Here is a 110,000-nt window from a genome sequence, read left to right on the forward strand (position 1 = left end):
AATCAGGAAGGCTAATAAAACCCTCTCTCCTGCTCCCGCTCCAGGTGCCTCTTTCGACAAGAGCTCCGTGACGTGGCTGTCCCTGGCTCGTATCGCTGGTCTGTGTAACCGCGCTCAGTTTAAAGCAGGACAAGACCAGCTGCCCATCCTGAAGCGTGACGTGGCCGGCGACGCCTCAGAGTCCGCCCTGCTGAAGTGCATCGAGCTGTGCTGCGGCTCAGTCAGGCTGTCCAGGGATAAGAACAAGAAGGTGGCCGAGATCCCCTTCAACTCCACCAACAAATACCAGGTAAGTACCAGGTTTTATGACAGTTGTGCAAACAAAATGAAACCCATATGCATGAACACCTTGTTAACAAAATTAAATTGACACTGTGCTCTCCTCTTCCAGCTCTCAGTGCACGAGACAGAGGATGTCAATGACAACCGCTACCTTCTGGTGATGAAGGGAGCCCCCGAGAGGATCCTGGACCGTTGCTCCACCATCATGCTGCAGGGGAAGGAACAACCTATGGATGAAGAGTTGAAGGAATCTTTCCAGAATGCCTACATGGAGCTGGGAGGACTGGGAGAGAGAGTACTTGGTAAGTTTACATATAACTGGAAGAGATTCAAAGATACAGGGAGGGACAGTCTGACTATGCCCTGAGGTTCAAAGAGGGATTTTATTCAGTCTTGTCCACTGTATTTAGATATTCCTCATACTATAGTATATTTACGTTTCACAAAAATTATATCAATCCATTAATTTTACTTTCTGAAAAAAACAAACATTATTTGAGTCATTGCTTAATAGCTTATTAAAACGTAGACCCTGTTGGAGGCATTATTGTTTTGCTAAAACCATGTAAATCTGAAAGGAAAAAGTCTTGTGACAATGCATTCTTTATATTGCTGAAGGGTTTTTTAATTGTTTGTTACATAATAGGACATTGATTACGTTAAAGCTAATAGTATTGCGACTGCAATTTATTAATTTGGACAAATTCCAAAATATGCAACAGCTCCTGGTCATATATATATATATATTTTTCAATTTAAGATCTATTGAAAAATATGTGGAATAATTAGAAACGGGCACTATTGAAATGTAATTCTGTGAAGATTGTTGGAAGGAATAGACGGTCTAGGTTGATACTTAGACATCACAATTCAAACACTAAATCTCACTTCTTTTCACTCCAGGTTTCTGCCACGTGATGATGCCAGAAGACCAGTACCCCAAGGGCTTTGCCTTTGACACCGATGATGTCAACTTCCAGACAGACAACCTTTGCTTTGTTGGCCTTATGTCCATGATCGACCCTCCCCGTGCTGCTGTGCCTGATGCTGTTGGCAAATGCCGATCTGCTGGTATCAAGGTGAGTTTTTTCTTGCAAGCCTAATATTAAATGTCTTTATTCCTTAAAGTCTTTTAAAAAATAACATTCTTTGTGATGATGGTATAAAATGTAATGCATGTTGCTTGTTAGGTCATCATGGTCACTGGAGATCACCCGATCACAGCCAAGGCCATTGCCAAGGGAGTGGGCATCATCTCTGAAGGCAACGAGACAGTGGAGGACATTGCCGCCCGTCTCAACATACCTGTCAGCCAGGTCAACCCCAGGTAAAGGATGCTCACAGAAAAACACACACACACAAAATCAAACTATACACTGGTTAATTACAAGACCCACGTTAACGTGTCACTGTCTGTGTTCAGGGATGCCAAGGCCTGTGTGATCCACGGTACAGACCTCAAGGATCTGTCTCAGGATCAGATGGACGACATCCTGAGGAATCACACCGAGATTGTCTTTGCGAGGACCTCACCACAGCAGAAGCTCATCATCGTAGAAGGCTGCCAAAGACTGGTATGAGCATGTTTGGATTGTTTTAGAGTGAAACGTGGAATGGATAATAAATGCCTGGGACGACTTGAACAAGTAGAGGTTAAATTTCGAATCCATGCTTTATGTGGATTACGTTAGGGACTAAGAGCATTACACTTTTTCAACAGCAGATGGCGCTACTTATCTGCAGAATTTATTCACCTGACTGATACAGAAAACATGTTCAATTGGACTCTAAATGGCATGAAGGTGTGAATGTGAGCGTGAATGGTTGTCTGTTTATATATGCGCCCTAACGTATTGACTCATTTAATAATCCTGGTCGTATGAATGAAGAGTGTTAATCTCTATCTTAAAAAAGTTATGTAACTAAAAGATAAATATATTTAACAGCTATAACTTCCTTCATATATTCATGCAATATAAGCTCATCCACGCCCTGCTGCTTCTCTCCCAGGGTGCTATTGTGGCTGTGACAGGTGATGGCGTGAATGACTCGCCTGCTCTGAAAAAGGCCGATATTGGTGTTGCCATGGGAATCTCTGGCTCAGATGTGTCCAAACAGGCCGCAGACATGATCTTGTTGGATGACAACTTCGCCTCTATTGTCACAGGAGTGGAAGAAGGTGAGAAGACCCAAAGGATCAAACTGTAACATGTGATCCTTGAGGATGTACAGTACAAGTGGTTTCAGAGACCCAAACTTAAGGTCTGCGTGTGTTATGTAACCTCTCTGTTTTTCCCCATTCAGGCCGTTTGATCTTTGATAACCTTAAGAAGTCCATTGCCTACACCTTGACCAGCAACATCCCAGAGATCACCCCCTTCCTGCTGTTCATCATTGTGAACATCCCCCTGCCACTGGGAACCATCACCATCCTCTGTATTGACCTGGGAACAGACATGGTGAGAGCTGATACAACACTCACTGTCTTTTATGACAAACACAGCATTCACTAAATCTCTATCTCATCACTGAAAGCAGATCCTGTTGATAGGACACATCTTAATGTACTAAAAGTGTCCATTTCTCCCCCGTCCCTCAGGTGCCAGCCATCTCACTGGCTTATGAAGCAGCTGAGAGCGACATCATGAAGCGTCAGCCCAGGAACCCATTCAGGGACAAGCTGGTGAACGAGAGGCTTATCAGCATTGCCTATGGACAAATTGGTAGGTGATATGAAGATTGCCACTGATCCAAGCTCGGAATTGTCTTCAAACTGGATTGAATTTTAATCCTAGTTGCCGGAAAGTTAGTTTGTGTTTAAATCAATCTTTATTCACCTTTTCATTGTTCACAAACAGCTGGATTATCTTGGCATCCATCTGCAATGTTTTGGGGGCAAACTAGATTAAGAAAAAGTTCAAATCTGTAACTTAATCCCTGCGTCTGTGCGTTTTCCTCAGGTATGATTCAGGCTCTGGGAGGCTTCTTCTCCTACTTTGTCATCTTGGCTGAAAATGGTTTCCTGCCCATTCACCTAGTCGGCATCAGGCTCAATTGGGACGACCGCTCTGTCAACGACCTGGAAGACAGCTACGGGCAGCAATGGGTTAGTTTGCAGTGTTTGCGTTGAAGTGAACCTTCAGGTGTTTTCTTGTTTTGTTACTGTGTCTTACTGTGTCTGCCCTCTCTTGCCCTCAGACATACGAGCAGAGGAAGATTGTGGAGTTCACATGCCACACAGCCTTCTTTGTCAGTATTGTAGTCGTGCAGTGGGCTGATGTCATCATCTGCAAGACCAGGCGTAACTCTGTGTTCCAGCAGGGCATGAGGTGAGTCCAAATCTATTGCGATACCAATATACTTAAATGTGTCCTTTCAGTAATTCAAAATTGGCAAAAAGTTTTCCTCTCTAACATTTGTTGTGTGTCTCCCAGGAACAAGATCTTGATCTTTGGCCTGTTTGAAGAGACCGCCTTGGCTGCCTTCCTGTCCTACTGCCCAGGCATGGATGTGGCACTCAGGATGTATCCACTAAAGTGAGTGCCACCTGTATCGCGTGGATACATATGCAGTCACTCTGGTTCACAAATTGTTTCATGTCTCTTTACTTGATTCTGTGTAATCCTTGTTGTTCTCGTGTCTTGCTCACAGGCCCAGCTGGTGGTTCTGTGCGTTCCCCTATAGTTTTCTCATCTTTGTCTATGATGAGGTTCGAAAACTTCTCATTCGTAGGAACCCCGGAGGTAAGTTTGTAGCTTTTAGGGGAAATCTATCGCTATTGGCAGAAACGGAATCAAACGTTAATAAGTTTGTTTTCTTCGGTGCATTATACTTTTACGTTACCTCAGAATGAACCATTTATATCTCCATACGGAGTGAGTTCTCTTAGTGGAGCCTGCCGCTATGTTCCTACAGTAGCACAGAACGGACAAACCAAACACTGGCTGTAGATGGGGCCATTTGTGCTTTCGTGCCGGCCACCATAGTTCTCCTATACACGCAGGACACGCTGCCCTTTTTTTAATGCCCCTTTCTTCAAAGGAAGTTGTGGTTTTATGCTGGATTATTTGTTGGCGTGGCGCGGTAACTTCCTGGAGTCTCCGTTGCTTCCTTGGCACTCTCACAGCGATGAAAAGATCAAGCAAAGTCACTGCACCCAGCCAATAAGTTGTCCAGCTCATACCGCCACTCAATCCACAATATGTAGTTTTTACACGTTAAGTTATAATGTGTTTTAAAAGGTAGATTATGCTATCATCAGACAGAGACAGGCTCGCTGTTTACCCGTTTCCAGTCTTTGTTATAAGCTACGCGAACTGACTGCTGGCAGTACCGTACTTCCCAAAGTGTTTATCTAGTCCTTTTTAACTAATGATAATTCAATGGAAAATATGACTTGAAAGCACTGAATTGAGTCTGAACTTCTGTGTTTTTCTTTCTCTCATTTGCATTCCAGGTTGGGTGGAAAGAGAGACATACTATTGATCAATGGAGCATCTTTGCTCAAGCCCCTTACATGTTCCACTTATTTCTCCCCCCTGTCACTCCATCCCTGGCAAGACACACCTTCAGATGCCCCGCCCCCTTAAAGACAAAAAACGCTTTGAAGCAATTTTCATCAATACTGCCCCAAAGATTAAAAACAGCAAAAGCACCTTTACAACTTTCGACATTGACCCGCCCCCCTTTCTCCCATCTCCTATGATACTCTTTGCATGTGTTCTCTCACTGCTGTGTACATAAACCAATATATCTACCAAACGGCAGCTGCATATTGTGTATGTAGATTTGAATGAGCTAAGGATACAAAGGGAGTGTCCATGCTCTGCAAAAAAGGGCCATCCAGCTCCTTCCCCTCCCTGTTCTCCCCCTGCTCTCTCCCCCTTGTCCGTCTCTATACCTTCGTTCCTCTCTCTCTTCTCCCCCCTTGCCAACCCTTTGCTTGTCCCCCAATCACACAAAGATGTAAAGATCACACAGTGAGATCCCACCGCCGACGCCACTTCGACTGCCACCTCTCTCCTCCGTCTCATGTCTGATGAGGACCAGCGGAGTGGTCATCTCCCTGTCGTTCCTGCAACGTCCATCTCCGTTCTATTCCGTTCTCAACGGCCACAGTGTTGTTGTTTTTTTAATATGTGGGGTACGGGGGGGTTTCGATGATTTTACTTGTGTTTTTTATTTCCAAGACGGGAGGGGGGGTACGTGAGAGCTGCTTTTCCTCATTTAGGCCTAACAAAGCACACCCCATGGCGTCCTGTCCCCCCTCTCTCCCCCTCTGTCTCTCACACCCCTCCCCTCCCCTCCCTCCTGCCCCGTTTGTCTCTGTTTGTGTGCACTGTGTGAACCATTGTCCTTGTTAATAACTATTACAGTACACCCCCCTCCCCCAAAGTTGGTGAATACAACTCAATCTTTCTGTGTGCTCTAGGAAATCTATATAATTCTATACTGAATTTAAATGAAACAATAAAAAAAACATGTTGGAAAAACAGCTCAAGAGAGAAATTCATGAAGAATAACATCAACAATATTGGTGAAATAGGAAAAAGCGAGAGATACGTCTTTCTGTTTTTTGTTTGGTTTCAGTTGTTTTTGCTGGTTTTTCAGGAAGTTGTTCTAAAACTGTAACAGCAGAGCAGGGTTTTAAGGTTGTGTTTTTACCAAAAGACACAAAACACCAACCAAGGCTTTCAGGTTCCCGTCACTGCAGGTATGATAACAATATGATATGATGTGGTGAGTGGTGATGGTGAGACCACGCGCCTGCGGTCTGTGATACTGGATCGGGTCCATCTCTGGTTCAGTCCAAGTCCTGATGGCTGCAAGAGTTGAAAGTCAAGAAGAAGAAAAAAAAACACAACTAGTAGAACATGTGTGTCAAATAAATGAAACCAACACCAATAAAACATCTAGAACATTTAATACAACCTTGACCTGTCTGTGTCTTTCTCTTTGATGAAAAACTACACTTCACAGCACACTTTATTACAATGATATTTGCATATTTTTATGTATGTATCTGTCTTCAGTGCACTTTCTTGAAAATGGATAATGATATGCATATGAATTTGGCATATTCTAAATACATTTAAAAAAGATTATACCATACATTATCATAGACCTGCAACAAATACTCCCTTTAGAAGCCTGTCATATGATACATTTCAAGTCTGGACCAAAGTAGCATATGTGGTTAAACTGTATTCATCCTCTTGTGTGAGCAACATCACTGTTGATTGTAACATGATGATGCAGTATTACCCCCTCTCATCCTAACACTAATGTATGTGGATTGTAATTCAGATGCACTATTATTTCAACACATATTCAAATGTGAAATTAAATAATCATATTTGATGTAATCAATAATACATTATTTCATCACACTTTGGGTGCATGTTTGTTGATTTTATTGGTAAGTAATCTACAACACACGAGAACCGTGATTAAGTAGAAGTATGATGTTGGGCTGCCACCTAGTGTTGTGAATTGATATGCACTTCAATCTGCAAACTGCATTGTGTTAAGAGCATGGGAGGAAGGGTTGGCAGCCGCCCAGGGTAATGCACCAAACCCCTAAAAGTGTCAGCTGTGTCATCAACATGCATGAGCCTGCATGAGCTCTAGGATGACATTCGCTGTCAGGGTGGAGAGTCTGACAGAGGGAACAATTACCTATTTCACCAAATGTATCTTTCAAGACCATAAGAAATCAGAGCAGTACATGAATTATGTGTTCAGGAAGGAACTTTTATTAATTAATACAAGTTATTTTCTGAGGGTTACATCACGGCAAAGCAAGGCAGTATATCTTTAATATAAAGGGAACAAACTGTAACTGTGTTACCGCTCTGTGCCACAAGGGTCCTCTATTTTAAATGAGCCTCTTACTGCCACCTACACAAATAAAACACAATATACAGCTTTATGTGAGCCATAAGCATTGGTTGTTTTAAGGTCACTTTGCCACATCCTGTGAACATTTTCCACGTCTCTTTGAGAGACAAACTTTCTGTCACCACTCGACCACTGTCCAATGACAAATGCAGTGTCTCCTGCTGCGTGCGTGCACACACACACACACACACACACACACACACACACACACACTCTGTCATTCCTGACAAACACCCCTGCTCTAATTTCCCCTGTGTCTCTGCAGTGAGCTCACTGCAGTGCGACTTTCCTCGCTCACCCCCCTCGCCACCCTCTGTATAATAGAATATCGATCGCTCGCCTTTGCCGCAGTGTGTAAGCGAGTGTGTCTGTGGATGAGTGTGTGTGTGACTGGGGCCCTCCAAGGTCATTACCATGGCAACCCGAGCATGGGGTCCTCTCGCTGCGCTGTCACAGAGCACACAGGTCACAGGGGTCACATGAAAAGAGGGGGACCAGAAGGGGGTGGCGTGTTCTGCAGTGTTTGGTGAACTAGAGATAGAGCAGAGGAGCCATGAGGGTTGTAACTGTCCTCCACGGTGGATTCAGACCCGCCCGGAATAATGACAATGTGCAAAATAAGTACCAAGGGCCACCAAGTTTACTACAACTCCTGGTCATTGATACACAAACGGGAGTCAATTATAGTTCTGACCGAATAGAACAAACCACCTGAAATAATTAAGAGGCAAAATACCAAAATGGACATCAAGTCTTTACACCGTGGGTTTATTGCACTTCCAGAATTGAAATACAAAAATGCTCAACTTACATAGAAATGTAAACATATGAATAATTAATTTCAAGGAATATTGATTTTATGTTTACAGAGTAACTTTCAGATCTGACAAATTTGCGCCCAGAAACCAAAGTGTCATATTATCCCCAATACAAAACACTAGAACTATGTACTGACCTTTTGAGATGTCGTCTCATCGACCCATCTAGTTTAAGTACCCTCTCTAAGATACCGCATGTGTTTTTGTATCCTCTTAAATAAAACAGGTATTCTTTGTGCATGATCATCTTAAAGCTTTGAATGGCACTTTTCCTTTGGAAAACTCATCTTACTGAGCAGTTAAGAATTGCAAACATTGCATTTACTGTATACATTATCTTTACATAAGAAAGCAGCCATCAGATGGTTTGGACCCAGAAGCTACTTCTGAAGATATCTACAGCATTAATATGTTAAAAGATATGTCTCTGTTTATGAGGCAATTTGACACAAACCAGAGGCATCCAAGGTTTTCATGGTAATGTGCTTAAATACTTAATATCAAATTAATAATGTATGCATATGGAAGGTGTGTATGAATGAGTCTGTAACAATAACTACTTCAGAGCCAAGAAAAGGAGGATTCTAAAACAAGGAATACAGGACACACGCAAAGAAGTTCTTCCTCAACCCCGCTGTTAACTTGTAATCTAACGTGATTACAAGGTAACAGTGGTGACTGATCGTCAACCAGCACCCGCAAAGGATTCAGTCTGCTCTTCACACGGGCTCCATGAACAGCTCTTCCATATCAGATGCCTCCAGCTCACGGAACGCAGCGTGAGAGCCAATCACAAACAGCGTCGCTCCTGACAGGAGACAAATGAAAACGTGGAGTGTGAACATAACGATGAGGAAGGTTTTTTACACAGTGTGGCCATATGCATTTAGGTAATTTAGATGAACCTCTAACACAGACACTTTCAATGAATTTCATAGAATATGATTTAATACGGAAATATTATCCAAAAGAAAAAAAGGGGTTACATAGCTCTCATGAGCATTGTAACACAAATTTTGGAAGAAATAACTAATCTGGTTTTGCTTTGTTAACACTGTTCTTGTCAACCATAGTTTAAAACATGTTAGTCCTATGTTATGTGTGTGTGTTTATTTCTAAATGTGCATTGATGAAAGTTTTTGATGTTTTGTGACAGATAATATAGTCGATCTTATCTTATCTTACCTAGAACCCAAAAGACTGTAGCTCCAGCTCCGGCCAACCAGAACACAGGGAGAGAAACAGCTCCAGCCAGACTCATCTGGTGAGGGACAGTCAGCTCTTTGCCTGGTTGACAAGAGAATTACAGATAATTCCACTGATGAAAAGGTTGTCAAGGACATATTTGATTTGCTTATGCGAGCCACTGACATCCTTTAACCTGTCCTTGAATTAATTAACTTGATTCTTTGCCTGCCAAAAAATCCAAAGGCAAGATGACGAAACAAATTCCAATTCAAACATTTTGCCTCATTAAAACACATACAAACACAAAAGGTGGATATTAGAATGCGGTGCATGGTATTTAAAGAATACACTACATTTGGCAGGTACACAATGTTCATGGCTTGCAAGGCATATCTGACAGCTTTACTCACCCATGACAACCAGTTTGGACTCCAGGGACTTGAGGTGAATTATGTAGAAGGCACCAGCAAACACAGCCAAGGCAATCAGTAGCATGGGAGAGCTGAAACTGAGGAAAGGAAATATACATTTGCAACAATCCATTTGGTGTAACTTATTGCAGCATTTACAGATTCAGACTAAAGCTTCATGGATTGCATAATTTACTTTTGATGAAATTGGATACAAAAATACCCAGTGACCAAAGCCCTCCAAGAAGAAGAGCAAACCCTCTCGCTGATACGACAACGCAGAGGATTTCCTCTTTGTTGGCCTTACATGCAGTAGAGGATGAGACCTAAGAAGATGAAGGTGTAGTTGCTGTTGAACGTGTCCACGTTTTTCACCACCCTCTGACAACACTCTCCGAAGTTGCGGGGTTTTGAAAACTTGCGTTGGTCCACGAAGCTGGACCAAGGTCGAATGGACGCTCGCCGCTTGTCGATCCACTCTTTAGCCATACCGGCTGAAAGGCCTTTGGGGAGCCAGAGCCTACAAAATAAGATAGACATTAAGAACAAACTATAGAAAGAAGTATTAATGAATTCATAAACAGAGAGTGCGTACTCACGTAGGTACCATAGTATATTTCCACAGGTTTAAAGGGCAGACATTTGAGCCACATTGAAGCACAAGCCCTCACAGTGAAAGCATTATTACAAAAATATTAAAATGTTACCTTGCCAAGATCCCAACTCCGCCTTTGCCAGTTGGATGAGCATCCTCAGCAGTGAACAGATCTCCAGCCTTGCTGTCCATGTCTACGAGACAGTTCTCCCCCGTTGGAGCTCCAGATGGCATCTACAGACTGTGTGCTGCAAGGCAATAATACACAAAATAGTAACATTACAATGAATGCTATTTGAACACCAGGTTTTTTTTGTCAAAAACAAATTTTACAATCTATATAATTTCAAACAACATTAGTACTACTGCCAACACACTTTCTGGATTAATCAGTTCCCTCTTTGTCAGATAAGAATCAAGTAAAAGGCAGATCAATAACTCATCAATTAAGATAATTAACATGTATTGCTTCTGTCTATCCGTGGAGAGGGATCCTCCTCTGTTGCGCTCCTGAAGGTTTCTTCCTTTTTCCCTGTGAAAGTTTTTTGGGGGGGAGTTTTACCTGATCCGATGTGAAGTCCTCGGACAAGGACGTTGTATGTGTACAGAGTTTAAAGCCCTCCGAGCAAATTTGTAATTTTGGGCTATACAAAATAAATTGAGATGAAGATATATTTATTAAATAATAATAATTAAAAAAAAACATTTGATGGTTATAGCTTCAGAAAGGTGAAGAGATGACTGCTTTAGACATATGTATTAATAGAAAGTAGCAGTTAATCTATTATGAATGCTTGTTTGATAAACTTGTTTATTGCAACTTGTATTATATTTTTTAGTTTTTTAATGTTTTGCTGGCAGTTTTTAATGTTTAAATGTGTCTTAATTGTTTTTATTTTGCATTATTTATCATGCTTAATGGTTTTATGTGAAACACTTGTTGCTGAAACGTGCTATACAAAGAAACTTGTCTAGTTTTTAAAGTGTCGTGAGTGCCATAATATTTCACAGGAAAGACACACATTAGACGCTGCATACAATAAGCAAATGTAAGTACTTCCTAACAGCAGTTACAAGCCTACACTTCCCATGGATGACCAAATAGAGTTAAACTAGTTCCGCTGTTTGGGGACCGAGGTGGAAAACTCCGGTCATCACTGCCACATCACTACACAAGGACACACGGGAATTACTGAGAATGTAAGTATTAATCTGTGATGAAACTTGCACAGCGTTACTAAACTTACATAGTATGTAACGTACGGCTGAATAAAAAACAATGTGTATAAAAAGGCAACTTGTTGGAAAAGCCCGTCACAGCTAACGAGACGTTAGAGACCGCTGACGTTCACGTCTACCGATGCGTCTTCACGGTCGCGTCGCGATGGAGTCACACGTAGTGGGACGTTTTCACACGAGCACAAAGACTAGACCTGTTTGAAGTGGGAGCTCTATAATCGTGTCAGCTTGTATACTCACAGCAGAACTTACGTGGAACTGCCTCGGACCTTTTGTTGCTGTTCTGGTTCACGGATGTGATGTGGATGTTGTTTAACTTCCTTCCTGCTGTCTGGGCGCAGAACGTCGCCACCTAGTGGCGGCGGCGGGGACTTCCTCTGTCGGGGAGTTGAATGTTTTATGTTCGCTGTGGACGGTTCAGGTTGATGGCGAACCCATTGAACACTGTTAAATCGGTTCAATGCAATGCTTCTATCAATATTTATTAATTTATTCAGTTAAACTTTATATTAGTTAACTGTTTTCATAGGTTTGTATGAAGGCGTGTATGCGGAAGAGAGTTCTCTTCCGCGCAAACGCCTTCATAAACCCAACCCTAACTATTGCGACACAGCTGTGACAATACAATTAGGACAGCAGATTAGAAATGAGCCGAGTTTTGATTCAGTTGAACCAGTAGGCAGATCATCTGACTGCAGATCTGTGGGATTAAAACGACCGGACGTCACAGAGCAGTTGGAGAGCTGTGATTGGTCAGTTCCTCCGTGTTGTTATGCTGCTGTCTGTCGACGCCCGACCATCCGCCCTGAAGAGGAACGTGAGTTTCGACGTATATTAAATGTTTAAATCATAAAAACATTGAGCACTTTTACAGCCGTTTGTATTTCCATGGTCAAAGAGCTCACCCATAGTGTGTAGCTACCGTGAGCTGACAAAGTTATTAGCGACGAAGTCGTATCGGTTAATGTATACATCAGCTACTTGTATATGTACGTAGTGAGCGGAATACCTGATATATAGCGTTACTTGTGTATGTGTGAATACACGCGCTGCGTGTCTCTGTCTAACGTGTCATTTAGCTAAACTGCCGTTTGAAGTGCGTTTCGTCTGCTTGGTATGTTGTCTTTCCTCAGACACGTGATGACGTAACGTCATTTGCCGTTGCTTTTTGAAGAACACCGCGTCTCTTTGACCTCCCCCCTGGCAGTAACACATTATTTGAAACGACGACAACAAAAGCTCATTCGCGGCTGACAAAACTTTGCATTGCATGTTGCAAGATGGCGTCGAGCTGACATCGAGCTAACTCGAAAACAGGTAGGACTGCGGAGCAGCTCAACCCGTCTTTGAAACACTGTAAAGTAGAGAAGGTGCCTGACGCAAAGATTTGCCTTTAGCTTGTGAAGTGCAGACGGCTTGCTGCTGGTTTTGCTAACTTTTAGTTTACGAGGAATGTGTCTTGCTGTGTATTTATATTTTGTCGTGCTATTTGTCTACATGTGTACAACATGTTTTAATTTGGTGTTCATTGGTGCATCATGACGTTAAATGATTTAACGCGAATCTTATGCTGCTATTTCCAAACTTTACAGTTGTAGAGTGTGACCTGTTGAATAACTTGTTTTTATGTTTTTTAATCCGTGACAGTTTGACACAGGTTGTGAAGGTGGAGAGGGGCTATAGGCAGACCCATGGCTGCCGTGCATCACCCAGGGTGCCCACACAGGGACTCCTTTTACTGGGATGAAACAGACTGTCTAAACTACTATGGGATGTTGTCTCTGCATGAGGTCTTTGAAGTTGTTGGCTGTCAGCTGACGGCGACTGACATTGAAGTGTTGTCATTCCTTCTGGATGAAACCTGTCCTGCAACACACCCTCTTGACCCGACATATTGGACAATTAAGCCCTGTGGAGACGATCCAGAGGACTTTGGTGTTTCCCCAAGTCCCGAGCTGCTAAAGGCCTGGAAGCGGTTAAAGCCTCAGGGCTCCCAGCATCCTTTAGCGACCTCGTATAAGCCCAAGAGTGGCCTTGAGCTGTTGTTGGAGCTTGATAGGCGAGGATACCTCAGTGATGGCAACTTGGAGCCACTACTGCAACTACTGAGAGTCCTCACTCGCCATGACTTGCTGCCTTTAGTGTCCCACAAGAAAAGGAGGACAGGTGAGGATGAACGAAAGGGTTCAAGAGCAGATTTTGAGTCTAAGTGCTTCTCACTACCTTAACATGTCAGCAATAACAGTAATAACATTCCTGTCCAAGTAATCATAGCCTGATACAAACACATGTTTCTGTTTTTCAGTATCTCCAGACAGAATTGGATCGAGGTATGGAACAGATAACAAGCGGTTTGCATGCGCCTCCGGGATGCAGCACAGCAACAGACAGACAGAAACACCTCTTCCATATGTCACGCAGCAATTCAGAACTGGTATGTGTGTATGTAGTATGTAGTATGTCATTTAGTTCACTGAAAGTATAGGCTACATAGTTTCCACATGTGTTTTGTCAGTTGAGAAGAATGTCCAAAACAGAATGTATCATTCCTTTCAGCAGTGAACATTTCTAACATTTCCTGTTGTTTTTTTTATGATGAGACACTGGCATCCTTTCTGTCTTGGAAATGTAGTTTGTTCCTTCTTCGTTTGTCTTCTGAATGTACATGTACATTATTTAAGAGCTCTGCTCAAGGTCAAAATGATAACACTTATTTATAGAATAAAGTCTAGTCAGTGGTGGCTGATATGATACTATACGCTTGTGGTGAAGCTGTCATCAAAAGGATGTTCTAAACAGATATCAGCAGAAACGATTTACCATGGAGCACTTATTAACTTTTTACAGAAACGGGGCAGGGCAGGTACAGAAATAAAACAGGACAATAGCAATTAACATACAACTGGACCCCATCTATGCTGATGTCTCATGGTCTGAGGTCCACAAACTAATTCCATGCATGTCCTGTCAGGTATTTACCCTCCTGCGCCTGGGCCATCTGCCCAGAGGAGGAGGAAGAAGAGGGGAAATGGCTGGAGCCGCAGGCCCAAGAAAATAAGCCGACCGGGCCCTCCACCTCCTCCGCCACGGCCGCACACAACAAATTGCAGTAAGTGTGTCCCCTGTATTCTTAACCTGTCTTTTCTTTTCTTTTTTTTTAGCTTTGTATTTCTGTCTTTTCGTTAGCCATATAAGCTTCAATTTAATTTCAAATAATTAACACCACAGTTACTGTTTCGTCTCTTTAATTCTGGTGTTTTCTCAGCTCGAGTTAAGGAGTTTTCATCCCAATAGGTGACATCATTTTCACCATCATTTTGTACCAGACTTACTTGTAGAGATGCTTCAATTACGCTTTGGTTCAATAACTCAATTGACCGTATTCACTGTCTGTTCAGCAGATGCTGAGGTTACATCTCAAACACCACAACGATTCAAGGACTTGATTCACAACTTCAGATACAAATGTTCCACATGAAAAAAAACATAATTTGCAATTTCCTGTCAGTTGACTTGACAGCTCCTGTATTCTTACACGGTTTCACATGGTATCTTCATTGTCACACTCCACGTTTAGACTTACGTGATCTCCTTAACTGTCTTTTATTAAACATCAGGGGGGTTGACGCCCCCTTCATTTCTCAATCTTTACATTCTTTCTCCCTCATTTCACCTTTTTCTCTAACCCATCAGCCTGTTTTCAGCTACTGTTATTGATTTTTTCCAGTCGCCACTGGATGCAACTGTCAGACCTCACACGTATAGTCCTGAAAAAAACATCTTTTATGCAGTTGTTGGAAACAATCTAACTCCGCTGGAAAGCGGCACAATGTACTCCATTATCAATGTTCTTTCCACGTTTCAACTGTCGTCCGCCTTTTAATCAATCAATGCTAGTTTCTCTCAGCACAATAAGAATGAGATAACACTAACATCAGCTTTTATGTGACGTTTGCCTAGTCATTCATGCAGAACTTCTCCAACAACTGTTTGAACTTCCATCATTACCTGTTGGTCAGAAAGATGTATTACAGCGAAGGACTGATGATTCTGACTTGATATCCTTGAACAATGAGAACAGCCCTTCTTAGTGATGTGCCTGTGTGACTGTAAACATGTCGCTGTCTTGACTCCACATTTGATTCCACCAGGTTGTCTCAGGATTGTGACTCAAATCGAGTAACCTAAGACTCACTGGATCATGGAGAAAGTCTGTCTCTCCACTCAGTCCATAGATACTGCCGTGTGCGTGATCAACTCAGTCATGCGCTCTCTCACAAGTCTGGGCCGATGCCTAAGGTAAAAGCGGCTCTCCCCCTTGTTACGACAAGGGTTGGTGCTGCCAATTTGCTCTTTATGCTTGTGGTTCATAATCTAGCTGCCCCCCTACCCCTTCCCCCTCAGACCTCGCTCCTCAGAAAAATCATCCTGTAATGTTCTTTAGTGTTGTGCACTGTGGATGATTCCTGATCTATTTCTCACAAGGGTTGTTGGTGGCAGTGTTTCACAGAACTGACAGAGTCCTCAGCAGTAAGCCATAGTTATTTCCAAAACGTTTTCAGCGGATCTTTCCGACAAATCTCTGGACAACTCAAAGTTTATTGGCTCTCAGTAAAACCACAATAATGGGTATATGTAGAGGAAGTCTATTTTATATTCCCTGGTTTTCTCTCCACATAATATTAGAACTTGACACAATTTCACAAACATGGACAACTTTTTTTTTTTTTTTACCATTCAGTCCTGTCTTTTCTTGGCAACAATATTGCATGTTTGAGATCGTCACAGTTAGTGTTGATTGATGTCGGTTCCGTCTTGTCTTAGTCATGTAAAAATAGATCTTCCGTCATAGTTTTAGTTAACGAAATGAACACTGACTGGACATATCAATCTTTACTAGCCAAGTGACGAGGTTGACAATACTTAAACTGAGCAGGTAAACGTTCATTGTTGGTCTATTACGGTAGTTGCCAGTTTGATCCAATCCATTTTCTTAAATACTGTCAAATATTTGGGTCAAAATGAATGTCTAGTCAATGGGACCTTCCCATGTTGTAGGGCAGAGTTTGAAAGTTCTGTTACAGGAGATCCAGTCAATGAGGTGAAATTGGAGAGAAGTTTTTACAATATTAAAAAAAAGTAGGACCATCATTTTGGAATTTAAAAACCAAATGTGATGGTTTATTTGTTCTGCAAACCAAACGAGAAGAGAACAATCAATTGGTGTGGTCTATTTTATCTATGGGGTAGTTGTGGTTACGTTTTTTTTCATTCAGCTTCATGGTTTGGGTCTTAGTGAGGGAGAATTAATGGATACATTGAAGAGCTCAACTCAAAACAGTCAAGTTGTTAACCTGCAAAGACAAAATAGAATTATGTTGGACATGTTTGTGAAGGTGCCACTTTTTTCTGCTTGTGGAAAATCCTTTTGGGACATCCTTTCCTTTCGCCCTCATCATTACAAGTGGTTGTAAGCAGCTGCCTCAAGAGTCAATCAACTCGATTCATTTGGTCTCACTGAAACTTCTTGTCATCCAACTCTGGAGTCTCAAGTTAATCGAAAAAATTGCACAGATACTCGTCCTTTCATAAGGTAAAGTATTCCTATGCCTATCACAGCGGTTTCGAAAAAGGCCTGTGTCACTATTTACTCAAGCAGTTCTGAGGAAAATAACCCAACAGTGCTCTGCTGAAGGAAGCTCATGCTGTATCTCATCTCTGCCCCGTGTGAACTCTGGGTGTGCGTTTGTCAAGAGGGAGCAGAGATAGATAGGGCGGTCGGGTCCAATGCTGGCCCCTAGCTTTTAAACAGACCCCAAATACTCTTTCTTGTCATGATTCATCTCTCAGGTCATTTTCAGTGAAGTGTCTCAATTACATTCAGACAATGACAACTGCTGTTATAAATGCCCATAAGGTGTTTGTACCCTCAGCTCAGCAGTGGCTCTGTGCTATCTAAATGGGGTGCTTGAGAAGGCTCTTGCTTGGTTTTATGGACATACTCGATTAATGTAGTAGTCGGAGCATAAATAATGGGTTGGTGACGTTAAGGGGATTGGTCAAGGTAAGAGTAGTCCCAAGCATCCCACTTAGACACTACCACGTTATATTTTCGAGCTACAGTAAAGCTGAGCTGATTAACTTGTCAGTGCCAACTATTGCCCTGCCTCGGACCTCATTACAACTAACAGTAGTAAGTGCTGTGCCATGCCTGCTTGATGTTGAAAAAAAAACGACCCAGTCGACAGATATCCAACCACTTGTGCTTGTCTCTTTCTTTCTTTCTCTCCTTTCTCTGTGTTCACAGTTCTAAACAGACCAACCTGTGTCTGAGGAAAACAGTATCCTTGCACACAATCAGAAGGACAGAACGAGCTCTAAATGATCAAACTACGCAAAATGGTACAGAGAGTGATTTTTGCCTTTTGGGGGGGGGGAAGAGAGAGTTCTGTCTGCCCGTCTCTCAATACTCCCCTAACTCTCCACTCTCTTGGTCAGTCATTCAGCAGAAAAACGGATCGATAAAGAGTTGAAGCTCTTCGTGCCAAGTGACTCCTTGTAAATGGGTACTTAAACTTTTTTTTGTTGGTGGGGGTGAGATGGAGGAAGCCAAACGGGCTTGGTGTTTAAAGTGAGAAAATGAAAGCTGTGCCTCCTAATGTTCTGTCTAAGTGGATGTCTCTGTGTCTGATGAAGCGTGAAGTGCTCTGTAACCCTAACAAAATGACTATCATGGTGTTCCTGTGGTTTTAAATGGTCTCCTTCTCGGTGCCACTATCTCTACCTCCATCCTGCTCCGTATGAAATGATAAGGCCGAAATGGAAGCCATCCATAAATACAGTAATTGCATGAAGGGCGGTTGTTTGTCATAGCCACAGCCCTCATACAGTATAATGATCCAAAAGGTTGGCCTGTTAGCAGAGCTTGAACTTAAGATTTCACTGAGTCCATACTGAATAACGTGTAAGAGTGCAAAGAGTTTACCGACTGACGCCCTATTAGACATTTTGTGATAAATCAGAATACTGAAATACTCTAACACGTCCCGTGCCTGCTGACTTGTCATTATTCTTGCACTGATATTGTACAACTTTGAATCACAATGTATGCATTTTTGAGACAGATGAAGACTTTGTCAATGTAAAGACCAACCTGCACAAATTCCTGGGATGTTATGCTAAAAAATTATCTTTATCAAGGCAAGGGAAGTTTTTCTGTGTCGCACATTCCAACAACAAGGCAATTCAAAGTGTCTCACATAAAACCATCAAAACATAATGCAGAATACAAAAAAAACAAGTCAGAACATTAATTTTAAAACATTAAGAGTCAAAATGCACAAAATAGAATACAAGTTTCAAAAATAAAATGCAGTAGTAAGATGCAGAAATGGATTAATACCCTTGAATCTGGTTCAGTTAAAGGCACATTCTCACAGTTTTCTTGCTGACTGCACCAGGTTGTTCCTTAACTGTATTTTTGCTGCATTCAGTTTAATCACTGTGCTTTCGAGCAATGCAGTGCCTGCCGCAGAGAAGCATCCCCACAGTTTATTTCTTTTTCGGCTGGGATTGACATATACCAAACACAGAAGGATGAGACGTAACTTGTGACGCTCATTCATCTGCACCTGCCTTACGGTTGTGTGCAGTGTCTCCCATCTCAGTTTCCATAAGCCTCTCGGGGGCCTTCTTCAACCAACGTGCATTACAGTATATAGTACAGCATACTCTGCCATATAGTTCGATTGAAGAGCATACAAGGTCATTATGGCTTTTCTGTACCCTTCCCCTGACCGATTTTTCTTTTTTTAACCAATCGAGACCAGCTGCCATTTTGTTTGTCATGTTTGTCTTCATGATGCAGTTTTTTCAATGAAGCAGACTTGCTGGCTGTTATGGGTCCACTGTTAATCAGTGTTGTAAAACAATAAAACACAAGAGGGTGATAAATAGCTACGAGCTGTATGTTCTCTGAGGACAGGTGTTGATCTGTGCTTTTGATCAAATAATGTACAAGTAGCTCTGTTTTGTCAATTTATTCAAGGTTATTACATACAAATATAAGTCATTTAAAACATTGTATTGGAGACAGGGTTTAATAATTTGTCGAGTAACAAGTTAAATGTCTTATTCCTGTAAAATGTCAGTGTTTGATATTGCCTCTGTGAACAAAAACATTTTGCCTTTTTTTTTTGTCTGAGCTCATGAAAATGGAATGGTCTTCAAGTCTTATGTAACCCTGCATGTTTTAAACATTTACCAAACCTCATCGATTAAGCGTCCCCTTTGAGCCAGTCCTCTGTTTTCATAGTAGTCTAATTACAGCCTAATAAGGTTTGAATGCAAATGCCAATGTTTGGTCATCGCTGTCCTAGAAATGTTAAGACATGGAAAATCAATGCCTTAATTCAACATTTGCATTTCTAATGTTGACATTTTCCGAACTTTGTCCCTCTGGAGTCTTGTGCCATTCCCCGTAGCCCCAAACAAAATATAAATGGAGAGTGGGTAAATGTGACTTTTGAGTTGAATCTTTTATCAGTGGGGTCATGGTACTTTGTAGTTAACCAAGTAGAGACTTAAGTAAAGTGAGTATGAGCTTTAATCACATGACTCTGTGTCTGAGTGACGAGAAGACATATTCTCTAATGTGCGAATATGCTTCTGAAATAAGTTTTGGTTTACTCGCACATTCAAAAGCATTTTAAAGGGATACTTCACCCACAAAATGACCCATTTGTACAGTATATCAATTACTCGCCCCCCCTGTGACCTTGAGTTATTGAAGAAATGGCTTCACGGTGACCTTTTCAAAGGACAGTGTGTAGGATTTGGTGGCATCAGACTGCAACCAACTGAATACGCCTTCGCTGACGTGAACGTTGAGTGCAAAACCGTGGCATTATTTAGAGGCCCAGCTTAATGTTATAACACGACTCCAGCAGTAACAGAAGTCCGATGGCACGTTTTGCACTCTCTAACTCACGTCAGCGCAGTTTCACAAGTGGTTCTGAGAATTACGGTAGCCTTTAGATAATGTAAAAACATGACTCTCTCACTCGAGCCAGTGTTTAGTTTGTCCGATGTGGGCCACTGTACAAACATGAGGCTACAACACGGCAGGAAAAGGCTCATTCTAAGCTTACAAAAACAATTGTTCTTAGTTCCAGTATATTATACACTGAATTAAATTAAAACAGTTGTGACTGTTATTTAACGTGTGCTTTTAGATCCCCTAAAATGCTACACACTGGCCCTTTAAGTCCATTTTTTGAAAACTTGGAGAGCAGCCAAGAGGTTTTGGTCTGTTTTGGTTCTTCATCCCAAGAGATGCAAATGTGGCTTTACAACTGCTTTAAAGACTTCTATGTGCAGTGAGACTTCTATGTGAATGTTTCCAATGAAATGGATGGTCGTAGATTCTGTTGACTTCTTCTTGAGCGGTTTGAGTAGGAGGGATGGATTTTTGTTGCAGCAAAAGTCGTCAGCAGCTCGTTTCCACTCGAAGCCCTGGAATTATGACATGGGAGACGGTCTCAGCGATTCTCTTACTCAGGACAGTATGTATGTATCCTCTGATCTTTCTCGCTGCGCTGTTGCATGACCACCAATCCTGTTACTGCGAAACTCCAGAAGCTATCTGTTCTCGGCAATAAACATGTTGATAGGAATGAATCTGCCATTTTTAAACACCGGACTGGAACAGAAAGCCCCTCCAGGGCGTGACACTGCTAAGTTGCTCTCATTGCCGCCACCACCATATTTGTTCAGGGCGTCAAGTTAATCTCACTATCTTAATTACACGATTTGTCGACCATGCAGGATGCCACACTGAACATTCTCATGCATCAGCTTCTCTTGACCTCTGGCAGTCATCTAGTTAACAGCTGACATGGATTTGCCTCGGAAGAAAGGGGACTGCACTACTTGTTCAGAGTATTTGTCTCAGTGCTCCAACCTGTCAGACGATTTCCAACCTGTTGCAAAAGTATTTAGCACAAAATGCACACGGTCTGGTTGGTTTAGCTCCAGTGCCTCTCATAATTAAAGTGCTATGCTCTTCTGCACCATTATATTTGTACAATAGTTTCTAGTAATTGTATCTGGTCACAATCTTCTTGGAATTTTGTGCTTTTGAACCTTGTTTTTTAAAATCCATGCTTCATCCCATGCACGATAAACTAAATGAGCTGTGTATTAACGATTTGTTCTGTCCGCTTCTCTTCCCTTTTTGTTTTCATTTCATGACCCATCCATTTCTGTCTGTTACTGTACGTGGGCCTGTCCAATCCTACTTCACTTTTTTGTAACCTTTCCTCAACCTCCACTACTCCTCCTTTGCTCTCTTTTCTCACTATATCCCTCATCATTCACTTTCTGGCCTTCTTCTCTCCCATTTTATTGTTTCAACTCTTCCCCCCCTCTCCACATCGTTTCCCTTATTTTCCCACCGCTACTTCCTCCTCCTCTTCCTCCTTCCATTATCAGAAGTCCGCCTGCGTGTCCGGGCCGAATACCTGGAGCATGATTCGGCCCTCCGTGAAGGTGTCTCATCGGACAAACGGCAGCCCCTGGAGCGTCAGTTTGAGTTGTTCAGCAAAGCCAACTCGCTGCTTCGTGCCAGAGACCTGGGTTCCATCATCTGCGACATCAACTTCACGGAGCTGGACAACCTCGAGGCCTTCTGGGCTGACTACCTGAGCGGAGCTCTGCTGGAGGCCCTAAAGGGAGTCTTCATCACCGACTCCCTGAGGATGGCAGCTGGCGAAGAGGGCGTCCGCCTGCTGATCAGCGTTGACCAGAATGACTACGAGGAGGGCCGATGCCGGCTGAGAGATCAGAGAATGTCATTATCGAGTAATGGTGGACGCACAGAGACTCACTGGGCTGTGTAGGCTGATGAGACGCTATGCGGTGTGTTATGTTAACTTTGCAGAATAGATTAGTTTGGGAATCATATTGGAGGTTAAGGTTACAAGGGAATTGGTAAGGCCTCTTTTTGGAGTTGCAATTCATGTAATAACCACTAGATGGCAGCTCTCACCATTGGTTGTTTGTGTTCACAGCCAGCCTTACAATTGAAGAATAGTTTTTTTTTGTTGAAGCAATACATTTTTTTGGTGAAAGAACTGAATATTAACAGATCAATGTGCTTTCCCTTTGGGATTCATGCACATGTGTTACTGTGTCAGACACCAAGATGAGACATTAAGATTTTTCTGAGGCTCAAAGAGAACAGGAGCAAGAAAGCTCGTGCCAAAAGAAGCGGTCAGCCCCTCATAACATTATCTATCTTCAATAAGACAACTGATGTGCTACAAATGATAGAAAATAACTAACTACATATTGTTGACACTTTCCCCCTTTTACAGTCATGTTTGAGGCTACAATATAAACAGACATGTGCACAGATTAAGTGGGCTGGAATTAGAACTTGTCATCAAGCATTTGTCAATTTCTTTGTTCACATTTATGCACAGATTCCAAGACGGCTCTTAAAAACAAAAAATGCAAGCGGACCTCATTACCTAACTAAACGTACGTTGCCGATAGTTTGGTTTTCATTAGTATGAACTTGAATAACAATATTAACTAGCACTTCTTCTTTACGAAAAATAAATAAATGAAAGGACAAATAAACATGCCAAGAAAAGTTTCTGATCTTTCAAAATGTTTGCGAGAACTGAGCACAGATGGAAAAGTTCTCTGTTTGGATCGGACCTTTGTGTCCAACTTTGGAGAGCCTAGCCCACGCATATACACCTAGATAACAAACACTAGGACTCTCAGCACTGTGCGACACGATAACCTGACTTGTGATTGCCGTGGTCAGTGGATACGGCTGTTGCCAGTAGATGACAGCAGTGATTAGGGCTAGGCCTCAGCAGACCATGGAAGATTCATCATCCCAAGCTTGTCAACACCGACCCGGATAATACAACGGTGGCTTGTGTCCGGGCTTCCAGCTAGTCCTCAGCAAGTGCTTCTCTCAGCAAGTAAAGCACAGGACAGTGCGTCGGTCAATAGAAGTGATGTTGGGGAGATCAAAATCAAAAGTGCACATCCTAGCTCCACTCAGCCCTGCTATGTAGGCCCAGTAGAGTGGCTCACGGACAGCTGTCTACTCACCCTGCTGGAACTAATGCCTGGACTTCACTCATAGAAGACGATCAATAGGGCCCCTCCTGTAAGTCCCCCCCACCACGCACACACACACACACACACACAGACAGGATTTAAGCAGGCAGACTACTGTCTGAAGTGTAGGGCTCTCTGAAGAGACAGGCAGAGGGAGTGGCGATATATTATTATTACTATGATTGTTTTATTCATAAGAGGAAAAAAATAACATTCAGGGGAACATTTTTGTTAAAGAAAAAATATATTTTGTTTTGCCAATTCTTTTGGTTGAAATCTTTATATATGCAATATTATTTGTGGTGTATAATAAAGGTTTGTTGGCCTTCAGCTGTTTTTGCACATTGACTTTTATTGTATGGATATACTAAAATTGTAATTGTTGCCAATGTACTACAAGAGAGTGTGTGTGTGTGTGTGTGCACTGCTCGTGATCTTCTGAAGTAATGTGTTTGTATCACAGACACACATTTACAACAAGAATTGGAGATGCATACAGTACATTTAACTTAACTCTTATCTGTTCCTCTCACATGTTGTTATCATGCTTATTCTTATTTTTTTTTCTTTCTTCAGTTTTCTGAATTGTCATTTTTCCCAGTGCTACAGCCTCCCTCCCTGTGAGTGCGTCCTCTTCTTGCCCCCAAACGGTCTGAAGAGGACCATCGAACGCAGGTCACCGTGGATCAGATCCTTAATTATTTCTCCTTGCTCTAAAGCCGTCAACATGTTGAAACCCAAGAATGGTGTGTGCTCTTATCACAATACCGATTCTTGTGCTACATACTCTTTATCGTTTACTTGCTTGAATGCTTAGTAATTGCACATAATGATCCTGACCTGCTGGTTTGCGTCATGATCTGAGAGTACGTAAGACCCTTTTTTTGTCAGGAAGTATGTCCTTTTTATTATCTATAAGCAAGTGCTTTAAATCAACAAAGAATTTCTGAAATATAATTTGTAAAAGATAAATTAAGACTATGGATACCGTTTTTTATTTTCTCTGCAATTTAATTGACTGTAAATGGTACTTTAAAAAAAATAACCTTTGTTATATTTAAGACAATTGCCGGCCATTTATATCCACACAATAACAGCGAAACAGTTGAGTTGCAAACGATGCTTACCAAAACCAAAATGAGTGATCCATATTCAATTGTGGCTGCTTCTGAGGAATTCAATTAATTTCAAGGCTCTTTTTGTTTAAATACCTTTATGACCTTGCTCCAGATTACATTGCCAACATCCTTACAGCTAAAGTCCAGTCTTGTAGATTTTAAATTGTGTACCTCTCTGTCAACCTTCACATAGAAGTTTTTCAAAGAAATTAGAAAACCCTTTTGCAATTATGTAGCACAGCTGAAAACAGGCTATTCCATGCGAGAAATTGCGAAGAAACTGAAAATGTGTCTGGCTGACCCCAAACTTTTGAACAGTAATGTACACAACGTAATGGCAGAGATGACTAAATATAAAAATCATTTCAATGTAAAATGAAATGCTTGTTTCTGGATACAATAATTCCTGATATTGATTGGGGTCTTTGACTCATTGCTGGACCTCATTGGACGTGATTAAGTCCTTTGATGTGGACCAACACAGTCCTCTGGCACATGAATAAATAATGTAAATGTCGGCGAAAGGGCACTTTGAAGAGTCGCCTCATTTCAGTTGGAAATTCAAGCAAGCACTCGACTGGCACAGTAATGAGGGACTTTCTTTAATTCTTTATTAATAGAATTTTAGATGAGTGTGAAAGATCCTCAAGAAGATACAACAATAACTCCCAAAGACACAAGTGGAATATACAAATGTATTTGTGATTTATAGTTTATTTAATAAGCAAAGTTTGTACTAAAAGTATAGAGTATTTATTGCCCTGTTATATATTTGCTTAATTCAATAGACACACAAACTGCAACAATCGATGCTATGCAACAAAGCTAAATTAATTGACATGTCAGGGCCCATTCTTGTTTAAGCTCTGCTCTCAGATCGCTCATGTCTCTTTTATTTTAAATATTTAGTGCACTGTTACTCGCTTGTCACTTGCGGACTTAAAGACGCCATTATTAGGTCAGTTCAGAGCACTCTGGCCACACCCGGCTGTTAAAAATGCTGCTGAGGGTACAAATGAAGTTTTATTATTGGCTTGCCATCACGGAGAACAATAAGCGCGACCAACCCTCTGGGAAAAACCTGATAGGGCCGCTTCTACCCTGTTCAGAGTGGGCCTGTTTGATGGCAGCTAAACTGCCCCAGGGCTGCCTTGGGGAAAACTGAGATTTTTGAAAGCCCAGTTTTTACCACACCCAGCCTTAAAGCAAGACCAGCGATGTGATGCCCACAGGGAGACCCAGGCGCTCCGTCTGAAAAGTCTGCCAAACTACAGAGATCCAACTCAAAGACTGCTGCGGTGTTGCTCCTCTGAACAATGACTCCCTCTTGGATGACCCTGCCACTATGAGAGATTTGTTTGTCAAAGAAATTGGGGCGCATATCTGGAGCACTCAAGAACATTATGCTCACAAATAACCAAGGACGAGGCTCAGGTATAACTTCATCGACGAGTCCCACCCTTCCTTCCGACAAGCGGCCATCATCTCGAGGAATTGCATCTCTGGAGGTCTTTGCTGAGGTGACTTCATCAGACAAACAACTGGACGGCTACACCCTGGACCCAGCTCTACACACACTGACATTTCTTAATTCATCTTGCTGTAAAACTTAAGAAAATGATGTTGAGGTCAATCCATCACTAGGTCCAGAAATGTGCAAGAACAGATCTGTGCAGAAAGTTTTCCACAATCTCCCGATCTGGATGCTTAAAGATTCTCTGTGATATTCAGAGCTTTAATATTGCAGCAAACAACTTTTTTTTTAATGTAAAAATAAAATGGCATAATCTCTACCGGACACAAAATATGCCTACCAGCACCTGTAAAGCAAACTAATTAACCTTCTGTGTTTCGGTTGTTTGATCCAAAAACTGGAGTCTAAAAATAACAATGTGTGGTTTCCAAGCGGGTTATGTGAGGGACTATTTCTTGGCCGGATACAGTTAATTATATCGGTTGATGGGTATTATAATCTGTGGACACTGTTATTAACCCTTGTTTCGAGCCTTTAGCCTTTAATAATGTCAGATAACTTTATACCGACAGACATGAGAGCTGGCATCAGATCAGAATAAAATCAAACTATATGTATGCTTTAAATAACACCCACGTTGTCCAACATTACAACAATGAAGGTAGAACAAGCCTGAAGAGATGTTTTGAGTCCGTCGGACATAGCGGACCCCGGGATCCTCCCATCTTCCCAGCCTGCTGCTGACCCCATCACCACCGCCACAGTCACCCCCTCCTCTCTGGCTTCAGCACAGCGGCAGCTTTCAGCCAATCGGCTCGCTGCAGGCCTCACTGATCTACATCCAGGTCAAGGAGTCCACAGATGGGGGTCAAAGATCCCGTTGCTATGGTGACGGAGCCAGGGCAGGACAGTGGCGGTCTTGTGATGCAGTTAGCCGGAGACCAAACGAGCCGAGGACGCCGTGATGAAAGAAACACTGTGATTGAGACACAATTTCAAACCATAAAACCGTATTGTTTTTTGTAATGAATCGGTCAATTTCAACATGTGTTTTCACTTCATATTACCAGCAGTATAGAATAACTTGGACTCAAATATATGAAGTGATCTTTATTTATTTTTTTTACACCAGAGCACATTGAACATTTGGTGTGGTTTATTGACTAAAACACTTCATAGAGACATCAGAGGAGGGCTTGTGTTCCATAGTGCAAATTGTATTGGGTGCAAAAAGCTAATGTAATGCCGGACTGTGCGGCTGGACACCGGCCATCATCTTCCTGGAGACTTTATTCCACTGTCCGCAGGTGTTCTTCGCACCTCCTTGATTGGATGGAGACTCAAGTCATCTTGTGGCTGAGGCCTAAATCAGTCTCCTATCGAAACGTGTCATCTAAAGCTGATAGACACTACAGCCTTCTGCCGGCCCACTGGGGCTGCCTTTATTATATGTATACCCTGCAGCATATGGCACATCTCTCTGATGGGGGAAATGCTATGGCTTTTATTGAGGGGTGGAAATTAGATTAGGTGATCTTCTGGAAAGCCTTCTTGGTTTACCTCTGCACTGTGTGGGCTTGTGGAGCTCAAAGTCAGTCACAGCTGATTTCAAAACGGCACATTTTCCCCAAATAAATAACAATGGAAGCTGTCAGACCAATTTGTAATTATTAAGCAAGAAAAAATAAATAAATACAAAAGTCAGTGGATGTCTTCCTGATTAATTAAATAATAGATGATTTTCTATTGTAAAAAATATGGTGGAACTCGCGTGTTTAAGTGAAGTTAAATGATTTATTTGATAAGGGAACAGTGCACATCAATAAAAAAACATTTCTGTAAATGCGCCAGAGTTAGCGAAGAGCCTATTTTTCATCTGTAGTCCCGAGAGACTGATGTTACAAGTCAACCCTAAAAACAGACGTTAGACCCGTTGCGTCAGTCAATTTAATTCGCCACGCAACCCCAAGGCTGTGGACGAGCCGCAGCAGAAGGTCGGCAGGTTTCTCAGCTCACGCGGAGCAGGAGGGACTGTGTTCCTCACGACCTGCAGGTGGCAGCAAAGAGGAACCACCCACATGAGGAGGCCTCTTATTCAAAACAGTAGAGCCCCCTGCTGAATATCCGCTTTGTCATATCAGAAACATCTGTCGTGTCATGAAGTTACAGAACTTGTGAAACCTCCCATGACACAAAGATGTTAACTCATAGGTGTGTTACATAGATCACAGAAGTGTTATGCAAGCCACTCAGGGCACACTGGGCCTTTAAAACATATTGCAAGTCGAGAAATAAATTCCACACATGTCACACTGGCTGAGTGGCATCTTGGGGAGAACATGTCGGGAGGTTTGCGCAGTGATATTTAATCTTCGAAAAGCCTCTGATTGCTAATTACCTCAGATGTGTCATGGTTCCCTCCTTGCACTTCAAACGACCGTCTCCCCTCGCGCCCCCATACCCTGTCTCACGCACGCGCTTCTTTCTCCTCAGCAGCAGCAGCAGCAGCAGCAGCACCACAGCCACCGGGTCGCCATGGAAACCGCTGAGAGACACACGTTGAGGGAGAGAGAGAGAGAGAGAGAGAGAGAGAGAGAGAGAGAGAGAGAGAGAGAGAGAGAGAGAGAGAGAGAGAAGGGGGTATTGCAAGGTTAGGGTGTTGCCCCCCCCCCCCCCTTCCTCTCCCCTTCACCTCCAACCCCTCAGTTTAATGCTGAGCCCCCATCCCAGATCAGCCGCCCCACACACTGGCCCCTCTTACACACACCTCTGCCCCCCCTCCCGTACCCTCTCCCCCATCTTTTTGCTCTCCATCCCTCTCTTGTCCAGACAGGCTGCTCGCATGGCGGGGATGGAGACGTTCACCGATGGAAGCGCTGGTAAATTTCCACATCCACAAAAACAGGAGAAAAAAAACAAACAAACAAGGAAATGATAGTAAGGGTGCGCGTGAGGGGTGGCTCATATGCAACTTCTTTTCCTCCATGTGTCTTTGTACCATTCCTCTCCTCAGCTGTATACACTCCCCCTTTCCCCATTCTCAAATCACAATCTTTCGGTTCTGTGTCAATTCAAAAGGCAAAAGCGTCCACTCCTCGTGGCGGCGTCCTGGGGAAAGCGGCGGAGGCAGAAATATCGGTCCTAATGATTTTTGTGTGTGTGGGGATGGTCTTTTTCTTTTTTTATTGATTAGATAGAAATTAATTCACGGGGGCAACCCTCGTGTTCTGACTCTCTCACTCTCTCTCTCTTGCTCTCTCTCTCTCTTGCTCTCTCTCTCTCTACTCCTGCTCTCTCCATCCTCCCGTGCGCCTTTGCTCCGCGGACGAATAGCGTTGTGTCTTCTTGCCTGCTCTGCATGTTGTATTATCGCGGGAATATTTGATTTGGAATATTGCTCTGTGTTATGCATAAGTCACGCTGCAACTGTGCACCTGCAATGCTTTCTCATCTCACCTGTTAGTGCCGTGCACATGATTTGCGTCATGTATAAACGACGTGAGTGACTGTGTGGTTGCTGAATGCGGTGTTTTAAAAAAAATATATTTTGCGCGTAATGCCGCTGACATTTGAATTCATGCAATTGTGGCAGAATGGAAGTTTGGATTTAGGAGGGAAACCATGTTGAAATCGATACAGCAATTTACACTCTTACTCTTTGTTCCTTTGACTCCTTCTCAGGTCCTTTTTTCTTCTTCTTAACTCCTAATTGTGAGAGGCCACGGCGGATTTGAGAGCTCTGCACGCGCATGTGGGCGTGCAGGCCAGTGTGTTAATGGGCAACCTGCGTCTTAATTTGAGCATAATGTCGCCTGCAACACCGTTTACGGCTAAATTAACCCGCGCCGTGAGGGGTTTTAATCGGAGTGGTCGATATTTGCTAGTCGGTATCCCGATGTCCGCAGATAGCACAAGACCACCTCAACAGGGTGAGGGCTGATACGCCACCGAAGGGAAATCGATGGACAGACTGAGTTAATTATGAGAAAATCAATTAGAAGGAGGGGATATATGGGCTTTATAAGGCCGAGCAGGGAGCTCGCACCGGCAGAGGAGAGGAGAGGAGAGCGGACACCTTCCTGCCGGTGCTCGCCTCTCCGCCTCTCCGCCTGCGTGGCCGCGCAGCTCCGCTGCCGCCCGCGCGGTGCCCGATGATCATCTCTTCAGCGACATTGTCATAAGCCGACCGATTGAAGTCCTTGAATCCTGCCATTTACCACACAGAATGTAATCATATGTATGACACGCTGTCTTCAACGTGAAGGTTTTCACTGGACACGCACGCCCGGTCCTGGGTGACCAACGCTGTGTCTTGGTTCAGATGTTTCCAAACATATTTCTGTTCATTTCCGCTTGACCTTTGCTCTCCATTGACGTGATTCATATGGTCATATTCACACGTGGGCTCCAATAGTCTCAACAAGCATTTTGGTGAGGGAAAAACAGAGAAAACGTGTTGATGGGAATAATTTTGCTTCTTTTGATAACGTGTCACGGGGTTGCATCTGGGACTGCAGGTGCATACGTCATCTAGATGGCCGGTTTTAGGGCAGGACTGTTGCATAGCGTCACTGGAGCTTGTCTGAGTTCGTAGTGAAAACTGAACACGTGCCTTTGACAAACGTGTATTGTGTCTCGTGGTTTATGCAGATTAATGTAGCTGTGCCCATGAAGAATACGCGAAACTGCAAGTGTGGACAGTTGAGATGCACCATATGACAGAGCAGCCAAACATGCTCAGTGAAGCCCAGAGCTCATAACACTTTGAATCCCCAGAGAAGGCACGAAGCACGTTTTGGTCAGCAGACTCTTATGAAAGAAAGAGAGAGGACTTTTGTCTTTTATTTAACTTCATTTGAATTCATTGATCCCCAGTTTGCATCTATTGCACCACTTTAATTTAGCAAAGAGCGTCTCATTAAAAGTCACGATGCTGTGTTTTGTCATTGATGCTGCATTGAGAAACACATTCATTAGCTTGGTGCTATATGCCCTAAACTCCGCGTCTTGTTGCCTCTAATAATATAATATATCCTTATTGCAGTGTGTGTATGTGTGTATTTTTTTAAGTGGGGAAGATAGTAATATTTGAGTTGTTGTTCCCTCTCTTCCAGACCCTTGTCCTGGATTAATATAAATTATTTTATTAAGGCTCGTTAGGAGTTGGTGTTTTGAGTTGGAGCCTCCTCTTTATCATACCGTATAACTCTTTCCCTTATGACTATCAGTGTAATGTGTGTGTGTGTGTGTGTGTGTGTGTGTGTGTGTGTGTGTGTGTGTGTGTGCGTGTGTGTGTGTGTGTGTGTGTGTGTGTGTGTGTGTGTGTGTGTGTGTGTGTGTGTTTGCGTGTTGTTTTAGGCTATTCTAAATCATTTGCGTAATTTAACAGTAAATAATTTACATGTGATTTGCAAAAAGTCTGACGTGTTTTAAATAGAAAAGAAAGAAACACAACAGAATTTTAAAATAATTGAATTTGAAATGCGGGGAGAAGTTTGAACACTGTTGCTTCGCTTATAAGGTCTCAATCAAGATATGAATCAAATCATTCATTTAACATTTTATTAATCTCTATTTCGCTTTTTAAAAGGACAGTCTGCAGCTGTCCATGTTTACGATTTATCAGAAAATATTTAAATATTCATGCATATATTTTTTTTGCATATCAATATTTTAACCAATATTGGTTTCTGGTCGTTTTAAATATTTGTACTTATCCTGTAGACTTTGTTATTCTGAAACGTCTTGAATCATATATGCATAATATTTAAATAAAACGAAAATGCTAATTTATTTTATTCTGTTTTTAAATCGGTATTCTATCAAACTGGGACTATAATCTACCGCCTTCAGTTTAGTGGTGTTCAGAATTTCGATTTTATTTCGAAGTATAAGTTAAAATCCTTTGCAAGAAACTTCAGGAATATTTTCAAACTCCAACTCTCATATTCAATCAGCGGCCTCATATTTCACTGTATTGTTCCAATCATTTCAATGTATTACAAATGTTCAGGCTTGTGTATTAATTATTAAAAATCAAATAAAATCACCCTAGTGCAATTTTCAAACACAAGCAAACAGCAGTGACGGTGTGTTTTGTTGTGCGAGTTTGTCGCATTAAAAGGCAACACAAACTCGAGGCGTTCATATTGGAAACATTAGACAATCTTTAAAATATAGCCTGGATTATTTAGACAATATTAAGGTCCACCAAAATGTTTCTAGTTCTTTATCAGAGGAGAAATGTGAATATATACTGTATATTGTTCAATTTAATTGACTGCAATTTGAATCGCTCGTAAATGTTTCCTATCGCGTAAGAACGTACGGGTCGTTTTTTTAAAATAAAGTTCCCATAATGGGAGTCAAATCCTCAGGATATTAACGAGCATTTATCAAGTGACGACGACCGCACATTTCAAAAGCTTAAATCCCGATATCTTCATAAAATTGTATTTTTATAATGCTGCATGGATTTGAAAAGCAGCGTGTTCGGGGAGCGATTATTGATATTTGATAGATTATCCAAATAGGATCGAGATGCATGTAACAATGAAAAGCCTGTATGAGCTGGGGCTGACTGGACACTCTGTCCTGCAGCTTATCAACTTGAAACAGACCACACAACCGAAACATTCAATTTTATGGTTTATGCTAAAGTCTATGCAGCTCATTTCATAAACGGTTTATTGGCTCAGGTTTGGTGTCATGAAGCGAGCTCGTTCCTGGAGGCTTTGATCTATGCTTCATATACAGTTTTGTTACCGGCCACTTCCAGCCGGTATCGAGCACCACAGGCCGGACCAAATTAATCCATTTTCTGCGCACGACTCCTCTCCCAAATGGTGTGGCTCCTCTCGGCGGCCCGGCGCACAATGCCGTAATGACCCCCAGGTCAAAGGTCGCTTGGCCAGTTCCTCAATTAAGGCAGAAAGATTGCAGTTGCACGATTCATCGTTTTTGTGACAAGAAGGGACAAGAAGGGACCAGAAGTGACCGCTGTACACAGACGATGGTATTGCAGGATTTGCCTGAATATAAAATGTTCACCCCAAAATGACAAAGAAATGTCCTCCAAAGTATAGACCTTTGTTTGACCATTTCTGACAGAATTTTGTCCACTTGCTTAAAATCATTTTTGAGGAATGGTGATGAATAATATTTCAAATATATATATTTTAGATTATTGTTGGTGTACTACTTGTTTCACCAAGAGCACATTTATAAAGACACTGAGAAAACATCAAAGATAACCAAGAAGTATTTTTCTCATTGTAGGGATCAATGTCAATAATATGTTTCCACATATTCTATTTAAAAAAATCTTTAATTTAGTTAATCATTCTTTGGTTTGTGTGTGTGTGTGTGTGTGTGTGTGTGTGTGTGTGTGTGTGTGTGTCTGCGTGTAGAAGAATGTGTTGTTTTCCCACATAATCGTGTATCAATTGTGGTTAGTGAATGTAATCAATGGGCACTTCATGATCATCGCTGCATCGATTAGTTGATAAATGGTGGTTGGATTAATCATCTGAGAAGATCCTGTTGTCCACGGCGCTGTGTTTCTTAACCTGACCACTCAACCAGCGGCCGCACAGAGCGAGACTTCACCGGAGCAGACAGGACTTCAATAAGTGACAAAAAGAGAAGTGATAAATTGATCAAAAATGACCACAATGAAACAGGCCTCTTGTGAGGCCACACATGTCCATTATGTGAGCGTGTCTGTGGGTTTGTGGTTGGAATACATCAAGGGCTTGGGGCCAAAGTTCAGCTTCAACCCAGACTGATGACCCTGCAGACAGGCTGACCTTTGGGGCTCTAACAGCTGGGGGAGAATGTAGCGTCCTGGACCGGCCTGGGAGAGGAGCGGGGATTGGGAAATGAGATGGAATCAGAGGAGGTGAAATGTCGGGCAGAAGGTAGGAAAGTTAGAGTGAAGGGGAACCGAAAGAGGGAAACGGCAGGGGGAGAGACAGAGGTGTTACCGCAGCGGACCTTGAATGTATCCTTGTGGTTTTCGTCGATCTATCCCACTGTTCTCCCCTGTTTTGGTGCTTGGCTCTGGTTTGAAGCAGTGAATTAACACCTGACCCCATCTTCTGACCCCACCCCCTTTCTCCAACTACCCCCTCCAGATTAGCAAATATGTGCTATCTAGCCTGGACACACACACACACACACACACACACACACACACACACATATATATATATATATATATATATATATATATATATATATATATATATATATATATATATATATATATATATATATGGCAAGAGTCCAAGTCATACATGTACACACTTGGCTACTTAATGTATAGGGAGTAAAAAAAAGGACAAAGCAGCGCATGTCCACACAACCTTTGCACATCTCATCGTCTGTCCACCATCTAATTCCCCCGAGTGAAGCCTCATTGTGTCACTGCTTGTCACCGTAACGGTCAGTCTGTAATGACTACCTCCCCCCACACAATGACCAGGGAAGCAACCCCCCCCACCCCACACACACACACACACACACACTGCCCCTCATCCATTTTACCTGCAGGACGTAGCCCGGCGCCGGCCGCTGCTTTGCACCTCGGATGCTTCCACCCTGGCACACTGCCACACCCATAAGCTTTTATCCATGCCAATTCACACCTGAATCCCTTTTTAATTTCTCACAGCTTAAACTGAAACCACACTACAAGTGTGCTTATGCAGAGTGATGTGCACAATGATTAAAGAACGCGTTCTCTTCGAGGTTATAGTTTGGTTTGAAGTGTCCAGAGGTCTGGAGTCTGCAAAGTATTTGGAATTAATATTAGGAAACAAACCAACAATCTTTGAAACCTCTCACCCATCATTGGTTATAGTTGCATGGCGACAAGCCTTTGGTATTCTTCTCATACAAGCTATGTGATCTGTGTTTATTAAAAAAGTTAAATTGAACAGGTATAATACTGCAAAGAAAATATCACTTACATAGGCAGAAATTATTATATGATAAATAAATAACATCTGAAATTCTGTTTACTAACATAGTAGATCATGTAACAGAATCGGTACCAGTTTTATTTATTTTTAGTGCAGCAATTTCTCAAAAATGTTTCTTTCATGTAATAATTTTAAAATTCAGTCTACTTATTGTTTATTTTATTTTCTAATGTAAAAAATAATGACCAACCACAAGTTTTCGGTCTCCACGATGTAGGTTATTTATTGTGATATACTGTGAAAAGAAAAAAGAAAAATCAAATTCACTCTTGACTAAATATGAAACAGAGCTGAGGTCTGATTTTTGCATTTGGGATGATGCAACCAGCAAATGTTTGGTATTTTTTTATCTTGTTAACAAAAAATGATGAATAAATATTTGCAATTATTTTCATAGCCAAAAGATTGTATTTTTGATCAACTCATACATTAATCAACCAAATGCTAACGCATGTTTGTTATAAGAGTGTATACAAAGGATTATTATAGCTATTCATCACATGAGACCTTTTAAAAACAACAATATTACCGATGCTCGATCCTTCCCTACATCCATGGAGACAGATATACCAGGCACCTACATATTTTTCTCACATGCCCAGCAGGAATTAAACTCCTAATACTTGACAGTGTAAGTGCCGTGTGTTACCCATTGAGCATCGCAGGACCACATCCCTTTTCCTCACATCCCATCTCCCACAGCCTCCCTAAGGCTATTGTACCGGATTGATGGCCGGAGCGGCCGAAAGGTGATGGGGGTCTCGGTCGGGCTGGTCAGCAGATTTTGTAGTGGCCACCCTCCGCCTGTGAGTGTCAGCAGAGAGCAGCCGGTGTGTCTGGCTCGATTAGGTTTCCTACCTATCTTCCCACTGTGTCAGACAGAGGAGGAAGGCAGCAGAGAGGGGGAGAGCAGCGGGAAGTTGCCCAGAGGAGAGGGAGGACAACAGAGGAAGCAGGAAAAATACATCTTTTCATCCCTGCTCTCTCCGTCAAAAGCCCTGTACAGTTTGTCTCTCTGTGTCTCTTACTCTCCTGTTCTCTCCGCCTCTTACTTTGTCCTCCTCTCACCCAAACCCCTAATCCTTCTCCTTTTACCCCACACTCGTTCCTTAATCCTAAATCTCTTCTCCCCTCTCCACCAGCCCTTTTTCAATTGTTCTCCCTGTACCTCTCTGTTACCCACCTCCTCCCTCTTCTCCTTTCTGTCTATCGCATCTGAACATGCCACCTCTCAGCATAACCCTTTTACACACTCCAGGTGACTTCAGCACCTTATTTTCTCTCCTTCATCTCTTGAACCTTGTTTTTATTTTTTTTTTCCCCCTCCCTTGTTTTCTTTGTTATATCATCCACACATCCTCTCTGAGCCATTAAATATCTGCTCAGCATCTCTTTTCATTGTGCTGCTTGCTGTCTAGATTTCAATGTCACTAATATCCCCATCACAGCTATTTCTAGAATGCACTCATTAGGGCTTTTTCCAAAATATCTTTTCCATCCTGGAATGATACCCGGGCCGTTGTCACAATGCACCTGCTAGAGATTTCTTTTTGTCCCGAGCAAGCTCAAGCTCACACCAATTTTAGTCACTGCCGCCATTTTGTTGGATGTGATCAATTTTCTGTGATTTGGCTTCAGTGATTTCCAGCCTGTCAGTCTCTCTGCGGTGTGGGGGTTCAGCTGTGTTGCCATGTATGGCTCAACGTTTTCAGCAGAACCTGAGGGCTGAAAGAGGAACTGGAAGGTTTTCCGTTGTGTATGTTGGAGCATAATCATGGACTGATGTTTTCTATTATTGACAGAATGTAAAGAATTATTTTGCCCCTTGAAAACTGATGAAGGGAAAATGGGGAAATAAACTAAATTGATGTTACGACAAACAAAACACAGTGAAAAACTACTTTTGCTTCCACAATTCTACTTTTGTGTCGCGAGAGTGGGCTGTAATTTCACCCCTGAGTTTAACCACACAATGTTTCACAAATAGTGTTTCCATGCCACATCAGCACTGCTCATATTATTCAGATAACAAGAAAGCCTCTGTCATGTCCTACAAAATAGGATATGTTTTCTTAATCTGTCAATGGCTCCAGTCCTGAAAGACTTCATTTTGGCTGAGCAATGAAAGGCTCAAAAACATCAATATGGCTGAGCAGGATAAGAAGAAAGAGTCATATTCCTAGTCTGTATTGCACTCCCTCCATATCCTCCTATTTGTATGGTGCAGATATTGGGTCTCAAGCGAGAAATCAGGATTGCGTTCTCTCAGAATGGCAGCATCATTCTGTGAAAGTGGAATAGGAACGTTATATGGAACCAATGCATCCGGACTTGCCTGGACATCTCAACAATACCCCTTCACACTTTCTCTCTCTCCTGCTCTCTTCCTCCATGTCTCTCTCTCTCTCTCAATAACTTTTCGCTTCCCATCTCCATCATAACCCACAACAGTGTGGAGGACGAGGTGTGGATTAGGCCTAAATGTAGAGTCGTGTCGACCAAGCCATGACTGCCTGACTCTCATGCTCGGTCCACCATGGTAATAAAGTCTGTGAAAAGGGGAAAAGGAAGAAAAAAACTAAAATCCACTCAACTTCATACGCCTCTCACTTCCATTCTCTTTGTGCGTTTAACGTGTGAAAAAGGATTGCTGAAAGGATATCAAGAAGAAAGAGATGGGAAAAGACAGACAGTTATCCTTGCTTTGCCTCGCCTGTCACACTACAATGTGCATGGTTGATAACTAATTCAAAAAACATGCATGGGTCGAGTGTAGCTTTTCAAATTGCTTGTACGTCTGAATGCGATTTAAAGGATTTTTTTTTTTGCAGCTGCCTGTGGCTGATCAATGCTGTTCCTCTTGTCATGCTGTGAGAATATCACATTGGTATACAGTAATTCAACGCTGGCCAAAGGCAGCCTTTTGCATTGCCGACGCAGAAGGTTTGGTTTGTAGAGTGTGATGTATTTGGATGTGGTTGGGGGGCTGTATTGTGGTCCGTAACTGTCAGTGCATAAAAGAGAGCAGTCTCAGCACCGCAGACAGTGATTTCACGATGTACAGTGGTGGCTTTTGCCTCCTGTCTTTCCCCCACTCACTCATCCTATTTTCAGGCTTTCATTTTTTACACAAGGGGAAAATGAGGAAGAACAAAACCAACATATGAAAACTAAAACATGACAGAGAGGAGAGGGGAGGGAGGGAATGGAGGAGGAACAGAGGAAGGAGAGGCAATCTCAGAAAACAAGAGGGCTTTCAAAAGTAAGGGATGAAAGCTAGTCAGGCTGTTATTTTTGAAAAATGATCCTTGTGTAGTGCTCCTCTTAAGAGCCAGGTACATATTATTTTATCTTCCTGAGGAGAATCAGTGAGGTGTTTTGGCACAAAGAAAAAAACTTGGCAGTAGTTTCTTTGAAGTTGCCCAGTTTATTGTCCTTAATGTGATTTTTGACAAGCACATTTCTAATCATTTTTACAGTGAAACATCCTTCAAATCATAAATGTGAAACCATATAAAAAGGTAACTGAAATGTCTGCATGCATCTGCTGTTTATCACCACAATATATTGACAACAACCAGTTATTTAAAAAAAGTCTCTTTTATAAGTCAAATTAATATATAGGTCCGAACCGGCAGAGTGCCACCATGTAACAAGCAAACACACGTTCTCCCTCTCGAACACAGACTCCCTCTTCCCTTAACGGAGGCTGCTGCTGGCACCTGAAACCTGAATTAGAGTGAAGCTGGCGTCCGGCACGAGTCATTTTGAGTCCTCCCTTTGACCCTTAAAGCCAAGGATCCCACAGAAAAGATGAGGCGCGGGATTTGATGTGCTATGATGTTGGAGAAGAAAAGAGATGGAGGCAGAAAAAAAATGTAAATAGCTTAGAGGACATTTTTGAAGTCGATAGTCGGTCTACTAGTGAATCAGCTGCTGCTCGGGTGATGCTTTCTTAATCACATATAACGTCACAGAGATGGCTATTATTGTTTTGTGAATATTGATAATAGTACATGAGATATTTTGTAAGATTTACAATTCACGCGTCTGCTATTTAAATGTGGCTTCAAAGAGCCTTTCAGTGTGTTTGTGTGCATCCGGGATCTGAAAGAATTTCACTCGCTGCTACAGCAGATGTTTGTATTGGAATGTGCCTCTGCGTGTGTGTGCGTGTGTGTGTGTGTGTGTGTGTGTGTGTGTGTGTGTGTGTGTGTGTTCAACACGTGTGTCCCGTATCAATAGGTTAATAGCTGAGATGTCAGTTTCAGTGACTGGCTGATTAGTTGTGTGTTCACTAATCCACACTGGGGCGGGGAACTATTGGCTTTCCCATTGATTTTAGCGTGGTGAGCAGGCAGAAGATAGAGAGAGGGGAGATCTATTGATTGACCCCAAATTAGCCCCCCCACCACCCACCAACCCGTTCTGCCGTTCCCGCACTCATCCCCAGCTTCGTCATTGGGTGCCCGAGCTGACAAACATTCGGTATGATTGGACACTTCAACGGGGAGAGAAATGTCTCCTTTTTTGAGGTTGTTGATTTGGAAGTGTTGGCTGTTTGTGATTTCGGCTGTCAGTTGATTGGCTGTCTGGTGAGGATGAGTGCTGCACTGTGCTGTGTGTGACCATAGGGAGCAGCTGGTTTGGATGCCTTTGATGAACAAACAGCGCCACTTCCAGAGGGAGGGTATTACTTTTGTGTGTCCGATCACAAGCCATGACCTTATTTGTCGCAGCCAGCTCTGTTGCATGCTTCTTCTTGAGCAGAAGCTTGAATATTCATATCAAACGTGTGGATGAGGAATCTGTCTCTGTAGTCACCCTCATTCTTCAACTTCTCCCTTTCTCCTCTGTTGTCCTTCATGACTGTCACACCACTGCATCATATTCTTCCTTTTAACTGTTCTTTATCTCCATTCCTGTCCCTCGCTCCCTGCCTTTCTCCGCCCCTCCATCCAATCCTGCTTTACTTGGGTCTAAGCTTTGAGCTTTTTCTCCTGAGCCTTTCCTTCCCATATATCACTCCATCTCATCCCTCTCTGTCTGCCTCTGATATTCCTCTTTAGGCCTCCGTCACTCTCTCCCCTCTCTCCCCTGTGTCTATGTAAGCAAGAGAGAGGAGGTTGTTAAACATTTTTCTTCCCTCTTAATTGTTTTGACTGGGCCGATTGGCATCCCGATTAGGCCCATTGATTTCCTGGCGCTAAGTGCATTGATTTTTAAATTTCTTATTGATTCCCGCTCTAAATCTCCTGCACACTCACTCACAGAGTCTCACCGTTCGCAGGGGCAGAGGCAGAGAAAAGGGTTGAAAGGAGAGGAGAGGAAGAGGGAAAAGGAAAGAGATTGGTGTTAGGTAAATACACTGACGCGTGACAGTGTAGTGAATTAACAGAGTGTGAGCAGAAGAAGAGCAGGAGGTGATAAGGGAAAACAGAGTTATGAGCTGCGAGGAGAAGTCGGCTGAAAAAGCTTCTCCACAGAGCGTTAGATACATGCAGAGAAGAAAGAAAAGAGCAAACAACACTGTTAGATAAACTATTTCTATATAAATTGCACCAAAGCTGCAATATGTTGGTTAGGTTTAAGCCTTTTTTCCTTCTCTTTAACACATCTGTCTGTGTCTCGGTGGAAAAGCTGTAAAATGTAAAGAGAACCCATAATTTTGTAATCATAACAAGCATCTGGAAGGACCGGCAGCCGGCCTGGTATCCGCCCGGACGGAGCATGTGCACATTTGAAGAATGAGTCACTTTATGGGTGAACAGAGGTTTATGAGGGATAGACAGATATTGGAAATGTCAGAGATGGAATGGAGTGTTTTGTCTTTGCCTTGCTATTTCACATGGTCTGCAGAGCCTACTGGAGACGTGTGTGTGTGTTATTTCTGGCTTATGACTGTGTTAGGCTTTAGAGGCCCGCTGGACTCGAATCTTACATGCCCACTGGTGTTTCTCTGAAGGTGGTGGACCTAATTGGCTGTATCCGAGTGTATGTGTGTGTATGTGAGTGTGTGTGTGTGTGTGTGTGTGTGTGTGTGTGTGCGTGCGTGTGTGTGTGCGTGTGTGTCTGCGCGCATGTGTGCGTTCACGCTTGAATGTGCATGCGTGAGCATGTGAGCCAAACTTACGTGAACTAAACTCTGTCTCCATTTGTGCACAGTAACTATATGTTTTTCCATCTGTTTGTATATTTGTGTGTGTGCGCGTCTGTGTGTGTGTGTGTGTGTGTGTGTGTGCACATTTGACCTTTTCTTGGCTTAAGTGTCGAGGCTCAAATTCAGACATTAAGTTGATAGAATTTTCTTTTTAAAGCCTCTGTATTTGAGCAAATTGTGCTAACCTTTCTCAAGTGATTTGCTGCTTTTCTGTCTTGGCGTGTAGTTGAGTGCCTTGCACAATACACAGTATATGGACCATATGTAGCATTACTGTTGCAATTACAATTTACTCTCTGTAGATCCACTTAAGATAAGTGCTTTCAAATGGCAAGCAAGGAAAAGCAACTTTTGTCAGCAACAACAAAAAACTTCAATATCACTAGCGTTGTCAGAGATAATGTATTGCTGCGCTGCAGTGATGTAAATGTATGATGTTTTAAAGAGTGCTCTTTAATGGCTGCATTATCATGGAGATGGGGAAGCTGGCAATGACAGAGATGAGGATGGAGGAGAATGTGTTCCCTGAGTTCTCAGTGTTTACTGTTTCTGCCGGCAGTTTGCTGAAAATGTAAAATAACATATTATTTCAGAGCGGAGTGTGTGTTGGCTAGACAATGAGAGATAAAGTGTTTAAAATGCATACACTGGGCCGAGCTGCTGTTTGCTCTGTAGCGATGGGGCCTGTGTTTGCTCTGGTGATAGGGATGGCCTTACCACACAATCACACCAATCACACACACTTGCACACACGAACACATGCACACACGAACACAAGCACACACACACACACACACACACACACACACACACACACACACACACACACACACACACACACACACACGCACACACACACGCTGGTTTGAAAACGCATGGATAAATCAAGAATATGTGTCTTTACTCATGTGAGATTGCACATGGACAAACACACACACCTACACTTACACACACACACACACACACACACACACACACACACACACACACACAGAGAGACAATAAGGCTCCAACTGCCCGATGGTCACTCTTTCTGACCGCCTTTTCAGATGAGAAGTAGGAACCTGCAGACTCAGCACACACACACACACACACACACACACACACACACACACACACACACACACACACAAACACGCAACATGTCCCTTTCAGCTCATGCAGATATTCTCTTAAAATCAAGAGACAGACACACACACACACACACACACACACACACACACACACACACACACACACACACACACACACACACACACACACACACACACACAGCACCACTGCAATTTAATCGTACCCATAAACTGTCCTTGGGCTTACAGGCACCTCACACACACACACACACACACACACACACACACACACACACACACACACACACACACACACACACACGCACACACTCTGTCCAACACACAATCAAACCATAACCTTGACCTGTCGTACTCCCGGCCTGCTGTCTCATACATACTTCATCCGTTCACTCCGAGATGTCACACACACTACGATACACTTTTCAGCATTTATTGATCACATGTTCACAAACACAGATTCATGTGTTCATTTTCAGAGTTTTGTCAAGAATTGTTAGATTTAAAAAAAAAGACAATGGCTCCAGCTCTAAAATGTATTAATCAGGTATAGTAAGTGTATTTTAAGAGTATTCGATAATAAAGAATGAATTGGCCCACAACGACATTTTTCCATTCTCAAAATGAATTTCTTATAGATCGTTTTAATCCATGAAATGTCCGAAGATGGAGAATGAAGAATGGAATTAAATTGTGTGTCTTCAAATGTCTTGTTTTGTCCGACCAGCAGTCCAAAACAAAGGGAAGCAAGAAATATTCACAGAATATTTCTGCTTTCTTTTTCTTAGAAAAATATTTTAAACACTATTAAAATTATTGCAGATTAATTCAGTTAACTAATTAATTAATCCACTAATCGTTGTGGCTCTCATGATGAATTTGACATGTACTTTTCTTACTAAATGGAACCATGGCTCCTCGTATTCATCCAAACACGTCTGTAGAATTAGAGCAGATACAGGCTCCTCAGTGATGAATTTCCGTGTCAAAGACAAATTCGAAATAAATCTCTCGCCATGGACTTCCAGTGTGTGTCGCACTCTGATAATTTCCACAATATCCTCTGCAAACCCCGGGGGCACTTTTTCCCCCCTGTTATTTCTCTCTCCATCTTCTCCTGTTTGTTTCTATCCCTGTAAAATGCTGGTTGCTTTGCTGAAATACTGCAGTGCTTTATCTGCCCTCTTTTTTCTCCCTTCAGTCCCCCTCCTACTCCTTTTCCTCCCCTCTCTGTGTTGGTCTCCCCTGGACGGGTTGGGTGTACACCCCCCTGCCTCCTCTTTTAGTTGTTGTTGTTGTTGAAGATGGAGGGGGGGGGGGGGTGCAACGGACGGGTTTGGCGGAGAGGGGAGGCGGTGGTAGCTGAAGCAGCCGGGACCCAATGACGTGGGTGCGACATGTAACCGTGGCGCAGGAGAGGAAATCAATACATGAAAGGATGAGGAGCACTGGGGTGGATTACCGTCTGGGGCCCTGGCTACTGGAGGGATGGAGGGAGATGGAGGGGGTGTAGATGAGGCCTGGGGGTTGGGGGGGGGGGGGGTTAGGGAGTGTGTGTATGTGGAGAAGGAAGGGGGAGGAGGGGTGTGGAGGGCGAGAGGCCAGATTGTCCAGTCCCCTCTCTCCTGCATCCCCTCCCCTGACCAAGCGCTGTTTGAATCTTGACCCCTCCCATCAAGCCTCCCTTGGCTTCTAAACACTGTTCAGTGCCGGTAGGCTGCTATAGGTGAACCTTCGGCTCTACACTTACACACATCTACGCTTACACGTACACACACACACACACACACACACACACACACACACACACACACACACACACACACACACACACACACACACACACACACACACACACAGGTGCAGTGAACTCTCTATAATGTTGAGTGAATACTATTACGGCCCCTGTGTGCTAACACGACTGATAACCCACACTATCTGTATGGGGAATAATCGCCTGATATTACCAGTGTAAATTAAAGAGCCCCAGAGAGATTGTGGATGTGTGTGTGTGTGTGTGTGTGTGTGTGTGTGTGTGTGCGTGTGTGTGTGTGTGTGTGTGTGTGCGTGCTTGCGTGCGGGTGTGTGTGTGTGTCTGTGTCTATGTGGCTGTACGGTGAGTTTGCCGGAATGTAAGTCTTCAGCAGGGTGCGTCCGCAGCACTGCCACAAACCCAGATAATAAATATCTATAATAAATATCATTATTATTGGGCCAATCTCCCCCAATAACGGAGCCTCTGTGAAAGATGACGCGAGGGACTGAGCTGGATATTGGCAATATATCAGCATTGATTATTGAGAGTGCTGACAGAGAGAGAGGGAGGCAAAGTTAATAAAAACTAATAAAAAAGACAAGGAATACAAAAATAACAAGGGCTTTAGCTGGATCAGCTGCTTGTACGGAAAAGGAAAGGGAGAGAAGGAAAAGGTGAAGGGATAAAGGGAGTGAAAGGAAGGAGATAGTGGTACAGTCATGGTGTGTGTGTGTGTGTGTGTGTGTGTGTGTGTGTGTGTGTGTGTGTGTGTGTGTGTGTGTTCGTCTGTCTGTCTCGTTGCATTTTTTGTGAGTGTGTATCTGAATTTAAGTTTTATCACTCGTGTTGTCTGCATGTGGGACTTTTTTGTGTGACTGTGAATTGGCATTGACATCCACACACACACACACACACACACACACACGCACACACACACACACACACACACACACACACACACACACACACACACACACACACAAGGTGCAATGGTGCAAAGCTCACTTTTCTCTCTCCTGCATGTGCGTCTTTTCGGATTGATTGAATCCTGGTTGGATCTGAACACTGGTTTGAATCCAAAACCTGCACAATCTTGAATTTGGCACTAACCAAGATGCACAAACAATACTTACCCCCTCACCCCCCCACACACACACATCCTCTCTCTCTCTCTCTCTCTCTCTCTCTCTCTCTCTCTCTCTCTCTCTCTATTTCTGACACACACTCACACACACACACACACACTGGCAAAGACATCCACAAACAAACATCATAAAAGACCATGCATCATATCTATATTATCTTGACAAATCTATACATCATGTCCAAGCATGGCTTTATGTGAATATTGCATTTTGCTGTGTTATTGGTGTGTTTGTACGTGTGTGTGTGTGTGTGTGTGTGTGTGTGTGTAGAGAGAGAGAGGATATGAGAAGAGTGCGTTGGTGCTCTGTGCTGCTGGGTTGAGACGGCACGGGGCGACAGTGAGAGAGCGTTGTCCATTCTAATGGGGCCTTGTTAGGCCGCTGACAGAGCCAGCAACGCAACTGTTGGCTGCTATTGATTCCCGACCGACGCCGTTATTGATGAGTGAGAATTTAATTCAACCAGCTCGTTTGTCAACATGACATCACCATTTAACTACGGCCATGACATGGATGCGAACACCCGCGGATGAGCTGGGTCACACACACACATATACACACAAACACACATGCACATATACACACAAACACACACACACACACAGAAATGTTCAAAAGTAACAACTGCACACACACACACAAAGTCTGACAGATGTGCACTGTTTAGAGGCAAACAAATCATTTCTCAGTGAGAACCTGCTGCTTCTTTTGCATCATTTACAATAAAACTATTGTTGTTCAATATTCAAACACTGTGTTGTTAACCATTCAAATCAATCATTCAAAATGAATTAGCAATTACCAGGAGTGCAATAAACTATATGACTAATGCATGGTCCATGCTATGACTAATGTATAGCCTAAGGATGCTTCTGGCTCTTTCTGATTGGATAAATATTTCATGCCACATTGTGACCTACAGCACATGACATGGAAAACATGTTCTGCTGAAGAATTGAACAAATTGCTTTCTATGAATACATTTGTTTGTAAATAGCAAAGAAAAAAAACAGTTAACCAAACCATCATCTGCAAACACTGTACTTTATACCAAACATGCTAACATGCCTTTGTTTTTTAAATTAAAGCATTACATTAATATTGCATCTGATCATCACTGAATAACAATTGTCAGCATAAAATAAATATAAAGAATAATAACGTTTTTCTTTTTAAATTATTCTCCGTTTGCCAACAATACGAATTAAAGCAAAGAAATGCTGCAACATTTTTACTTTTTTGTTTCATAGTTATTCCATATATTATTGATTGGGTGGAAGATTTGTAATAAAATATACAGGATGTCCATATATTAAATGAACCACTGATGAAGAGGACATTTGCCATTATGAGCAAATTTGCATATTCCTACATAACAGTAGTTTATAATTTTTGCAGAAGATACAAATTGATTTGGGACATTATGTAAAATGTTAAATGCAAATGTTATTACTGGTATTAAATTTGTAATTGATAGAAAAACAGTATGATCATTCTTGCTGGAAAGAAAATACAGAGGGTGTTCCTATAGACATAATATATGTATTTATATAATATTTCTTTGATTGTAAAAAAGTATATATCTACACCTGATGTATAATACTCTTCTATAATCACTGGCCTTAACTGTCAGTATCCAGAATCCAATATTACATCCATTACAGTATTTCTTTGTGTAAAAAAAAATGGAGGTAAAGAAATAGAAAGAGACAATTTTAGAAGAGCATTTTTCAATACAGCAGGGGGAAGATACAAGCTAGAAAACAATGGAACCCGCTATATATCTCTCTTTATGGATCGGGAGGCTGATAGGGAGGGAGGTGGGCAATCAGGACCCCGTGGGCCCCCGATGAGAGCGGTCCAGCAGGGGTTATTGGCTGGAGCGGCCCCCCAGGGGAGCTCTCTCTCTCTCCGTCTCTGTCTCTGGGCCCATGGGTCTCTCTGGGTCCCCGGGGAGTGAAACTGTAGAGACCGAATCGCTGCAGGGTTCCTATAGGCACCAAGCATGACACACACGCAGTCAGCTGGATTTAGGTGGTCGGTCGTGTAGACACACACACAGACAGACAGATGGACAGAATCAAAGATAAAAGGAGATAGAGGTCATCTCCAGGTTGTGTTCTGTGTGTTTGAATGTGTGTATTTTACTTGTCAACGTTTCTATTCGTATGGCGGGGAGGTGTGTGTGTGTGTGGGGGGGGAATACAAGTTAGTTTCTCACTCAAAAGTTTTTAGATCTTCCATCGACTACATGTGGAGTCTGCGAGTCCATCTCAAATTCACGTGCAGGTGCTTCGTGGTGTCTTTTTACACGCGTGAATACCGAGTTGATAGTTTTCTGTTGGGTTGTCTTTGCGGTCGTGTCAGAAGGAAGAAAAAGAAGAGTTTGGTCTGAATAGTGCGTGGAGGACGAAGGGGTGGATGCTGTAGGTGTTAGCGTCCCTCCTCCTCCTCCTCACCTCCCCATCCTCCTCTACCCCTCCAACACCATCTTATTTTCCCCTCTTTCAATCTCACACACCCTCCCTCCATCCCTCTCTTCCACAGACGCGCACAACCACACTACATTCTACAAGAAATAATTGCTTTTGTCTGGAAGGAGTGTAGGGAGGAGGGAAAGGGGGCGCGCATGGCTCCCTCTGTGGAGAGAAGGGGGTCTTTGAAGGACAACTAGTCACTTCTACCTTCCCTCCTTCTTTCTCCTCTCTCCTGTTCTTGCCTCAACTCTCTTTCCCTCATTCTTTCATATTTGCCTCGCTTTACTCCTTTCAGTTTTCCTCCTCTCCTTCCCCCCTTTCTTACTCTCCTTATGTCTTATCCATCTCCCTTCCTTCGCTGTCCTCTTCCTCTCTCCTCTGTCCTTCTCTTGCTCCATTCCCCTCCTCTCCCTCATTGGACCTGCGGATGTCATCTGTCATACGTGAAGCGGAGGGAGAAGGACAATAAAACCTGGTTGTCTACTACAGAGGATGACACATTTCTCATAATTAAGAATATGCCAGTTTAGTGTGCAGCACACATTTCTTGACACTATGGCTGTCTGTTGATGACAGAGATCATGACAAGTCCGGTGATGATGAAAAAAAAAACATATTTTATGTGCAGTTTCCATTAAAACAGGCCTAATCACCCGCAGCATTAAGAGAGCAGGTATAAACAGTCCTATGGGGGGGGCTTCCAGGAGCAAGAGCTCGCTCATTTCTATTGATTTGCCCGTATTGACTGCGATGTTTAAAGTATAGATTTTTCTATTTAAAAATCTATATCGACAATAATCTGGTGTGTAAGCACCCGGCGTTGACTGGTGCTGGCCTGTAATTGACAGCGTGTAACATGTCGGTGCCGGGGAGGGAGAGGGCAGGAGGCGAGGGGAGGCATGCTGGGGAGGCCGGCATGCGTAACCGGGACAGAGGAAACAAGATCCGGGAGCAGGAGGAGGAGAGGGAGGTGGTGATCACCTCAATCATGGAGGAGCTCATCCCCTGACACCTTGGCTCTCTCATGTATTTTTTAGTCATAAAGTGTTTGCTTTTTAGATGAAAAAAATAGTCCATGCATGTATGGTGCATTTATCTCACTGAGTTTACGCTGGTTAAAAAAACAAACTAAAATGTATTTTCATGCTGCAAACTATACATTTTCCATACTCAAAGCAGTATTGGTCGCCATGCCTTCATATATCTGAATGATACATCGTCCGCTGAGGATGGCTTATTAAAAGCAGCAGTGGTGTGATAACTTAATTGTGTGCATGCTGGGTATTAGCGTTAAGCACCTATAGGTATCCATGGATTCTCTTATCTGGTCCTCATCCCTTCCCAAGCAGGCCGGCAGTAATGCACTGATCACCACTGGCATTATTATAGCCGGTATTATTAAGAGGGGGAAAAAATCCAGAAATCAATACAGGATACCTTTTGCAGCGGTAGTGAAAACGAGGGAGATGGGGGTGGGTGGGAGGAGGGAGGGGATGGATGGAGGGAGGGAGGTGCGGGGGTGGGGTGGTGATGTGTGAGTAGTAGCGGGTCCTCTCTCGCCTCAATGTTGCGGCCAGCCTAGTGGCAGATCGCTACAATCCTGGAGGGAGCCGGGTCGAATAAGCTATTGGGGTTCCCATAAAATAACGGGGACAAACAGACAGACACAAAAGACACACAGACGGATGGACGGAGATAGGCAAGTGTTCCGGTAAAACGCGAGACCATAACGGGAATATTCACGCTGTCTTATTTCCGTTGTTTTGTGTTTTAGTGTCTTAAATTATTTATTTATTCGCTTTATTTATTTATTTATTTATCGATTGATTGCGTTTTAATTACTGCCTTGTGACAGAGAGCCACGGAGGAGGAGCGTCAGGGCCAAGCGCGCGCGTTGTGTTTGAGTGTGTGTGTGCGCGCGAGTGTGTGCGTGTGTGTGCGTGTGTGTGTGTGTGTGCGTGTGTGTGTCCGTGCAGCCTTTGCCCCGCACTTGTTTATTTATTTGTTGATGATAGCCTTTAATGAAGCTGTTTTAAATGTGCTCGCGACGCGATCCGCTGCTTTGCCCGAGCGGATGAATGTAGCCTTCATGCGAAGAAGAGAGGAGAAGGAGCGCGTGCAGCTAGAGACCAAATACAATAGATCAAACCAAATACTACAGAAATCCAAATAAGACTTTCTAACTCTGCTCGCCTTTTACACTGTCTCGTCCGTTACTATGTATCATAATTTATCGTGCTGTTTTTAAATAGCAAAGCGAATACCAAAGCTCAGCCCGGTCGGGGATGCTACAGGAGGAGGCTAGCGACTGTTCTCATGCCTTTTCACACCTACAGGAAACATTACTGCTGAGGAGTGAGAGGATAAAATAAGCTTGCTGGCCTCTATGTTTACTCAAGGAGAACGCTTTAGCTGTGCAAAGGTAACAGAGACGCAGGTGCATCCACGCCAGGCAGGTGACACACAGCCTTTTATTAAAAAGCCACTACAATAGGCCTGTAATTGTATCACAACTTTTCCTGTAGCCTGAAAAAGTGAGGTCTGATCTCATCTCTATCCGTCTGTGTGTTAGTCTGGACTGTAAGATAACTGCTGCACTCAAGGGACCATCCTACGTATATGTTCTATGCACATTTACACCAAAACTAATGTCGGCCACTATACGACATCCACACATGTAAATAAAAAGGCGCAGCTGGGCTACATGTGTACACACCCAACGGCGAACGTCGTGAGCTCTCCATACCAAATATTTCCCCAAGGCTGTCTACCCGAGACACGGACGAAGACACGGAAGCTTCACAAGAGGACACAGCTTATTACAACACTTCTATAAGATTATTTGCATCAAAACAAGAAGCCGGAGGAAGACCATGTTTGTTCCCTTGCCGGTGCCGTTCGTGTTTCAGAGAACTGCCCCTGACCTCAACGCCTGGCGTCTCAAGTCCCCTCTGGCTCTCCGCTCCAACTCCGGTAAGACATTTTTACTCTTCTCTCCGCTACATGTCCTCCATGTCGGTCAGACTCCGCCGCGCAGACCCGCCCCGCCTTGTTCGGTGCCGATGCACTTTGCAGCGGGAAGAGCTGCCGGCGAACACACACCCACTTACACCGGCGCACACGCTCCTCCGGCTCCCTTTGAATGCGTAAACAGAGTCCGTTACACCTGCAGGGCGGTTGTTCAAATCAAAGAAGCGTTCCCGAGCGTGCTGGAGTGTCCCGACGGATTGAAAATGAATTGCGTAAAATCTCCGTTTTCGCTGTCCAACAATGCGCCACTGTTCCACCCGTGTGTTGCTTCATTTCCACGCCGACTATGCCCCGTTATCAGACTATATTTCTCTCGTGTCTCCGTCCCCATCCTTTCCCTCTCCTCCACTGCCTGCGCCTGAGCCTGAACCTCCGTCTCTCCCCAACTAGACTCTCGGCAGGCAGGGAATATTCATGCCAACTTATCGATCCTGCGGAGATCGATTCCTGGGCCGGTGGAAGCAGGGAGAGGGGGAGATAGAAGGAGAGAGTAGGTGCACGGAGGAGTACGACCGCACGAGAGGAGAGATGCAAAACACAGCTATTCCTTTGTTTTATTTCATATTGTTTCGACATTGTGTTTTCTTCATAATATATTTGTGACTTGGCTCTGATCTTGCCGAACGTCTCTGATTCGCCGCGCTGGCTGCTTTTTGCTCTGACTTGTGTTTGCTGGGTAGGGGACAAGGCTCGCATTTTGTAAACACCACTGGAAATAGACTTCTTTAGTGACTACATCGCTCTGTCCTATCGCTGCTCGGCTGCTGCACGGTTGAAAGCGGAGGGAGTGTGGAGTCGGGGAGGGGGAGGGTGCCGGCTGGGGCTGGGGCGCCGTCTGTGTTTCATCTGCGCTGAAGCGGAATAAAAGGACGCATGGTGGGAGCAGCCAGGCTGGCTTCAGTGTGTCACTGACTGTCGTTGTGAGAGAGATCCAGCTCAGTCCAGCTTCGACTGTTTTTCAGACATGCAACAGTTCCTCGGCTCTTTACCCCTTGTCCCTCTTTGGAGAGGGAAGGATGTGCTGGCTATAGTGTGTTTCTGCGCACACTGAAGGACTGCAGAGTGTATAGGCCCACAGGGGTACATTCACCAATGCATATACATACAGTAACTTGCGTATCAGTGCGTAAATGTGGCTGGTGTGCACCTTATCCGATGGATGGGCTCTTAACCCCCACCCACCCCACCCTCCCGCAGTGCAAAGCTCCCCTCTCATTTCCAGATCAGTTCAAGCGCATTTGATTTCAGAGATGCCAGGCTTCACCCTTACTCCACATACTCAGTCAGCAGTGCACGGCATGTGGCAATGAAGGGATGGCTGATAGAGGGGGAGAGGAAAAGAGCGGAGAGGGATGAGAGGAACCTGTAACCTACCATATCTCCAGAGATATGAGGAGACACAGAAATGTGGGGAGAGGGGTTGGAGGGAGGACGAGGGGAAGGAGCGGGGACCGAGGAGGAGGAGTTTTCGCGCTCCGCACGTTGAAAAATGGCGAATGTCAGAATGAGATAAAAAAAAATTAAAAAAAAGTGGAAAGAGAGAGGGAGAAGTGGGTGAGAGTAAGAGTAGATGACAGAGTGAAAAACGAGGAGGAAGAGGAAAACCCAGTTTGAGCTTGAGAGGTGAGCGTAAACCACAGATGAGCCATTATGTTGCAGTGTCCCAGGCCGGGGTCTGCATCTGAATAAGCAGGCGAACTGATGGGATGTGTACTGCTGGATTCCTTAGATGGCGGGATAATAGTGATTCACTATGCTATGCTTATTTCATTCCATTCTGATAACACGGTACAAGGTGCTGTCCTTTTCAAACTGGAGGCTTTGCTGCTAAAAAGGGAGTTCAACAACTAAGGCCTGAGACAGGGCTGTGCCGCTGTCTGACTTGTGCATTGGAAAGCAACAGTGAACGTTTCTTCTCCCAGAAATCCTAAGAAACACCACGGAAGTGTCTTTAGTGACTTATTGTCTGGTTTAGTGCCCTTGAGCTCTAATGTGTGCTCCAAACCTTCACTGATAGCTCCCACAGAAAATGTTAATACCCCTCCTCGCACACACTCACACACACTGTTTTGGGGGATTTTGATTCGAGCTCTCAGCTAACTTGTTTCTTTAACTGGTAGCAGCTCGTTGACTCCTTTTGAGTTGAGGCTTTGTACGGAGTCAGAGGTCACAGCAGGAAGGTTTGATTTAGCCCCACCTGACCCTTCTCTGCCCCCTGTGTTTTCATTCTCTTTCATGTTACAACAGGCCTCAAGCATTCATGCCCAACCCCTGTGGGGGCTCACACACACAGACACGTCGTCATGAAACAGACGGACCATCATATAGCATAAACTGAGGATGTTAGACCGTTTTCCACCTGGATGGCGAGCTGCTCTAACTGATCCAGGTTTTGTTCTATTTTTAATGGCACTGTGTCTGTGAAGGTACAGGTCAGAGCCACTGCTATAGTGAACTGTGTGTGTGTGTGTGTGTGTGTGTGTGTGTGTGTGTGTGTGTGTGTGTGTGCGCGTGTGTGTGTGTGTGTGTGTGTGTGTGTGTGTGTGTGTGTGTGTGTGTGTGTGTGTGTGTGTGTTGTAAAGTGGTTTGTGAAGCCATCAGCATTAACTGGTGTATGAAAGTTTAATGGGACATAGAGGAGGAATCGCAGGTCTCCCACACGGCGCAGGGCTTGATATGATATGATGGGGCATCAAGGTGACTGCTTTTTTTCTCTCTCTCGCACTCACCTACACTTACACAAACACCTAGATTCAGTTCATCTCAACTATGCACCTTCTGTCACACATCATTAACCACCACCTCCTGCAATATACCGCCCAACTCTCTCTCACACTCAGCCTCAGATTTTAGACTCGCTTCATTTCTGTCTCTGAATATCAGACAGACTAACATTAAGCATACACTTATTGATATTTCTGTTCCTCATAACTTTCCTGATCATCTAGGATTTTGGATTTTTTTATTCCTCACAATAAAATGTTCCGTCTTAATCCATTCATCACGGTGTCTCCAGTTCTGTGTCCGTGCTTCCTGGCTACTTTCAAGACATTTCGACATCGTTATGGGGGTCTGGCATATGGGTTCGTGGGTTGATGTGGCACCGTGCATGTGCTTACCCATTTGCTCTGCGTCTGTCTGAGAAAGAGAGAGTACGTATGTGTGTGTGCACAAGCATGAGCACACGTGCAAACTAGTGTGTGTAGGTATAGATCGGTTTGTGGAGGGGAGCGTGCAAGTCGCAGTGTTAACATGATTGCAAATGACAAAATGTCAACCTGGGTTTGTTAGCAACATAATGGGGAATCAATAGACACGAGAAAGATGTCAATACTACATGCTTTATTGCATTAAGCTACCTCTCTCCTTCTCTGTAGCCCTCTCTCTCCTCTTCTTCTCCCATTCCCTCTCACTCCCCCCTACTCTCGTCACAATACGATTCTCTCTCCCTCCTCTCGTCTCCGTGTGGTAGAATTAGATTGCAGTGTATGAGCCAGCCAAGGGGTCCTAAATGCAGCAGGCTGATGGCAGAATGCTTCAGGAGCTAATGGGCTATCAGCGCTGCTATTTACCTATGTTAGGCTCACGTAGATGTCCCAGACGCAGTTTGACAACGTGACAGGGCCAAAGCAGCTGCAGCAATGACATCTTATGTGTAGCTGATGCATTAATGCAATGAGACTAACCACATTTGACATCCTGCTTACAAAAAAAAAATCGTCTGGCAACATAAAAAGGCTTTTTTATGACATTATGGCATAATTTCTGAGCATGTAATCACCTGCTCATGTAGTTATGTACTCAAGGTGACAATACTCTGTTCAAATTACTACATTTGTGAATTAAACCTGTTACACGGTTTTGGATTAATCAACACAAATCCATATGTGCAGTAATAACACTGCAATGTTAAGCATTCCTTTTAATCCTATTAACTGTTTACCTTTTCTATGGATTTGCACAGGTGTGCATATGCACCAGTAGGTTGTATATATATATATATATATATATATATATATATATATATATATATATATATATATATATATATATATATATATATATATATATATAGAGTGTGTATGTGTGGGTTGGTTGAGGCTAATGTAGTATTAATGCTGATGAGGTCCCAAAGCTCATTAGCAACAGTGAGTGGTATTGAGTTTCTCCCTGGGAACACACACACACACACATATACAGTACATCCTCACCAGCCATTAGCGTATTAATAACCATTACAACACACACACACACACACACACACACACACACACACACACACACACACACACACACACACACACACACACACACACACACACACACATAAACATGCTAACGCAACCACACTCTCACCAATGTGTGACCTTTACCCATATGCTTTTACTTATGCATTCTCCAAGACATTCAGAGCATACACAGCCATAAAATCATGCAAATATATTCATCTAAAGAGCTTATTCTACGTGTTAGCAACACACTATATCATTTTAGCCACACGCGCACACATACATGGACTCACACTCAGAGGAATCATTTTGTGCACTTGGTCGCTGTGTCCAGTGAAATACAACCCAGCATTAGTCCTAATCAGAGGCCGGGTGAGCAGGCCACTTAATCAGACCTATCACCTGGAGAACACACACACACACACAGAGGGATAGATGGACTGTGTGTGGGTGCATGCGTGGGTGTGTGCATGTCCAATTAATCAACACATCAGCGGGAATAAACACATACAAGCCACCTGACTCCATTCCAGGTATTGATTTGTACCTCTTTCTGTGTTTCTCGTTGCCTCTCCCTCTCTCTCTTTCAATACCATACACATGACGTATATGTACGGAGAATTCAAGCATTCTTGACCTCTTCATGCGGGACGCCTTGTAGGACTCTGAGTGTGTGCGTGGACACTCGGTCAGTGGTGGCCTGGCGGTGATCAGGGTTGGAGTGGACTTCGCCACATGCCGCCAATCACCCACGTCAGACCAGGCAGTCAAAACAAGCCTTTGAGCTCCCGCTGACCAAATTGAACTCTTGATTATTTGATTTTAGTGCTTTCACAACCAAGATTGACTGATTTATTCAAACGTCGGTGCTAAAGCGCAGCGGCAGACTCCCTACATTTCTTTGGTCAGAGAGAGAGAAAAACCTTGATGTGACAAAACATGCAAGGGATTGGAGAGTCTATTTGCTGAGATGACTGTGTTCTCATAAATACACCGACAATGTTTTTTTGCCCGCCGCTGTCTTTTTTGTTGTTGATTGCCGCAGGCTGTAACCTTTGCCACCCCGCTCATGTGCCGGTACATTTAGATAATAAAAAAGGCCAATAAAATCCAGAGGTTTGATTGGGTGTCTCCCCTTAGCCCAGCAGAGCGAACGACTAAATCAGAGGTCCTTCTCTCCATTTCATTTAGCTGATAAGATTTATGGTAATGAAGGAGTCCTATTAACCTTTGGGGTTCCACTGCTGTCCTTCACAGTGAGGGTGGATGAGAGTGCTTACCGATCGGGTTTTGAGGCGGAGGCAGCGAACATATCTGCTATAAGCAATGTCACATCATAGCAAATGTTTCCTCTGGAGCGCACGCGCTCCACACACACACACACACACATACATACACAACAGAGATTCTCTAAAAGGAGCTCTTTGAGAGAGATGAATGCATGTTTAATCTCCCACCTTCCTTCTCTTGTGTTTTCCCTTTTCTTTATCCCCTCTATCCTTCTCTCAATCCTTCTCTCGGCAGTAGCGCTCTGTTCTGAAATTAATCTATTGTACTCCACCACCTCTTCTCCCTCTCGTTCTCTTGTGTGATCTCTCTTATTTTGCCTTTCTTTTACAAGTGCATGGCCTCACTCCTATTCTCGTTGTGTGCGATAACAAAATCAAATTCTCCATAGTTAACAAACACATCATTGATAAACTTTCAAAAGACATATCCCAATAGATCATTTTGAATAAAGAATGTACATTTTAGATTTTGATACACCTCATGAAGGTTTCTATCAATTCCTTTTCTTCCGGCACCTATCCAAATCATTACCAACAATATTCACTGCTCGTCTAGATATTAGGGGGCAGAAAGAAAGGGGCGTAAACCCCTCCCTCTCCTGTACAAGGGCTGCACCCCTCTGTCCCTTTGTCTGCTTGTAAAGGGGACGAGAGAGGAGGCGCAGAGTGGGGGTGCCGAAGGAGTGACTAAGTGACCTCTCTCTCCCGTTTCTTTTGACGCTACCATGTTCTGTCCATTTTGTCGTGCACATCCCTCTCCCTCCCTCCTTTTTCATCCTCTTTCGTTCCCCCTTTTTTCAGCCTGGTTAAGTTGCCATGGTTGTTGGCCTCACATGTCCTCTCCTCTCTCTCTCTCTCTCTCTCTCTCTCTCTCTCTCTCTCTCTCTCTCTCTCTCTCTCTCTCTCTCTACCCGCATCTTGACAGCAGCAGCCTGGTTGCCAAAGTGTCTGTAGGACACATTAAGGCCCATAAAAGCCTAGTCTGCGGTCGCACTCTTAACCACCAGTCAGAGGTAGTGTACAAAAGTGACTTTAAATGAGTCTGTGATTACCCTGGAACATGGAGAGATAGTGAAGTGGCCATGAGAGTGTGAGACAAGGCCGGAGTGTCGGGGAGAGGAAAAGAAAGAGCTGCTCTTGGACATTTCTTGACTCTGTTAAGGAAAATTGTACAGAAACGAATATTTGTTTCTACCACCGCTAAGAGCTGAAAAGGCTACCTGAGTGGAGCAAGCGGCGAAAAGTTTTAACCCAAATCTCCTGCCGCCCACCCCCATCAGCACAAACTCCCCTCGCCCCTCTTCCTAATTGGCCACATGCTGCCTTGAGTGACAAGTGTAATCATCAGTCAAATTATGATGAGGTGGGAGGGTGTGGGGGTGGGGAGGGGGGGGGGGAAGAGAGGAACAGCAGAAGGTGGTGGTGGGGTGGGGTGGGGGGCTTGAAAGGAAGTGCTTTGATCAGAGGTAGAGAGGGGGTGAGCGGGCAAACAGACAGAGCTACATGGAAACCTGCTGTCCACACACCTGCTGCTTCATAGATGGGCAACATTAACACCCCCAGACCTCAGTGTGTTATAGAACATCACAGAGGAGCTTTGCAACAGCCCGCTGTAACCACAGTTAATGGGAGAAATGTGTATTGATTGGCGTTACAGTCGAAACTTGGTTTTGAACCTGGACTTGTATCTCTTTCTCTGCTTTTCATTTCAACCTGAATAGCAACAAACCCCCTCTGCTGCCATTACAATTGCAACACAGAACAATGAAATCACAGGGTGTGGTAGCCGCGCGCTCGGATTCTTGGACACACCAGGCCGGCCCCGCGTTATATTTGGATATACTTTGTTAGCGAGAGCAGATGTTGCGCTCCGGCCAGCTAATGAGGTTTACAGTAATTAGGAGTGCTGATGAAGCGCTTTGATTCTCCGGCTGTGGCGGCTCTCTCATTAGCGGCTAGCTAGCTAGCGCTGCAGCAGGCGCTCCAGTCACATCCTATTAGGCGGCTCAATGTACACTCTGAATTAGGAGCGGGAGATTAAGTGGAGATGAAAACTGTCTGCGTACACACACAGATCAGTTTGCACGCACACGCACACACATGCACGCACGCACGCACACACACATATACACACACACACACACATAGTTATAATGAGGTTAATAGAAGAAAATTCCTCATTTGGAATTAACCAAATATTTAAGAACTACTAATTGGAGCCGGTGTTGTACTAAACATGACGCATACCTCAAACATATGTATGTGCCGAAAGCAAGTTTTCCTACATCAAGGGTGCTCATCAGAGAAAAGAACAAATGCAACAGGGAGGAACTGAACCATGATTTGTAGGTTTCTTCATGTGAGTATGGATGAACCTTCCAGTGTCTAATCCACGCTGATTTCCTACAATTTGAGGGAAACAAAAAGACAACCTTGAAAATACATCCCTTTTTTTCTCCTGCCGTTCTTCTCCCCGCTAGTTGTCAATACTCTCTGCATGCTCCTCTCCACTCACTCTTCTCCTGCTCTCTCGTCGTCTTTTGTGTGATGGAGTGATTATTGAGGACGTGGCTTCTGTGTTTAACGCTGGTTGATGAAGTCTGCCTTTGTCTGTCTGCGCTAACCTGTCGCAACCGGGACACCGCTTATAGCAAAATCAATACACAGAGTAGAAGAGGGAGAGAGAGAGAGAGAGAGAGAGAGAGAGAGAGAGAGAGAGAGAGAGAGAGGCCTGGCAAGGGCGGTAGAGAAAAGAAAAAACAGGGAGGGGTGTTCGAAGGTAGACGAAGGCAACAAGATAGAGGAGAGAGAGCATTGATAGAGCAGGAAGTCATTGGAAGGAAAAAGGAAGAGCGTAAAATGGAAGGAAATTTGAATACTTGACTCAAGCACTCCAGAAATGTATTGACAATGAATGCCTTGTGTCTAATAGTGCCTGTGTGTGTTTAAGTAAGAACATTTATATAACATTCATATATAAATAAATATGTGTGTGTGTGTGTGTGTGTGTTTGTGTGTTTGTCTTGCCTGTGCGTGGTTTTGACCAAGGAGCGGTTGTATATCTTGCGGCGCATGAGCATGTGATTGTTTAAGTGCTGGTGCAACCGCAGAATGGGACAGCCTCTATCTGCACGAGAGCTTCGTTTGCTTCCACTCCCCAGAGTCAAAGTCGGTGTGAAGAGGAGAGAGGAGCGACGGAGAGAAGGACAGGAGGAGAAGGAGAAGGAGGAGGAGGAAGAGCAGGAAGAGGAGGAGGAGGAGGGGGGAGCAGTTGTGTGAGAGAGGCACAGCTGGGAAATGAGAAATGCAACCCCCCTCCCCGTGTACCACTACCTTACACTCACACATACGGCGCGCACACACATATATGATCCCCATCTCTTTATCCTCCCCTCAGGAAAGAAGGAGCTGAGGTGGTGGGGGTGAAGGGAAGGGAGAGGCAGGGGGGATAGGAAGAGATGGAGAAGGGGACAGATAGGGGCATTAAAATTCATGGCCTTTTTTTATTTTCCCTGCTGAAAATCAATAGTGTTTACTATGAATGAGTGGAACAGTGGACAACAGTGGTGCCGGGGGGACAGAGAGAGACAGAGAGGAGGAGGACCGAAAGAGAGAGAAAGAGAGAGAGAGGGAGGGAGAGGTAAAGGGGAGGAGGGGTGACTTTATTGCGTTAGGCAGAAGCACCAGAGGCCAAGGTTAAAGACCAGCCGGGTTAGAGAGACAGAGAGATGGAAGCACTGAGTAAATTCAGTTGTCTTCTAAAACAGACATACTACCCTATAAATGCATATTTACTGCTGGCTATCATAAGAATGTAATGTAAAGTAAAACATCTGTGCGGCTCCCTGCTGTAATATCAACGTTTCAAACGTCTTCACTTTTCTAACTTTCCATTCCTCGCTTCGGCTTACTCTACCTTTCAAAAACTGTGTGTTAATTGGCAGCCAGCAAACACCACTGACATGGTCTCTCACAAACAAACATCAGACCCACACACACACACACACACACACACACACACACACACACACACACACACACACACACACACACACACGCACGCACACACACACACACACACACACACACACACACACTCCAGACCAGTTCACACTGAGTTGTTCTGCAACCCTGACCCTGTTTCCTGCTGCTGTAAGCCTGAAGTTCAGGATGGCTTACCAGTGTTTTGATTAAGCACTGTCTGTGTGTCTCACAGCACTTGATCAAAGAAGAAAACAGTGTGGGGTTTTTTTTTTCTCCTTTTTTTCTGGATGCGGCTGCAACATGTTCCATAGCAATCAAAGCTTTTTAAAACAGTTATGTCGTTCTTATGTCTGCGAAATTCTGTCAGTGTATAAAGAATAGATTTAAGGATGCCAGACACTACTTTAAAATCACAGGGAATGTTTTTTTTCTTCTCCTTTATCTTTTTTTCTATTCTGCATGTTCGACGTTATCAGATTTTCACAACGTCTTCAGGTTGTTTTGTTTGCAGCTGTGGTGGACTGCATGAGTGTGTGTGTATGTGTGTCACCATTTAGGTGTGCATGGTTATGTCGTGCATATAAGCCCCACTTATTGTACACACACTGCTGTGTCCCTGCATTGTTGTGCATGTAGAAGTGTGTGTGTGTGTGAGAGAGAGAGAGAGAGAGAGAGCGAGAGAGAGAGAGAGAGAGAGAGAGAGAGAGAGAGAGAGAGAGAGAGAGAGCTGTGCAGGGGGTGATATATATATTCAGGCAGCTCATGCATTATGCAGCGTGCAGGTGAGAGCATCTAAATGTGAACTTCTGGTATGAGGAAGGTTCAGGGCCAATCTCAGTGAAGCCCCTGGTATTAGCATAGCATCTCCATTTCAAATCGGCCCGTCAAAAACCAGCAGCATGTTTTATTCAGCAGTAGATATTGATCACTGGTATTATGCATACATACGAAATCTATATTACATACCACATCAAAGCCTTTGATATGTATATGATACTGCTCTGCGATCACGCTGCATGCTGGATGTAGGTGTTTGCTATGTGCATAAACTCTGCAACTCTGTGGTGATGCAAAATATATTTTGTTTTTGTTCTGTTTGTTCTGAGTCATTTGATGTGGTGAGAGTATGCAGAAGTGTTGTTCGGGTGCTACTAGTACAGCTGACTTGTTTACTGATCCAAAGAGAGGACAGAGGCAGACAAAGTGCATCCGCTCAGCAGCTGAGAGTGTGGACACTGCATCGTCTGCAGGGATGCGGAGAGTTTGCTGAGGTCAGAATGGCACAAAGGTTCTTTCCTGTGGGCTCGGGTTTGTGTGTTCATTACTCCGACGCCTCAATAGACCAAAGTGGGTGTTGTGTGCTAACTACAGATTCTCAATCCACTTACAGAGCTTCTAGCTTCTTGACCTCCAAGCACCCATGTACATTAACAGCCAACATATCACTGTCCCAGATTCTCTTTGTCCATCAACATGTTTTTCCATCAATAGTTCTCCGTGTGTTAAACCGTAGACCAGAGGCCATCTTGGCCTCTCCATCGTGTGCCGTGTTTGACCATCGCGCTGCGTCGGTGCTACACTAAATCTCCCCTCTCTAAATGACTGGAGTGGATGAAAGGTCACAGTATATGGGGGAGGAGGACAATACAGGCTTTAGATGTGATGGAGCTGGTTTTTTCACCCATAGGTGGTCCATTTGCTTCATGGGACATTAGGAAGGGTTGCGAGGGAATTAACTTTTTTTCCATGACCACATGACTTTGGCAGAATTCAGTGCTACATGAGATTTTTGTTTTTTTATTGCTTGTTTTTCTCCCAACCATATTGTCCATCCTCTCTCTCTCTCTCTCTCTCTCTCTCTCTCTCTCTCTCTCTCTCTCTCTCTCTTTCTCTCTCTCCCTCTCTCTCTCTCCCTCAGTACTCTGTTCCCTTAGCGACCGTTTCCAAGGTGCCCATTCCCAAGGGCTGGAGGAGGGGTCCAGTGATGTCATGCATGCATAACTCCACACCTGTAATTCATGTCCTGTTCTCCCTTTCCTCTCTGTCTTTGTCACATTTTTCTTTTTTTACTTTCTGTTTTTTTTTTCTTCATTTTTTCCTCCACTATCTTTAACTCCATCTCAAATGCGTTTGAACACCGCCCCCCTCTCGTTTTGTTCTTCCTCCGTGGCTTTATTACACATCCGAAACGGCTTTTTACACCTTCTTCCCGTTAAAATGAAATTCACTTTTGATTTAGGAATCACTTCAGTCTGTTCCAGATTTTGATTTAAACTCATAGTAATGTGTTTTATTTTAACAGTGACGCTCATCTTTTCACTTGCTGTTAAAAGACAGACAGTTGAGCTGGCCTCTTTCCACCGTGTACATGACTCTCTACATCTGCTCCATGTTTAAAAGGTCATTTGTCAAACCTGACATTCTCTGCCCTTACGAAAGGTTTCCTCAATATCCCGTCCGGCTCCCCATTCAGAGTTTATGTTTTTTCATCTATTTGTTTGCTTTTGTATAAACCTTTTCTGACAATGCATTCCTCTTCAGTGTCAATAAATATATAGAGAGTGGAGGCTGAATTCTATCATCCTGTAATGTTCAATAAATTAAGGAATGACAGATGCAGTGTGTGCGCGTGTGTGCGAGTGTGCAAGTGTGTGTATGTGTGTGTGTGTGTGTGTGTGTGTGTGTGTGTGTGTGTGTGTGTGTGTGTGTGTGTGAGCCAGCAGGATGTTTTTACTCAGCACAGGTTGTCACTCTTCTGTTTCCCTCCATGTACCTTTTGTTCCACCCCCATTCCACCATTTTGGTTTTTGTTCTGGACCAGAAGAGGCCCCACAGCAAGGCCCCCTACCTGCGCATCACCTCCCTCCTAATGTTTACCAAAGCTCCCTCTCCGACACACTCTTCCCCTAAAGTCTTTCTCTCTTCACTTCTCCCTCTGAAATTAAATATTCAAAAGTACAAAAAATCCACAGGAATTGTTTTTTTTTTATGAAAATGAGGACACAAAAAATTAAAATAATGATATATATGATAGGATATAACAATTGGAGCACAGGAGTTTTGTGTGTTGCCTCGCTGACTTTCCTTCATAGTCTGATGCAGCGTTGGCATTGTCAGGTTTTGTTGCAAGAAAAGAAAGAAAATATTGACTTTTTTTTTGACACTCTTGGTATTTTGGAAACCCTTGAAGTTGTATTTTGGTAAAGAACTTGGTCCTTATGTCTCTATTCAGGTTGCAGGAAGAGCATGCAGCACAGGACTAGTGGCCACACTCTTTATTGGAGGTTAAATGACAGAAACTGGTCCAAAAGTTCTTGTCTCGTTCACATCGGATACAAATCGTCAAAAATGTCATGCTATTCATATATTTAGGGTTCCTATGCACAAGTCTCTGTCGGGCCTAAAACAAGATTTCAGTGTCTGTGCCCACAACAACTTACATTGGGATACGTTGGTCACCAGTTTGGACGCAGTATCCAGTTCTCATACCAGCTCTCTTGTTGCTGGCAGAACCAACAGTCAGTTTCCTCTGGTTTGCCAGCTTTGTCTGTGTGAACCAGTTCCAACGGTCAGACTGTGCTCACTGAGGGGAAAAATCCATAAGAGGATCATCCCCTTTTTGCGGCTGCTAAACCTGCGCAAATGAAACAAAAAGAAACTGTGTAACTCTCTAAACACCTGCAAAGGATAACATTACAACACAACTGCAATAACTTAACGTCAAATAGCTTCTTGACTCCTGTGCTATTTGCACATATTTAAATTAGGCAGTATGCATACATTTGGCACGGAAATGGCCTCTTACTGTGCAATTGAGCCTCATTGCAAGAAACTAAATGAAGCACTAGAGATCAGCGCTAAAAGCCACATGGAGTTACAGTAAGATTATGAAGTATAACTGAAGGATATTCATAAGGGATGTCGCCCACACTGTGACCGTGGAATTGAGTGATTATTTTTTTTCTCCTCACATAAAAAAAGGGCAAATTGGGCGAGCTTGCACTGTAATAAAATTGGCGCAATATCTTTTGTGAATCGGACCTGAGAAGTGAAAAATAGCTGTTTCAAGTGACGCGCAATTCATGGTGCTGTCCGCGAAACGCAGTCCATTCTTTGTGAATTCTCCCATCAGTGTGTATTTAGTTAATGTCTTTTTCAGCCTCCCTCCCTCTCTCTTTCTGCTTAGCTGTGTGCTGTGGTGATGGGAGGGCTCTGGTGGGCTTGTTGAATGAACTTTGTGGTCGTGCTGACAAATCAATGATAAAGAGTAATGACATCAACAATGTAATGTATCTCCTCGTGCTTTCATTGACTCTCCTTGTCTCCCTCCAACTCCTCTCCTATTATGCCACCTTGGCTCTTTGACTTCGCTTTGCACCATAAACTACTATGTTTCTGTCTCTTAATGTTTGACATTATATGTATCTTTTATCTCTGTCGTTTGTTTCTCTCTATTGGTCTGTCTATTCGCTAACTCTCTCTCTCTCTCTCTCTCTCTCTCTCTCTCTCTCTCTCTCTCTCTCTCTCTCTCTCTCCCTCTCTCTCTATTGATCCAGTCATAGTTTTCTCAGTCTTCACAGTACTGGGCCGCTCTAATCAATACAGATAATTGTCTGCTCTCTCTCGATGCCAAACATAGTCTCCCTTTCTCCCCTCTCCCTCCCTCTCTCACTTTTTATCAATGAACCCCGGTCTTCCCTCACCCCTCCTTACCCAGCCCGCCCTCCTCCACCTCCAGACGGGGATTCCCCCTCCCCTAATCACGGGAGATAACCTGCTTTCTTTACCGATTTTCTCCCACCCGCCCTCCCCCACATCCCTGCCTCGCCCGCTACCTCCCTTTCCTCCCTCGTTCATCGATTACCGTGAGAGCCGGGGCCCGGCCCGCCCGCCCTACAGATGTAAACACACACAGTGCTCAGGTTGTGGTTTAGTTGCCATTCGACCACTGCTTGTGTGTGGGCCTTTTAGTTAATCGGTGGGATGCAGCGGTTTTCACCGGGTTACGGCAGCTTTCTGACTCGGACCCATGATCGTCAGGAGGATGACTTCGTACATTCACCATCTAGCCGGTGACCTCTCATCTCCTGACGTCAAAGCAGACACCCTTGACCAGTAGAAAGCGCCAAACCATAGTTCAATTGAGCCATTTTCTCGTCTGACGTATGAAGTGAATTAGAGCCTTTAGTAAAGCAGAGTCGTATCCAGTTCATTTTATTTACATTGCCTTCAATAAAACCTCCAGTAAGCAAACCTTTAAAGCTGGGTAGGCAGTTTTCTTGAAAAGGCAAAGATAATGCCAGAATTTGAAAATACAACCCTCCACCTGCAGCTCTCTCTTCCCTAAGCCCCTCCTATCAGACGAGTGCGGACATATGCACGTTCTTCATGCAGTAACCTGTACGATTACTCATCATTTATTTCAAACATTATAGTGACTGTGGTCTTGATGCTGAGAGTGGCAAAAGTGGAAATTATATAGATTTACCATCTTGTTAACTTGTGGGCGCCTAAAGGCCTTAAAGATGACATATACTTGGATTTGAGTCTCTAGGTAGCTACAGAGCCGCAGTTATTACAGATATTGATATTGACATGTGTTTTATTATGTTTATTGTCAGACTCCTGAAAAGACTCTTTTTGATAAGTCAGTCTTCCTTTTGGGGATGCTTTGCAGTTGGTGCCAATGCAATTTTTCCACCATTGAATCAGTCTTTGACCAGCTGAAGGGACGTGTGTGTATCTGCATTTATAGAACAATGAATAGTCTTTCTCTCCGTCCACTTGAATTACAACATCCTTAAAGGTTATTTTGGAATTTCTGCCCAATGATGTCTCAAAAAACTACCTGAACAGAAACCTCAAGAAGAGAATTACAATATTGAGAAACAGATGAATGCAGATGTTAAGTAAATATTCATTGTAAAAATTTGAAGATTTTAAAGAAAAAGAGTGAAGACTGGAGTGAACAGGCAAATAACAGTTGGATCCAGGGCAGCATTCATATTCTGTTTCTACATATGAAATCCTGCGTGTTTAATAATGCATCCACCAGTCCAGCCTACAAGACAGGTTACAGGCCTGCAGGTGATTGTGCTGTGTGTGCAAGTGTGTGTGCACGTGTGTGTGTGTGTGTGTGTGTGTGTGTGTGTGTGTGTGTGTGTGTGTGTGTGTGTGTGTGTGTGTGTGTGTGTGTGTGTGTGTGGTGGCATTCTTCTAGGTATCAGACATGTAGCATCCAGTAGAAGTCTCTGATGTATTCTTTATCCCTGAGCTCAATCTGGTGCTGCACCTAAACCACACAAGCAATATCAATGACAATATATAAACAGTATATGTATCTAATGTTTACCCAAATACCTCATATCCACTCACATCTGCTGCTACTGATAGCTGCAGCAGTGCCTCTGTTTGGTCTTTACCACAAGAGGAGTAAGTGAGATGGAGTTGGAAAAGGAAAGTATCCGTTTCAGTCATGATGGAGGTCTAAAATGAAATGATTTGCTATTACATGGGAAAACAGAAGATAGCAAGAGCATTTGTATTTGAATTGTAAGCGTGCATTGGAGTTTTATGAATATGTTTGTGCATCGGTGATGCTTCAAAGTGTGTGTTTGTTTCGGAGCGGCTCCGCGTGTGCGCGTGCATGTGCACATCTGAGACAAATGGAGAGAGTCTGGAGGCTATGCTCAGGTTTACACGTGTGTGATCAGACTAAGCAGGGCTTAAAACGGCCAGCAGCGTGATGGAGAGGAGAAAAGGAGGGAGGTGAAGCAGTGGGGTTATATTGTCCTGGAGGAGGTTTAAGGGGGAGGGTCGGACGGGAGACAGCAGGGATACTCCTCGCCCCTTGGGAGTTGAACCTACAACCCCCTAACCTTCCTCTAGCCCCCTAGTCATGGACTTGAACCCCGTAACCCCCTGATGGACAATCTGTTCTTCTCCCTAGTCTCTCTGCAGCACTGTGCATGCCATTAACGGATAAATAGGCTGTACATGTGTGTGTGTGTGTGCACGTGTACGTGTGTGTGTGTGCACAAGGACACTTCCATGTGTGAGTCAAGTGTTTGGTCAGTTGGCTGTGGCTTTGACGTTGGGTCTTGCCCCCTTTTTATTTAATGCTTGTCAAACAGAAGAGGTGAGAAAAGGAAGCATGAAGCACGGTGATTTGTTATTTTGATTCTTGACTCTGCTTTGTTGAGATTTCTGTTTTGCAAGCCGGAGTGAGCGGTGATTTTTTTTTTTATTCCACTTTGTACTCATTGAAATAGATAAATAGAGCATTCTGTGTGAACCACACAGGCGCTTTCTGTCTCCCGTGGATCCCAGCTCTCCTACTGTTCCTGTAACGAGGACAGTAGGAGAGGTTTATGCATGCCCCGGACCCGACTCATTCTTCACCTGTCAACAAAATCATTCACACCTCGGAAAAAAATGGAGATACAGTAGAGAGGAGGACAGGACGGGGGGCAGTTAGTGACAAGGGAAGGGCTATGAGGAGGTAGAGGAGGTGGCTGATGTATTCCTCTCTGCAATTTTATTTTATTTTTCCTTTCTTTTTCTTCTTCCTTCATTGTTTGTGTTTGTGGGCTCTTCTTATCAGATCCCGGCTCCATTCAGGGCCTTAGTCAGGGGAAGAAGCCAGCCGCCTCCATCTCTCTTTCATTCAATCTCTCCGTCTCTCTCGCTTTCTGGTGCTCTTCCTCTCCTAACCTTTGAGAATAAGAGCCTTGAATTTGAATTTCAGAGCGAGCTAGCGAGCAAGAGAAGGGTTTGGAAGGAGGAGGAGGCGGGTGGGAAGGAAAAGTGGGGAGGCTTGGGCAGCTTGAGGGGGGGGGGGGCTGGTTGTTGGAGCAGCGGTCGTTGAGAAAGGGCCTGCTCAGAGCGTCCCCCAACCTCCCCCCTTTGAGGGGCCCCGATCGATACAAACTCGGAGCAATAAAGCTTTCCCCCTGTCATCTCTGCAGAATACAAAGCAGAATAGAGAGAGGGAGAGAGAAAGAGAGGGAGAGAGAAAAAGAGAGGGAGAGAGAGAGGTGAAAAGCTGTTCCGCTAGCCAGACCAATTTCCTAACCCCCCCCCCCCTTCCTCCTCGCTCGCTTCACCACCACCACCTCAACACACCATCACCATCACCACCACCTCTATCACCCCCTTTTCTTACCACCGTCTTTTTATCTATTGCTCTTTCACCTTCTTTTCCCCAAATGCACAATATATCCCCCCGACTGTATAGCTGAACAGCTATCTCTCCATAATGAATACAGCATGAATAAAGTATACAATATATTCCCTGCTTCCCCAACTATCTAAGAGAAAGGTAGAAAGAGGGCGATGAGGGAGGAAAAGCGGCAAGAATGGTGGTGTGATGGGGGAAAGAAGTAAAAAGTATGGATGGAAAACAGGAAGGAAGGATAGTTATATGTGGGGATAGAGTGTGTGAGTGTGTGCAAAGGGGGGAAACAGGGATAAGGTAGGGAAAAGGAGAGAGGGGAAAGGGGGAGAGGGATTGCACTCAGAGAAAGATGGATGTAGCGATACAGGTACAGAGGAGGCGGAGGAATATTGATGAGGAGGAGGACGGTAGAGGTTGAGGTAAAATGTGTGGGGATGGGTGAGGGAGTGAGTGAGCAAAAGAGAGAGAGAGGTGAGCGGGTCAAACAGCAATCCCTTGAATTGAGAGCCAATTACTGTAATTGTAATCTGGATTCAAAGCATAGAGACACAGCAGTGACAGGCTCATGCAGGCAGCCACACACACGCACACACAAAACAGACAAAAGAGAGAGTGTGTGTGTGTGTGTGTGTGTGTGTGTGTGTGTCTGTGTGTGTGTGTGTGTGTGTGTTGATTGTTCTGTGAAACTACATGCATTTTGTCTGTGCATGTACATATATATATATATATATATATATATATATATGTAAATATAAATATATATATATATATATATATATATATATATATATATATATATATATATATATATATATATATATGTGTGTGTGTGTGTGTGTGTGTGTGTGTGTGTGTGTGTGTGTGTGTGAGTCTCTGTCTCCATTCTTCTTTACTGAATGGCAGTGCAGGAGTCAGCCTGCCAATCAACTATTGTACTCTTGTCAATTTAATAATATTTCTGAGCGTTGACCTGCACAGCGCTACAGCCATGGCTCTATAATCGTGTGTGCGTGTGTGTATGTGTATGTGTGTGTGTGTGTGTGTGTTCCTATAATTCTCTGTCTCTCTGCCTTTTTCACCTCAGACTAACCCTCACCACTCCCTCCCCCTCTTTCTCCCTCCCCTGGTCCCTGTCTCTCATTCTCTCCTTTATTAGAAGAAGATAGTGCGAATCCTTCATCTCTCCTCCACTAATTCTCTCCGTTATTGTCCCTCCGCTTGGCTCTCTGTGTCTTTGCGCTCCTTCGCTTGTGTCCTCCTTTCTTTTCTCACTGTGATCTATATTGCTTGCTTTTTCTGTTTTTTTTCCATCTTTGCTCCGGCCTCCTTCCCCGTCCTTTCCTGTCCTCTCATTCTTTTTTGTCTTTCTATCACCTCACACAGATGTCACATCCCTAAAGCTTTCCTGTTCTCTCCCTTGGACCTCATCCCTCCATCAGCATACCTCAACTTCCCCGCTCTCATCCTCTTTTCCTTTCTAACCTGCATATGTCCCTTGTCCAGGCCACCTCATATTCAACATTGTCCCTTTTTGCTTTTTCATCATCATAGGCTCATTTTGTCAACTCTATGTCCCCCTCTCATTCCTCAACCTCCCACCCTCCCTACATCCTTCCTTCCTTCCTTCTTCATCCCTCTGTCTCTCCCTCCCTCCACCCTGTTCGTTCCCTGGGGAGGTCAGTAATAATGGTGGTGATGGAGTGAGAGAGGGAGGTGCGATTATTGTCTTGTCGGGAGTCAGAGGAATCGATCGGCCCAGAAATATGAGGCGCGAGAAGGAGCCGCTGTGTCAGATACAATAACCACCCGCTCCCGGGGGCTTACACACATACATACACACACATTTAGACACACACACAACATACACACGGATACCCGTATTCGACACGAACATACACATTTATTTGGTTCGACGCAAGTGCAGACACTGACACGCCCGCACATTCGTGCCATCTTTCTTTTTCATTAATGCGACGCACACACCTTCTTCTTCTTCTTCTTCTGTGGTGGATGGGAGTGGCGAGGCAGCCCAATCATCTACATGCTTTGATCTGCGATAAAGCACAGAAGTAGATCTGTTCTGATCATTCTTCATGCACAGATAAAGGGCAAGGCGAGGAAAATCGCTCACACACACCTTTCACTCACGCAGCTATAAACAGACATAAACACACACATACGCGCGCACGCCGCACACACATGCTCACACCGAGACCTTTCACTGCTGTTGCCTGGCAACGTGGCCGAGTGTCCAATCCGAGCCAAGAACAGTGGCCGGTGATGTCACAGCTGCTGCTGACCAGCAGGTCTGGGAGAGAACGAGAAACGGAGGAGATGAAGAAAGTTTAAATTGGAGAAAGAGAAGGGGGGACGTCGCAAAGAAAAGAGTGGGACGATGAGGATGATGAGAGTGTTTGAAGTAAAAGAAGGCAAAGCAGGTGAAGAACACGCCGGGGGAAAGAGGGGTGGGTTGGAGGAGCACACATAGACAATGGTTGCCATAACTAAAGTGCAATTCATTGGGGGAATGTCAAGGCCTATTCTACACAACAGTCTGCTTTGTAAGTGAACAGTTTGGTCTAAAGTGGCCTCAATGCTCCTCGAGCCAGCGTTGATGGCCACCAGAAGAAGAAGAAGAAGAAGAAGAAGAAGAAGAAGAAGAAGAAGAAGAAGAAGAAGAAGAAGGGGCGAGAAAAGCAAATTATTTGAGCTTCAACCTTGGTAGCGCCGTGGGAGAGCGGTGTCTGTCTAGACAAGCTAGGCTCCCTATGGGCTGCGGAGATGATACCGAGAGGAGGGGAATGGTGTGAGAGAAGGATTGAGGGGCCAGAGGAAAAGGAGCGATTGAGAGGTATTAGGAGAGGAGAGGAATAGGTGTTGTAAAGGTGTTGGCGGTGTGTATGTGTGTGTGAGATGGCGCATGTCCCATGGTAGCCAACAGTGTGAGTGTGTTTTAGCCCCTGCTGCTACTCATACAAAACCTCAACCTCTGTAGTCTCCACACTGCTAGACCTACTGTTTATAATCCTGCAACTCCTCATGGGGCTACACCTGCACACACACACACACACACACACACACACACACACACACACACACCTACCAGACTGGATTTTAAATCTCTCACATTGTAGAATAGAGACTTGCTGCCGGACTGTGAATAGGACGTGGTGGGTCCATCACTGAGCCGGGCTCTGTCCCCTCCTCAAGAAGAGGAATATGATGGATTATATGAATTAGAGCCAGTGTGTGCACCAGGCCTGAGGCTGCACTAGATATAGGAGGACGGAGCCATAGAGGGAGCCTGAACTGGTTTGGAGACCTGTGAATTGTCCCTGCAATGACCCATTATACACACACAGCGTCCTCACCCCCAGCTAACATCCTCTCTGCAATCTTTTGATTCCTGTCTCTCCATCCCTCACCTTCACTCCCATCACTATTTCCCTTCTCCTTCATCTCCTTCCTTTCTTTTCCTATTCTGCTATTCCTCTTTACCCCGCTCAGTAACCCCCCCCCCTCCCAAACCTCCCTACCTGCCTCTCCCTCTCCCGCTCAGACAGTGGAGTGATTGATGGTGCTCTAGAGGCCTCCGCTTCCCCCATCCTCCTCCCTGGGGTCCCACTATCAGATTGTGTGTGTGTGTGTGTGTGTGTGTGTGTGTGTGTGTGTGTGTGTGTGTGTGTGTGTGTGTGTGTGGGTGGGTGTGGGTGTGTGTTTATTATCATCTGAGAAATGTAACCTCTGGTGATGACCGAACCCCATGCTTCATAAACATAACTCGTATTAGCTGGTAAAAAAATAAAATCATTTAAAAAAAATAAAATGCATTTCTTATTATATATTGATTCTATATTCCAAATGAATAATATCAGAATTTCTTTTAGGGAAGTGTTAAAATGTCATCTTCAATTGAGTCCATTCGCAGTCACCCCAACATCATCTAAGTGGCGAGGCTGGAGTGTTGCTAGGTCTGGTCTCCATGGTGACCAAGGCTCAGACCTCCTTGGGGCAGGAAGGCCCCCCATGGCCATGAACAAACACACACACACAAACACAAACACACACACACACACACACACACACACACACACACACACACACACACACAGAGCACACTTACATTCACCAGCTACCTATTGGAGCCATTCAAACAAACACGCACACACACACCCTCTGTGAGGCGGGTAGATTGGAGTTTGAACAAAGGTCACGGCCCAAGCCAGGCTGCCCAGACGACCTCTGACCCGGAGAAACGCCCCCTCCCCAATGTGCAGTCTGTCACGGCCCGTGGACAGTCTGTCTGAGTTGCTGAAGGCCCGAACGCGACCACCAGACGACGGGTCCAAACGGGTTCGTGGCCTCGAGCTTTAAAACCTCACGACTCAGAGTTCAAGGTGGCATCTTAAATTCCTTGTTTCATCATGCTAAATAAAAACACCAAATCCTCACAAGTTAGGGCACATTTTTGCCTGAAATAAGAAACGTAAATCAATATAACCGGCAATCAGTTTTCTGTTGGACCACTCAATAATCGAATGAGCGTCTCAGCTGTAAATCCAGCTATTTACCCAAAGACATTGTGCTTTCTAGTTGTTTTAAGACAGCAAGGTGCCCAGGTGTATGTACTGATATTGTCCTCATATAAACATCAGTATGTGTATGTGTTTTAGGACAGATGTAAAAAGTTGCCTCTGTATATCAGAGAGCACCTTCAGCGCCATATGCACTTGTGAGTGTCTATCCAGCAGTATATTGGGCTGTTGTAAATCACCACATAAAGTATTTATAAGGTTAAACTTGGGAACTCTGCTGCCGTTAGCTTTTGAATTAGTGAACTCGGACCAAGGGAGAAGGGAAGGGGGAGGGGAGTGATCAGTGGTCTGCCTCGTCCCCTCCTCTGGACCTGGAGCTTATTTGTTCGCCAGGATTAGAGAATCAAGAGTGCCACCTTGTGGTTAGTTCGTCCTACTATTAGCACAGCACATTGCCTCTCTCAGAATTCAAAACTGTATGCAATATTTCTGCTGAAACATGCTATTCTGCTTCCTTGAGATCAATCCCCAGCTTCTTTGGTGGGTTAATCCTTGTGGGCGACCCTGACAGTGGCTCATATCTAGGTGATCTGCAATGTTCCACTTTCACAGCACATCTATTCGTCACATGAAGAGATGTGCGAGTGGCTCTCTTTGGTGCATCACTGTGTGCAGCCTACAGTGTGGGTTGGTCAGTGGTACCGAGAGCGTTGTGACAGAGTTTGTTCCTTCCGCTCGGGTTAGAGCTGAGCTGTGGCTGGCAAACTCAGCCGAGGATGTCTCACATCTTCTCCCGTTGGTGCCGGCCTCCCTCGACAGACCACCTTAACTCCCACTGATGTACTCGCTGACAACAACCTCACTGTCTCACGTGGACGACCGAGGAGAGATGTCATGACTCATGGTTGACAAAACACACAACGAGAGCCTGTTAGAACAGCTTGGATGTTCTGGAAAACTCTGCTTATTGTTGAGCTTTTGAAGCCCCACTGGGTCACATATCGTGCGAATGTATCACACACTCTTCGGTCAGAATGTCAAGCCTGCTGTTTTTCTCTCGTGTGTGTGAGTGAGCGTGTGTGTGTGTGTGTGTGTGTGAGTGGCTGTTTCCAGCCGCGCCATCACTTTCCGTCAGAACCCGTCATCCCCCTCTTTTTCAACTCGTGTATCTCTTCGATCTTCTCGCTCACTCACTCTCCCACTCTCTAACCTCTTGCGTGTCCCCCTTTCTTTCTCTTTTTTCTTTTGTCTTGTATTTTTCTCTCTTCGGTGCCGAGTTCCTACTCTTTTGAGGCTTACTTCCTGTTGTGTTGCAGGATGTGGGGAGGAGGTGGAGGTGGGGCTTGGGGGTGTGGACTAGAGAGAGAGAGAGAGAGAGAGAGAGAGAGAGAGAGAGAGAGAGAGAGAGAGAGAGAGAGGGAGTCATTCTCAACCATAGATTTAATACACTCCTCCTTTTTGGTTTGAGAGAGAGTTTTTCTTTACGTAGCGTGCACACACGCTCTCCCACAGACACAGATATGACCAAGACAGCAGCATTAGCAGCAAAGGACTTCTTCAGTATGTGGTTGCCAGGTGAGTGACTGTCTGAGCAGCCCTCTATACTACTGGCCTTCATTTACCAAGACCAATTAAGCTTTGCGTGAGGGTGTGTGTGTGTGTGCGTGTGTGCGTGTGTGTGTGTGTGTGTGTGTGTGTGTGAGGCAGAAAGAGAACTGTGTGTCTATGCTGTTGATTAATGCCACTGGGTCTAACAAGCTCTGCTAATTAGAGAACATCAAAGAGCAAGAGGGGGTACGAAGAGGAATGGATGGAGAGATGATGGATGGATGGATGGATGGGTGGACGCCTGTCGCAGGCAGAGGGAAAGGTCAGACACCTCGCCAGCCCAGAGCATGCCTTTGTGTGTGTTAGAATCTGTGTTTATGCTATGAATGGTAAACTAAATAAATAAAGAAAAAGAAAAAAGGAAAAAACACAGAAAATACAACAAAAAAAAAAGTTTTTCTAAATGTCTCGTGAAAGGTAAACCAGGGTTGCAGCCGGTATTTTTAAATATTGGGTTTATTTGTAATTTGTCATCATAAAACACTTTGTATTTGTATTGTCTAGCACTGCAGCAGTGTTGCATTTGTTATATATCTATGGTTATAGATTTTTAGCACCTTGACACCGGGGTTAACTTTCTGTGTGTGTGTGTGTGTGTGTGTGTGTGTGTGTGTGTGTGTGTGTGCGTGTGCGTGTGCGTGTGCGTGTGTGTGTGCGTGTCGGAGGTTTTGAAATGTTACACTTATTATTGTTTTCAATCAATTCATTTAATTCAAAAGACATTTTTAATGCTTGTCTAAAAAAAGAAGAAATAGAATTAAAAGAGTCATTCTCAGTTTTTAAATGTATAAATCATCATTTTTTGGAGTCAAATCTATTTTATTTTAAGACTCTTCTTGCCCCTCGGCCTTGTTTTGGTGGTCGGCTCAGGCTGACGTACCAGCAGAGTCTCAGTTGACCGACAGTGAAAAGCACAGCAGGCCGTCAGCTTACTCACCTATTTCCAGAAAAACATTTTTAAATGTCAATTAGCTCACATTTTACAGTCTTTGATGTCCTGATATGATTCTTGAAATTGCAGGCGTTGATTAAGTGATTTGTGGGTTAAAAATGTGGTCAAAGCTGTTTATTTCCCAAATGACATCCTGATACATCACAACGTGAATAAAACAAAGTGAGTGTAAATAATACAACAACTTCATTTAAAACAAACTTGTTATTGTTATAATTATTCTTTATTCATTTTAATTAGTGAAAAAACAATGAGGCATTTTCTACCATTATGATTGATTAAACAGTTCTGTAGTTTTGCTAATTTATGCCAGATTTGTGTGAATAAATAAGTAATTTCCCCAATTAAAAACATTTAGATATAGTCTTTATGCCCCCTGCATTTACAACCTCACTCTTCTGCTCAGAGGGCATTAATTGAGAGGAAACATAGTTATTTATTGTCACTTATAAGTCTGCAAACTGTTGATGAGGTCCTCATTGTCAAAGGCCAGTGACATCTGTCTATATTACAGACACATTTGCTTTTATTCATAAGGTATTTTATCAGTTTATATTTTGCACTATTAGTTATTAGTATTTTTTCTGTACAGTTATTAACCCAAACACCAACTTAATATTGATAAAACAACTAACACATGTCAGGTTTTCTTTTAGTTTCCTACTTTAGTGTTAGATTTTCCTCTTCATTTCCTTGTTTCATTCTTAAATTCTGTCTTCATCCCATTACTTTATCTAATTCATTTTTCTTCAGCTCCTTTCATTCTCAACTCATGTCTTCATCTTCATGTGCAAATGCTGTTGGGATGATCGAGTCTTTGATGCTCAGATATAAATGGAAAATATCTATTTGCAATCAGAATCGTTACCCCTCTGGGTGTCTTGCTTTTTTCAATCCGTAGTTAATTGGTGTGATGACTTTAGTTCCCAGAACCCCTTATTGACGCTGGGGTTGTGTCCTGAATCAGGAAGTACGGGTGATATTGGTGGTGGGTTTCGGGTTTTGGGGGGGGCATTGGGGTAGTTACAGCAGAGTTTCATCTCAGCCAAAATACCCAGAGGAGAATAACAGAAACAGTCCAGACTTAGCACATACACTGTTGTTCCGTGTTCGTTTTCTGTTGCATCATTTATTTATGACACAGGATTATACCGCAATAAATTTGCTCTGTTTAAGATACAGAGTATGCTGCTGCTCTGGTCTCAATGGGTCAAAGTTAAACCCTGAGCTTTGCTGTAAGATTACTATAACATCTTAAAGAGGGACGGAATTGGCATAGTAATCTAACCTTGTACTTTGAAAAATACTTTTACACACTTCTGTGAATTACATTTTGACCACATATACATGGAAATGTAGAGGCCACTGTCACTTATGTACAAACAAATTCACTGAAATTATAAAGTCATTGCCCACATGTAACTCTGCTCCGTGTCAAGCAACATTAGTAGTGTGTGTGTGTGTGTGCAGCAATGTGTTGTAAAAGAAAGGACAGGTTCTCAAAAGATAGAGTGAAAGAGAGGGAGAGAGCAGGCTAATATTAATAGCCTCGCTGACAGTAAGTGTTGGGTTTAGCACTCTGTGTTCAACCCGGTACAAGGGGAAGTCGGGAGGGGAAGTGAGAAAAAGACACAGCATCTTGATATACTGTCCCACTACTGTATTACTGACCACATTATCCACCATGTTACTGTCTGTAGACCATTTTGAACCATGAATCAATACACACCTTCCCCGGGTGTCCTGCGAGCGGCCAGGACAGTACAAGAGGCGGCACTTTGGTAACTTCCCATTACAGCTCTTTTATGAGCTGGACAATCATTTTATATGGTGCATTTGGCTTTGGAATATTGTGCACTGCACATAATAATGATTGGAGCACAAGATAGTCCACTGTAGTGACACAAAATACATGGTCGTGCATTACAATTTGATAAAGACTTATTTCACCAGAAATTGAGTCACATTTTTTATAGCTTATTAGTGTGACTCAATTTCTGGTAAAATTGAGTCACAGTCAGCAAATAATGGCAAAAACAGCACTCATATGAAATGTTGAAATAACCACAAATTTACCCTTAAATTAGCTGAACCAGATGTTTGTATCCACATGGCCAAATTAGTTTTTCTTTTGCAGAAGTCTGTTTATTTGAGGAAAAGTGTGTGTGTGTGTGTGTGTGTGTGTGTGTGTGTGTGTGTGTGTGTGTGTGTGTGTGTGTGTGTGTGTGTGTGTGTGTGTGGGTGTGGGTGTGTGTGTGTGAGAGAGAGACAGTGTGTGTGTTTCCATGTCTTGACCCCAAGTTATAACCAATGTGGCGGCGGATTGGAGATTTTCTAGCTCATAACCACTTCCCATTCCATTAAAGACGCTGCATCTATCAAAGTCCACAGGTGAATGTATTCTGTTCTTGTCTTTGTAAAGATTGCAATGGACTGATTGTTCTGTCTTTTAAAAGAGGCATCAGGTCAGTGATGGCCAGTGGAGCAGTCATCTTCTTCATGTGTCACTGCTGCCCCCCGATGGTGGAAACCGTGCTTGACCACTTGGTCTTTGGAAACGCACTCGTTTCAATAAAAGTATTCAGTGTGTTGTATTGATAAAAAACTGAGCACTACGCATATGGGGAAAATAAAATGTTCTTTAGTCTCAGTCAGCGCCTTCTAAACTGCAACGTGAGAGACAACAGCAGGATGAAGAGAGGAGAGATAAAGTGGAGAGCATGAGTGAAAGGGGAGAGAGAAAAAGGAGGAGGGAGACTGAGAGTTTATTATGCAGGTGGCAGATATAATTAGTTGGTCGTTGGGCAAATTTGCATGTTTTCACAAAAGGGAAGTAGCTGTGTGTGTGTGTGTGTGTGTGTGTGTGTGTGTGTGTGTGTGTGTGTGTGTGTGTGTGTGTGTGTGTCTGTGTGTGTGTCTGTGTGAGAAAAAGAGAGACAGAGAGAGCTTGTCAGGGAAGGGAGAGAAAAAAAAGGTTTCAAATGGACACAACAAAAAGTCGACTTTCAGTTTGTGGTTTCAGACAAATAAAAAGTTCTGTAGTGAGCTGATGCCATTGGGTGAATAATAAAACCAAACTACGACACACACTATACACACATGTAGACCACAACCCCCCGCCACCCACCTCCCCGCCCACACACACACACACCCACACACACACACACACACACACACACACACACACACACACACACACACACACACACACACACACTTCTTCTTGGTTCTTCCTCATCTCCATCTTTCCCACAATCAGTGCCAAAATGCTCCACTGCTGTTGTTGTAGGTACATTCAAAGACTTGCATTTCTTGCCCCCTCCGTTCATTCTTTTTGCTATAGGGACTGTCCCAAAACAGTATCAGAAGTGATGTGGCAACACACATAAAGTGTTGATTTGCTCCCACAAAACGCCTTGAGTTAAATTTAGATTAAGCTAACAGCTCAGGTCCACCTACTCTTCTGTTTAACCGCTAATTGGAAAGAATGAATGAATGTGGGCTGGATTGAACTCGTAAATGATTCAGCCACAGTGTTTGTTGTACAGTGTGTGGGCATGACCTGAAAACACTCTAACCTCTCGAAGATCGACGCCATGGACATCCTCGTTCGCATTCGTCATCAAGATTCGGATCACCTGCTTCGACAATGTGTTCCGCTTCTGTCTGCATTTTTTCTCTGACTCAGGTTTAAGAATGAGCCTCGCTGACTTATTTATCGATGTGTCTTCTTGTTGCAGATATCAGGATGTCAAAGGCAGTAGAGGTCGAGAAAATAGGGGCTGACTCACCTTTGGAGGGCACAGGTAAGATGTGATACAATGCACATATATATATTTATATATATAAAGTAATACATATGTAAAGTAATACATACTTGATGTTGTTTTGTCATTGGCTGACGTTTGAGCTCAACACGTGATGACTTTCTCACTTTTTCCTTCCTCTCCCACACAGACTCAGAGCAGAATGGGCCTGAATCAAATCACCAGGTACGCCTGACTCCTGTGCTCATAAGCCACCGTTATCTTGGACCTCCTTTACCCACATATTTAATGCAAAAATATAACACTGCCAGCCAGATAGTTTGTATGGCTGGCTTTTTACACTGTTGCTAAATTTGGCGATTTAAAAATGTTTTAATCCTGTAGTCTATCGTGTCAGAAAACGTGAAAAATTCAGTTTGTCAGCAGCTGAGATGTCATCTTGAAAATCTTGTTTTGTCCAATTTAAAGAACAAAATCCGAACATATCTAATTGACAATGAAATTGAAAAAAAAAATCTTCAGATTTAAGTAAGCCCGAAGTAGCACGATAAATCACTAAAACTAGTTAGAAATATCCACATTAATAATAAATATACTTTTTGTTGATGCATCAGCTATTTTCTTTAGCAAATAAAATAGATACAATTAAATATGATACATTTTGGCAGTAATCATTTACATTTTGTACTACCTCATTATTTGCAATTGGCTTTATCGTTTCAAGTGGTGATTGTAAAATAAATGTTATATTTCATTACTCATGTTTTGTCTCCTCCAGGCTCACTCAATGAAAGTCAATCCCTTTCCCCTTTCACCGACCCTGAGCAGCAGCAAGGTGTGTGTGTGTGTGTGTGTGTGTGTGTGTGTGTGTGTGTGTGTGTGTGTGTGTGTGTGTGTGTGTGTGTGTGTGTGTGTGTGTGTGTCCATGTTACTGAACTGCCAGTGCATGTCTGTGCATATGTCTGGACTTGTGTTTGTGCAGCTTTTATGTTTTAACCTCCAACATTGGGTTTATAGACAGTATAGCTGCCTCAGCTTTGTATTCATTGTATCACATTCAATTGTTCTTTTGTGGCATTATTCGTTCATAATGTGTGAGTCTCCACCCAGTCCTAAATGTAAACACAACTGAGAGTATGACGTTCTTCTCCCTGCACAAAGTGCATTGAAAATCAAAATATATATATAATCCTACAACTTTCGCTGAAAGGTTAAATTGAACTTGTTTGCATATGCAAATGAGTAAGCTGGAAGACTGCCCAACTGCCAGTTCAAACACGCTTGATCCCGAGACTAAAGATGATCCCTTTGTGCCAGAAAGAAACAAACTAGTGGACTCTCATTGCCTGAGACAGACGAGGCACACATTTGCATCAGTTTACTTATGACTGATTATGAGCAATAACTTCAAATTACTTCGAATTTAAACAGTCAACGCCATCTTGAATAGCCCGGTAAGCTGATGGAGTCAACGTTTCTAATTGACCTTTTTGACCTATTCTGCGTTGTGGGACATGGTGGTTACCTACCTTCTGTTTTTCTTCATACTTTTGGTATATATAATGTTAGAATTCATGCTGGAAAAGAGAGGTGTAATTGTTGTTTTTTCAGCAATGAGATAATAGAAATGATCTGGGGGCATAAAGCTCCTTCTATGTATGTTGTTTTTTTAAAGTTTTTATTAATGTTGTTCTCCATTTGCCGCCCTGTTGGCCTTGGTGCCCTGTCTTCCACACAGAATAAGATGGAGGAGTGTGGTGAGATGTCCCCGGCTCTTCCTCTCTCTCACGGCCCGACCCCCTCACAGACGGCCCTGCAACATACACAGCTCATGCTGACCGGCTCCCAACTCGCAGGGGTAAGACAGACTTATATTGCATGCAAAGAGACACACACTTTGCTTTGCTTTTATCCTGCTTGCTTCTCTTGTGCTGCTTTTTGAACACTTTGTTTCCTACTTTGTCTCCTTCTGTCCATTTCCTCTGTTTTTCTCTTTTATTCTCTTTGCTTTTCTTTCCTCCTCCTCCTCCTCCTCCTCCTCCTCTTCTCCTCTCCTCTTCCTCTCCCTCTTCGCCAGTTGACAGCTCTGTTGCCTGCACAGCAGCAGCTGTTGCTGCAACAGGCTCAGGCGCAGCTCCTGGCTGCAGCTGTGCAGCAGTCCAGTGCAGCCCACGCCGCTCACGCTGCCCACGCAGCCGCCCAAGCCAATCAGCAAGCTCAGGCAGCCGCGGCAGCAAATCAGCAAGCCCAGCAGCAGCAGCAGCAGCAGCAGCAGCAGGCAGGACAGACAGGGCAGCAGGCCCAGTCGCAGTCCCAGGGACAGAGCACACAGGAACCGACCGCCCTGAGTGTCTCTGCCCCTCCCCCTCCACCCCAGCTCACCCTCTCCCAGCCAATCCAACTCACCGCCCAGGTACTGCCTGCCAATCCAAGCTTCTTCCTGGTGAGCGACTTGATTTAGGAACCAGTATCAAGCCATGGAACATTTTTTCTTGCATATCTATTGTATATGATTCACAGTTTCCATCTTGCACAAATACACACATTTTCCATGCCTTGTCTCGTACGCTCGACAATAGCAAAGTTTCTCCTCCTACTTCTACGTTTTTTCTCAGTCCAAAGCTGCTGATGGAGAAAGATAACGACACATTTTTGTGCGACTGCGCGCTGTATCCGTCTCTCATAAAGTCCTACATGTGTGTTCTCAATCTAATCTGTCCATCATTGTCTCCTTATTGAACAGGACATCCAGCAGCTGCTGCAGCTTCAGCAATTGGTGTTGGTGCCCGGCCACTCGCTCCCGTCTCCTGCCCAGTTCCTCCTCCCACAGGCACAGCAGGGCCAGCAAGGTGGGCAGGCGTCTTACTGGGAAAGCTTTTTGTGTTATTGGCAGAAATAAGTTGTTAACATAAAGACATCTTTTTTGTTTTGTTGTTGTTATCATTAACAGTGATTATTTATGTGTTGTTTTTGCCCCCTCAGGACTCTTATCGACACCAAATCTAATTTCGCTACCTCAGCAAAACCATGGGAGCCTGCTGTCTGTTTCAAATAGAATGGGACTCCAAGCACATGTACGGGGAAACTCAAGCTTTAGTCAGTGGAAAAGTAGAACCAGCCTCTGCTGGTTCGAACACTTCTAACACTTCTGTGTCTATCTGTCTCCCCTCTCATTTCCTCACCTTCCGTTACTCTGGCGTCGTACCCGCCACAGCGAGATAAAAGTATGGAGGTGAGCGGTGCGACCACGGTGCCCTCAGTGACCTCTCACCCCGAGGAGCCAAGTGACCTGGAGGAGCTGGAACAGTTCGCCCGCACTTTCAAACAGAGACGCATCAAACTGGGATTCACACAGGTAGGGACAGACACCTACTGTGGATGTGTGCATGGGTCGGTCATATGAGCAGTTTCTTAGTCTTTGATGTATTTTGACTGTACTTCTTTTATGCCTCCACCAGGGAGATGTCGGTTTGGCCATGGGGAAGCTGTATGGTAACGACTTCAGTCAGACCACAATCTCTCGCTTTGAAGCCCTCAACCTGAGCTTCAAGAACATGTGCAAGCTGAAGCCACTGCTGGAGAAGTGGCTCAATGATGCCGGTGAGCTCTCGTCAAATAATACTTCACATGCAGACTAACATGTTTTTTTTAAAAAGCCTGCTTGTAGAGTCAGACAGTCATCTGTTTTTATGTTCGCTCTCCTTCATCAGAGACCATGTCCTTGGACTGTACCTTGCCCAGCCCCAGCTCCCTGTCCTCTTCTTCTATGGGCTTTGACGGGCTTCCTGGTCGCCGCAGAAAGAAGAGAACCAGCATCGAGACGAATGTACGCGTGGGCCTGGAACGCGCATTCATGACGGTAAGATGATTAACGTTATTATCTCATTCAAAAAAGAAGAAAATTTAAATTCCAATTTTTAAAAAAAATATGTATTCAATTTGTTTAGTCCATATTTTTCCGCTGAGCTTTTAAACAGATGTGCTTTTTGTGCTGATATTAAATGTCATGTGGCTGAAATATCGCACTCCTGAACTGATCTGAATTCCTGTCTCTCCCTCTGCAGAACCAGAAGCCTACCTCAGAGGAGATCCTGATGATCGCAGAGCAGCTCAACATGGAGAAGGAGGTGATCCGGGTCTGGTTCTGCAACCGCCGGCAGAAAGAGAAACGCATCAATCCCTCCAGTGCCACCCCTCCCCTACCCAGCCAGCCCCCCACTGCCCCTCCAGCGCACAAACAACCCTGCTACAGCCCTCACATGGTAGATATCCAACCTCAACATCATTGTTGCGTATTTTGATGACTATTTAGTCATAAACACCCCCCTGTTGTTCAGCTGTCTGCAGTTTCACAACCTTGAATCTGCCATTTTTTACTCTCTCTGCCAGATGTCCAGCCAGCTGTCGCAGGCCGTGACCAGTCTCAGCACAACAATGACCACCATGTCCCCCAACTGCCCCCTGACTTCCAGCCTCACCTCCTCCCACCCGACTCTCAGCTCCGTAACCTCCCCGGTGACTCCTCCGCCCCGCAGCACGGCCAGCCCAGCCACTCCCAGCCACAGCACACTCAACCTCAACACAGGGTAAGAGATCATGACCCGTTCACTGTACACCACCCGGGATTCCCCCATCAGTTACTTGACAGCAATTGTGGCAACTTTGGGTTTTCCACTTACTTTTAGGGATTTGTGTTCTCCAAAGTAATCCATGAGGTGGAATATGGAAATATTTCCACTGTTGTGAGGCTTCTAGTTTCCACATCTCTAGAGTAATGGGTTTATTGAATGGCTTTTTGGTTGGATATGTACAATAAGGTCTGTGAACACAAGATTGAGAGATGTTTTGTTCGATGACGTAAAATATATCAGTGATTATCCCACTTGTGAATTCTGAAGCTTTTACGTGTCCTAAAAAAATGAAGACGCTGAACGCCATCACCACAAACACTAGCCCGTCTTTAGCTTAGTGGTGGTGACTTTGAAGTCATGTGACCATGGTGTAGTTTGTTTACAGCCATACGTTTGCTTTATGGTGGTCATTAGTGAAGCTTATCTTGCCGATGGAATGGTAATATCACATAGTTTTTTTGTTAAAGAAACCAGTGTGATGCTCACTTCCGGGTTGGCTTCCAAAAAATGTGTCATCCCTGCAACACTACATATTGACAACAAAAATGTCAACATGATGGCTATTGAGAGAAGGATATTGCAAAGCCTTATTAAGTCAATATGATTGACAATATACATGTAAAGTACTGGAAGTATCTTTTTTGTAATTTGACTGATTGATCCTTTAAGTATTAGATCTCTTTACAATATTTTTATAGCTTTCACAACTGAAAACATTTAGGCAAATTGTTTAAGTGCCACTACATACAACCACATATTTCCATAAACATGCTCACCATGAATACCGCAAAATCCTCGGTTCACCTGCAGTTTGTAGTGGATTGTTTGGGCACACACAAAGACACACTGATATCCCAACATGCCATTGGGCACCACTGCTTCCCCTGAGCTGCAGTGAACTCTAACCCTGTGTGTGTGGTTCTTATGTTCACAGCTTATGGCGTATGGGTAAAAAGAATGGTGACGTGTCTAACTACATCACCGATTTTGCTGCAAACTTGAGGTGAATGCGACCGAGACACAGACATATCGATGACGCGGCAGTTTTGTAGAATGCTGTGTTCTTGTATTTAATTACCTCCCAGATAAATGCATAGTTGATGAGAGTGTTGGTGTCACAAAATATGTTCCAAGATGTTGTGTTTCTTTTACATTTCTAACCTCTTGTTTACAGCCAACTGTCAGCTAACTACGGCTCTTTATCTGTGCAGGGCTGCATTTGTCCTCCGCTTGTCCTTGCCGCTAAACCTGCTTTTTTCTCACCTTTTCTCCTCTGTCTGTCTGGTTTTGTATACATGCTTGCACATGTATGGTGCTGCGTGCGTGCTTTGTGTGTGTGTGTGTGTGTGTGTGTGTGTGTGTGTGTGTGTGTGTGTGTGTGTGTGTGTGTGTGTGTGTGTGACACAACAGGAACACTGTGATGGGAGTTAACACAGGGATGAACCAAGCCCTCCTCGGTAACAATCCCCTTGCCACTATCCAAGGTGTGTGTGTGAGAGAAGAAATGGGTTTATTTTAGGAGAGTAAAAAAAAGGGAAAGTTTAGCATCAGCAGCGCTGATAAACAGAATATAATTTAGAGGTCAAGGCTGAGGTGGTGTACTTTATTATTTCATTACTGGCAAAATCTTAGGTTCACAGAATCCATAAAAATACGCAGAGAAGAGTGTTTATTTTCTGGCAATACATTCTCCTCCTCTCCTCTCTCACTTATACACTCCCACACACACACACACACACACACACACACACACACACACACACACACACACACACACATAAATGCTCAAAGTCAAACACATACTGTACACGACACATCTGATCTCACACACCTTCCTACACTTGAGAACAACACAAGAATAGCACAAGAAAACACAAACGCGACCGCCAAACAATCTAGACCACCGTCAGCAGAGGTAGTTTTCGATGAGAAGGGGGAGGGAGACGTATTAAAAACAGAAGTGTGATGATGAGTAATACAGTCGTGCATGGTGGGTGAATCAAATCGTGCCGGTAGACTTCAGACCGGAGACGCAGATGAAAAGGCAGCCGCGGGCGTTTGCTTATCCACAGCTGAGGCCGAGATTGTCGTAGAGAGGAAGAATGACTTCTTTCTTAAAATGTTACCATCAACATCCATGATTCCATCCCATCCAGTGTGTGTGTGTGTGTGGCAATTATTACGTTCATGCGTCCATGTTGCGTGTCTGTGCTGTCTCACTCATCTTTAGCCTTTCGTCTCTTCATTTCATGATCGTTCAAATGTATTGATGTGTTAAAATTCCCCATAATGCGTTTTCACCAAAAGTTGCCTCGACAGACTATAATTAGTGCGGCCACAAGATATTTTGAGTAGTATGGGTGCTTTTTTTTGTTTTGCTGTTGCTATGCAATCATTATTAGGCCGCTTCACGTGTAGCATTTTGTGCATGAAAGAAGCGCTGCATGAAGCACGATTCACAGCCAATCATCGACCTTGTTTCCATAACGACAGACCACTCATGTCAGCTTACTTGTTGCTGTGGTTTACTTTAGCTGATCCCACACGATTATCTTGGTACAGATATTAAACTATATGCAGGTATTCTCTATTGGCATAGTGCTGCAATTGTACATATATTTTGGTTTTTTTTTATTCCCCACCAAAAACGGCAGGTGCTCTTTTAAAACAGAGAAACCGCACTCTGAGCACCTCGAGGCCGCGCCCTGGGCTTTCCATTTAAAATGGTGGGTGACGGTTATCTCCCCTACTTCTGCTGAATTCAACAAGTTCAGGCACTTTCTCTTGCTTGGCCTGGTCGGAAATTATTGACTAAAGTAAAGGCAGATGACAACAACAAACAACAATGATTATAAAGCACTGGATGGTAATAATAAATAATAATAAGCTTTTGTTTTCCTTTTGGGAGCATATAAAGGAAGATTTTAAGTTCACCCATAATTAACCAGAGAAGAATGTGAAAAAGGAAAACACAATACAACCCAGTTGCTAGAAAAAAAAACATTGTACATTGTGCATTTCTGCAAACTATGGGATATGTTCAATGACGACATTTCTGAACCAAAAATACTATGATGAATAAATAAATATGTTTCATATCAGCCTCGCGTCACACTTTAATACACAATACCACATTGTGAAACGATTGCTTCGATTTAGGAAACAAAAGTACTTCATCGAGGGTGGATTTGTGTTAAAAGGATAAAGTAACAACGTAAAGTAACAACGTAACTAGCATAAATAAATAACAACCCCGCCCGTTGGAAAACTGTCTTACGTAACGTCACAAAACTCACCGAGCATAAGGCGTTTTGTGCTATTCCTTTAATCTTTTTCTCTTCTTTCTCCCTCCCTCAGCCCTAGCAGCCAGTGGTGGCCATCTGCCTCTTTCCAGTCTTGAGGGGGCCGCGAAGATGCTGCTGGGGGCCTCTGGCGGCCAGGGAGGGTGCCTCCCTTCCTCCCTCTTCCTCAACCATCCCGCCTTCCTCCACTTGGGCCAGAACCCCAGCGCTGGACTGCTCAGCGCTGCCCTCGCCAAAGCCTCCCAGGCCTCCCCCTTCCCCTCTGCCAGCAGCATAAGCCCAACCCCCTGCTCCCCATCCCCTTGCTCTAGCCCCGCCTCTTCCTGCTCCTCCAGCGAAATGGCACACAGCCCGCCCTCTCTGGGCGGAGCCAATATTGAGTGACCACGCCAAGGGCCAATCAGAGAGGAGGAGGAAGGAGGCGACGAGAACCTCGCCTTTCACACCAAAGCTATCTCTTTCTCTCTCTTGCGCTCTTCTTCCGTTATTTTTTTCGCAATGGCTCTCTCTCTCTTTCTCTCCCAGTCTTTCGATGCCAAAAATACACAGAATGAAAGAGGAGAGAGGGAGAGAAAGAAGTGAAAGAGGGGAGAAGGGGGGGAAAGGGGAAGATTGAAACCAAAAATCTTTATCTATTCAAATAGATGGAGAAGAGGCATCGTGGGACCTTTTTGTCAATAACCCGTGATATCGACATGGCACCTCTCCACTCTGTCTCTAAAAGGAAAACACACCAATGACTCTTTAGCAAAGAGACGGCAGAGAAGCATGTCAAAGTGCGTAAACCAAAAATGACAAAAGATAACTTTACTATGTGACAAAGGAATGGCGGCAAGGACAACAAAAATGGAGGAGAACTGTGCTTACGTTTTCCCTTTTTTTAATTATTTCAAAAAGCTGCGGGTCTGAAGGAAGAGTAGGGAGGATGAGTTTAAACCAAAAATTTACCTGAGGAGGAGGCGGAGGAGAAATACACAATGACAAAAAAAAGAAGAAAAGAAAAACGACAACAATACCAAAATCCCAAATACCAAAAACCAAAAATACGGAGAGAAAAGCTTTATTCAAAGGACGTGTAAATACTGAAGCTATCCAGGACCAGGACTCAACTGCTACTGCTTCTCACACACACACACACACACACACACACACACACACACACACACACACACACACACACACACACACACACACACACACACACACACACAGACTCTCTCACACACACACACACACACACACACACACACACACACACAGACTCTCACACACACACACACACATCAAGAGTCAATCCATCCTGTCATCAACTCATCCTGTCTGTGTCAGCCCATGTGTCTCTTATAGGTTTTTATGCCAAATATACATAATAATTTTGTAAAAGATTGTTAGCGAACCAGTCAGGAGCTCATGTATGAATGATTGCTACTGTATCTCCTTGTCTCTTTACCTGCCTCTGGTTCTAGGAGCATAGGATAGCTTTCCTCTCCCCTTGTTATTTTACAATTCATTGACAGGGGTTTGTTGACAGGTTTTTTTACTATTTGAGAAGTACAGTTTGGATTTGTTTTTTAATTATTTATTAGTATCATTTTATACTCCAACTCCTATTTATTGTTGCAGCTTTTTTTAGTGCTGGCTTCTGGGGTTCAAATCATCATCAGTGTCATCATCATTGTCTTCATCATATGCATTTTTGTCATGTGCATTCTCTTTTTGTTTTTCTAACGTGACTATTCTGCAGAAGCAGAGAGGACGCAGGTGAAAAGATGCTCACCAAGTGCCACGGATCCAAAATAGAGTTGGCATGATGCAAGCTGATTTCAAGGTGTGAATGAATTTGTTAAGACCTGAACAAGGGGCATATTGGGCTCTTAATCAGACCACTCTTTCCTCACTCTTATAGATAACCCATTATCAGTGACTCCATGGCTAAATGAACATGCCCTGGAAAACTTCACATACTGAAAATGGCGCTTGTTAAGAGTGGCGACCATTTTGAAAGTATGAAATAGGGCTTTGATTGGAGATTTAAAGTAATAACTGTTGAGACTGAAGGCTAAATAAGTCAATAAAGCCAAGTTTAGTCACAGCCGGCTCTCATTCCTGCCTCGTCAATCAGCATAGACGCCCCGACACCTGTCTGTCTAGACATGTTTACTGATATTTGTCTGTTTCCATCATCACTCCATCGATCACATTTCAATGTCATTTTCCACCTCAGACTGCCATTAATTCTCAAATGGAAACCAAAGCATTCTCAAGGCTGCACTGTTCTTGAAGAACCTCAGCCAAGACATATGAACACAATAAAGACCCAGAGGGGCTGAGGACAGGACGTAAGCCCCCTGGTTTTATACCCTCCACCTGGCCCGTCCAAAAACCCACGGGGGAAGCTTTAATAGGGAACTGATCCTTTACTCCGAACCCCCAGAAAGAAGGGTACACTGGGACAGGGCGAAAGAGGGACACACTGTAGTGAGGGGAGCAGGCGTCACACTTTTTTTGTAAGAGGATACCAAAAATAAACCCAAACCAAAAAAAACACAACCCAAGGAATGACAGAAGCAAACCAAAAAGAACCCTAACCAAATGTGGCTGGAGGGAGGAGGGGAGGAGGACAAAATGCAGGTGTCGAAAGACGTGAAGCCGTCTGTCTATCCGTTAGCTTTAGGGCTGCAGCATACGCCCCACTCTGAAACTGTGTAGCATGGAAGGAGGGATGGATAGACAGGCGGACAGAAGAAGGACAGACAATTCCTCCCCTCCTCTGCCTCTCACTCTCTCCAGCTCCGCCCTCTGGTCCTGGATGGAGCTAAACGCAAATGACCTCACTGAACTGAAATCTTCTAAAAAAAAAAATGTTTTTATTTTTCTGTTTGTTGGTTCTGATTGTTTTATCTCTGCTGTGTCTCTTGATGCCGTTTTATGTACTGTACTTTAGTGCTTATTACTCATTTGGAATAACGTACTCGCTTACTTACTACAAGAGCTCCTTATTTTTTTTCGTAGTCGTGCTAGAGATTTTTATCAGGTGGTTGGAAAAAATACTGTGAAAATTTAGCTTCCAGATTTTTATTAGATAAAGAAACAGACTGTCTTGGCAGAAAAAAAGACACACAAAAAGCCAAAAACAAAGAGTTGAATAGCAAACCTTAAAAATGCCAAACCAAATACTGAACCAAACCAAACACAGTAGAGAGGAACAGGAACGGCCTTCTCAGCATGAGGGCACAGAAATAGGTCAATTTGTCTGAGCGTCTGAACATGAGTGTGGACGGGAGGCCAAATGTTTTTTTTTAAAAAAAAAGAAAGGGGTCTGCGGTGATGTCTTGTCATTAATTTCGACCCCAGAGACGGCATTATGCACATTTCAGACACAGAATAATACGCAGCTGCGGCCTCAGTCAGGTTGACCGTTCGAGAGATGGACGTAAACGTATCCAAAGAGTATTTGGTTTGATCCACACCAGAAAACAGTCGACACGCGAGAATCGTTTCATGAACCAAACTTTAGATGTGGGGTTTGCACCTTAAAGGTGAAACCTTTTCTCCACATTGACTCTTAGACGGAATGTATCTGTTAGTGCTTCTATAGATTTTGTAGAAAAAAAGATCTATGTTCTACTGCTTACTTATCGCTAATGTATTAAAAAGAAAAAAACTCACAAAAAAGACTTTGAGAAAAAAAAAGATCCTAAAAACATTGATGATGATAACTTGATTTTAGACCAAAAATTTTAACTATCTCTCTTTGGACTTTTTTATTTCTCCTTATTACTGATGATTTAGACTTTTGATTGTACTATTTATTCAGGGTAGGGTTGATTTAATTGCTTGTTATCTTTTTTGCCTTGCTATTTATTTCCTAATTTATTTCTAGCGGTGCTTTTCTTTTTTGTTCTGAGATGTATTTGTGATGTATTTGTTTTTGCCCCTTGCTGAAGTTCTTTCTTACTTCTTTAAACCAAATAATACCATAAATGCAACCACAGGTCCTGTAGGGACTTAATAAGGGAATATGGCTGATTCGATGGTCCGCCACTAAGATATTCTCCTCTTCACTGAGACGACTCTCCTCTTGAAGGGGAGGGGAAGCTCACAGTATTGAGAGACAGCACCGTGTTGATAGACACCTCATGGTTTGCAAGACTTTTCAAGGCAAAACAAGAATTTGGCCAAAGCATTCTGGACACATGCCTTTGTTTCTCCTAAATAAAAAGACAAAAAATGGCAAGTTGAAATTCTGTTTCAATGGAAAACACAAAAATATAGTTTATGTGTGGAAAAGCTGCCAGAGTTACAGCATGAGGTGTTTTTTGAGACGCGGTGCTGCTTCTGTTCTCGCTATTTTCTCCACAGGGAGAACACAATGAAAGCTTTACAGCTACACAACCAAAAACACAAAAGAAGAAGATCAACTGGGGCAAAGGTTTTTTTACATGATAGGGAGGAAAAGAAGGAGGCAAGAGAGAAGAGGGCGATTTTGGATTTCCAGTCGTAAATTGCCTGCTTACCTCTCACATTGTCTCAGTCTCTTTTTCAGTTTTTGTTTCCACTTTTCTAGAAATTGGTTTAAAAGTTTTTTCTTCATCCACTGTAGGATGTAAAAGAGAGATAGTTCATCATATACCTCATATTCTTTGATGATAAACCAAATAGATGAATGCTTTAAAATGCGGGGTTCAAGTGGGGATCAGGAGACGGTACGCGTGTGGACAGTGTGTTTGTATGGCCAGGAGCAGACACAGCCAGGCTGGGTCAAAGGTCAAAGGCCTCTGTCCTGAAGGCAGAGGTTTGGGATTGATCTGGAAAGTAACAGATCATCCACGAGATTGCAGTTTTCCTCCATGGGATTCAGAGGGGGCCATTTCAGGTCAGAATGCCACGCTGGTTCATGCTCCGGTCCACACACACGCAGACACACACACACACACACACACACACCTGGTCCCCCTGAGAAACACCCCCGCTGTCTGTGTTGAGCTTTGAACACAGCCCTCTCCTCATATCTGACCCTCGCTGCTTCCTCCCTGTCAAACACGGACTGTGGGCTTAAAGCTGCTCTTTGGCACAGATCAAGAATCAAATCTGGATCAAATGTTCCTGCCTCAGAGCAACTTTGTCACCAAGGTCGCCGAGCCCTCTCTCGCCTTTAGGTCTCCGTTGCCTGATGAGGGGGCATATTGACTATTTGGCGTCCGTGTGTATCAGGGAGCGCCGTAGGGCAGGTTACCCGGGGAACGGCTGAGACCGGGGCTGCTAGGTGACGCATCCAGACACTCCTCACGACTCGGTGTGTTTCGAGGCGATAGAGGGTTGAAGGAGAGCTGTGCCTTGTGAGCAAACTCTAAGGGTCCATGTTGTTGTTTTTGCTCTCTCCGTGCATTCAGAGGAAATGGAAGCAGAGCTCTGCCGCCTTTCTGAACGGGCACTTTTCTGTGAACCTCAGGGTTTCAGGGACCGGGCGTAAAGCGTAGATCTCTCCGGCGGGGATACCCCCCTAGTGAATGATACCAAAGTCAATGCCCCGCCGTGGGATCCAGCTCGTTGTACACACTCCCTAAAGCCCTGATGTCCACTTGAGTGTTCAGAAACTCTCTCCACACAATCACATCATCTCTACGGGCTCAGACATGTACATTCATTTATTTATATTTTTAAAAAAAAGCTTTAAAGGAATAGTACATACTATTTTGGGGAAATGTGTGCAGTAGAAACAAACTATGTATTTGACGTGACTGAGCTTTAGAGGTGCTAGTAGGCAGATTTCATTACCTGTGGTGTTTTGAACAGATTCATTCATCTTTAACAACATATTCAAACTAAACTGGATCTACTGAGTTGGTAGCTTTTAGCAGTTGAGCTCCGTTCACTGGTAGCACTGCTTTAAGCTCAGCATTGACTCCCAGTACATTGCTGCCTGGTTTAAAGGCTTACCAAAAGACTCTTAATGGCCACATACATTATTTAGCTGATAACGCTGTTGCGAATAAGTGGCTGCTGAGCTATTGATCTTGGAAACAGAGCTTGTAGGCATAGTTCTGTACTGAAAGTAACAACTTCAACCAGAAGCGAAATGAAGACAGTCAGACCAGAAGCATCAGGAACGGTGATGCGTTGGCTTACCGCTGTGTAACCGAACAGCGATACATTGGCTTTGCTTTAAGAGAAGAAAAAAAAAGCAAACTGCATAATCCTTGCCGACAAATGTTTTCACTGAACTGAAAAAGTATATATTTGAATCAGCACAGCGGTTCATGATTTCCACGTCATTTGGACAGAGCCAGGCTAGATGTTTCCCCACGTTTCCAGTCTTTTAGTTAAGCTAAGCTAAGATAACCATTTCTCAGCTGTAGCTTCACAAATACCACGTAGATAATCTTCCTATCTGCAACAAAGCCCAAAAATGTCAAACTATTCCTTTAAAATGCAAGAATCAATACTTGACTTATTGAAATCCTGTCAAGATAAGAAAAAAAGGAGAGACATGGTGAACAGAGCAAAGAGAACAACAACAAACACGCTACTTCTTCCTCCTCCACCCACTCTCATCCACACCATCATGCTCTTCTTCTTTCCATCCTTTTCTTCTTTCTCTCTCTCTCTTTCTCTCTCTCTCTCTCTTCTACAATACAGCTTTAGTCCAAAGGTTTCTCCAGCAACACAGCAAAGCGAGTCAGACGTTAAAGAATAAAACCAAAGAGCTCTAACTTGACCTTCTTCTCAACACAAGGCCTCCACAACATCCTTCACCTCTCTCTATACATCCACCCCTTCCTGTTTGCTCTCCTTTAACTCCTCCGTCACCTAGCGAGTCGGTCTTTAAAGCGTTAACCTCAGCTATCCAAAGGGGAATAATAATAATAATGATGATAATTAAGATGATGATGAAATGTATATTTTTAAGTATTTGTCATTGGAAAAATAATCTTCTCATAATTATGATGATCATGATGATGACTACGATGATGATGATGATAATGAAGTTTCTCTTGGTATCTTTGTAGCTGTTCTGATCCTTCTTGAGTTCTTGTCCGCTCGTGCTGCCGGAGAGTACTGCTTATCTCCCATCAGCCCTCTCTCCCTCCCCTTCCCTCTCCCTTTTCATTTGGTTCACCTAATGTTTGGTCCTAACGTCTGTCAGACCTTTACCCCCCTGGATGTTTGCCCGCGTGTGTGAGAAAGAATGAGCTGTCAAACATTGACCAAGGGAAGTTCAAGAATTTTCTCTGGAAGTGGCTTCTTGTTGTTAGCTGTTAACGGGGGGAGGGCTTCAGTATATTACATTTCCACCTGTGAGAGAGCGTGTGTGTGCGTGACTGGGTTGGGGTTGCTGGAAAGTGGGACAGGTGTGGTTCGCTGCAGCAATTTGCAGAAAAGACCACATGATTCCCGGTTCTTCCCTGACAACAATAAGCCCCCACACAGGCTCTTTACTGTCAACGGTAACCTCCTGTTCACCAACTTCCTAATACACGTAGCTTTATTCCTCCCAACAGTTTGTGTGTGTGTGTGTGTGTGTGTGTGTGTGTGCAGGTATGGCTGTATCCAAACCCCCCTCCCTCCCCTCCCGTCCCCATTTCCCTTTCTGTCTCCCCACTTCTTCTCCCGTGTGGTAGCAAGTTAGCCCTTTAGTGTATTTATCTTGAAAACCAAAAAAAAGAAGAAAAATAACTCTACTTGTTCATTGTACAGTGTTGTTCATTTTAAGTCATTTTTGTAACTGAAAGTGTTTCATTCATCCAAATAAAACAGGAGACAAAAACTGTACAGATGATCCCCTCCACCGCCTCATAGTCTTCTCTTTTCTGTTCATCGGTTCTCTTCTTGAACCACAGGTTTCACTTGGTTTGACGAAACCTCATCAACGAAACAGAGTAACTCAACTTGTCATGCCACTTTTTAACCAGTAGAGGGAGCTGTTTGACTTGCAAACAGAGAAACTACTGCGCCACTGAATCTTCTGCTCCTCTGTGACCCTCTCACATACCAGGGTCCCGTGTCATGGAAAATCTTATGAAGCCTTAATTAATTGATATAATATTAGACCATGAAAAAAATAATAAAGCAAATAAAAGAATCAAACTATAGTTAATAATTAATTTGATACAAAAATGGTTAATAAAAGGATTTAGAACAATTTAGAAGTTACAAATAGATATATTAATTGTGAATACATAGGAGAAATATAATATAACAGTCAATGAATACCTAAATGAATAACGCAATATGAAAAGTGAAATGAATAACTGCATTTCCACAATTAATTAAAAATATAGATATGAATCGGGCATTTGAAAGAGCAACTCCCTTTGTACATTTGCATCTCTGCCTTCCGTGTTGTTTTGATAAATCCTTTTCCAATTTAATAATGCAATTAATGAAATGCTTAATAGCTATTTACACGGCACGTGTTGTCCCTTCGAGTCTAGACTCAGCATCAAAAAAGCAAAAGCTCTGACAGACAGAAATGGTTGAGCTAACCAACTGCACACTAAAAAACACCGGGTCAAAAGGGACCCGATATGGGTTAATCCAGCGACGACTACACACTGGATTAACTGTACCGAGGAGACCATCAGGTCACCAATCATGCCTCAGCCAATGACTTGTTTTGACTCAACATAAGTGTCACTTGTTGAATTATTGACGCGTTGTTCTTCCAACCTAAAATATGAAGTGTTATGTAGCTGCCTTGACACTTTGAGTGAGCGGAGCTCATGCAGACAAGGGCTGTTAAAGTCTCATCCTGTGTCTCCACACAAGTTCTCACTCTGCAGACTTGTTGGTGGAGGGAGAGGAAGAGTCAGATCATCTTCATCTGTCCCTTCATGTATTTTTCTCTCAGCTGTGTCAGGGGCCATCTGCTAATTGACAAACAGCATTGCATATGTTTGGCCTTTTCCTCTGATTTAGAAGTGTGTGTGTGTTTCTCTGTCTGGCTGTTTTGTTGTCTCCTTCTACATTCTCCTCCTCTTCTTCCTCCTCTTCCTCCTCCTCGTCCTCTGGTTCATCGCTCTCCCACTCTTGTTAACTGCCTCTCCTCTTCAGTCTGTCTCGCTCTTCCTCTCTCCTGCACCCCCCTGCTGTGTGGCTCAGTAGGTGGATGATTAGGTAGGATGCTGGAGTGTGTAAGTGTGACAGCTTTCAGACACCCACCTCCAAGTTGAGTCACGGACGGCGGTGGTGAGCATGTGATCCTATCACCAGGGTGACTCGGGTAGATCTGTGTTGCCGTGTTGTCGCATCGATATGTAATATTTCTGCTTTACCAAAATGTTACCAGTTTGGTCATTTGCAGATGGTAAAATGTAACTCAGTAGGTTATATTCAAGCACACATTTAAAGTACTTCAACTTATACTTAGATTTCGTGTTACATTTCTCTTTTTATCAATTATATTTATGAAGGAAATATTGTACTTTTGACTCGTTTACATTTATTTAACAACACTTACCACACAACAGAATATTAAATCATTCAAATAACCTTGATCTCAACCCGTTGCAACAACAAAATAGAAATGCATTAGTGCGTCGCTATTAATAATTCATGAATGCATCACTCGAAGGGTGATCGTTTTTTGCAGAATGAGCACTTTTATTTGTGATACTTGAGGAACATTTAAATGTAAGTACTTTTACTCATGGAAGAAAGAAATATAAATAATATGGAAATGAGTCCAAATACTCCCAACATTTGAATGATGAAAACAGTAATTTGTTAGAGATGTAGTGTTTGGGATTTTGTCCGCTTTGTCAGCTCCGTGAAGAGGACCGGCTCCGTACTAAGATGTAAAGGGCTAATTGTAAGCTGTCGAAAACACAACGGTTCTCATTTTTTAAGGTAGTCATACAATAAAGAAAACATATTTAATAAGATTTTATTCCATTTCTGCCAACAGAGTTCCCTTAAATTCTTCAGACTAACTTTAACTCAATGTCCACTAACTAGATTTTGTACAGAGCTACAGTGCATCTTGACTCATGTTGATGTTTTGATCTAAATCAGATGTATTGTACTCTTCCAACATTTGTCATTTTTCTTGTTCATTCTTAATTTAGAGAATCACTCATGCCTTTGTGAAATAAAGTGTTGTTGCTATGTAACAGAGATGAGTCCAAATGTCATTCTATCACCAGATAGTTATTAGAGGAGGATGCAAATTATTTTCTGTGGGCCTGATGGGGACCATAACTTCCTGCGTGCCATTGTCGGAGCACTAAATGTTTGACATCATCTTGGAAATGAATCACTCTCCATGACCGTGAAACCGCACTACGGCATAAAGTGCGTAACCGGAGAGCAACATATCTGGTTAGGTGAGGAGTCAGTTATCACCGGAGCAACTCACAGGTACCCCGGTAAAGGTGGACTTGGCTACGAGGAAGGCCTCACCGTGGCAGGGGGACAGAACGCCAGCTGTCAGTTCAACCAGGAACGCTGCCAGAGTGTGTGTGTGTGTGTGTGTGTGTGTGTGTGTGTGTGTGTGTGTGTGTGTGCGCGCGTGCATGTGTGCGTCCATGTGTTATTGGTGGCAGTCAGAGACAGTGCCAGCGGTGAATTGCCACTAGATAGATCTGGTTTCCTTCCCTGAACAGCAGTGTGTGTGTGTGTGTGTGTGTGTGTGTGTGTGTGTGTGTGTGTGTGTGTGTGTGTGTGTGTGTGTGTGTGTGTGTGTGTGTGTGTGTGTGTGTGTGTGTGTGTGTGAGCTGACTGTTGTCTCACCCATCGACCTCTTGCCCTCTAGCAAAGCCACACTTAGTATTGGTGTGCTTAACGAGAAAAGTAGAAGAAAAGAAATTGAGCGCTATTTATTTTTAGTATGATCTCTGCAATTATTTCAACTGGTAATTTTCGGGCACCAGATTTGTGAACTACTTCTTCCAAATCTTCAACGAACAAGTTGACAAAACTGTCAGTAATTCTTTTAATATATTCAAGGCAGACGCATGTGTGTGCGTGTGTGTGTGTGTGTGTGTGTGTGTGTGTGTGTGTGACACATTTTCCAAATCAGATAAGGGCGTAAAGAGGGAGGGCCACTGACCAGTTCGTCCATTAATCCAAGATGCTCATCTTCTAAAAAACCTTAATTTTGATCTCAACATGTAAATTCACAGGTAAGCTCTTGGTAAAGAACTCCCCAACGGTTTCCTGAGCATTATAGCTGCCCACCGCTCCTAATAATCAGACAGGTTGGATAAATGCAAAGGCTAAATTTCACTGCGACCAAATTAAACACTCAGAGTGAGTATGGACAGTGAAAAGTCCACTTAGGACAGAAGGGAGTGATGGAAGGACGAGTAAAAAAAACAAGAACTTTACACCCAGGAAATTGCAGTTCGTGTCCTTTGTGAACCCAACTACATGTCGGTGTCTTTGTGTTCATCTTAAATGTCAAATTTAACCCAACCCACATGAAGTGTTTGCCCAGCGTGTTCATAAAGTGTCAGTTTGCTACCAGTTGGGAATGAACTCTCATTGTATGCTCTTCATTCAATTTCAATGAGGTGTTTACAATTTAGTGAAATATGTTGTATACCTCAGGGACTCTGTTTTTTTATGCTCCCCCTCTTATCTTGTCTGTGGTTCCTTCTGCCTTCACCATGACAATAAAATGCATGAATGAAAGCAGGATGCCGACACTCCGAGGAAATTAACATCGGAGCGCTTTGGGAGAGATAAGGATGCAACAGTCATTTCATACATGTGCCTCCTCCATTCCTTCATCTTCTTTTGGTTTTATAGAGATGTGAACGTTAGTCAGAAACACACACACACACACACACACACACACGAAAACACAGCAACAGTGGGCACAGCAGGGATGCCGTCAGCCCCCTGAATGACACATCACATCGCTCCCACCGCCCAGAGAAACCCTCCATAACGCTCACACCTCCTCTCTTTCCCAACGTCTCCCACAGATAATGACTTTTATTTTCTCCACTGATTTAAAGCTCCTCAAAAACAACCAGATTGACCTGACTACAAACCTGTTTGGTATCCAAAGCGGACAATAAAACTGTTTGAATAAAGAAAATCTTAACTGCACCTGTTGACAAGATGCAAACATCTCCTGAAAATGAGCTTATGCCAAGAGTGAACTTTCACACTTAATGATGAAACACTTGTTTGTATACCTGAGTATTACTCTGACACAGCTGTGGCCTCTATGTGAGGAACGGACATTTTTTGTATCTGTATGTTTTATGTCCAGTTAACAATGACGTTTTTCTTTCCAACCATATAGTGTTGACCAATAGGACTTCAGCAAGCTGCAGGCACTGAATCTTTTAGGTTATTTTGACCTCGCCGCCATCCTGTCTGCTGTGAGGCCATACAGGAGCAGGTCAGGAGGCGGAGCTGTCTGAGGAGGAGCAGGAAGTGGGAAGAGCTTGGCTTGATCAGAGATTATATATAGTTGTTATGTTTGCAGTTCCTTGATACTTGAGTTATGTATGTTAAGTTAGAAATATGTACATTGTGTTTATTGTTGTTGGTTATTGTATAGATATATTCTCTCTGTGTATTAAAGTATGGCGATAATACATGGTACATATTTTTTGTTTGGATAAAACCAGCACACCGCAACAACAACTACAAAGATTGCTTGTGAAAGTTCCTTCTTGTTCTTAGAAACAGTTTTCCATGGTCATTCATGGCCTCTCCATCCAGTGAAGAAGATCATGAGATACAGCTGAAAGCCTTGGAGAAAGCTGGTGAGGTGATCTTAAGTTCATGTTTTTCTTTGTCCCAAATTAAATGTAAATTAATCTCTTTTATGTTTTTTGTAATAAGATGTCTTGAACATGTACTATGTACACACAACACATGCAGTAAAAAGTTTAGTTAATGACTTGCTTGATGAAAAACACAAGTCCTCAAACTGCCACTAAACACAAAGGCACACACACACACACAGGTCAGAAAAAGATGAATCAGTACCACTGTATAACAGCAGCTCCCACACTGAATGAGCCCACTGCACGGCACCTTCACAACAGGACCTCCAGTGTAGTGATGCAAAAAACAATCACACACACACGAGCAACGCACATATGAGGAGAAATCCGACAAAGCAAAGGATGATGGTGATTATGACACATAGCTAAGCCACCCACAGTGGTGCCTGTGCGAGGGCAGAGCACATCAAACTGAGCAAGTGTAACACATGCTCTGTGTCAGTCCTCCCCTGCACTGGCATGTAATGTATGACACATAGTTGAACCACCTACAGGCCTGCTGTCTCCATGCCCAGCTGACGATGATGAGAGCAGGGGGAGAGGAGGGGGGGGGGGGGCACTGAGCGTTACGGCCAAGAAGACAGATTTAATATCGTGCTCTGAGTGAAAGACGGATAGTGTGTGTGTTTACAAGGTGGCGTGACTGCTACTTGTTTTGGTTAAAATGTTGTTTTTCCCCCAGTGTGGCAGCAGGAGCGTCTATCCAGGGCTATTCTCTGTATTTGATGAGCCTCGTGGTATTGGGTGCGTGCATGTCTGCATTCGGTGGCTAGTGGCCAAGCATCTTTAAGTGATCTAACCTGAGGAGAGGTTGAGTTTGCAATAAGACTCGCTGTCTTCTCAAAACACCAAACTTGGGGTCACTCACTCGGTGAGGATGACTAATTGAGGATGAGAGAGAAGGGAAGAGGAGTTGAGCCTGACATACAGCACGCCTCACACACACAAACACAAGACAGAGTCAGGAGGAATATTTGTGATGAAAGGTATGGGATTTCAAAGACATTGTTTTGTTCTTCATTTTAATCTTTAATCTTGTGAAAATGTGTCTGCTATTGTTGCGCTCAAATCATTTGCGCCACCATCCGGCCAGACTTCCATTTCACAAATGAGCTAATTTCCCAACCCGTTAGTTTTACTTGTTTACATGTTGTACATTGTCATGCTCCCAAAACCTTTTGGTGGCACCATCCCTCTAACAGCTGCAACATCTCCAAAAAGAGGTAACCGGAAACTTAAATCTTGACTGTCAAGCCAAACTAATAATGTGTTTTTCATTATTAATTAATCTGTGGAGTAATTTGCCCAGAAAAAAAAATGTCTTCAAAGTCCAGGAATTTAAGTTACAATACAGAAGCAAGCTGACCATGCAAAATTATTCTCCTCTTAATAGACGATTTAAGGATCAGTGTGTAGCAATAAGGGGATCTATTGGCAGAAATTGAATATCATTTTAATAAGTATTTTTTCAGTGTGGTAGTTTTAACTAACTTAGAATGAGTTGTCACGTCGGCCATCGTTGTTGTCTCACCTATATTTCTCACAGGAGAAGTTCCAGTTGTTAGATATTTCCAACACACTGTGAAACCTGCAATCACTGACTTTTTGGCTACAGAAACAAGCTGTAAACACAACGCTGACCTATCATCACCTTTTCAGATTTTCTGGCAAATATCCACTACTTACATATCCACGTGATAGGGAGCAACATTAGCAGTTAATTGGAGTTGTGTTTTTAAAAACCTGATGAATATTGAATCTTCTTTTAGCTGTGGTTTGACTCCACCAATTCTTTAGATGCTTAATGATTGACCATATGACACCAGCTATAAGCTAACTTTGTATGCTGTTTGGGAACTAATTTTCCCTTGGGGATTAATATCTATCTATCTATCTATCTATCTATCTATCTATCTATCTATCTATCTATCTATTCTATCTATCTATCTATCTATCTATCTATCTATCTATCTATCTATCTATTTGGTGCTTAGCAGGAAAGGGGTTGTCAGTTTTCACTAAAAAACGAAACAATGGTGATGAGAGCTCCATAAAGTCAAGGAGAGCTGCAGTCAGGTGATAATAAATATCATGGGGTTCATTAATATAAGCGACCCCAGGTAGTCATGTGTTTCAGTGTAGCTAAATACGTCGGAAAAACAGGTAAGTAAGTTATTTGTCAATGCACTTCTTGTTTGATAACACTTGTGCAGCGAATCCAAAGCAACTGTACTAAGTGGAAGCAGTTGATCGTAAGACAGACGTCGTGGTAAGACGTGAGAATTTATTCAAATAAGATAAGAAAGGAAAACAGAGGGGTAGGAGGAGAGCGTGCACTTTGGTCACTGAGGGTTGGAGAGGAGTCGCAGAGGGGAAGAGGAAGCTCTGTACTGTGCCAATAGGAAGAGTTTGTTCCTCAGTGAGATACAGGAGACAGTGTCAACACACACGCTGTGCTCAATATAGCTACTGTCACACGGCCAGGCATATCTCTCTCTCTCTCTCTCCTCTCCACCCTGACACTTGCACCTTCCTCAACACCCATCCTGCCTCGCTCACGTTCTTCTATCTCCCCACTCATCTGAACAGGTTACATTCTTCCTTTCCCTCCCCTCGGTCCTCCCCCGCGGCCCCCGTCCATCAATGTCACGTCCCCGGAGCTAAATTAACTGATCTCCCTTCCTTTGCTCTTGTTCCCCTTGCCTCTCCCCTCGCTCTCTGTATATATTACAGGCTTGACACGCTGCCAGACATTGGTTTAATATAACACACATTCTCTGTGCCTTCCACCCGCTCTCACATTACCCTCTCTTTCCAACTCCCACCACCCAGCTTTCATATGGGCACTGGCCGCTTGCTTTTTCCATACTTTACCCACCGCAAAAGGAGCTTTTTGTTCTTGAATAGCTCCCTCATTGCCATGGTAATCCAACAGAAAGAGAGTGCGGTTTTTCTGTCTAGGGCCACGAGGATGAAAATAGTAAGTCATGATGGGTTTGTGCAAGTGGCCCTGAATCTGAGAAATCAGTGTGCAAATCTGGAGCTATCATAAAGTAGTCGGAAGTTTAAATCTGTATGAGTTTGTCAGAGTTTATCACCTAGACATTTCTCAATTGTGTCATCTTCTACTTCTTCCAGGTGGAGATATTGTCGCCACCTTGGCCTTCCTGTTGATCCCCTTCTTCCTCTGTCTCACTTGTCCTCCAACGTCACCCTCCCTACCCCCTTCCTCCCCTCCTGCACCACCCTCACCACTCGCTGTGGTAATCCCATTACTCATGTGCGAATACCAGCTGGGGAAGAGAGGGAGGCAGGGAGGGAGAGAGGGAAGGATAGAGGGAGGGAGGGAGAGTGTGGACAGAGGATAACTGTGTAAAGGCCTCGGGTCTCAACTTGACGGTTGGAGTTTTTTTCAAATTCTTGTTCTTTGTGAAGAAAATATTGATAGACATTGCAAATTGTTTCACTGTAATTTGAGAAGTGTCCAAAACTTCAAACCCTCATGACCTAAGAAGGGCGAAACGTGATTGAGAGAGACAGAGGGAGTGATATCTGGCTGTGTTTCACGACGGTTGGACCGGCAAGCTTGAAAATAAACAAGTTCTTTGATGACAAAGAACCCATTGACTCTCTTATTCCCTCTCTCTCTTTCTCTTTCTCCCAATCCTTATTCGCCACAGCTTTGCTCTCTTTTCCTCTCTCCCTCTCTTTTTTTGCTCTTGCAGTTTCGAAAGGGGTGAGGTTGGAGGGTGAGAGTGTGTGTGTGTGAGTGTGTGTGTGTGTGAAGGGGGGAGGCATTAACCGCCACCCCGCTGCACTTGTTGTCCCCTCAGCTGCCGGCTTTTTCTTTCATCCGGTCTGCTCTCCTCTCACCCTACACGCCTTTTAGTCTAGCCACCCATCTTGCCTTCTTCCATCTCACACAAGGAGTGAAACCTTTTTCTCCTCAGTCAAGGTTCTCCACATGAAGAATTAAAGCTGAAAAAGGGTGTAACTTTGCAGGCGTTTTATACAATACCGACTGAGGTTGATTATGTAAGATCCCTTGCTGAAAGTCAAAGATAATTGGAGCACTTACAAAGAATAGGTGAATGAATAAAAAGCCAAAGAAAGAGAGGGAAAAAAAGGATGTGTATGTGTGCGTGTGTGTATGTCCGTTTGTTCACGTCACCGGTGGCATGAATCATCACATACCCTCTGTACATATTACACCTCTGTTGGTTATTTAACGCCCCGTCCAGGAATCATAATCCTGCCTGGTTTCCACTGGTTGATGAAATCGGGTTCTGCGGGTATATGTATTGTATTTTTGTGTGCTTATGTGTGTGTGTGTGTGTGCGTGTGTGTGTGTGTGTGTGTGTGTGTGTGTGTGTGTGTGTGTGTGTGTGTGTGTGTGTGTGTGTGTGTGTGTGTGTGTGTGTGTGTGTGTGTACTGCCTGTGGTGGCACTGGTTAGTGGGCTACCACACCCATTGTCCACGATAATTACAATGACTCGAGCCATCTGTGTTGTAGAGGCACAGACCAGAAGAAACCGGTGTGCGAGTGTCAGTGCTGAGTGGATGGCAGGCTATTGCACCACTGGATAAAATAGTTTATAGTGTTTTTGACATTCTTGTCGTTGCGATTGCTTGGCACTAATCACAGTCTGATCTCTGTGTCATCGTCAATTCCTCATTGGGATAACTCATCTATCACTTGTGATAAAGAGTGGAGAGGATAGGGGGTGGGTAAGGCTTTCAATCTATAGAGGAGATATCAGGAGATGTTCACACCCACACCCACCCAACTGCAAACGTTCACATACACACAAACACCCCAGTGACAAAATCTCCGCTCTCCCTTTCATTCTCTCTGTCTTTCTCTGCGGAGCGTCTGTCTGTCACTCTGATTAGGAACGGACAGAGTCACATAAAGCACGGAGGGGATGAAAAAGGGCGGGATGGGAGATAGAGGGAGTTACAGATGATGTGGAACCAATAGGACAAGGCTCTTCTGTGATACACTCTAATTGTCAAACACATCATCAAGTTCACTCGCCAAGATCCAGTTGGGGGTCTAATTTAAGGGCATAATGCATGAGACCATTTTTTACAAATGAAATGTGAAAAATATGTGAAATATATCTTCTCTTACTCTGCAGAACTAAATATCAATATCAAACACATCCTGATCACTCTGATCAGGCATTTCCTGTACACAAAAAGTATATATTTAGAGATATTTAGGTAGAAGTGCATTGTCTACCTGTGGTAAAGAGTTTATAGTAGAAAGACGATTGGGAAACTGGGAAGAAGAGCATGAGATTCAGATTCAACAAAGCCCCAGTGAGCATTTAAACATGGGAGCAAACCCACTGCTAAAGTGTCATCTGTTAAACAATGCACTAAAACAACAACAACAACAACAACAACAACAACAACAGACAGCACGAACATTACCTCAAGGACAAGTATAATGAAGTTTGTCTTCTGCACTGGCCTTTTTATATTGAAAAACATTTTTTATATGACTGCCAAATTACAATGAATTTTTGAATTCACAAACATTTCTTCATAGTTTTATAAGCACAATTATTGTGATTCAACAGGAAATTCCAAATTTATGCAATGTATGAAAACTTTTGACGGCAGTCAATTTCGGGGGGCAAAATAGATACAACTTTTAATTTTTCACACATTCAACTCATGATTCCATCAACGGTGAGCTTGTAGCTCGATATAATAATGACCCGAGGAGAGAAATGAGGGAGGCAAAGAGATGCAGGCATGGAGAGGTGGCAGATGATGGTGCAGGAGGAGGAATAGAAGAGGTGTGAGAGCGAGGGAAGGTGGACGGACGTATGGATGGATGAGTGGTAAAAGACGACTATACTGCAAACAGCCGGAGTAGCAGCAAAGTAAAGGACGAGGAGGAGTAGGAGGAGGAGGCCGAGGAGGAGGAGGAGGACGAGGACGAGGACAGAAGGAGGGTGCTGAGTGAAGCATAGTGTTCAGAATGTATTATGCTGTAGATCTGTCTGTAAATGTCATCTCCTGCTTGAGTAACAATAGAGCGTGCTCACACACACACACGAGTCACACACAGGCAAAGTTATAAATACACACAGAAATATCAAAGAGGAGAAGCCACTTGTCCACCCTGCACTTAATCCCTTAATCACTTTTTTCCCCCTCTCTCCTCCTCCTACTGGAGCTGTTTGCCTTGTCCTGTCTTTGATTCCTGCTCTCTCGTCTCTCACTTCGTGTGACGAGGCGGGGGAAGCTGAAGAGCTCTTCACCTCGACCAGAAAGACGGAAATCAGACAATGGTGGAAATTATACATCTGTGGAGGATGCATGCCACAGCAGCAAACAGAGAATAGTGCAACTATCTTGTTCCCACAGGTCTGTGCAGTGGTTTTCCTGCATTGAAGAAGAAGAAGACAGGACGGGATAGCTGTTTCCCTGAATGTAAAGGTTCAGCATCCCATTTTTCTTCTCTTTAGGTCCAGTTTCTTATCAGGCAGAGCAGAGCGGGTTTCCTGCGCCTGTCAGAGAATGGCCAGCGGAGGGAAGAGAAATCCTGTTTGTAAATCACCCTACAGGGACGTTGCTGCTGTCAGAGGACTTTGTTTACTTTGTTTTACAACTGCTGTCTTATCCTGTTGACAAGGCAGGGCAGCGGTGTGTATCGCTGATGTCACAACAGGTTCTAAAAAATAAAAAAGCACATAAATCCTCCATCCACTGCAACAGGTGCCAATGTACAAGAAGGCAAACGAGGAGATTCCCTTCACCTCCCATGTATGACGCCTCACCCACTGATATGCTTATTGATAACACGTGTAATGGGAACATCACAAGGAAGCAGACGTCAGGCTGTTTGAGGGAACAGGAAACCGGTCTGGGCATGACACCGGTCTTCACAATCAAACCAGTCATGCTGAACGTCTGATCGAGTGAAAGAGTTGCATAAAACATGAAGCATGATGTCATGTGTGCGTTTAAAAGTACTTGATATGCATGTTGACATGCATATATGTTAAAAAATGTTCCCTTGGGGATTAATAAAGTACATACCTATCTATCTATCTATCTATCTATCTATGCTAAAGAACAGTCTGGGTCATTGTTGTGCGTTTGATTGCAAGGTAGATACAGTTGACTGCACCTTAAAAGAAAGAGGAAAAAGGAGTTAGTACATGAAACTGGCAAACAGGATGCAGGTTTATATTCAAATCAACCACATTCTTTGGTGGGTTTTTTTTGGGTTTTTTTCTGTGAAAGGGTCTTGGTCTTTGGTTTAATCTATGTATTTGAGTATAAATTAAAATAAAAGGGGTTGCTGCTGCAGGTGCCAAAATAAAAACAAGCGCTGACTGTTAAGAAAGTAGTACAATTAACTAGTTCACTATAGTTTTACTGTATTTTCCCTTTACATCAGATTTTTTTGTTTTACTCATTTATAATTGTAAAAATATGTAAAGTTGTTTTCATGAGATAAAATGTTTTGAAATTGAAATGTTTTGACAAGTACAGAACGTTGTGTATAACTAGGTTATAAACCTGTGACCTTCATGTTTGGAGACTTTTGTGCTCACTTTTGGGTCCTAATGCCAACTGACAACAGTGAGTCCAAACTTAGACCACAGCAAAACACATTTGTAGACTATATGTTTTTTGTATTAATTCATTAATATTTTGGTCTATAAAATGTCCCATCATAAAAAGGGTGAAAAATATACATTACAGGTTAATTGGCCAATTGTTGCTAAAGAGACCAGCAGCAGATGTTACCCCACTGTTTTAAATATAGATCTTGGATTCGGTTCAACAGTCTTTTCATATTGGCTTCCAAATTAGTTGTGATGCAGTTAACCCAGCTTTCCTTTCAGCAGATACATGTGAAACACACATTAATGCACAGTGAAGAACAAACATTAATGTAGTAATACACTGGATGTATAACATGTGTTTAGTATTCTTCTGAGAAATTTCCAGTTTGCAGAGTTATCTCTGAATGAGGCTTTCATATTTAATTTGCCAATGTAATACGTGTAATTATCCTGATATGAAAGGGCCTAATTAGAACCGTAACCCCCTGATTGACGCAGATGGACACCGTGAGCCGAACCACTCTCGCGCCTCTCTCGAATCGCAGGATTCGGATGTGACGTCACCACGGCAGCGCGCTGTGGCGGTCTCCAAGCAACGCCGCGTGCTGCAATGACGCCAGCCCAGGCCCCGGCTCGTGGTGAGTGGGCGTGACTCGCCACGTTAGCCTCCCCCTTCCCCCTCCTCCCTCCCTCCACCCCCACCCACCCCGCCAGTGTGGGCGGGCCCCGCTCAGAAAGAGAGCGAGCGAAACACGACACCCCGAGGACGGAGAGACGCACGGGGGGAGGAGAGAGTAGCAGTGAATGGTGCGAGAGTGGAGGACTTAAAAAAAGTCCGTAAAGAAAGAGAGGTTCCTCTTTAACGTTCGTTTCTGTCAAAGAACAAAGCTTTGCGGCGGAGAGATGTCAAACAGCGACGAGGATGCGGTTGAGATGGAGTAAACAGCCACCGGACAGCTAGCGAAACAACTTGTTAAAAGACAGAAGGAAGGGAGCAAAAAGAAAGGCTTTTACGGCTGTGCTTACGCCGCCGCTTGAGCAGATTTCAACGCCTGGTAGTTACGGGACGAAAGAAGCGGGGACCGGCAGCGAGGTCTCGGGGAGAAAGCAAAGCCGCTCGCCGGGGAGACAGAGATAGACAAGATAGAGAGCCGCTCGGGCACCGCGCTACAAAAAGTTTTCGACGGATCTCCCTCACCTAGTTTTCCAGATTGCGAACCAAGAGGGGGAGGAAAAGGCAGAGAGACTTTTCTTCTTCTTTTCCACAAGCAACTTTTGTGGAATTGATCCTGTTTAGTGAACTTCATCCGCTGGCTTGTCTCGCTCAGCGACGTGAACGCAGGAAGACATGAAAACACCTGGAGACAATGGTAAGTATTCGTGACTCTCGCTTGTGAATGTCTACCCACCATTGTCTGTCTTGTTTACTTGCTGCGGGGTTTATGTTTAGTCGGCCGAGCTCACAGTCACTGTGTTGCTGATTAATGAACGAGCCACTCGCGTTTATCATCATCATCATCATCATCATCATTCGCCTCCAATCAGAAAACCTGTTGATCTCGGCTCTCGGGATCAGCGCGTTAGATAAGAGAGAGACTGAAATGTGGTGCACGTTTTAGTACTATACTCATTGTTCAAGAGGAAGTGGTGTAAACTACTGTATAGTTGTTACAGCGACATCGTCTGTGTCACACTGACGAGAGAGAGAGAGAGAGAGAGAGAGAGAGAGAGAGAGAGAGAGAGAGAGAGAGAGAGAGAGAGAGAGAGAGAGAGAGAGAGAGAGAGAGAGAGAGAGAGAGAGAGAGAGAGAGAGAGAGAGAGAGAGAGAGAGAGAGAGAGAGAGAGAGAGAGAGAGAGAGAGAGAGAGAGAGAGAGAGAGCTTGGGGCAACATTTGTCTGGTCCTTTGCCTGTCAGCATATTGAAGTGAGAGGGGAGGAGGGGGTTTCCAGTAGTCAGCTGAGGTCTGTGTGTGTCTTGCTGTCTAATTCCTGAAATGCTTGCATAAGTTTGTTCTTGCTCCCTTCTCATGCAGCCGATGCTTTTTCTTTTTTCAAAAGGAGGAAGTGGAAGTTTTCTAATTTGCGTCAGTAATAAACTGCCTGCCGTTAACCATTTCTTATAGTTTCAAAACTAACTGTGATTTTGACTTTGCTTTAATCTCAAGAAACCCCAGCCAGACGATACTATCTGAAAGTGTATAGCATTCTTTTATTATCTATGGTCCCCTGTGTAAAACAAAATCTGCATATATTTGAGATTTTTTTTTTTTTTACTTCATAAGTAGTTACTGGTAAGCATTTGGCATAGGGCAGTGTGTGAGTGACTGACAAACTGTGTGGGACCCTTTTCCACTTGGGACGTTCCCCTCCCTTC

At 43.6% G+C, this 110,000-nt stretch overlaps 5 protein-coding genes across 10 annotated transcripts in view; 4 read left to right on the plus strand and 1 right to left on the minus strand.

Moving 5' to 3' along the window:
* The window catches only part of atp1a3b (ATPase Na+/K+ transporting subunit alpha 3b), a 19,391-nt gene extending 14,526 nt beyond the window's left edge, over positions 1–4,865 (plus strand). For both annotated transcript variants that reach the window (XM_068569254.1, XM_068569255.1), the window contains exons 11-23: positions 45–289; positions 392–584; positions 1,186–1,361; positions 1,473–1,609; positions 1,706–1,856; positions 2,293–2,461; positions 2,587–2,741; positions 2,882–3,005; positions 3,243–3,388; positions 3,481–3,611; positions 3,717–3,818; positions 3,934–4,025; positions 4,739–4,865. In XM_068569254.1, coding sequence (XP_068425355.1) covers positions 45–289; positions 392–584; positions 1,186–1,361; positions 1,473–1,609; positions 1,706–1,856; positions 2,293–2,461; positions 2,587–2,741; positions 2,882–3,005; positions 3,243–3,388; positions 3,481–3,611; positions 3,717–3,818; positions 3,934–4,025; positions 4,739–4,767 — 1,850 coding nt within the window. In that variant the 3' untranslated portion in view covers positions 4,768–4,865. The remainder of the gene's footprint in view (positions 1–44; positions 290–391; positions 585–1,185; positions 1,362–1,472; positions 1,610–1,705; positions 1,857–2,292; positions 2,462–2,586; positions 2,742–2,881; positions 3,006–3,242; positions 3,389–3,480; positions 3,612–3,716; positions 3,819–3,933; positions 4,026–4,738) is intronic.
* Positions 4,866–7,941: 3,076 nt separating this feature from the next.
* On the minus strand, positions 7,942–12,033 carry rabac1 (Rab acceptor 1 (prenylated)). 2 transcript variants are annotated; one of them, XM_068569167.1, is made up of 6 exons: positions 11,685–12,033; positions 10,306–10,441; positions 9,906–10,118; positions 9,599–9,696; positions 9,186–9,287; positions 7,942–8,808 (listed from the first exon to the last, which is right to left on the minus strand). In XM_068569167.1, the coding sequence occupies exons 2-6, from the start codon at positions 10,425–10,427 to the stop codon at positions 8,720–8,722; spliced, it is 624 nt and encodes a 207-aa protein (XP_068425268.1). In that variant the 5' UTR covers positions 10,428–10,441; positions 11,685–12,033; the 3' UTR covers positions 7,942–8,719. The 2 variants fall into 2 exon arrangements, with proteins under 2 accessions (XP_068425268.1, XP_068425267.1); XM_068569166.1 differs by having other exon boundaries at positions 11,673–12,033.
* On the plus strand, positions 11,628–23,091 carry dedd1 (death effector domain-containing 1). Of its 2 annotated transcripts, XM_068569163.1 has the most exons (6): positions 11,630–12,249; positions 12,566–12,749; positions 13,080–13,598; positions 13,738–13,866; positions 14,404–14,541; positions 21,924–23,091. In XM_068569163.1, the coding sequence occupies exons 3-6, from the start codon at positions 13,124–13,126 to the stop codon at positions 22,328–22,330; spliced, it is 1,149 nt and encodes a 382-aa protein (XP_068425264.1). In that variant the 5' UTR covers positions 11,630–12,249; positions 12,566–12,749; positions 13,080–13,123; the 3' UTR covers positions 22,331–23,091. The 2 variants fall into 2 exon arrangements, with proteins under 2 accessions (XP_068425265.1, XP_068425264.1); XM_068569164.1 differs by lacking the exon at positions 12,566–12,749 and having other exon boundaries at positions 11,628–12,249.
* Positions 23,092–49,318: 26,227 nt separating this feature from the next.
* pou2f2b (POU class 2 homeobox 2b) lies at positions 49,319–88,040 on the plus strand. Of its 3 annotated transcripts, XM_068570006.1 has the most exons (16): positions 49,319–50,751; positions 79,322–79,387; positions 79,539–79,573; positions 80,127–80,183; positions 81,087–81,206; positions 81,426–81,761; positions 82,092–82,197; positions 82,331–82,422; positions 82,563–82,703; positions 82,807–82,948; positions 83,059–83,207; positions 83,413–83,610; positions 83,738–83,934; positions 84,914–84,982; positions 85,390–85,463; positions 87,337–88,040. In XM_068570006.1, exons 1-16 carry the CDS (start codon positions 50,652–50,654, stop codon positions 87,663–87,665), a joined length of 2,211 nt encoding a protein of 736 aa, XP_068426107.1. In that variant the 5' UTR covers positions 49,319–50,651; the 3' UTR covers positions 87,666–88,040. The 3 variants fall into 3 exon arrangements, with proteins under 3 accessions (XP_068426107.1, XP_068426108.1, XP_068426109.1); XM_068570007.1 differs by lacking the exon at positions 84,914–84,982; XM_068570008.1 differs by lacking the exons at positions 84,914–84,982; positions 85,390–85,463 and having other exon boundaries at positions 87,337–87,459.
* Positions 88,041–108,405: 20,365 nt separating this feature from the next.
* Positions 108,406–110,000, plus strand: part of erfl3 (Ets2 repressor factor like 3) — a 40,749-nt gene continuing 39,154 nt past the window's right edge. Inside the window, exon 1 of the mRNA XM_068570001.1 lies at positions 108,406–108,996. Within this exon, the coding sequence (XP_068426102.1) occupies positions 108,975–108,996 (22 nt within the window). The 5' untranslated portion in view covers positions 108,406–108,974. The remainder of the gene's footprint in view (positions 108,997–110,000) is intronic.

Source organism: Clinocottus analis, unplaced genomic scaffold (assembly GCF_023055335.1).
Source record: "Clinocottus analis isolate CAN_PGR_092001 unplaced genomic scaffold, fCliAna1.0.p SCAF_9, whole genome shotgun sequence".
NCBI lineage: Eukaryota > Metazoa > Chordata > Actinopteri > Perciformes > Cottidae > Clinocottus > Clinocottus analis.

Excerpts from the sequence above, each read along its gene's own strand:
- rabac1 (XM_068569167.1), bottom strand. The coding sequence starts at position 10,427 with ATGCCATCTGGAGCTCCAACGGGGGAGAACTGTCTCGTAGACATGGAC. Across the intron at positions 9,288-9,598 it reads GTCCAAACTGGTTGTCATGG|GCAAAGAGCTGACTGTCCCT; the intron begins GTGAGTAAAGCT and ends CTTGTCAACCAG. Across the intron at positions 8,809-9,185 it reads TACAGTCTTTTGGGTTCTAG|GAGCGACGCTGTTTGTGATT; the intron begins GTAAGATAAGAT and ends GTCTCCTGTCAG.
- dedd1 (XM_068569164.1), top strand. The coding sequence starts at position 13,124 with ATGGCTGCCGTGCATCACCCAGGGTGCCCACACAGGGACTCCTTTTAC. Across the intron at positions 13,867-14,403 it reads CACGCAGCAATTCAGAACTG|GTATTTACCCTCCTGCGCCT; the intron begins GTATGTGTGTAT and ends ATGTCCTGTCAG. Across the intron at positions 14,542-21,923 it reads GCCGCACACAACAAATTGCA|AAGTCCGCCTGCGTGTCCGG; the intron begins GTAAGTGTGTCC and ends TTCCATTATCAG.
- pou2f2b (XM_068570006.1), top strand. The coding sequence starts at position 50,652 with ATGTTTGTTCCCTTGCCGGTGCCGTTCGTGTTTCAGAGAACTGCCCCT. Across the intron at positions 82,423-82,562 it reads GAATGGGACTCCAAGCACAT|CGAGATAAAAGTATGGAGGT; the intron begins GTACGGGGAAAC and ends TACCCGCCACAG. Across the intron at positions 83,208-83,412 it reads TGGAACGCGCATTCATGACG|AACCAGAAGCCTACCTCAGA; the intron begins GTAAGATGATTA and ends CTCCCTCTGCAG.